The 138,166-nt window shown below is 41.7% G+C and overlaps 5 protein-coding genes across 26 annotated transcripts; 1 reads left to right on the forward strand and 4 right to left on the reverse strand.

Annotated features, from left to right (window-relative positions):
- Positions 1–2,924: 2,924 nt before the first annotated feature.
- LOC110532350 (BCAS2 pre-mRNA processing factor) lies at positions 2,925–8,936 on the reverse strand. The gene is made up of 7 exons (XM_021616173.2): positions 8,736–8,936; positions 4,819–4,911; positions 4,576–4,646; positions 4,260–4,421; positions 3,941–3,991; positions 3,659–3,739; positions 2,925–3,570 (listed from the first exon to the last, which is right to left on the reverse strand). The coding sequence occupies exons 1-7, from the start codon at positions 8,826–8,828 to the stop codon at positions 3,444–3,446; spliced, it is 678 nt and encodes a 225-aa protein (XP_021471848.1). The 5' UTR covers positions 8,829–8,936; the 3' UTR covers positions 2,925–3,443.
- A 289-nt stretch (positions 8,937–9,225) lies between these two features.
- Positions 9,226–43,473, reverse strand: dennd2c (DENN/MADD domain containing 2C). Its single transcript, XM_021616174.2, has 19 exons — positions 42,990–43,473; positions 34,005–35,292; positions 30,854–30,978; positions 30,420–30,541; positions 30,163–30,303; positions 27,244–27,328; positions 26,933–26,977; positions 26,461–26,648; positions 26,102–26,211; positions 24,206–24,275; positions 23,800–23,877; positions 23,293–23,433; positions 22,940–23,088; positions 22,482–22,659; positions 22,060–22,101; positions 12,982–13,084; positions 12,546–12,782; positions 12,323–12,409; positions 9,226–12,234 (listed from the first exon to the last, which is right to left on the reverse strand). The coding sequence occupies exons 2-19, from the start codon at positions 35,045–35,047 to the stop codon at positions 12,209–12,211; spliced, it is 2,970 nt and encodes a 989-aa protein (XP_021471849.2). The 5' UTR covers positions 35,048–35,292; positions 42,990–43,473; the 3' UTR covers positions 9,226–12,208.
- Positions 43,474–43,612: 139 nt separating this feature from the next.
- LOC110532352 (AMP deaminase 1) lies at positions 43,613–80,792 on the reverse strand. 2 transcript variants are annotated; one of them, XM_021616175.2, is made up of 16 exons: positions 80,657–80,792; positions 73,807–73,812; positions 69,956–70,121; positions 69,644–69,809; positions 62,571–62,736; positions 60,972–61,194; positions 59,302–59,431; positions 47,225–47,419; positions 46,859–46,990; positions 46,610–46,773; positions 46,210–46,336; positions 45,426–45,589; positions 45,115–45,235; positions 44,836–45,009; positions 44,499–44,609; positions 43,627–44,250 (listed from the first exon to the last, which is right to left on the reverse strand). In XM_021616175.2, exons 1-16 carry the CDS (start codon positions 80,676–80,678, stop codon positions 44,095–44,097), a joined length of 2,223 nt encoding a protein of 740 aa, XP_021471850.1. In that variant the 5' UTR covers positions 80,679–80,792; the 3' UTR covers positions 43,627–44,094. The 2 variants fall into 2 exon arrangements, with proteins under 2 accessions (XP_021471852.1, XP_021471850.1); XM_021616177.2 differs by lacking the exons at positions 73,807–73,812; positions 80,657–80,792 and adding an exon at positions 73,738–73,768 and having other exon boundaries at positions 43,613–44,250.
- Positions 80,793–89,871: 9,079 nt separating this feature from the next.
- LOC110532354 (cold shock domain-containing protein E1) lies at positions 89,872–110,420 on the reverse strand. 20 transcript variants are annotated; one of them, XM_021616189.2, is made up of 23 exons: positions 110,277–110,420; positions 106,289–106,892; positions 105,058–105,301; positions 102,087–102,245; positions 101,170–101,368; positions 100,674–100,783; positions 99,798–99,884; positions 99,610–99,707; positions 99,431–99,512; positions 99,207–99,335; positions 98,511–98,636; positions 98,174–98,413; positions 97,601–97,765; positions 97,123–97,293; positions 96,812–96,823; positions 93,245–93,352; positions 92,942–93,117; positions 92,705–92,817; positions 92,469–92,588; positions 92,164–92,342; positions 91,773–91,936; positions 91,386–91,518; positions 89,872–91,269 (listed from the first exon to the last, which is right to left on the reverse strand). In XM_021616189.2, the coding sequence occupies exons 3-23, from the start codon at positions 105,181–105,183 to the stop codon at positions 91,222–91,224; spliced, it is 2,745 nt and encodes a 914-aa protein (XP_021471864.1). In that variant the 5' UTR covers positions 105,184–105,301; positions 106,289–106,892; positions 110,277–110,420; the 3' UTR covers positions 89,872–91,221. The 20 variants fall into 20 exon arrangements, with proteins under 20 accessions (XP_021471864.1, XP_021471862.1, XP_021471856.1 ...); XM_021616187.2 differs by having other exon boundaries at positions 99,610–99,728; XM_021616181.2 differs by having other exon boundaries at positions 100,617–100,783.
- Positions 110,421–122,686: 12,266 nt separating this feature from the next.
- sike1 (suppressor of IKBKE 1) lies at positions 122,687–125,397 on the forward strand. Of its 2 annotated transcripts, none has more exons than XM_021616200.2 (6): positions 122,687–122,843; positions 123,082–123,255; positions 123,359–123,464; positions 123,641–123,783; positions 123,906–124,019; positions 124,131–125,397. In XM_021616200.2, exons 2-6 carry the CDS (start codon positions 123,097–123,099, stop codon positions 124,248–124,250), a joined length of 642 nt encoding a protein of 213 aa, XP_021471875.1. In that variant the 5' UTR covers positions 122,687–122,843; positions 123,082–123,096; the 3' UTR covers positions 124,251–125,397. The 2 variants fall into 2 exon arrangements, with proteins under 2 accessions (XP_021471875.1, XP_036844197.1); XM_036988302.1 differs by having other exon boundaries at positions 122,713–122,843; positions 123,086–123,255.
- Positions 125,398–138,166: the final 12,769 nt, after the last annotated feature.

Genomic DNA, 138,166 nt, shown 5'->3' on the forward strand with positions numbered 1-138,166 from the left:
CACACCAGGCAGGTCCGAGATACTGTTGTGAAGAAGTTTAAAGCCGGATTTGGATACAAAAAGATTTCCCAAGCTTTAAACATCCCAAGGAGCACTGTGCAAGCGATAATATTGAAATGGAAGGAGTATCAGACCACTGCAAATCTACCAAGACCTGGCCGTCCCTCTAAACTTTCAGCTCATACAAGGAGAAGACTGATCAGAGATGCAGCCAAGAGGCCCATGATCACTCTGGATGAACTGCAGAGATCTACAGCTGAGGTGGGAGACTCTGTCCATAGGACAACAATCAGTCGTATATTGCACAAATCTGGCCTTTATGGAAGAGTGGCAAGAAGAAAGCCATTTCTTAAAGATATCCATAAAAAGTGTCGTTTAAAGTTTGCCACAAGCCACCTGGGAGACACACCAAACATGTGGAAGAAGGTGCTCTGGTCAGATGAAACCAAAATTGAACTTTTTGGCAACAATGCAAAACGTTATGTTTGGCGTAAAAGCAACACAGCTGAACACACCATCCCCACTGTCAAACATGGTGGTGGCAGCATCATGGTTTGGGCCTGCTTTTCTTCAGCAGGGACAGGGAAGATGGTTAAAACTGATGGGAAGATGGATGGAGCCAAATACAGGACCATTCTGGAAGAAAACCTGATGGAGTCTGCAAAAGACCTGAGACTGGGACGGAGATTTGTCTTCCAACAAGACAATGATCCAAAACATAAAGCAAAATCTACAATGGAATGGTTCAAAAATAAACATATCCAGGTGTTAGAACGGCCAAGTCAAAGTCCAGACCTGAATCCAATCGAGAATCTGTGGAAAGAACTGAAAACTGCTGTTCACAAATGCTCTCCATCCAACCTCACTGAGCTCGAGCTGTTTTGCAAGGAGGAATGGGAAAAAATGTCAGTCTCTCGATGTGCAAAACTGATAGAGACATACCCCAAGCGACTTACAGCTGTAATCGCAGCAAAAGGTGGCGCTACAAAGTATTAACTTAAGGGGGCTGAATAATTTTGCACGCCCAATTTTTCAGTTTTTGATTTGTTAATAAAGTTTGAAATATCCAATAAATGTCGTTCCACTTCATGCTTGTGTCCCACTTGTTGATTATTCACAAAAAAATACAGTTTTATATCTTTATGTTTGAAGCCTGAAATGTGGCAAAAGGTCACAAAGTTCAAGGGGGCCGAATACTTTCGCAAGGCACTGTACGTTTGTTTATGTGTAACTGTGTTGTGGTTTTTGTCAGTGCTTTGCGTTATCTTGGCCAGGTCGCAGTGGTAAATGAGAACATGTTCTCAACTGGCCTAGCTGGTTAAATAAAGGCTAAATATATTTTTTAAAGTCAGTATGATCTTTGTCCATGTTTGTCAATAACTGAGTATAAACATTCCCAAATAATTAGGACCCAAAAATGATAGAAGTAATGCTTTACATTTCCAAATAATTTGAGATTAAAAATAAATCTCACCCTCAAGATATTTAGCATTTCCATAATTTAAAAAGTATTAGGCAAGACTCATTGACAGCAGCAATAGCCTGTTTTTTTAACTTTAACATTTCACATTCACGGACAGAGATCTATTTACATGCAAGAACAAGGCCATATCTGTTAGTTGAGGCAGTAGACGCATAACCATCTATAAACAATGTCGACACATTTTGGAATTTATTTTAAGTAAAAAAAATAAAGTAAAAAATGTTGCTACGCAAACTTTTGTATCACAAAGTAGTAAAAATTAAAACTTTGCTATGTGGAAGTTCATCAGTTCAGAAATGATTTGTCATTATAACATCCACTTAAACACATTTTTTATTTATTTTTGTGCACAGGTACAGTTGAAGTCGAACGTTTCCATACATTTAGGTTGGAGTCATTAACTCATTTTTCAACCACTCCACAAATTTCTTGTTAACAAACTATAGGTTTGGCAAGTCGGTTAGGACATCTACTTTGTGCATGACAAGTAATTTTCCAACAATTGTTTACAGAAATTATTTCACTATCACAATTCCAGTGGGTCAGAAGTTTACATGCAGTAAATTGACTGTGCCTTTAAACAGCTTGGAAAATTACAGAAAATGTCAAGGCTTTAGAAGCTTCTGTTAGGCTAATTGACATCATTCGAGTCAATTGGAGTTGTACCTGTGGATGTATTTCAAGGCCTACCTTCAAACGCAGTGCCTCTTTGCTTGACATCATGGTAAAATCAAAAGAAATCAGCCAAGACCCCAGAAAAACAAGTGTAGACCTCCACAAGTCTGGTTCATCCTTGGGAGCAATTTCCAAGGTACCACGTTCACCTGTACAAACAATAGTACGCAAGTATAAACACCATGGGACCACGCAGCCGTCATACCGCTCAGGAAGGAGACGCGTTCTGTCTCCATGAGATGAACGTACTTTGGTGCGAAAAGTGCAAATCAATCCCAGAACAGTAGCAAAGGACCTTGTGAAGATGCTGGAGGAAACCGGTACAAAAGTATTTATCCACAGTAAAACGAGTCCTATATCGACATAACCTGAAGCCACTGCTCCAAAACATCCATAAAAAAGCAAGACTACGGTTTGTAACTGCACATGGGGACAAAGATAATACTTTTGGGAGAAATGTCCTCTGGTCTGATGAAACAAAAATAGAACTGTTTGGCCATAATGACAAAGCCCTGACCTCAATCCCATAGAAAATGTGTGGGCAGAACTGAAAAAGTGTGTGAAAGCAAGGAGGCCTACTCAGTAACACCAACTCTGTCAGGAGAAATGGGCCAAAATTCACCCAAGTTATTGTGGAAGGCTACCCAAAACGTTTGACCCAAGTTTAACTATTTAAAGGCAATGCTACCAAACACTAATTAAGTGTATGTAAACTTCTGACCCACTGGGAATGTGATGAAAGAAATCATTATTCTCTAATATTATTCTGACATTTCACATATTTAAAATAAAGTGGTGATCCTAACTGACCTAAAACAGGGATTTTTTTACAGAGATTAAATGTCAGAAATTGTGAAAAACTGAGTTTAAATGTATTTGGCTAAGGTGTATGTAAACTTCCGACTTCAACTGTACTCATGTCGATATGTTAAGAAATCAAGTGACTTGTAGACTGCATCATTAGTTATTAACTACCTCATTTTAAGCATTTAAGCATTTAAGCATTGATAAAAGTAAAAAAAAACACAAAAAAACACAAAATCAGACTTCACCTCTGAAGTGATCGAGGTACACCAAATATGCTCTACACAGGACCAATAGTTTTTCAACGGTCACCATCTGAGACTAATGTAAAGACTGTCATAAGAAGCTGTGCAGCCAAGGCAACTAGGTTCTTAATGTTTGGAGGGACAGTCCTGTTCTTTTCACATTGGTTTTCGTTGTTCTCAGCTGCAAGCTCAACATTTCCTTTCTTGTAAAATGTCTCTTCTGCAAGGTTCTGTTTCTAGAAGTCCTGTCGAATGTTTTCCTTGTTCTCGTCACCATGCTGCTGTTTGAGCTGTCCAACTTCATTCTCCAACTGGACGATGGCACGTTCAATCTCATAGTTCTTACTTACGAGGGACACCCAACTGTTACAAAAGAGAGATGGCATGGATTTAGAAATCATACCACGGTTGAGAGAACAGTAATGAAAAATACAACATTCACAGAACTGACTTTGACTCCAGCTCTCTCAGCTTGGCCCCGCCTGCAAGCTGATCATTCTTCCGTTGCCAGTTCAAGTCCTGAATCTGCTTTCTGTATAAATGACACACACACACAGAAAAGGTTGTGAAAAAGATATACTGTATATGCAGAAGCTCGTTATTGATGTGAAGAAGCTTGTCGACACAGTTGGTGTCAGACTGAGTCCAAAACTATTACCAAACGAGCTAACCATGAGGAATGTATTGCACAACCTGGAAATTGTAAAGCAACATTTTCACACCATTTACCTACCTACATTTCTGTAGTTCTTTTTGAGCCAATTCAATCATAAAGGCCAGGTTACTGTGGAGTGGAAATAATGACAAAGATTAAGGCAAAGTCAAAAAATCCCTGTGAATCTATACTTTACCCTTCAGGACAAGCATGTGTAAAAAGGACTAAACTGACAAGTAAAAAGACTGATCTCCTCCACTCTCAAATTAAATGACTAATCAAACCCCATTTGTTAGCTTAATTCAAAATCAGTTTGGTTGTCCCGCCTGACTCTTTCTTGGAAACTAAAATAAATGAAGAGCTCTACTGGGGGCACAAGCAGCAGCCACCGACTCACTCATTGTAGACCTTCCATGCATTGGTACCATAGTGTGCCATAAGTTCCAGGTTCTCAATGCGCACTGCTTGATGCTCCAGCTGAGCCATGGAGTTGTTCACACTCTCCTGCCATGCAGTGATGTCATTCTTCTGCCCTGATGATGGAGCTGGAAGCTCATATCTGCACAGGTGAAACAGAAACAGTTGAGTGTACACTCAGAGGATGATGAGGGTTTAAATGTGTCAAGTTAGAACTGAATGTGGGATTGACAGTTCGCAAGCTTTTTTTAAACATGATTGTTCGTGCTCTGAGCAAAAGAGTAGACTGGGTTTACCTCTTCATGCTGAGAAGTTCCAGGGGCTGCCGGGCTGCTAGTCTCTCAAACTCGTTCCTCATGATTTCAGTCTGATGGGTGATATAAGCATTAGTATTTGCTTCACATAATGTCATTGTCGAGCAGTGTAGATTTCACAGTTGACAGTGACGAGTCAGTCAAAAGCCAGCCTCATGGCTTTAGTTTACATATTAATGTATGCCTTTTTGTTTTTATAGCATGAACTGTGTACGTGGTACTTACTTCAAATGTAGTGAAATCAGGTGTTGGCATATAACTGAGGTAGTTCTTGGTGGGTCTGTATCGGCGAGTCTCCTCCTCTACCAAGGCTGCAGCCTGTGTATGGAAATTAATACAGATTGACAGCATACTAGTACAGTAGACTAGTTAGACTTGTGACTGGGGGGTGACCTAAAAGCAGGGGTTGGAACCTACATTTTTCAATAGTTTTGTTCTTTACAGAACCATCATCTTTTTTGTTGTTCTACTTTTCCGAACTGCAAAATAAAGTTCTGAATGGTATGAACCCCAAAAAGTACCCGTTTATATTTTTCCTTTCTAAACTACTTCACCAATCAGTGTAGATAGAGTAGCTTGTTATGGTGCGGGCAAGCTATAGTTGTTTACATGCGTGATGGACAGAGAAGTATAGGGCCGAGATGTGACTAAAATTTTGCAGATGGGAAGAGCGCAAGAGAGGATGGAGGAGGAAGTTTGGCTTGAAGCACTGGGCATTTTATGACATGTTTTATCTGAATTAGGCCCACAGAATTATACCTATGGAGGAGCGGCTTCTTTGGAGGAACTTTGAAAATCTTTTAATTTCCGAGACCTGGCTTAACGTTGCCAGGGATAGCTAGCTAAGGAATTTAGGTGTGCAGAGGCACCAGGATTAAAAACACGTTTCACCGTGATAACTATAGTATCCCTAACTAGCATTGAAAAAGTTAATCCAAAATTAATCCATTCTTCTCTAAAAATCTATTTTCTGAATCACGTTTGTAACGTCAGTAGGCTACAGCAGCCTAAGCTTCAGAGCGGCAGGTTGCCTACACATGCACACTGGCAAAGATTTTCAGCTGGCAGGCTAGCTGAGCAACGCTCAACTCCGTTCTCTTATATCGAGGCGGATCCGAGTTTTGATAACTGTTCGTGGGATTTGCTATCAACATTGGGTCACTAATCAGTTGATTCTCGGAAAATGTGAATTCTTAAAACGCTTTCCTGCACAACTGCACCTACAATAACTTGTTTCGAATACAACCAACTTTTTCCTAAACTCAGCACGAATGAACCAATCGAAACGGCCAGTGCTATCCGGGATTCTTAGGACACCCCTACCCTGACCATTGTTGAAAGTAAATTACATTACACACCTACTTATTTTATAGCCTAGGTGTAATAATAGAATTACATTTAGAAACCCTATTCATTTCATATATGATCTTTGTGGGCCTAGTAGCCTAGGCATACAAGTAAAGTTAACCTCAGTTCACTGTAAAAAAAATAATAATAAAACAAATATTTTCCAATGTAACGGGCGTAATATGGGCACGTTATGCTTTGTAATATTAATGATAATTGGTTATTGATCTATTAGTGGCACGTAACAAAATGTTGACCATCCATATTTACTATGTTAAAATCAGGGGTTGGAAATTAAATCTTCCAATCGTTTCGTTTTAAAACAGAACCATATTTTTTTCCTTTCCGTTCCATAGTTCTGACCAGCAAAATAAAATTCTGAACCGATTCGAAATCAACCAAAAAGTTAACGGTTTATATTGTTCCTATCTAAATCTCTCTTTTTTTTTTTACATTCAGCTCGACATTAAATTGTTTCACCAATGGATAGAGCAGACTGCTATGGAGCAGGCAAGCTATGCATTGGGCAGACAAGTGTAGCGTAGGGTGCGACAAATTTAGCAGGTGAGGAGAGCGCTGGGCATCTTGTTGTTATTACATGCATTATCTGAATTATACCTACAGAGGCACGGCTTCTATGAAGGAACTTTGAAAGTCTTAACTTCAGAGTTGGATAAACGTTGGACCAGAGCTAGCCATTGATCCTGACTCAGTTCAATTACATTACAAACAGTGTCGCCTAGAGTTTGCGAGCTAGCGAACAATCTTGTGTGCAAAGCGTGACCAAAATTAAAACAAGAATGACCTTTTTGCAGTTAATAACTCCAGTGTGAAACATGGTAACTATAATATCCCTTAACTAGCAATGAACAATTTAATCCACCCTTCTCTAAAAATGTCAGAATCGTGCCTGTAACATCAGTAGCTACAGTAGACTATGCATGCTTCGGAGGTAGGTAGCCTACACACAGGTAAAGATTTCAAATCCAATACTTAAAAAAAAAATTGTCACATACATGTGTTTGCAGGTGTAGTGAAATGCTGGCAGGCAGACACTGGAATAGGTTTGAGTGACTGAGGTCTTTGCATATGTGCTTAGCTGCGTTTTTTGTGGTACTCGAAAGAAAAAAAATGCCTGAACGTAAAATAACATTATTAACCAGTTATTAACCAACAAAAAAAATTCCCCTGTTTCTATCCCTGAACCGGTTCTAATCCCTGGTTAAAATTGAACTAGGTTACCTAAAATGTCAAATGTAATATACAGCAAACAAGTATTTTTCCAATATTGTAGCTGGCAAAATACAGTCATGTTATGCTTTGCAATGTTAATGACAATGGATTATTGATCTACTAGTGGCACACCTCACAAAAAATATTTAAGCTGGTATAATATGGGCACCTTCAAAGTTCACCAATATACACTGAGTGTACAAAAAAAAAATTGGAACACCTCTTTCCATGACAGACTGACCAGGTGAAAGCTATGATCCCTTATTGATGTCACCTATTAAATCCACTTCAATCAGTATTGATGAAGGGGTGGAGACAGGTTAAAGAAGGATTTTTAAGCATTGAGACATGGATTGTGTATGTGTGCCATTCAGAGGGTAACATGCCCATATTTCCTTTACTTAGATTTGTGTGTATATGTTGTGAAATATTACTTGTTAGATATTACTGCACTGTCGAAGCTAGAAACAACCCTTTCGCTACACCCGCAATAACATCTGCTAAACACGTATGTGACCAATAAAATTTAATTTGAATGGGCAAGACAATTTTACTTGCCTTTGAAGAGGGTATGTATGGTATTAGGTGCCAGGCTCACCGGTTAGAGTATGTCAAGAATTGCAACGCTGCTGGGTTTTTGACAATCAACAGTTTCATGTGTGTCATTCAAACTTATTCCACTGTCTGCCAGCTGAAAATCTTTGCCTGTTTGTGTAGGCTACCTGCCACTACCTCCGAAGCATGCATATTTTAAGATGGCATAATATGGGGATCTTATGGTATGCAATGGTCATCAACCTACTAATGATCTACTAGTGGCACATAAAACGTATAGGGGTCAAAGTTAACAGTAAAAATTAAAGAATGTGGGGATAACTACATTTTCTTGGTCAAACACTTTAAAATGTATACTTTTTCTTTAATGAAATACGAAGAAAAACATCTAGCTCACTTATGTGTATGGTGTTTAGGTCATGACTGTAAGCACATCTTGCGTTAACAATTTAACATTTGCTAAACAGCACCCCATTAGGCTACTGAAAGTCATTTTTGATATGGCACGAAAATGAAAAACGATTTGGTATACATTTTGATTACGGAAGATTGAATAAGTGTGCTTCAAACCGTTAACTTGGAATCATTTGTTGCTATTGTCTGTGAATCCGACTCCGTTTCCCCACCAAAACACACGCGATACTGAAAATGATTTTTGGTTTTACAAAGTACAGCAAAAACTATACGAAGCCTTTCTTCTTAATCAACCGCAGTTATGAGCTAAATTTAATATTCATAGATGTACAGGAGTCAGAAAACTGTGAGAATGAATTTGAACAATATATACATAATTTCTTATAACAAAAAGCAATCAACTTGATATAATAGTCTTTATATACATTTGTCTAGTACCTTGACTGTTTGTATACTCCGTTGTTTACTCTTTTTCTATATTGTATATTTTGAATCGCTTTAAGAGAACGAAGCTGCACGTTTCTCAGCTAGCTCATGTCTGATGCTAGCTAGTTTGCAACAGGTAGCTAGCTATGTATGGAGCAGATACTTACCGCCTCTCTAACGCCCGCTGCATCATAACCCTGGTCAAAATACGGTAGGGCATCGACAAATACTTCACCAGCTACTGATGACGTTCCAGCCATATTCTGTTTAGTTGTTTGTTTGCTAGCACCGCTGGATGGATGGATGGCTAGCTAGTTGTCTCAGCAGCAAAACAACGCAGCTGGTTGCTCCTGCCGTCTTCCGGGAGGCTGAACGTATTTTTCGTTGGTGTCTTATGGCCATTGATTTTATAGCGCCCCTTACGCATTGGAGTGATTCTTAATCTAAAATTACTATTTAATTATTATGTAACATAGCTAATAATACATTTTTCAACACATGCCATTTGCATCCTGAATTTGGTGTTTATCAGGTAATATATTAGGTTCCTAGGACTAATTACCACAAAAATGGCACAACATTAGGAATGAAAATACATAACTCACCTGACCTGACACAGGGAGACCAACGTGTTGAAGTAGTGGAGTCATGAATTAATTCCAAACTAACATTTCACATTTATTTTGACATGTATGGTGGACATTTCACGTTTATAAAAATATAACAAAAAATGTACAATAGTTCAAAATTGTACCTGTTGAGATACACATTTTACAATGCCTTCAGAAAGTATTCATACCCCTTGACTTATGACACATTTTGTTGTTACATCCTGAATGGATTCAATAAAACAACTCAGCCATCTACACACAATACCTCAGAATGACAAAATGAAAACGTTTTTTTGAAATTTTTGCTAATTAAAGTAAGTATTCACACCTGAGTCAATACTTTGTAGAAGCACCTTTGGCAGTGATTACAGCTGTGAGTCTTTCTGGGTAAGTGTCTAAGAGCTTTCCACAGCTGGATTGTGCAACATTTGACCATTATTGTTTTCAAAATTCTTCAAGATCTGTTAAATTGGTTCTTGATCATAGCTAGACAACCATTTTCAGGTCTGCCATAGATTTTCAAGTAGATTTAAGTCAAAACTATAACTGAACTACTCAGGAACATTCACGATCTTAGTAAGCAACTCCAGTGTGGATTTGGCCTTCAGGTTATTGTGCTACTTCAATGTGAATTTGTCTCCCAGTGTCTGGTGGAAAGCAGACAACCAGGTTTTCCTCTAGGATTTAGCCTGTGCTTAGCTCTATTCCATTTCTTTATTATCCTGAAAAACGCCCTAGTCCTTAACATGCATAGTCCTTACATGCATACTCAACATGATGCAGCCACCACTATGCTTGAAAATATGGAGAGTGGTACTCAGTAATGTATTGTATTTGCCACAAACATAACACTTTGTATTCAGGACAAAAAGTGAATTGCTTTGCCACATTTTTTGCAGTAATACTTTAGTGCCTTGTTGCAAATAGGATGCATGTTTTGAAATGTTTTATTCTGAACAGGCATCTTTTTTTTCACTCTTTAAATTGGATAGTATTGTGAATTAATGAGGATGTTGATTCATCCTATCACAGCCATTAAACTCTGTTTTAAAGTCCCCATTGGCCTCATGTTGAAATCACTGAGCGGTTTCTTCCCTCTCTGGCAACTAAGTTAGATACAGGCGTTCTTCCTTTGTATAGACTGGGTGTATTGATACACCATACAAAGTGAAATTAATAACTTCACCATGCTCAAAGGGATATTCATTGTCTGCTTTTTTTTAACCTCATCTACCAATAGGTGTCCTTTGCGAGGCATTGGAAAACCGCCCTGGTCTTGTGGTTGAATCTGTTTGAAATTCACTGCTTGACTGAGGGACCTCAAAGATAATTTATTGTATGTGTGGGGTACAGAGATGAGGTAGTCATACAAAAATCATATTAAGCACTTATTGCACACAGAGTAAGTCCATGCAACTTATCGTGTGACTTGACAAGCAAACTTTTACTCCTGAACATATTACCTCGACTAACCTGTATCCCCGCACATTGACTCGGTACCCCTGTATATAGCCTCGTTCTTGTTATTTTGTTACTTTTTAGAATTTTATATATCATGCCATATTTAAAGTAACAAATATTTTGTTACTTAAAAATCTGCATTGTTGGTTAAGGGCTTGTAAGTAAGCATTTCACGGTAAGGTTTACACCGGTTGTATTCGGCACATGTGACAAATACACTTTTATTTGAACTTAATAACAAAGGGGTTGAATACTTGACATTTTCAGCTTTTCATCAAGTTGTAAAAAATTATACAAATATAATTCCACATTATGGGGTATTGTATGTAGACCAGTGACCAAATAAAACTAATAATAATAATAATTCGCAGTTTAATTCATTTAAAATTCAGGCTGTAACACAAAACGTGAAAAATGTCAAGGGGTGTGAATACTTTCTTTAGGCACTAAGTATGCAACTCCAGTCAATAGGAAGGTGTGACTAGTTAGTTTCTGGTCTCTAGTTGTGACTTTTTAAAACCCACATGAGAACATCAAAAACGTTTTTAGCAAACTTTGTGCATTGGAATGTTGGATACATGAGATTAAGACTCAGTTCTGATCCTTTAAAATCACATCCTTAGTCAAGGTGGTTTAGTTCAATATGTGCTTTCACCTGTCCTATCAAATGACTGAGGAAATGGTATCCAAACAGGCTCATACAATCTCAATATAAGTTCAAAATGCAAAAATATGCATGAAAAGTAGCTAAAATATTGTAAACAAAATATTCAGTTACAGAATAAGCTATACAAAATTCAAACTCGGTGAGAAATGTAAATTGTAATGTATTATCCTAATGATCCAAACATTACTTGGAAGATTTGTCAAGGCCATCAAAATGTCAGGGACAACATACCTCAATTGGAAAAAAAAAATATATGTCATATTTAAAAGTAACAATCATGCACATAATAAAAATCATTATTCTTACATTGTTCTGTAGCAGAGTGCAGAAGGGTATCGAGTAGCCTTACTTATTAATTTCCAACTAGACACGAGTTCAAAACTAAACTTAAAAATAACATTATATCCATAATATGTAGACCAAACACTTAAGACTTGACTAAAACAAACATAAAAAAATGACTAACAAAAACAAAAATGCGTGGGTTAGTTTATCATGGCACAACATCTGTTAAGTTAATACCGAGTCCTGTAGCTGAAATGTTTTGTGTAGATTTCACAAGTACATAGTGTTTGCTCCTGCCTTTCCTCTGACATCTCAAAAGTCTTCATCGAAGTTTGTTTGGCCATAAATGCACATTTCCAGTTTTCCTCCAATTACAATTGCACTTCACTCAGGCTTGGAATGCATTCAGGGCAATACGAAGAGACTGGTCATGTCTGAAGCAGAGAGCCCTCTACCTAGGACTGTGGACCTCTGTGCCCAACACCGTTATGTCCTGGTCGAGTCATGTACATATCTATATAGCTGTAACATCATAGCACATGTGTCTCAGCCAATCCGGCAGATGGCTCTCATCCTCTCTTACAGAAGCATTTTCAACCAGACTGCTGACAGTCTGTCACTTCTTCTGTAGGAATTTCATCCCTGAAAATAAAATTTTAATTTTTTTTAAAACTCTGACAGTAAATGCCATATTTGTTTAATTGGATGTTATGAATGGAGCAATACTAACCAATTCCCTTGAGTCCCTTGAGGAACCCGCTAGATTCAGACTCCGGGTTTGAAGCCAAATATTCTGCAGCTCTAACTTCAAAAAGCCCTGTGGGAGGGGGAGAAAAGCTTAGTACATGGTCCACAAGAAAATACATTTTGGTAAGAGGTGATTACTTAGAGGAAGGAAGAATGCATTCTCAAAGTATTCCAACAACAGGGCCACTGATAGGCGACTCCCTGACCTTTGCCCCCTCCCTTGCGCAACTCTTTGTCGTGGATGAAGCCGGAGAACATCTGCGTGTCCATGAAGAGCTGCAGGAACTGGCGGGCCCCACGGGAGGGGTGGGACTTACAGAAGCTCTCCCTCTGCAGCTCCCGGGCCCCGCTGGCACCCATGTGGAGGGAGTAGTGGCCCACTAGCTCCACGAAGAAATGCACAAAGGCCTCCGACACCAGGGAGCTCAGCTCACACTGCTGGCCTGCATGGACAGATGGTAGGGAGGGGGATAGTCACTTATAAAAGTAGATGGTGTCAAAATGGAGAGGCAAATAAACACTAAGAAATGTCTTTCTATACAATTACACTTTATCCAACCTGGACAGGGAAACAAGAAGACATTGTTTCATCAATGTTTTGGCTACAAGGCCGTTTTTAAGGTAATAGTTGGCTGTGCAAACCTGTGCAGTCTCCGTCTTGCCGTAGTATCTGCCCTCTCTCCTCCAGGATCTGCTGCAGTGCAGCCTGAAGCTTACTGGGCAAGATACAGTCCTCATCACCAAGCTGAGAAACAAGGAATAGTTAAGAGGTCAGGGCAACTCACATCATGCAAGAGAACCTCCCACTGGACACAAACTGGTTGAAGCAATGTTTCAACGTAATTTGTCAATGTGGCTGTGAAATCTACATTGGATTTGAAAAAAAGTAATCAACGTTGTTGGTTACTGCATTTTTGGTTAAGGGCTTGTAAGTAAGCATTTCACGGTAAGGTTTACACCTGTTGTATTTGGTGCATGTGACAAATACATTGGATTTTAAAAAAAGTAATCAATGTTGTTGGTTACTGCATTGTTGGTTAAGGGCTTGTGTACGTGACCAATACAATTTGATATGCTTGTAAGATATGCTTGTAAGTAAGCATTTCACTAAGGTTTACACCTGTTGTATTCGGCGCATGTCACAAATACAATTTTATTTTAACTTAATAGGCTTGCCGTAACAAAGGGGTTAAATACTTAGACACTTTCAGCTTTTCGTCAAGTTGTAAAAAAATCAAAAAACATAATTCCACATTATGGGGAATTGAATTTGAAACTTTTCTGAAATTTTAACCACAGGATTGTGTCATCATAGTAACCAACATTTCAATATAGGTTGAATTTGTTTCTTTAAAACAATGTCAGATCTTTAACATTATATCCACTACCTGAAAAAAATATAATATGCTGGACAGCACCTCCTACTGAACAATTGACCTATCTACAGCTACCCTTTAGTCCCCCATCCAGGGTTTTAATCTTTCCCAGCTTAAATCAAATGTTATTTGTCACATGCGCCGAATTCAAAACGGGTGTAGACCTTAGTGAAATGCTTACTTACAAGCCCTTAACCAACAATGCAGTTAACTTTTTATGGCTGCAGGGGCAGTATTGAGTAGCTTGGATGAAAAGGTGCCCATTGTAAATGGGCAGCTCCTCAGTCTCAGTTGCTAATATATGCATATTATTATTATTATTAGTATTGGATAGAAAACACTCTAAAGTTTCCAAAACTGTCAAATATTGTCTGTGAGTATAACAGAACTGATATTGCAGGCAAAACCCTGAGGAAAATCAAAACAGGAAGTGGCTTCTATTTTGACAACTCCATGTTCCATAGCCTCCCTTTGCTGGATTTAAAGGGATATGAACCAGATTCCTTTTCCTATCGCTTCCTCAAGGTGTCAGTCTTCAGACAGTTTCAGGCTTTTATTTTGAAAAATGAGCCAGAACGATAACATTGCGTCAAGTGGTCACATGAGTTTTGCTCGCGCAACAGACATTGGATACGTATTGCTTTTCCCTCTCCTACTGTGAAAGACATTTGCGGTTGATATATTATCGATTATATATTTTAAAAACAACCTGAGGATTGATTATAAAAAACGTTTGACATGTTTCTGTGGACATTATGGAAACTTTTCGCCTGCGTTGTCGTGACCGCTCTTTCCTGTGGATGTCTGAACATAACGCGGCAAAAAACGGAGGTATTTTGGATATAAAAATAATCTTTATGGAACGAAAGGAACATTTGTTGTGTAACTGGGAGTCTCGTGAGTGAAAACATCCGAAGATCAAAGGTAAACGATTAATTTGATTGCTTTTCTGATTTTCGTGACCAAGCTACCTGATGCTAAGTGTACTTAATGTTTTATCGTGCGATCGATAAATTTACACAAACGCTTGGATTGCTTTCACTGTAAAGCATAATTTCAAAATCTGACACGACAGGTGGATTAACAAAAGGCTAAACTGTGTTTTCCTATATTGCACTTGTGATTTCATGAATATAAATATTTATAGTAATATTTATTGAATGTAGCGCTATGCTATTCAGCGATTGTTGATGACACTTATCCCGTTAGTGGGATTGCAGCCATAACAAGTTAAGAAAATACCTAAAAAATAAAGAGATAAGAATAACAAATCATTAAAAAGCAGCAATAAATGACAATAGCGGGGCTATATACAGGGAGTATCAGTACAGAGTCAATGTCAATGTGTGGGGGCACCAGTGTCGAGGTAATTGAGGTAATATGTACATGTAGGTAGTTATTAAAGTGACTATGCATAGATAATAAGAGAGTAGCAGCAGTGTTCCGGAGGGGGGCATTTGATTAGCCGTTCATTAGTTTTATGGCTTGGGGTAGAAGCTATTTATAGGATCCTCTTGGACCTAGACTTGAAACCCTAGGCCATAGCTGTGTCACTGACAATTACCATTATATTATCGTTAAAATTATTGAGATCCCCCACTCAAAATATGTAAAAAGCAACAATTTCAAACATTTTACTGAGTTAATTTAAGGAAATCAGTCAATTTAAATAAATTCATTAGGCCATAATCTATGGATTTCACATGACTGGGAATACAGATATGCATCTGTTGGTCGCAGGTAGGGGCATGGATCAGAAAACCAGTCAGTATCTGGTGTGACCATTTGCCTCATGCAGCACGAGATCTCCTTCACAGAGTTGATAAGGCTGTTGATTGTGGCCTGTGGAATGTTGTCCCACTCTTCTTCAATGGCTGTGCGAAGTTGCTGGATATTGGCAGGTGTTCAATGGGTGTTCATGTCTGGTGAGTATGCAGGCCATGGAAGAACTGGGACATTTGAATAGTGTACAGATCCTTGCAACATGTGGCCGTGCATTATCATGCTGAAACATGAGGTGATGGCGGCAGATGAATGGCACGACAATGGGCCTCATGATCTCTTCACGATAAAATGCAATTGTGTTAATTGTCCGTAGCTTATGCCTGCCCATACCATAACCTCACCATTTGGCAACTCTGTTCAAAGTTGACATCAGCAAACCCGTTCACCCACACGACTCCATTCAGTGTCTGCAATCTGCCTGGTATAGTTGAAACCGGGATTCATCCATGATGAGCACACTTCTCCAGTGTGCCAATGGCCATCAAAGTTGAGCATTTGCCCACTGAAGTTGGTTACGATACCGAACTGCAGTCAGATCAAGACCCTGGTGAGGACGATGACCATGCAGATGAGCTTCCCTGAGACGGTTTGTGAAGCAATTCTTTGATTGTGCAAACCCAGTTTCATCAGCTGTCACAGGTGAAGAAGCATGATGGAGGTCCAGGGCTGGCATGGATACGCGTGGTGTGCAGTTGTGAGGCAAGTTGGATGTGCTGTCAAATTCTCTAAAAACAACGGAGACGGCTTATAGTAGAGAAATTAAGATTGAATTATCTGGCAACAGCTCTGATGGACATTCCTGCAGTCAGCATGCCAATTGGAACACCCCCACAAAACTTGAGACATATGTGGCATTGTGTTGTGTGACAACTGTACATTTTAGAGTGGCCTTTTATTGTCCCCAACACAAGGGGCACCTGCTTCACAAACTTGCTGTTTAATCAGCTTCTTGATATGCCACACCTGTCAGGTGGATGGATTATCTTGGCAATGGAGAAATGCTCACTAACAGGGATGTAAATACATTTGTGCACAAAATTTGAGCAAAATAAGCTGTGTGCATATGGAACATTTCTGGGATCTTTTATTTCAGCTCATGAAACCAATACTTTACATGTTGCGTTTATATTTTTGTTCAGTGTACTGTAGATTCACTGTTGCTATCGAAGTCATTCCAAAGGGTAGGTTTAAGAGAGCAAATGAAATGTGACCATACTTTCACTCATATCAATTACGCTATTTAAGCTTGTATAGCATTTGCAAAGTCAACAACAGCCATTGTTTCAATTCAACCCATAATTCAACTAAAAATAGATCATAGAATAGGCCTAGGGTTTCAAACTCTGGTTGATAATAAAATGTAATGATATTTAGTGATATTGAATTGTGTTTGGTTGTCAACGCAACCAAATATCAAACTTTCAAGGAGATATATCTTCTGTTTTGATCTGTGCCACTGACTTAGTTTGGCTTTAATTCCAGTTGGTCTACAAATTAATCATTTATGTTGATTCACATTTCCATCTCAACCAAAAATCTAAGTTAAAGAACAGGGCTAAATCAAATGAACATTTATTGAAGTGCATTTAAAGTTTGATTTGATTTAGTCTTATTCTTTAACTTTTACATGTATTAACTTTTAGACAAACTGGAGTTAAAACTAGTCAGTGTCACAGATGGAACTATCAAAGCAGAAGATACATCTCCAAAATGTTGACATTTGGTTGCATTGACAACCAAACAATTCAAAATCACATTTAAAATAAATAGCCTACAAACTTGTCAAGTCAAAAATAAATTGTTGGATTCAAATCTCCAACTCAACCAAAAATAAAAAGTAAAAGAATGAGATTAAATCCATAGCCACATTGAGGTTACTGTAACTATACAATTATTTTCATGTAATCACATGTTCAAGATAGCATGCATACACTACCGGTCATAAGTTTTAGAACACCTACTCATTCAAGGATTTTTCTTTATTTTTAGTATTTTCTATTTTCATTGTAGAATAATAGTGAAGACATAAACTATTACATAACACATATGGAATCATGTAGTAACCAAAAAAGTGTTAAACAAATGAAAATGTGAGAGTCTTCAAATAGCCACCCTTTGCCTTTGACAGCTTTGCACACTCTTGGCATTATTTCAACCGGCTTCACCTGGAATGCTTTTCCAACAGCCTTGAAGGAGTTCCCACATATGCTGAGCACTTCTTGGCTGATTTTCCTTCACTCTGCGGTCCGACTCATCCCAAACCATCTCAATTGGGTTGAGGTCGGGGGATTGTGGAGGCCAGGTCATCTGATGCAGCACTCCATCCCTCTCATTCTTAGTCAAATAGCCCTTACACAGCCTGGAGGTCATTGTCCTGTCGAAAAACAAATGATAGTGGGACTAAGCCCAAACCAGATGGGATGGCATATCGCTGCAGAATGCTGTGGTAGCCATGCATGTTTAGTGTGCCTTGAATTCTAAATAAATAACTGACAGTGTCACCAGCAAAGCACTCCCACACCATAACACCTCCTCCTCCATGCTTCACGGTGGGAAACACACATGCAGAGATTATCTGTTCACACACACTGTTTCACAAAGACACGGCAGTTGGAACCAAAAATAGCCAATTTGGACTCCAGACCAAAGGATAAATTTCCACTAGTCGTGTTTCTTGGCCCAAGCAAGTCTCTTATTATTATTGGTGTCCTTTAGTAGTGGTTTCTTTGCAGCAATTTGACCATGAAGGCCTGATTCATACAGTCTTCTCTTAACAGTTGATGTTGACGTGTGTTACTTGACCTCTGAAGCATTTATTTGGGCTGCAATTTCTGACGCTGGTAACTCTAATGAACTTATCCTCTGCAGAGGTAACTCTGGGTCTTCCATTCCTGTGGCGGTTCTCATGAGAGCCAGTTTCATCTTAGCACTCCTGGTGACTACCTCATGAAGCTGGTTGAGAGAATGCCAAGAGTGTGCGAAGCTGTCAACAAGGCAAAGGGTGGCTATTTGAAGAATCTCAAATATAAAATATATTTTGATTTGTTAAACATTTTTGGTTATTACATGATTCCATATGTTCTTTCATAGTTGTGATGTCTTCACTATTATTCTACAATGTAGAAACTAGTAAAATGAAGAAACAAAATCTTGAATGAATAGGTGTTGTAAAACTTTTGACCAGTAGTGTAGGTCATCTCAGGTCTGTAGAAATCTTCACAATTGCTGTAATACTCTCTGTAGAATCTAAAACTTCACTGATCACTTGCATCAATGTTTTCCCTATATTCATAAAACGTTGCCACCACTCCCAAAAATATATTTTGTAGAAAATAATTTTCGGGATGGTAAAATGTTTTCAATGTTGTAAACTTAAGACCAAAAAGAGATAAGGTATGTAGAGATAATGGAGCTATACATTTTTAAATAAGAATCTTTGACAACTAACAATCACCAAAATAACAACGAGACAGTGAGGGACAATCTAAATTTCCCAAAATGTCATGGCATGTGGCCCCCATTGATTTAGTTATGTTTGAGTTAGTTCCAGTTATGTTTGCAGTTCGTTCCAGTCATTGGCAGCAGAGAACTGGAAGGAAAGGCAGCCAAAGTAGGAATTGGCTTTGGGGGTGACCAGTGAGATATACCTGCTGGAGCGCGTTCTACGGGTGGGTGCTGCTATGGTGACCAGTGAGCTGAGTTAAGGCGGGGCTTTACCTAGCAAAGACTTGTAGATGACCTGGAGCCAGTGGGTTTGGCGACGAGTATGGAAGCGAGGGCCAGCCAACGAGAGGGTACATTTGCAGTGGTGGGTAGTATATGGGGCTTCGGTGACAAAACGGATGGCACTGTGATGGACTGCATCCAATTTGTTGAGTAGAGTGTTGGAGGCTATTTTGTAGATGACAACGCCGAAGTCAAGGATCGGTAGGATGGTCAGTTTTACGAGGGTATGTTTGGCAGCATGAGTAGAGGATGCTTTGCTATGAAATACGAAGTTGATTCTAGATTTAATTTTGGATTGGAGATGCTTAATGTGAGTCTGGAAGGAGAGTTTACAGTCTAGCCAGACACCCAGGTATTTGTAGTTGTCCACATATTCTAAATCAGAACCGTCCAGAGTAGTGATGCTGGACAGGCAGCGATCGGTTGAAGAGCATGCATTTATTTTTACTTGCATTTAAGAGCAGTTGGAGGCCACGGAAGGAGAGTTGTATGGCATTGAAGCTCATCTGGAGGTTAGTTAACACAGTGTCCAAAGAAGGGCCAGAAGTATACAGAATGGTGTCGTCATAGAAACTAGCATTCAATATCAGCGGCCCAATAGGATCTCATTGAGAAACGGAAGCGAAATGCCATAGCAACTATTACTTACAGTGCATTCATTAAGTACTTAGACCCCTTGACTTTTTCCACATTTTGTTTAGTTACAGCCTTATTCTAAAATGGATTAAATTGTTTTTTTTTACCCCTCATCCATCAACACACAATACCTCATAAATGACAAAGCAAAAACAGGTTTTTATTTTTTTATAAACTGAGATTCTATTTGTATAAGTATTCAGACCCTTTACTCAGTACTTTTGGCAGTGATTACAGGCTCAAGTCTTCTTGGGTATGAAGCTACAAGCTTGGCACACCTGTATTTGAGGAGTTTCTCCCATTCTTCTCTGCAGATCCTCTCAAGCGCTGTCAGGATGGATGGAGAGCGTTGCTGCACACCTATTTTCAGGTCTCTCCAGAGATGTTAGACCGGGTTCAAGTCCGGGCTCTGGCTGAGCAACTCAAGGAAGGACATTCAGAGACTTGTTCCGAAGCCACTCCTGCATTGTCTTGGTTGTGTGCTTAGGGTTGTTGTCCTGTTGGAAGGTGAACCGTCACCCCAGTCTGAGGTCCTGAGCGCTCTGGAGCAGGTTTTCATCAAGGATCTCTCTGTATTTTTTCCCTCGATCCTGACTAGTCTCCCAGTCCCTGCCACTGAAAAACATCCCCACCGCATGATGCTGCCACCACCATGCTTCATCCCAGGGATGGTGCCAGGTTTCCTCCAGATGTGACGCTTGGCATTCAGGCCAAATAGTTCAACCTTGGTTTCATCAGACCAGAGAATATTCTCTCACGGTCAGAGTCCTTTAGGTGCATTTTGGCAAACTCCAAGCGGGCTGTCATGTGCCTTTTACTGAGGAGTGGCTTCCATCTGGCCACTCTACCATAAAAGGCCTGATTGGTGGAGTGCTGTAGAGATGGTTGTCCATCTGGAAGGATCTCCCATTTCCACAGATGAACTAAATCAGAGTTCCATCGGGTTCTTGGCACCTCCCTTACCAAGGCTCTTCTCCCCCGATTACTCAGTTTGGCCGTGCTGCCAGCGCTAGGAAGAGTCGTGGTGGTTCCAAACTTCCATTTATGAATGATAGAGGCCACAGGGTTCTTGCAGACCTTCAATGCTTACGAAATGTTTTGGTACCCTTCCCCAGATCTGTGCCTCCACAAAATCCTGTCTCGGCGCTCAACGAACAATTCCTTTGACTTGGTTTGTGCTCTGACATGCACTGTCAACTGTGGGACCTTATATAGACAGGTGTGTGCCTTTCCAAATCATGTCCAATCAATTGAATTTACCACAGGTGGACTGCAATAAAGTTGTAGAAACATCACAAGGATGATCAATAGAAACAGGATGCACTTGAGCTCAATTTCAAGTCTCATAGCAAAGGGTCTGAATTATGGGGTATTGTGTGTAGATTGTAAATGTAATCCATTTTAGAATAAGGCTGTAACGTAAAAAACGTCAAGGGGTCTGAATACTTTCAGAAAGCACTGCATAACACATTCCTATACAATTTCCAGACTTCACAGATGGACCACTTAGAAGTTATATCAGGGGGACATTTTTTATTTTTTTCACTGATAGAACATAGGCGTTCATCAAATTGACAGGAGTTTCATGATTTTTATTTCTGGGGATGGATAATCCCTTTAATATTCTCACTATATGAACTTGGACTACATCCAAGAGAAATTCAAGCTCTGGCATAGTGTAGTATGAAATTAAACTCCCGAGTGGCGCAGCGGTCTAAGGCACTGCATCTCAGTGCTAGAGGCATCACTACAGACCCTGGTTCGATTCCAGGCTGTATCACAACCAGCCGTGATTTGGAGTCCTATAGGGCGGCGCATAATTGGCCCAGCGTAGTCCTGGTTAGGCCGTCATTGTAAATACTAATTTGTTCTTAACTAACTTACCTCGTTAAATAAAATACAAATTTAACAATGCCACTTTAAAAGACAATCCCAGGACAAGGACGGAGAGCAGACATGCACAGATAAAGTCTTCCTCATGTCCTAGTCACTTGTCATGTTTTGGAACCACACCCATCATTGAGTCGCAATTAAATACAATTCAGTTGGTAGAGCATGGCACTTGCTCAGAGTTGTGGGTTCGATTCCCGCAGGGGACCAGTACAGGAAAAAGTAAAAAAGAATGTATCCACTCAATAATGTAACTCGCTCTGGATTAGAGCATCTGCTAAATGACTAAAATGTAAAATGTACACACCTGTTTGACAAACTTGTCTGCGCATAAATCTACAATAAGTACCTAGAATGCAAACGGAGAGAACATAGAAAAGATCAGTGACAACAGGAAAGCAGGTCAAAGTATTTGGCTTCAAATTAGACATCAGGGACTGTCTACCATTAACTGTTAGTAACTATTTGAAGTTTGATACTCCAGTTATTTGTTAGTCTTACTGCAATGACGTTTATAAAATTACCACTAGGTGGCACAAATACTTTTAAGTCTGATAAACCCTTGTGTGCGACAGAACACTAAATAACCCTAACATTAACCCTTTATCAAGGAAATAATCACTCATGTACTTCCTCATCAATTCTGATGAAATCGAAAATGCTGTCCTTTGTAGCATGGCCATCTAGTGACTAGCCACTGGGAATCAGATGGTGAGCTTTGTCACTTACCTCCTCTATGGGCAGCTCCAGCAGCTCGGGCAAGCAGGGCACCAGCGCCCCCATGAGAAAGGGAGTGGGAGAGCAGCTGATGTCCAGCATGCTGGCGGGTAGCACAGGCACAAAGGTATGCTGCCATGTGAACGGGTAGAGCAGCGCCAGCGCAGCATGGCCACAACGAGACAGCACACTGAAGAGAGGAGGAGAAAGGGATGAAAAGATGTGAAATTCCAGAGAAGAGGCACGTCAAAGATATGGAGTCCATACAGTCTATTCAATACAATTAACTCGGACTACACTATGTACTTATGACAACTTACACACAGCACTTTCACACCGACCAACAGAAGAGCAAAGCACACAATACATTCCACCCTGAACCAGTACTCTGCAGTACCTGCCCTCCCACTGTCTCCCAAGCCAAGCTGGAGATGCCAGTGAAGCTGTGTGTACTAGAGGAAACGCATCACCTGAGTTTGTTAGCGATAAAGATGACCCTCCTCTCCAGTAGCAGAGAGGCAAACACCTGCAAGAGTCTCCCAACGCTCAGGCACTGCAGCAGGCTCTCAAAGTCCACGTGCTCCAGCCTCGAGTCCACCGGCCGGCACAGAGTCAGCACCTGACCACACACACACACACACACGGTTGGCTATTGCTCTTACAACAGTTGGTTGCTGGGCAGAGACATTGCACATGATTGCAGGTGTTGTTGACAAAGTGTCCGTAATAAAGAGCTAGGTAGGAACTGTTACTTCTCTTAACATCCTGTAGTAACTATTTTCGTATAGTCATAGGGTGACTTCCTCTTAGTTGTGATTGTTACCTCATTTCCTGAGCCTGGGAGGAAGCTCTTGACTGTGATGGTGCGTCCAGGGGCGGGGAAAGGAGCCTCCATGACGCTACGCATGAAGGGGGACACCAGGGCAGGACAGATCTCCCTGCGCCTCTCTACCTCCTCCAAGATCTGAAAACACACCCACCCACACACACAAAGACGCACCCAGTATAACTCCATAACTACACCCCTAAACACAAAGACAATCCTGATGACAAGTATCAACAAGGGAATACACCAGGACTACATTAAATACTAGCTGCTTTTTTCAACTTTTATTTACACTAGTCACACCTGTCCCCTCTCACCTGCACAGACTAAAACATTGGGTGGTACATAATAACACATCGTTAAATATATCAATTATCCTTCTCAAAACTCACCCTTCTGATTAGCTTGGGACATTTTTATAGGATTTAGTTTCAACCCTTTTCAATGTGCACAAGCAAGCTAAAATGCATTATATATGAAGAGTTTAATTAGACTGCCGGTTACCTTAGCAAACAGGTTGAAGCAGCCCAGTCTGCTTACAATACAGTGAACTTCAGGCAGTCTCTTCCCCTTTCCACAGGGCTAAATGGCACAAATCAACACAGAGAAGAGCGTGAAAACCAATCCTGGCATTCAGTGTCAAAGTTATTGAAAGGCTATAAAACGCTGACTTTCTGGGGGATAACAGAAACATCGAATTGTGCAATGTATTAAAAAAAACACAAATCTAACATTCAACATTTGGAAAAAAATTGAAATTATTTTTAGTTAGGTTCATTGATTCAGAGGTTTTATGGCCTACGACTCAGATGGAGTATATCCCTTAGATGTTGAGTAAGCACTTTACTGCCAAGTTGTCACACGCATAGTCAGACACACACAAAACGTAATGACACACACACACACTCACCAGGATCTTACGACAGTAACAAAACCAACGGCTGCCATCCTCTCCCGTCAAGACAAAAGAGAAAGTTTCACTAGAGACAGAAGCATAGACAATTTGACAGGGATACACATTGTAGTAGAGATAAGCAGTGTTCTAAGGCAGACTCCCTGGGAAGAAAACAAAGCATGGCATATGAACTGCAATCATGTTTTTCTTTGTCTGAATCACTAGATGTTCAACCTTTCATTTAACATAACTTTCACTTAATTCTCAGATCATATTTCTTTCTAGGACAGTGATTATTACAAAAAAAACTCGCTACTTTTTAAGTTTTGACCTGTTTCAATACTTATACAGTGCCTTGCGAAAGTATTCGGCCCCCTTGAACTTTGCGACCTTTTGCCACATTTCAGGCTTCAAACATAAAGATATAAAACAGTGAGGATCTCTGAGGATCTCAGTGAGGATCTCTGAATGATCCAATGTTGACCTAAATGACTAATGATGATAAATACAATCCACCTGTGTGTAATCAAGTCTCCGTATAAAGGCACCTGCACTGTGATAGTCTCAGAGGTCCGTTAAAAGCGCAGAGAGCATCATGAAGAACAAGGAACACACCAGGCAGGTCCGAGATACTGTTGTGAAGCCGGATTTGGATACAAAAAGATTTCCCAAGCTTTAAACATCCCAAGGAGCACAGTGCAAGCGATAATATTGAAATGGAAGGAGTATCAGACCACTGCAAATCTACCAAGACCTGGCCGTCCCTCTAAACTTTCAGCTCATACAAGGAGAAGACTGATCAGAGATGCAGCCAAGAGGCCCATGATCACTCTGGATGAACTGCAGAGATCTACAGCTGAGGTGGGAGACTCTGTCCATAGGACAACAATCAGTTGTATATTGCACAAATCTGGCCTTTATGGAAGAGTGGCAAGAAGAAAGCCATTTCTTAAAGATATCCATAAAAAGTGTTGTTTAAAGTTTGCCACAAGCCACCTGGGAGACACACCAAACATGTGGAAGAAGGTGCTCTGGTCAGATGAAACCAAAATTGAACTTTTTGGCAACAATGCAAAACGTTATGTTTGGCGTAAAAGCAACACAGCTGAACACACCATCCCCACTGTCAAACATGGTGGTGGCAGCATCATGGTTTGGGCCTGCTTTTCTTCAGCAGGGACAGGGAAGATGGTTAAAATTGATGGGAAGATGGATGGAGCCAAATACAGGACCATTCTGGAAGAAAACCTGATGGAGTCTGCAAAAGACCTGAGACTGGGACAGAGATTTGTCTTCCAACAAGACAATGATCCAAAACATAAAGCAAAATCTACAATGGAATGGTTCAAAAATAAACATATCCAGGTGTTAGAATGGCCAAGTCAAAGTCCAGACCTGAATCCAATCGAGAATCTGTGGAAAGAACTGAAAACTGCTGTTCACAAATGCTCTCCATCCAACCTCACTGAGCTCGAGCTGTTTTGCAAGGAGGAATGGGAAAAAATGTCAGTCTCTCGATGTGCAAAACTGATAGAGACATACCCCAAGCGACTTACAGCTGTAATCGCAGCAAAAGGTGGCGCTACAAAGTATTAACTTAAGGGGGCTGAATAATTTTACACGCCCAATTTTTCAGTTTTTAATTTGTTAAAAAAGTTTGAAATATCCAATAAATGTCGTTCCACTTCATGATTGTGTCCCACTTGTTGTTGATTCTTCACAAAAATATACAGTTTTATATCTTTATGTTTGAAGCCTGAAATGTGGCAAAAGGTCGCAAAGTTCAAGGGGGCCAAATACTTTCGCAAGGCACTGTATTAAAGTGGTTGTTTCAGCACCCTTATATGAATATCCTTATTGTACACCACTGCTACATACTGTGACCACAATGTGAATGTGACAGCAGCTTACCTGGGCAGGTCTCCAGATGGCCGCCAGTCCTGAGAGTCTGGGAAGCAAAACTTGGGGATTGCCTTCAGCCGATCTTCAGCTTCACGGGAGTGACGAGAAGACTTCGCAAACTACACCGTAAAGAAAGGAGAGACTCATTTTCTAGACTCATTTTATTCCCTGGCCCGCAAAACAGGAAATAGTCAAGAGAAATACAATGGTAACAAAAAACAAAGGCAACTCAAAACATTCTGGGGTTCCTTTGAGCCCATGCATGGTTTCCCCTATTAAAATGTATTGTATAAGTGTGTTCCGCCACCAAGCTCTGTTGCCCCCCATCTGAAAGATGTTGGCTTTAATTGATTTCAATTGACAATAACCTTGTTGGGAAACTGTTGCGTGATCTCAGGGGCATAGGTGTTTCCCGGGGAACTCTTTCTGAGTGACACCACCACAAAGAGCTGGAAGAGCTGCTGTTGCTGGAGCTGGATCAGGTCCCTCTCCAGGGTGCGGTAGCCTGGCCTCCGCTTCAGCGTGGACTGGACATAGACCGAGCGTCTCGACCCTCCTAGTGGAGATAGTAAAACATTTATTTAAAAAAAATCTGATAAGTTGAATCTAACGGAACAGGATATTAATATCTTGCTTTGATTAAATGCAAATAAAATGTGAATAGAAAAGATAAAGGCACCCCCCCCCAAAAAAAAAAAAACTAGACAGTGCTTTCCCCTTAATTTGGGATTGAGGCTGGAGCTATACAACTTTAGTAGAAGGCTGATTGACTGATCTCAACATTCTAAAAACGTCTGCCAAACATTGATTTTGGAATGAAGGTCAATCCTATAGTAGTACCATTAGTGTTGTCCTCTGGGTCACTCTCAGTTCCACTGGTCTCCTCTGTTCAGAGCAGAAGAGAGTGCGCAAGAGAAAATGAGAGAGCGACAGAGTGCAACAGACAGAGACACACAGACAGAGATAGAAACACAGAGCGAGAGACAGAGAGTAATAAAGGGATGAAAGAAAGACATTATAGGAGACAGAGTGTCTTTGTATTGTATTTGTACCAGTGACGGGATGTAACGTATCTCATGAATTGCTGGGTATTTACAGAGAACAGTTCATCTTCATCTTGTAGACAAGTTTGAGGGTAATAACAGTCATACCTCGAGCTGAACCGCCCTGTGCCTGGCTCTTCACTCTCTTTCTCCCTCGCTTGGCGTCAAAGATCACATGAATCTTATTGACATACTGCGTCAGAGAAACCACACACAAACAAACACGTACACAAAGATATACACTGAACAAAAATATAAAACGCAACATGTAAAGTGTTGGTGCCATGTTTGAGCTAATTTTAAAAATATATAAAAAAAATTTAAATGCCCCAAATTCTGCACATGCCCAAAAAGAACATTTCTCAAAAATGTTGTGCACAAATTTGTTTACATCCCTGTTAGTGAGAATTTCTCCTTTGCCAAGATAATCCATCCACCTGACAGGTGTGGAATATCAATAAGCTGATTATAAACAGCATGATCATGACACAGGTGCACCTTGTGCTGGGGACAATAAAAGACCACATCAAAATGTGCCGTTTTGAAACATCTGTCATTGTATTGTGTGACAAGTTTTGAGGGAGCGTGCAATTGGCATGCTGACTGCAGGAATGTCCACCAGAACTGTTGCCAGAGAGTTGAATGTTAATTTCTCTACCATAAGCTGCAGTACATCCAACCGGCCTCACAACAGCAGACCAAGTTTAACGAGCCCAGCCCAGGACCCCCTTCACTTGCAGGATCGTCTGGGGGGGGGGGGGGGTCAGAAATAAAGCCCAGTTGAGGTGAAAAACTGATCCTGATTAGCTGGGCCTGGCTCCGCAGTGAGTAGGCCTGGCTGCCAAATGGGTGGGCCTACACCCTCCAAGGCCCACCCATGGCTGCACCCCTGCCCAGTCATGTGGGAAATACATAGATCAGGGCCCAATGACTGATTTTCTTATATGAACTGTAACTCAGTAAAATCTTTGTAATTGTTGCATTAATATTTTTGTTCAGTATATTTATCTGATACAAATAAATCACATTCATGTGACATATCATCACATTGTTGTTGACATACTTGTGATCTGGCCTTAAACTTTTCTGAAAGTTAGCGAATCAATACATGTAATTCAAGCACAACTTCCTTGTTGCACTGAAAAACGTTTCCTACTGGGTACCTGTTTGGACTGAATAGGGCCATCAGTCAAGTTTCAACTTGAGCAGCGGAATGAGTGACCTGGATCCAGAGCCAAGCATACAGGAAGCTCAGATTTATCTCCAAATGGACAACAGATTGTAGGCCTAACACTAGCTTGGCTTCTATGTGTAATCTTGTAAACAGACCAATACCACTAACATTTTAGACTGCTATTCCCACTCAAAATTACAAAAATTAAATAACTAATAGTTTGCGGTAAATACACTGCTCAAAAAAATAAAGGGAACACTAAAATAACACATCCTAGATCTGAATGAATGAAATATTCTTATTAAATACTTTTTTCTTTACATAGTTGAATGTGCTGACAACAAAATCACACAAATTATCAATGGAAATCAAATTTATTAACCCATGGAGGTCTGGATTTGGAGTCACACTCAAAATTAAAGTGGAAAACCACACTACAGGCTGATCCAACTTTGATGTAATGTCCTTAAAACAAGTCAAAATGAGGCTCAGTAGTGTGTGTGGCCTCCACGTGCCTGTATGACCTCCCTACAACGCCTGGGCATGCTCCTGATGAGGTGGCGGATGGTCTCCTGAGGGATCTCCTCCCAGACCTGGACTAAAGCATCCGCCAGCTCCTGGACAGTCTGTGGTGCAACATGGCGTTGGTGGATGGAGCGAGACATGATGTCCCAGATGTGCTCAATTGGATTCAGGTCTGGGGAACGGGCGAGCCAGTCCATAGCATCAATGCCTTCCTCTTGCAGGAACTGCTAACACACTCCAGCCACATGAGGTCTAGCATGGTCTTGCATTAGGAGGAACCCAGGGCCAACCGCACCAGCATATGGTCTCACAAGGGGTCTGAGGATCTCATCTCGGTACCTAATGGCAGTCAGGCTACCTCTGGCGAGCACATGGAGGGCTGTGCGGCCCCCCAAAGAAATGCCACCCCACACCATGACTGACCCACCGCCAAACCGGTCATGCTGGAGGATGTTGCAGGCAGCAGAACGTTCTCCACGGCGTCTCCAGACTCTGTCACATGTGCTCAGTGTGAACCTGCTTTCATCTGTGAAGAGCACAGGGCGCCAGTGGCGAATTTGCCAATCTTGTTGTTCTCTGGCAAATGCCAAACGTCCTGCACGGTGTTGGGCTGGAAGCACAACCCCCACCTGTGGACGTCGGGCCCTCATACCACCCTCATGGAGTCTGTTTCTGATCGTTTGAGCAGACACATGCACATTTGTGGCCTGCTGGAGGTCATTTTGCAGGGCTCTGGCAGTGCTCCTCCTGCTCCTCCTTGCACAAAGGCGGAGGTAGCGGTCCTGCTGCTGGGTTGTTGCCCTCCTACGGCCTCCTCCACATCTCCTGATGTACTGGCCTGTCTCCTGGTAGCGCCTCCATGCTCTGGACACTACGCTGACAGACACAGCAAACCTTCTTGCCACTGCTCGCATTGATGTGCCATCCTGGATGAGCTGCACTACCTGAGCCACTTGTGTGGGTTTTAGACTCCGTCTCATGCTACCACTAGAGTGAAAGCACCGCCAGCATTCAAAAGTGACCAAAACATCAGCCAGGACGCATAGGAACTGAGAAGTGGTCTGTGGTCACCACCTGCAGAACCACTCCTTTATTGGGGGTGTCTTGCTAATTGCCTATAATTTCCACCTGTTGTCTATTCCATTTGCACAACAGCATGTGAAATGTATTGTCAATCAGTGTTGCTTCCTAAGTGGACAGTTTCATTTCACAGAATTGTGATTGACTTGGAGTTACATTGTGTTGTTTAACTGTTCCCTTAATTTTTTTGAGCAGTGTACAATTTCCACTGTGTATAAAATACTTATGAAATGCTTGTGTGTGTTTACCTGAGGCAGTCTGTATGTTTTGTGGGTGGTTGTGGGTCGCCTGGGAAAGGCAGTTCTGTGGGGGGCTTCAGTAGGGGAGGGTGGTGTCGCTGCCAGTGTTTCCTTCCTCTCCACCCACAACGTGAGAGGCTTGGGAGGGAGCTGAGACACAGAATACAAGAGGACTGGGTAATTAAAGATTAAAGCAGTTTTGTTTTTTCATATCATACTGGGCTCAATTGAAATCTAATATCCTGTGAATCAGTTTCCATGACTACCTTTGGTGTGCAAGGGCTCTTTCTCTGTGCCATGTTCCAGGGTCGGGGACGCCTGATGGGGAGACACATAGTAGGAGCCAGCTTGACATCCTCATATGGGTTGTCTCTGGTCAAGGATCCAGCTGGCCAGGGTCAAAGGTGAGGGAGACAGATGACATACACATCATAATACGCTAATAGTACTTGTTTAAGTCCGAATGGTCTTAAATGGCTGCCTTTATTTCTCTCCTTTTACGTCCACCACTGACCTAAAAAGGACTTGATGTGACAATATGGAAAAAAATCTATATTCCAGCCTTTTCTTTATCAGTGGTTACGACGATGGGAAGTAAGACTAGGAAAGAATTGGTTCCTAAATGTTCCTAAGATTGTAAGATGACTCAGGCTGCCTAAGTGGAGTGTCTTTTTTCACTTTGTGTCAGGGGTGAACTCACAGATAATGTCCTCATAAATGTTGTCGTCAGAGAAGGCGTGGAACAGGCCGGAGCGCCTGCCCCCACTTCCCACTGTACCCTGCTGCGCTGTCAACTGCACCACATCCTCAAACTCAAAGGACTTCCTGTAAAAATGGAGGGAGAGGGGGATGTGAGACAGGGGCCACTGTCGCCCTAAACACAGTCTGCATCGTGATGTTCAATGTGTTATCCTCTTACGTTCAGCCAAAGGGCCTCGGCATTGGAGGGGTTTTCACAAGTTGATAGTGAAGATGATCAAATCAAATTGTATTGGTCACATACACATATTTAGAAGATGTTACTGCAGAATGTAGTGAAATGCTTGTGTTCCTAGCTCCAACAGTGAAGTAGTATCTAACAATTCACACAAATCTAAAATGGAATTAAGAAATACAGTGCCTTGCGAAAGTATTCGGCCCCCTTGAACTTTGCGACCTTTTGCCACATTTCAGGCTTCAAACATAAAGATATAAAACTGTATTTTTTTGTGAAGAATCAACAACAAGTGGGACACAATCATGAAGTGGAACGACATTTATTGGATATTTCAAACTTTTTTAACAAATCAAAAACTGAGAAATTGGGCGTGCAAAATGATTCAGCCCCTTTACTTTCAGTGCAGCAAACTCTCTCCAGAAGTTCAGTGAGGATCTCTGAATGATCCAATGTTGACCTAAATGACTAATGATGATAAATACAATCCACCTGTGTGTAATCAAGTCTCCGTATAAATGCACCTGCACTGTGATAGTCTCAGAGGTCCGTTAAAAGCGCAGAGAGCATCATGAAGAACAAGGAACACACCAGGCAGGTCCGAGATACTGTTGTGAAGAAGTTTAAAGCCGGATTTGGATACAAAAAGATTTCCCAAGCTTTAAACATCCCAAGGAGCACTGTGCAAGCGATAATATTGAAATGGAAGGAGTATCAGACCACTGCAAATCTACCAAGACCTGGCCGTCCCTCTAAACTTTCAGCTCATACAAGGAGAAGACTGATCAGAGATGCAGCCAAGAGGCCCATGATCACTCTGGATGAACTGCAGAGATCTACAGCTGAGGTGGGAGACTCTGTTCATAGGACAACAATCAGTCGTATATTGCACAAATCTGGCCTTTATGGAAGAGTGGCAAGAAGAAAGCCATTTCTTAAAGATATCCATAAAAAGTGTAGTTTAAAGTTTGCCACAAGCCACCTGGGAGACACACCAAACATGTGGAAGAAGGTGCTCTGGTCAGATGAAACCAAAATTGAACTTTTTGGCAACAATGCAAAACGTTATGTTTGGCGTAAAAGCAACACAGCTCATCACCCTGAACACACCATCCCCACTGTCAAACATGGTGGTGGAAGCATCATGGTTTGGGCCTGCTTTTCTTCAGCAGGGACAGGGAAGATGGTTAAAACTGATGGGAAGATGGATGGAGCCAAATACAGGACAATTCTGGAAGAAAACCTGATGGAGTCTGCAAAAGACCTGAGACTGGGACAGAGATTTGTCTTCCAACAAGACAATGATCCAAAACATAAAGCAAAATCTACAATGGAATGGTTCAAAAATAAACATATCCAGGTGTTAGAATGGCCAAGTCAAAGTCCAGACCTGAATCCAATCGAGAATCTGTGGAAAGAACTGAAAACTGCCATTCACAAATGCTCTCCATCCAACCTCACTGAGCTCGAGCTGGTTTGCAAGGAGGAATGGGAAAAAATGTCAGTCTCTCGATGTGCAAAACTGAGAGACATACCCCAAGCGACTTACAGCTGTAATCGCAGCAAAAGGTGGCGCTACAAAGTATTAACTTAAGGGGGCTGAATAATTTTGCACGCCCAATTTTTCAGTTTTTGATTTGTTAAAAAAGTTTGAAATATCCAATAAATGTCGTTCCACTTCATGATTGTGTCCCACTTGTTGTTGATTCTTCACAAAAAAATACAGTTTTATATCTTTATGTTTGAAGCCTGAAATGTGGCAAAAGGTCGCAAAGTTCAAGGGGGCCAAATACTTTCGCAAGGCACTGTATATAAATATTAGGACACGCAATGTCAGACTGGAATTGAGTAAAATACAGTATATACATAAGAAATTAGTAAAACAGTATGTAAACATTATTAAAGTGACCAGTGATTCCATGTCTATATACATAGGGCAGCAGCCTCTAAGGTGCAGGGTTGAATAACCGGTTGGTAGCCGGCTAGTGATGGCAATAGACCGCAGGAGGGTGCGTCAGGGAGAGAAAAAAAGGGTGTAAAATAGAAGCACGGAGAGATTAAAGAAAAATAAATTCAACATGTGGCTACGGGTTAAGGTCAATACGGAGAGTGTGAGCAAGAGAGAGAGCCGGAAAGAGAGTTACAAGAGTAAGCCTAATAGAAAGCAATTTGGATGGTTATGCTAAAGACGCATATAGAATTCCATTCAAGATTGGCCCAAAGATATGTATGATGTTTTGGATCTTCCTGGAATTAAATCAATAGAAAAGGTCCTTAGGGGGTAGGTTTTTGGCATACCATTGAAGTCTGTATCCAAAATGATTATTGAGAAATAACGTGTGACATTTCCCCAGGCCTTCTTTAAGACACTACAACGATAAATCAGTAGATGCTACAAAGCCAGTATTGGTGTCCTTTGAAACCTTACTGTGTGGAATTATATGGAATTGCCCTCATAGAGAATACAAACTGATAGAAAAATTAGGAGACTACATTAGTGGAATTCAATGTGAGAGCTGGTGTGTTTCGAAACAAACGTGACCGCCAGACAGTTGGCTGCTCTGGAAGTAGGCCATATCCAGACAATAGTCTGCAATGCTGCCAAAGACTGTGTAATCACACATGGAGGCCGACCAAATGCTAGACTGACCCTTCTCTCACTCAAACTTTGCTTCTAAAACTCTCTCATTCTACTACTTAACATAAAACAATTTACAACTAAGGACACTGTATGAGAGCACAATAGCTCAGGACAGAGAAAGACTTTCACCAAATAATTGTTAACGTGTTTGTATTACAAACAACCAGATTTTACATTGACTAAAGCCATTGAAAAAGTAAGATGCCAAAAATGTTCTGTTTTAAAATGGTAAACCAAACCTTCTCTATACTAGAGGTGTCAGTATCATGAACTTACCTGTTCTTTCTGTGTCTGGAAAATCCATTGCCACGGCTAACAGGACACAGGGGTTCTGGGAAGCTAGGTGTTTGGGCTATGCCACTGCACTTGGTGTTGGATTGGTTGACAGATGGAATCCTGCCGTCCCATTGGACCCAGTTTGCTGGGGTGCTGTCCGCTCCCTGATACTGAAATGTCCGTTGTGGTTTTGGTGGAGGGCGAGTCGCTGGACCCACAACACTCTGAGGCTCTGCTGAGGTATTTGTTCCCTTCTCCCAGAACAACACATCTCCCTCCAGCCTCCGCCAGAAGCCCCTTGAGGTGTAGAAATTCCCTGGTGGCAGGCTCTCTCCATGGTCATCCACAGACAGACATAGGGGTTTGGTCCACTTAACTTCCAACACATTACCCATCTTCAGTTCACCATTGGTGGGGATGATCCTTTCTACTTGGAAGATGTTTGTAGTGTCTGTTGTAAGAGTTTGCGAAGGTGCTGTGAATGGCTTGGACACTGGTATTGTGGTTGAAGTCTTACTGAAACTGTTGTGATTCTGAGGAGCATCCGACTTTCTGCCAATGCCCTTGTGTCCGCACCGTGCTTGTAGGTTTTCCCTGAAATCCAAACCCAGGCTTCTGGCTTTAGAGAGGTTGGCTTTGCCATGAGGTACACCTCTCAAACTGTCGCTACATACTCCGTTACCCAGGACATCCCCTGAAAGAGATCGGGATACAACTGGTGCATGCTCTTTGACCCTTTCGGTATGCCCATCACCGTTTGGTTGACAGAGGCCTTCCCACTGGGAAATCTTCTGCCTGATGTTGAGGCCTGGCCTCCCTAGGTCCTGTGTTAGAGGCTTCCCTGAGCAGGGGGCCTGCCAGGCCAGAGTAGGCCTCGATGGGTCCTGGGTTAGAGGCTCCCCAGAGGAGGGGGCCTGCCAGGCCACAGTAGGCCTCCCTGGGTCCTGGGTTAGAGACTTCACTGAGGATGGGGCCTGCCAGGCCACAGTAGCCCGGCCCCGTCCCCCTCCACCTTTCCCCTGCTCTATGCCCAGAGCCAGCATGGTGAGAGGGGGCACACTGCCAGCTCACCCTCACTGCATAGTTGGTGGAAGCATGAGGACCCTCCCGGTGTATAGACACACTGTTAAAAACAGTGAGTCTGTCCTACAACTTTAACCACAGTAGGCTATGGAAAGCAAGGAGATTCACAGGGGTCTTCTATCGTTTCCTATTTACTTTTAAACCCCTCTTCCGTTAAACAGGGTCGGTGACTGCTCTTTTCCCTCTTCTCCACATAAAGAAGGACCTGCAAAGCAAAGGACACAAAAGTTACTCATCCATCAGCACTTCAAAACAAGTCAAGACAACACTCTGAAGAGAAAGCAGTATCTATTGAGGATGACGACACTACTACAGTGCCTTCAGAAAGTATTCATACCACTTAATTTATTCCACTTTGTGTTACAGCCCAAATTCAAAATGGATTTCAAAAAAATAATCTCACCCACCTACACACAATATCCCATAATGACAAAGTAAAAACATGTATTTAGAAATTTGTGCAGAAAAGCTCATTTCCATAAGTATTCACACCAGAGTCAAAACTCTGGAGAAGCACCTGTGGCGCTGATTTCAGATTTGGAATGTCTATTAGTTTTGCTGGATGTGGGGATTTTCTCCCATTTTTTCTTGCATATTTTCTCAAGCTCTGTTAAATTAAACGGGGAGTGGTGGCGAACAGCAAACATCAAGTCTTTCCACAGATTTAACGGGATACAAGTCTGCATCACTTCTAATCCCCCATATATTTTTTTGCAAATATATAGAGTACCGGTCAAAAATTTTAGAACACCTACTCATTCAAGGGTTCGTAAAATGATATAAATGACATCAAAACTATGAAATAACACATATGGAATCATGAAGAAACCAAAAAAAAGTCTTAAACAACATTAAATATATTGTATATTTGAGATTCTTCAAATAGCCACCATTTGCCTTGATGACAGCTTTGCACACTCTTGGCATTCTCTCAACCAGCTTCACGAGGTAGTCACCTAGAGTGCATTTCAATTAACAGTTGTGCCTTCTTAAAAAGTTACATTTGTGGAATTCCGTCCTTCTTAATATGTTGGAGCCAATCAGTTGTTATGTGACAAGGTAGTGGTGGTATACAGAAGATAGCCCTATTAGTAAAATACCAAGTCCATATTATGATAAGATCAGCTCAAATAAGCAAAGAAAACGACAGTCCGTTATTACTTTAAGACATGAAGGTCAGTCAATACAGAACATTTCAAGAACTTGTAATGTTTTTTCAAGTGCAGATGCAAAAACTGTCAAGCTCTATGATGAAACTGGCTCTCATGAGAACCGCCACAGGAATGGAAGACCCAGAGTTACCTCTGCAGAGGATAAGTTCATTAGCATTACCAGCGTCAGAACTTGCAGCCCAAATAAATGCTTCAGAGTTCAAGTAACAGACACATGTCAACATCAACTGTTAAGAGAAGACTGTGTGAATCAGGCCTTCATGGTTGAATTGCTTCAAATAAACCACTACTGAAGGACACCAATAATAAGAAGAGACTTGCTTGGGCCAAGAAACACTGGACATTAGACCAGTGGAAATTTGTAATTTGGTCTGGAGTCCAAATGTGAGATTTTTGGTTCCAACTGCTGTGTCTGTGAGACGCGGTGTGGGTGAACGGATGATCTCTGCATGTGTATTTGCCACCGTAAAGCATGGAGGTGGTGGTGTTATGGTGTGGGGGTGCTTTCCCTTTCCGATTGTTTGGGGCTTCCGGAAAAAAGCTTGTCCGGAGAAGACAAGGTGAGCGCTAACATCAGTCCTGTGTCATGCCAACAGTAAAGCATCCTGAGACCATTCATGTGTGGGGTTGCTTCTCAGCCAAGGGAGTGGGCTCACTCACAAGTTTGCCTAAGAACACAGCCATGAATAAAGAATGGTACCAACACATTCTCCGAGAGCAACTTCTCCCAACCATCCAGGAACAGTTTGGTGACAAACAATGCCTTTTCCAGAATTATGGAGCACCTTGGCATAAGGCAAAAGTGATAACTAAGTGGCTTGGGGAACAAAACATCAATATTTTGGGTCCATGGCCAGGATACTCTCCAGACCTTAATCCCATTGAGAACTTGTTGGCAATCCTCAAGAGGCGGGTGGACAAACAAAAACCCACAAATTCTGACAAACGCCAAGCATTGATTATGCAAGAATGGGCTGCAATCAGTCAGGATGTGGCCCAGAAGTTAATTCACAGCATGCCAGGGCGGATTGCAGACGTCTTGAAAAAGAAGGGTCAACACTGCAAATATTGACACTTTGCATCAAATTCATGTAATTGTCAATAAAAGCCTTTGACACTTATGAAATGCTTGTAATTATACTTCAGTATTCCATAGTAACATCTGACAAAAATATCTAAAGACACTGAAGCAGCAAACTTTGTGGAAATTACTATTTGTGTCATTCTCAAAACATTTGGCCATGATTGTATGTATGCATGTATGTAGAGCTGAAGTCAGAAGTTTACATACACTTAGGTTGGAGTCATTAACACTCGTTTTTCAACCACTCAACAAATTTCCTGTTAACAAACTAGTTTTGGCTAGTCGGTTAGGACATCAACTTTAAGCAAGACACAGGTAATTCTTCCAGCAATTGTTTACAGACAGATTTCACTATCACAATTCCAGTGGGTCAGAGATGTTCTTTAAAACAGTTTGAGAAAATTCTAGAAAATGTTGTCATGGCTTTAGAAGCTTCTGCTAGGCAAATTGACATAATTTGAGTCAATTGGAAGTGCACCTGTGGATGTACTTCAAGGCCTACCTTCAAACTCAGTGCCTTTTTGCTTGAAATACATCCACAGGTACACCACCAATTGACTCAAATTATGTCAATTAGCCTAACAGAAGCTTCTAAAGCCATGACAACATTTTCTGGAATTTTCTAAAGGCCGTTTAAAGGCACAGTCAAAAGAAATCAGCCAAGACCTCAGAAAAAATATTGTAGACCTCCACAAGTCTGGTTCATCCTTGGGAGCAATTTCCAAACGCCTGAAGGTACCACGTTCATCTGTACAAACAATAGTACGCAAGTATAAACACCATGGGACCACGCAGCCATCATACCGCTCAGGAAGGAGATGCGTTCTGTCTCCGAGAGATTAACATACTTTGGTGCGGAAAGTGCAAATCAATCCCGGAACAACAGCAAAGGACCTTGTGAAGATGCTGGAGGAAACGGGTACGAAAGTATCTAAATCAACAGTAAAAAAAATAGTCCTATATTTTGCAAGCCGAAGAACACTGGGGTGGCAGCATCATGTTGTGTGGGTGCTTTGCTGCAGGAGGGACTGATTTGATTTGATTTTGATTTGACTGGTGCACTACACAAAATAGATGGCATCATGAGGCAGGAAAATTGTGTGGATATATTGAAGCAACATCTCAAGACATCAGTCAGGAAGTTAAAGCTTGGTCGCAAATGGGTCTTCCAAATGGACAATGACCCCAAGCATACTTCCAAAGTTGTGGCAAAATGGCTTAAGGACAACAAAGTCAAGGTATTGGAGTGGCCATCACAAAGCCCTGACCTCAATCCTATAGAAAATTTGTGGGCATAACTGAAAAAGTGTGTACGAGCAAGGAGGCCTACAAACCTGACTCAGTTACACCAGCTCTGTCAGGAGGAATGAGCCAAAATTCACTCAACTTATTGTGGGAAGCTTGTGGAAGGCTGCCCGAAACATTTAACCCAAGTTCCAACAATTTAAAGGCAATGCTACCAAATACTAATTGAGTGTATGTAAAGTTCTGACCCACTGGGAATGTGATGAAATAAATAAAAGCTGAAATAAATAATTATCTACTATTATTCTGACATTTCAGATTCTTAAAATAAAGTGGTGATCCTAACTGAACTAAGAGAGGTAATTTTTTACGAGAATTAAATCTCAGGAATTGTGAAAAACTGAGTTTCAATGTATTTGGCTACGGTGTATGTAAACTTCCGATTTCAACTGTATGTATGTACAGTGGGGCAAAAAAAGTATTTAGTCAGCCACCAATTGTGCAAGTTCTCCCACTTAAAAAGATGAGGCCTGTAATTTTCATCATAGGTACACTTCAACTATGACAGACAAAATGAGAAAAGAAAATCCAGAAAATCACATTGTAGGATTTTTATTGAATTTATTTGCAAATTATGAATGAAAGCAATTTGGTCTTTAATGCAGTGCCGATAGACAAGCTGCTTACTTTTCCCCCCTTCTACTTGCATCTTCCATTTTTGTGGTAATGCTGCAATTAGTTGGTTGTAATTTTGGGTAGAGCAGACATTTCCATGTATCTGTGTTAGCTGCATGTGTGACAACTCCACCAATCCTATTGATGATATAATTTACAAAGATTATACCGTTAATTTTTTTTTTTTATTGAAAAATAAAAGTTGTCATTAATAAATTAGTATATTTGAGTTTAACCACAATATTTGTTGTATTATTTGTTCCATCTTTCTATGGCTTATTTAAAAAAGAAGATATTTTGGAGATTATTTCGTTTTCAAATAACCGAGAGGTTGTAATCTGAATAAAGGGAAAAAGGCCATTCTTGAACATGGGGTGAGAAATTCATACTAATTTACTAGGGAACCAGTTTGGATTTAAGTGTAACTTTTGTATGACTGATACCTTTAGTGAGAGGTCTAATACTTTAATAATTTCTGCCCTCCGAATTCATATTCATTATATAAATAGGCCCTTTTAATTTTGTCTGGCTTGCCATTCCAAATAAAATGGAATATTTTTTGCTCATAATTTAATAAACAGATCTCTTGGTGTAGGGAAAACCATAAGCAAATAGGTCAACTGTGATATGACTAAAGAGTTAATGAGGGTGATTTTTCCACAAATAGACAGGTATTTTCCTTTCTATCGTAGCAAAATGTATCTATTTTTGCTAACTTTCTATAAAAATGTATTGGAGTGAGATCATATCTTTCTTTCGGTATATGTATACCGAGTATGTCCACATCAGACCATTTTATTGGTAAACTACACGGTAATGTAAAGGTTGTATTTTTTTTGTGATCCAACATGTAATATTGTGTATAGTATAATCATAAGTATTATCATAATCTGGTTTTACTCCAGAGGTTAGAAAAAGTATCTAGATCATCTATGAGGCTGTGGAGTGATTCTAATTTTGTATTTAAAAGAAAACATGAATCATCAGCGTACAATGACACCTTTGTTTTTAAACCCTGGAGTTCTAATCCATATATTATTGTTGGATCTGATTTGAACAGCCAACATTTCGATGGCAATAGTAAATAGATATGCCAATAGAGGACAACCTTGTTTTACTCCTCTTGACAGTTTAAAAATGTCTGCGATGTACTTCTTGCCCGGTTGCTCAGTTTGGTCAGACAGCCAGCTCTTGGCAGTCTAGGTAGTTCCATATTTTCTCAATTTCCCAATGTTGAAGATCACTGTGCTCTTGGAAACTTTCATCACTCTAGAAATTGTTTTATACCCTTCCCCAGATATATTCCTCATCACAATTCTCACTGTGATCTACAGACCGTTCATTGGACTTCATGGTGGAGTTTCTGCTCCAACATGCACTTTCAACTGTATAGACAGGTGTTTTTCTAAACCATGTCCAAACAATTGAATTGGCCACAGGTGGAATCCATTCAAGTTGTAGCAACATCTCTAGGATGATCAAATAAAATTGGATGCACTTGAGCTCAATTTGGAGTGTGATAGCAAAGGTTTGAGAATACTTGTGTAAATGTGATCAATACATTTGCAACAATTTCTAAAAACATGTTTTCACTTTGTCATTATGGGGTAGTGTTTGTAGATGGGTGAGTGAAAAAATAAATATTTAATCCATTTTGAATTCAGGCTGTAACACAACAAAATGTGAAATAAGTCAAGGGGTATGAATACTTTCTGAAGGCACTGTATCTTTCAACAGCACACTCCTGAGGCAGTGGAAGGCGTATGGGATGTGTTCGGCCAGAGGAAGCTGGAGAGGATAGGCTCCTGTCAAGGTCAGTAGCCAAAAATAAAACCAGGAGGAGGAAATAAAACAACGGCAGGAACAAGGCACAGGAGCTTTGTGCAGCCAGAGTGAAGTCTGCCCCCTCCCCAGAGGAGTTGGCTATCCCCCTCTCCCATCCTTAACCACCGCTGTCCCATTACAGAACACCATGAAAGATTAAAACATTAAATCTAATTTACTCTCATCTCAAAAAGTCTCTTTCTGTAGATCAGGAAAGATGCCAGGACGGGTATTCCAAGTATTTTTATCTTGACTTCAGAATGCCTAGGCTTAAGCGCCATAAACATTAACTGAAGATTGGAGCACTGATGCATTCACATGCACAAACAATTAAGATAAATTATGAAGGATTCCAGTAAATCCACATCACAGCCACAGTGATTGATGTCTTATTACTGTAAAATATATTCTATATGGTGTAAACTCTTAGCTAAATTCATTAATTTAGGCCTAGTAGATTATTTGATGGGAATGGACTATTGAAACATTGACATTTTGAGTCCCTCACAGTGAATTACTCCATAATGCATTTATTTAGCTTGCGCTAAAACTACAACTGAACAGTTTGGCATGCAATACTGATATTGCTGATCTTGCACAGCCCTCATTGTATGCACCATCCAAACTGTACGGAGAGGCCCACGTCCTTATGTGAAATCTTGCCTAAATATATTAACTCCTGTTCCTGCTTCCTTTACTGTACTCTGTTTGCTGGAAGCAAAGCACTTAGACACGATGCACATCACGTTGAAAGCATTTAGAGAAGGGAGACGTGGTGAAATTCCAGTGATGCTCATGATAATAATGATTCTATGTGCTGCATTCCAGCTAGGAGGGTGCAGGGGAATACATTCGACCAGAGACAGGTCAGTCAGGCTCCACAAATGAAGCTTTTGTTTGGTTTGACCTAAATCCAATGTACGTAGTGGAATCTCATAGCCAGGACCCATCCTACACTTTAAACTGTCACTTATCACTCTGACCCACTTGCTTTATTTGTGTGTGTTATGCAGGAAGGCCTAGTCTGTGTTTCCTGAGACTAAGAAACAAAGGATCAGCAGACTGTCCATAATTACAGTTTGGGAGACTTGCACCCATTTAGAAGCTTTGGTTTCAGTATTGTTTAACAGGTATAATTAGATTTGCAGTTACACAGATATCAACCTCTTGGTTTCCCCCCCCCATTCAAAAGGAGTCTGTGGGGTTTGAACCATCATGAAGGATGGACATTTTGTCATTCCAGGGTACCTTTAAAACTTGCAGTGGAACCCAAACAACAATGTTACTCCAGTAGAATCCAAACAGGGATCATCAAGACCCAAATAACCCGTCATCACTTACCAACATAAATGATACCTAATTGCACCTTCAAAACAACCATAAACCGCCCTCGTCAAGAATTGCTGCATGACAAAACTTGCCCTAGGTGGGGTACAAAAGGGGTAAGGAGTGATGGGTTGTTTCAGTAAACAGTCAATGCAGTTTATATTAGGTCATGTGGAATGTATTTTAATTCGTACACTGGTGCTGATCTCACCCCTGCCACAATGTGTCTGTAAATATACGCAGAGATTAACTGTCCTGTTTACATCCAATTAAGATTAGCCTAATCAACAGATGTAATTAATTTACAAGTAGTAGGCTAGATTAAATCAACAAATAAATAATGCCATGCACGACGAGGTTAGAACATTCAATTAAACCAGCAGATTCATGTTAAATTCATTGATTGTGACAAATGTGTAATCGATGCAACACGTTATAACAAGTTACTGATAACTTGTAGCTAAATCAGTAAATTGGATGTGAGTTCAGACACCGTGGGACACCAACCAAAATGCCGAATCTCAGACAAATGATTTGTTTTTAATCCATTGAATCGTAGCGATATGTATTACCCACCTCCAATTGGTTTCTCTCGAGGTCGCTTGCAGCAATCCCAACTTCTTTAATAGCAAAAAGTATCGTAAACGGCAAATTAGACCTGTTCCCTGTTTGTAGTGGTTGGTTTTAGACATCAATATTAGCTATAATCTTCGTTCTAGTTGACTCACTACAAGTGTTTCTCGACGAATTCCAAATCGGGCGTTCCAGTGCACTAGTTAGTTGCCACACATTCCCCTTTAGCTGATTAGCCGCTAAAGCTAGCTGTAGCTAGCTATCACCAACATGTCTTATTTTAAGAGTAAAAACGTCTATTTACTTCCAACTACCGTTCACCAGTCTCGGACAATAAGGAATAACATTAAGCAGGCACCGAGATATTAGCTAGTAGTACAACTCGAATCAAGTGAGAAACTTTTCAGGGGACTCCATATTCATTCTGTGAGCTAAGAGGCGTCGTCAAGTCCTGCTGTCTCATCCAACGAATGGCTGTCTTGATTTGTAGGAGAAGGCCAATTGACACAATCACAGGAAGATGTCATTTGCATTCACTCACAGAAATAAGCAACAGACAGGGCAAAGGCCTACATTTCAGCAAATCAATTCTGTCGTGGTTTGGTTTGACAAAAAATATTAATACAGAAATCAAATGATATTTATTTGAACATTTATTTATTTCAAATCATTCTTGCAATTGTGTCCCCCACAATATGCCACATCTAGAAAGAGCAATTATTTTCATGCAATCATAAACAAGTACAAGGCCAGTGACACCAATCAAATTAAAATAGGGAATACAACAGACACAAACAGGATTATCATTATAGGTCCGTGCTATCTGGTATTCTTGTGATGTCTCTACCCCTTTGAAGTTAACATTTGTAAGGGTTATGGTTAAGGGTAGGGAACTCCCAAAGATCCCGGATAGCACTGACCAATCACTATGCAAACTGTGTTAAATTGATATTAGTTGCACACAGACACCAGATGACACTAATACCTATTCTAATAAATAGATTATGTGGTTTACCATGGAGGGAACGCCAGTACACAAGAAGGTTGTCTTAAATAATCGGTACATTTAGCAGGGGCCATCACCATAAAACATAACATCTCAGATTGTTCACTCAGTCTTCAGACCCTCCTTAATAAGGTTGAGCTCATAGCACAGTGTCTCGTAACGATAGGCCATACGGATCTGGGCGACATTGGTCTTGCGTATGTCATTGCCCTCAGGGCCCTCCTTCAGATAGTCGGAACCAAGGAAGTGAGTCTTCTCCTGTAGAAAGAAACCAAGGCAACACGTTTTGGTGCTGAAGATGTTATGATGGCAATTAGCCATGGCAGTCTATTACAGTGCTATCATCCAACTAGTCTATACTATGATTGAACTCGTACTTTAATGTAGATTGTAATGTAACAAAATATAATGTATTTGTGTAAAATAATAATGTTCAGGTCTTACAAAGTGTGGGTCTATGAGGTAGTATATTGTCTATCCTGTTTGTTGTCTCTTGTGTTTTTTACCTCATCCGACAAGCCGCTCTGCAGCACACTGTTCCTGGAGATCTCACACATGTCACAGGTGCTGAGCTTGAACACCTGGGCTGCAATGGCGTACTCCTCCATCAGGGGCTCCTGAGGACACAGTCAGAACAGAGTAAGCTTGGCGTCTCAATTACTCTCTATAACTGATTTAGGATCAGCTTAAAAATCAGCCGTTACCATTTTGAACTGAATGGAACCTTGGGCCAGTTGATTGGCGCATAATGCACCAACAATAACCAAGAGCGTACCAAAACAGGTAAATATCTTTCTACACAACACACACACACTACCAGACGGGCTCCCAGTCTGGCCTCACCCGGGTGTAGTGGAACTGCATGGGGTCATCCGTGGACAGGGAGACGATCAGGCCCTTCTTGAGGAACTCCAGAAGAGGACTCTTGGCATACTCCAGGAAGAGACTGTTGTTGCTGAGTGGAGACATGGCAATGGGAATCTGGGCCAGGAAGTAGAGGTACTGCAACACAGGGCTCTGTTGAGTGGGAGCAGGACCACAGGAGTTAGTTGTGTAATGTGTTTAGGTTTTGATATTGTCAAAGAAACAGAGGAGGCCATTTTGTTTGGAGAGGCTACGGACCTTCTTGAGATTGAGGCCGTGAGAGATGTTGTCAGCTGTCATGAAGGAGGCCAACAGATGGGTGACGGCTCCAGCCTCTCCACAGTGGGGCCTGAACTGGAAGGTGTTCATTCCCCTAGCCCTAGAATACAAACAAACACTCATTTCATTGTTTGTTTTGTGTTTATCATGTTTGAATTTTACTTTTCATGCAACAATTTCTTGAAGGACGTGTGGATTCCCACTGAGCACAGATGTCAATTCAACGTCTATTCCATGTTGGTTCAACCATTGTGTGCAGAGTGGGTTGTGATTTGACATGCGATACTCACTTGCGGAGCTGATTGATCATAGTGATGTTGGCATACATGTAGTAGATGTAGTAAGTGTAGGAGGGGTTCTTGACAATGTTCCACTCCTCTGGTTTGGGGCTCTTGGTGCAGAACATGTGACCACTGTGCTTGGACTCATCATCCACACTGTCGAAACCTGTCACCTACAGAGCAGAGGAAGATGGAGAACGAAGAGATTGCCTTGCTATTCAATTTATTTTCTTCATATATCATACCAAACTTATTTTTTATAAAGTGATTGAAAATGTAAAAAACACATTTTAAAACTCAAATTCCTACCTTCTGATAACATTTCCATCAAGGCCGGAGAACAATCATGAATTAGGACATTTAAGTGAACTACCCCTTGAAAGTATTAACTATGCAGAAATCTCTCCGCCATTTCCTGGTTGCTAAAATTCGAATAGTTTGCCTAATTTCAGTTTGTGTGACAAAAAAATCAAGTATAGTGTAGATAATCATTGTAACATCTAAAACGCTGTGAAATATATTTTCCATAACCAAAAATATTGTACTTTCAGGTTGAAGCTGATTTACAAAACCGAAAGTAAAAGACGCAAAAAACAAAACTTGAGAAAGGTAAGCGCAGAAATAGTGCACATAGAACATATCTACCACTTCTTAGACTTTCTTTAAATGAGAACGACAGATCTATAACACACATTTCTATGTTCATTTGGTCAGGTTGCACAAAAAGTTGCATATTGCAGCTTCAAAATGTAAACCTCCTTCATCCCTGGTTCCTCATGCCAGTCTCACTCACATGCTTGAGGAAGATGCTGAGCTCAGGGTTGGCGTGGGGTTCGATGGTGGCCTGGAATACAGGTAGGAAGATGTTCTCCAGCATCTTTCCAAAGTGGGGCACGAAGTTCCTGCCTCTGAAGATGTCACTGAGGTGGAAGTACAGAGAATGAGCAGTTAGTAATTTACAAACATGACATGGTAATAAACATGTTCTTCAGACCTTATTCTAAATGTACAAATTTCATTATTTAGAGAGCCATTTAAAAAAAGATGTTTGTTTAAAAAAATATATGTTTGTTTTTACTTGGAGGGCCAAGTACCCATAAAAGAGTAGAATTTTATACTGAGTTTACTAAACTTGCCAAAGGGTGCAAAAAGGGTAGAGCACATTCACTGAAGAACAGAGAGATACAACTTACTAGATCCTGGGCACTTGAATCATCCACTTGAGTTGAGGGGAGAAGACTCTGTGCTTGTTGAACCAGCCTGAGAGCTTGGTCCACTCATTAGGGTTGCAGCCATAGATGGACAGACGGGGCTCTGCGTATTGGTACCTGGCATCCTCCAGATCAGAGGCCACTTCCTGGGTGCGAAAAATATAGAATCAGCTGGTTTTAATAAAGCGATGTTTACAAAAGGGAACTAACTAAGCCATAGCTGAGTCTAACCTTAATGATCCTGGCGAAGTACTCTCCATCGATGTAGTTCTCTGTCTTCATGTACAGGTCACGCAGCTCACTAGCTCCCACAGGGTTGTACTTAGCATTGAACTTGTCAAAACGTTGAAAGGTTTGTCTGCCCTTAAGACATGAGCGAGAGAGAAGCACGTAAGACCAAGGAGTGTTCACATTGGAAAAAGTATCAAAGATATCAAAGATGCATAGTTTCACCGTATGCAGCTTACTATGTAAGCTTTCAACAGCTTCTGCCAAGAGGTCTGGACCTTTGACACAGGAGCTAGGAGCGCACTTGCCCTGTGGTCACAGGACTGCTTTCCCCCTTTGATCGCTAAACTAGCTAGCAGTATAACTCACAGCGTGCACATCCAGGGAATCGACAGTGAGGTCATAGGGGTGCAGATTGAGGTTGGCGAACAGCTCCTTCATGGTCACATCTTTGCCCTTGATGTTTTGCACGACACGGTCAGCGTCGATCTGGTAAGACTTCTTGATGAAGCGCAGGAGGTGCTTCTGGTTCATGCAGGCAGCAGCATGGATGTGGGTGTCGACCTACAACAGCACACAGGAGTTGTGAGAAAAAATTGTTATGAGTTACTACCCACTAAGGATTTACCGTCAGCGACGTCTTTTGGATGTCTTTTTTTGGTGCAGTCCGGACCGGCCTCGGTCCAAGGACAGTTATTTTTGGTCCAGACCAGACGAAGCATGAACCAATCATAGCCATCTATGTTTGGTTCAGATTTTGTCCAGTCTGGACTGGCCCTGATTTCAAAATCCACACAGGCTGCTATAACAGCCTCTCCTCTTCTGGGAAGGCTTTCCACTAGATGTTGGAACATTGCTGCGGGTACTTGCTTCCATTCAGCCACAAGCGCATTAGTGAGGTCAGGCACTGATGAGGGGTGATTGGGCCTGGCTCGCAGTCGGCATTCCAAATAGTCCCAAAGGTGTTAGATGGAGTAGAGGTCAGAGCTCTGTGCAGGCCAGTCAAGTTCTTCCACACCGATCTTGACAAACCATTTCTGCGTGGACCTCACTTTGTGCACGGGGGCATTGTCATGCTGAAACAGGAAAGGCCTTCCCCAAAGTTGCCACATTATTCCATATGTGTTAATTCATAGTTGTACAATGTAAAAAATAGTAAAAATAAAGAAAAACCCTTGAATGAGTAGATGTGTCCAAACTTTTGAATGGTACTGTGGTACCCCGCATGTTATTTCTGGCACAGTATCTTCTAAATCAAAGAGGAATACGCAAAGCAAGAATATGTCAGCTACATGAAGTCGTTAAGAGAAAACATTCAATGTAGCCAAAGATTATAGGGTCCAGTAGGAAACACTTGTCAACCCTTTGGTTCTTACCCTGTCACAATAACGCCTACCTGGCATTTTAATTTGTTGTCATGTCAAACTGTATTCGAAGTGCCCACTATTATATTCCAACCATAGAATTTGAATAATTCTTCTATTTCCAGTTCACCCAAGTGTTTTGCTCTAAATCACAAGTCAAATCGCAATTGCAACATTTGGTTAAAATTAATGAAATCTCTTAGAATGTATGTGCTGCCAACCTAAGATCATGCACTACTTATAAAGCAAATGTTTTTATTTTATTTGTCACACTCTGACCATTATTTGCGTTGTTTGTTTCTATGTTTTGTTTAGTCAGGGTGTGATATTATTCTGCATATTTTGTTTTATTTTATTTTTAATTTTTTTAACCTTTATTTAACTAGGCAAGTCAGTTAAGAACAAATTCTTATTTTCAATGATGGCCTAGGAACAGAGGGTTAACTGCCTGTTCAGGGGCAGAACGACAGTGGGCATTCTATGTTGCATGTCTAGTTAGTCTGTTTCTATGTGTTTTGGCCTGATATGGTTCTCAATCAGTGGCAGGTGTTTGTCGTTGTCTCTGATTGGGTTCCCCTGATTCGGAACCATATTTAGGTAGCCTGTTTTGTATTGTGGTTCGTGGGTTATTGTCTATGTTACGTTGCATGTTAGCACAGTGTTTTGATAGCAGTCACGTTCGTCTTAGTTAGTTAGTTAGTTAGTTAGTTAGTTAGTTAGTTAGTTAGTTAGTTAGTTAGTTTGTTTGTTTGTTAGTGTACTTCGTGTTTTTTCGTCCTTTATTAAAAATCATGCATTCACACCACGCTGCGCTTTGGTCTACTCAATATGACGATCGTGACAGAATAACCCACCTACAATGGACCAAGCAGCGTGGTAACGGCCAGCAGCAGCAGCGGCAAAGAACGCAGGACTCATGGAATTGGGAGGAGATTCTAGCCAGCGAAGGAGGGAATATCGCCGCCCCAAAGCAGAGCTGGAGGCAGCGAAAGCAGAGAGGCGCCGGTATGAGGAGGCAGCACGACAGCGCGGCTGGAAGCCCGAGAGGCAGCCCAAAAAATGTATTGGGGGGGAGGGGGCACAGGGAGAGTGTGGCAGAGTCAGGAGTCAGACCTGAGCCAACTCCCCCTGCTTACCTTAAGGAGCCAAGGATGGAACCAGAGCCGGTCAGGGCGGTATTGGAGGTGAGCGAAGCAGAGACAGTGAAGGAGTTAATGGGGAGATTGGAGGAGAGAGTTATGAGGGAGGTGCTGTGTTGGTGGCTGAGGCACGACATCCGCCCGACGGAGCGTGTCGGGAATTTGATGTCACCTGGGTCAGCTCTCCATACTCGTCCTGAGGTGCGTGCTAGCCGTCTGGTGAGGACTGAGCCAGCCCCACGCACCAGGCCTCCTGTGCGCCTCCCTAGCCCTGCACGCCCTGTGCAAGCTCGGCGTTACAGTTCTCCGAGCCGTGCTTACCGTGGCGGGCGTTGTACTGGTCAGGCACCGTGTTATGTGGTGGAGCGCACGGTGTCCCCAGTACGCGTGCTTAGCCCGGTGCGCTACATCCCAGCTCCCCGCATCTGCTGAGCTAGGGTGAGGATCCAGCCAGTGCGGATGGTGCCAGCCCTGCTCTCAAGATCTCCAGTACGCCTTCACGGTCCGGTCTATCCGGTGCCACCTCCAGGCACCAGCCCTCCGGTGGCAGCTCCCCGCACCAGGCTGTCTCTCCGTCTCATGTGCTGCGCCTGTCCAGCGCTGCCAGAGCCTTTCTCCTACCCAGCGCTACCAGAGTCTCCTGTCTGTCCTGAGCCGCCAGAGTCTCCCATCAGTCCTGAGCCGTCAGTTAGCCAGGACCTGCCAGAACCGTCAGTCAGCCAGGACCTGCCAGAGCCGCCAGTCAGCCAGGAGCCGCCAGTCAGCCAGGAGCCGCCAGAGCCGTCAGCCAGCCAGGAGCCGCCAGAGTCGTCAGCCAGCCAGGAGCCGCCAGAGCCGTCAATCAGTCCGGAGTTGCCCCTCAGTCCGGAGCTGCCCCTCAGTCCGGTGGGGCCTTTAATTATGGTCTTAGACCCAAGGGCAGAGGCGAGGGTCGCCACTCTAAAGAGGCCCTTGAAGAGAGAAATGACTATGGTGGAGTGGGGTCCACGTCCCGCGCCAGAGCCGCCACCGCGGCCAGATGCCCACCCAGACCCTCCCCTATAGGTTTAGATTTTGCGGCCGGAGTCCGCACCTTAGGGGGGGTACTGTCACACTCTGACCATTATTTGCGTTGTTTGTTTCTATGTTTTGTTTGGTCAGGGTGTGATATGAGTGGGCATTCTAGGTTGCATGTCTAGTTAGTCTGTTTCTATGTGTCTTGGCCTGATATGGTTCTCAATCAGTGGCAGGTGTTTGTCATTGTCTCTCATTGGGAACCATATTTAGGTAGCCTGTTTTGTATTGTGGTTTGTGGGTTATTGTCTATGTTATTTTGCATGTTAGCACAGTGTTTTGATAGCAGTCACGTTCATCTTGTTTGTTTGTTTGTTAGTGTACTTCGTGTTTTTTTGTCCTTTATTAAAAATCATGCATTCACACCATGCTACGCTTTTCAATACGACGATCGTGACATTATTATTCAAAAACATAAAATAATGTCATGCAGTCTTTTTCTTTAAACACCGTGAACCATGAAAAACAAAAACAGCCCCAGACAACAATTCCTCATCCACCAAACTTTACAGTTGGCACTATGCATTGGGGCAGGTAGCGTTCTCCTGGAATCCGCCAAACCCAGATTTGTCCATCAGACTTCCAGATGGTGAAGTGTGATTCATCACTCCAGAGAACGCGTTTCAACTACTCCAGAGTCCAATGGCAGGGAGCTTTACACCACATCAGCTGACGCTTGGCATTGCACAAGGTGATCTTAGGCTTGTGTGCGCCTGCTCGGCCATGGAAACCCATTTCTTGAAGCTCCCGACAAACAGTTATTGTGCTAACATTGCTCCCAAAGGCAGTTTGGAACTCGGTAGTGAGTGGTGCAACCGAGGACAGACTATTTTTACGTACTACACACTTCATTCTGTGAGCTTGTGTAGCCTATCACTTCGCGGCTGAGCCGTTGTTGCTCCTAGATGTTTTCACTTCCCAATAACAGCACTTACAGTTGACCGGGGCAGCTCTAGTAGGGCCGAAATTGACTTGTCTGAAAGGTGGCATCCGATGAATACAGAATGGCGCCGGAGGGGATGGCTACTGTTTTACGGGCTCCTAACCAATTATGATAAAAGTGTGTTTTTTCATGTTTGTAACTTATTTTGTACATAATATTTCTGCCACCACACTAAGACCGCACTCCACAAGCTGTATAAGGCCATAAGCAAACAAGAAAATGTTCATCCAGAGACGGCGCTACTAGTGGTAGGGGGCTTTAATGCAGGAAAACTTAAATCCATTTTACCTAATTTCTACCAGCATGTAACATGTGCAATCAGAGGGGGAAATAAATTCTAGACCACCTTTACTCCACACACAGAGACGCATACAAAGCTTTCCCTCACCCTCCATTTGGCAAATCTGACCATAATTCTGCTAAAACAATTCTGCAGAACTAAAGCAGGAAGTACCAGTGACTCACTCAATACGGAAGTGGTCAGATGACACAGATATTAAGCTACAGGACTATTTTGCTAGCACAGACAAGAATATGTTCCGAGATTCATCCAATGGCATTGAGGAGTATACCACATCAGTCATCGGCTTCATCAATGACATCATCCCCACAGTGACCACAGTACATACCCCAACCAGAAGCCATAGATTACAGGCAACATACGCACTGAGCTAAAGGGTTGAGCTGCCGCTTTCAAGGAGTGGGACTCTAACCTGAATGCTTATAAGAAATCCCGCTATGCCTTATGACGAACCATCAAACAGGCAAAGCGTAAGGACTAAGATTGAATCCTACTACCGCGACTCTGATGCTCGTCGAATGTGGCAGGGCTTGCTAACTATTACATGCTACAAAGGGAAGCCCAACCGCGAGCTGCCCAGTAAACCTAGCCTGCCAGATGAGCTAAATTACTCCTATGAGCTCGCTTCGAAGCAAGCAACACTGAAGTCATTACGCTCTCCGTAGCCGATGTGAGTAAGACGTTTAAACAGATCAACATTCACAAGGCTGCATGGCCAGACGGTTTACCAGGACGTGTACTGGCAAGTGTCTTCACTGACCTTTTCAACCTGCCCCTGACCGAGTCTATAATATCTACATGTTTCAAGCAGACCACCATAACCCCTGTGCACAAGAACGCCAAGGTAACCTGCCTAAATGACTACCGACCCGTAGCACTCACTGCTCACTGATAAGTTATAAAAACAAAACCAACTTTAGAACAGACAGACTGCTCCAACTTAGATTGCTGGAGAAAATATTTATGATAGCATTTATACTTCAACAATATTTAAATGAGCTCCCAATACATTTCAATGGCAATAACAGGGCCATAGACTTAGATGGGGGACATTTGGCCATGCTACTCCTCTTTCACCATTTTAAAATATCAACTCCAAACCAACATTGTCCAACCATACTTATATTGCATTTATACAACTTTTTGATACTATTCATACTTTTTGAACAATAACCATTTAAAATGTGTATAAGTTAACATGGGTTAGAATGAGAACCATAGGAATACAGATGTTGCTATTCAAAATGGTCCTGCTCCTTTGCCAATTTAGCTATAAGACCAACTTTAAAACACTAAGGCTATCCTAACTTAAAACCTTTATAAACTAGAATTAAATACATTTACGTGAAATAACTCACCAACAGTAACACTTGAACCGTTAAAGCTAGCCCGTGGGGGAGTGCCAATTGGCTGTCTCCGGCCATCCCTCCTGACATATACCTTCTGCTCCTTGTAGTCCGCAATACCACGCAATACCACGTCTTTGTCTCCTTCGCAAGTTTGTCAATGCTCTACCCACCACACAATGTATTGTCGACTTGGCTGAACTGGTACTAACCTCCAACTATTTTCTCTTCAGAGAATACTTTTTCCCTCCAGACCAAAGGGACAGCGATGGGGAGCACTATGGCTCCTAATTATGCTAACCTATATCTAGGAATGTTTAAAAAACAGGTGGTGCTGAATCCAGACCTTAACCCTTTTCTCTCAAACATTCTCCTAATTCTTGGATGACATTTTCGTGATCTATACTGTCACCCAGGAAGAACTTTTGGAATTCCATCCTTACCTAAACTCTATGAATGAACACCTTCACCTTCACTTTCACCATTAACTATGACCTATCACAAATCAGTTTTCTTGGTGTGATGGTTATTAAGGACAAACCCTCCCTCTCTACAGATCTCTATAGGAAACCTATGGACAGGAATACCCTCCTTAGAGGTGACAGCTTTCATCCACGTCCACTTATTAAAAATCCCCCTATAAGTCAATTCAGTCTTATCAGAAGAATATGCAGCTCTGATGCTTCACATCAGAAACAGACCACGGAAAGGGGGACACAAAAGACAATTGGGTAAAACATGCCAATTATCGTTTTGAAGGTCTAACACAGTTGGAAAGCCTTCAACCAAAAGTCAAAGAAAAAGCAGAACATGTCCCATCATGCTTTACCCAATATTCAATATTGGGGAAGGCATTTAAGGACATTATCAGGAAGTACTGGTACATTATTGATACTGACCCATAATTGAAACCCATTTTTAAATATCCCCACATAAGGTTTTTAAAAGACCTCCAAACGTGAGCGCTATTGTGGTTAAATCTGATTACCCACCAGAGAAAAGGGAAACTTTTTTGGACAAGGTTCCGGAGGGTAATTACAAATGTGGCCAATGTGCTCAATGCAACGTACAAATGCAACTCATTTACCCTCCCCCACACAGGACAAAGATTTAAGATCAAGGGCCTGATTACCTGCATGTCCACCAGTGTTATTTACATGTTGAAATGTCCTTGTGGTCTGTCTTACATAGGGAAAACCCGCAGAAGCCTTAAGACACGAATCAGTGAGCACCGCAGCAATACATGGACAGGTGAGACAACAATCTGGTTGCTGCTCATTTTGTACAAGCTAAACATCTTATTAGCTCTCTGAGATACATTGGAATAGAAATGGTCAAGATGTCACGCAGAGGAGGGGACATTGAGAGGAAACTTCTTCAAAGGGAATATTTCTGAATGCACAGGCTCAACACACTGTCTCCTCTTGGCCTTAATGAGGAGTTTGACTTGAAACCATTTTTATAGTTTCAATATGTCTAAATCATTTTTTTAAATCCTAATTGAATATTGTATGTATATTACTGTAAATATTGATCACATTCCCTGTGTATGATCATATATTGTGATACATTGAATGTTAATACTGTGAAACTATGTTATCAATTACAAAAATGTACCTCTTGTTTCAGAAAGTGATGTCACGGACCTTCCACCCCTACCAGGGATATGGATGCCTGATGAAGACCTAAGGTTCGAAACATTGTTAATAAATATCACCTGGGAGCATGAGCAGCAGTGTGCAGCGTTTTCCTTTCTGTTTTACGTGAATGATAATATGTACATATAAATAGAGGGATGAGCGATGGCCGACTGGCATAGGTGCAAGGTGCAAAAGATATCATATGTATATACTGTATTTTATGACATGAGTAATGTAAGATATGTAAACATTATTAAAGTTGCATTGTTTAAAGTAACTAGTGAACCATTTATTAAAGTGGCCAGTAATTGGGTCTCAATGTAGGCAGTAACCTCTCTGAGTTAGTGATTAATGTTCAGCCTTGAGATAGGTGTTTTTCAGTCTCTCAGTCCCAGCTTTGATGCACCTGTACTGACCTCGCCTTCTGGATGGTAGCGGTGTGAACAGGCAGTGTGGTTGTTGTCCTTGGGGATCTTTTTGGACTTCCTGTGACATCGGGTGCTGTAGGTGTCATGGAGGGCAGGTAGTTTGTCCCCGGTGATGCGTTGTGCAGACAGCACCACCCTCTGGGGAGCCTTGCAGTTGAGGGCAGCACAGTTGCCGTATCAAGCTATGATACAGCCCAACAGGATGCTCTCGATTGTGCATCTGTAAAAGTTTGTCAGGGTTTTGGGTTACAAGCCAAATTTCTTCAGCCTCCTGAGGTTGAAGAGGCGCTGTTGCGCCTTCTTCACCACACTGTCTGTGTGGGTGGACCCTTTCAGTTTGTCTGTGATGTGTACGCCGAGGAACTTAAAACTTTCCACCTTCTCCACTACTGTCCCGTCGATGTGGATAGGGGGGTGCTCCCTCTGCTGTTTCCTGAAGTCCACGATCATCTCCTTTGTTTTGTTGACATTGAGTCAGAGGTTGTTTTCCTGACACCACACTCCGAGGTCCCTCACCTCCTATCTGTTGTTGCTAATCAAGTCTACCACTGTAGGTCGTTTGCAAACTTGATGATTGAGTTGGAGGCGTGCCACACAGTCATGGATGAACAGGGAGTACAGGAGAGGGCTGAAAACGCACCCTTGAGGGGCCCCAGTGTTGAGGATCAGCGGGGTGGAGATGTTGTTACCTACTGTGGCGTACAGCAGATCAGCCACTAGGGGAAGACTCGTCGAGGCCTAGTAACAGATGGAGTATACATCACGAGGCGATGGCCCCATCTGCTGGATGTGCCAGGTCTCGACGGGCTCTCCAGCCAGGACTAATTGGGGCTGATTGGGAGCTGGTGAGTAATCAAGGGTCGATTACTCACCAGCTGTGCAAGGCCCATAAAGCTGCCAGAAGGGCAGCACACAAGAGAGGAATTGGGGAAGAAAGGACTCCTGTGTTATTGTCAAAGGTTGCAGAGGTAACAAGAGGGAGTTCAGTTTTGTGCCCGACAGGAAACATCCAGACCCAGAATCCCAGAAGACCGCATCCTGTAGAGGGTCTCATAGGGGAGACATATCCTTTTCTTCTTGATTTTTTATTTAAATAAACACCCTTGAAACTGAGCTAATCCTTCTCTGTCCGTGTCTGATATGGGTAAACATCTTGACCAAACCCTCTGGGAATAGCTACACTGTTTGTATTCGGTCATGTTTCCGGTCACCTTGCCCTGATTAAAAGCAGTGGTTTGCGCTTTCAGTTTTGCGCGAATGCTGTCATCAATCCACGGTTTCTGGTTGGGGAATGTTTTAATAGACGCTGTGGGTACAACATCACCGATGCACTTGCTAATAGACTCGCTCACCGAATCAGCGTATTCATCAATGTTGTTGTTCAACGCTATGCAGAACATATCCCAGTCCACGTGAGCGACGCAATCTTGAAGCATGGAATCCGATTGGTCGAACCAGCGTTGAATAGACCTGAGCACGGGTGCTTCCTGTTTTAGTTTCTGTCTATAGGCTGGGAGCAACAAAATGAAGTCGTGGTCAGCTTTTCCGAAAGGAGGGCGGGGGAGGGCCTTATATGCATCGCGGAAGTTAGAATAACAGTGATCCAGAGCTTTGCCAGCCCGGGTCGCGCAATCGATATGCTGATAAAATTTAGGGAGCCTTGTTTTCAGATTAGCCTTGTTAAAATCCCCAGCTACAATAAATGCAGCCTCGGGATATGTGGTTTCCAGTTTACATAGAATGCACCTGTGGTCAACTTCTGGACAATAAGTAAATTTGCTTACTGGGTAGTTATTATAAGTTCTCTTTGTGGTGTACTGACCATGCTGGAACAACGAGATGCATCACCCTTGCAAAATAATATTGCAGTTTTGAAACTGCAGTAAAAGTGCAGTAACTGCAGTCAACTGTGGTATTTTGGATGCAGTACTTGCAGAATAACAGTTATATGGTGGTGTACTGCAGTTACACTGCACTCTGACAGCAATTTTTTTTAAGGGCAGCTGACTTTGTGTGGTCTGCCAACATCAAAGTGCATGCCCATGAGTTTCAGATGGTATTTTTGTGTCTGAAATGGTATATGCACGAGCAACCTGTAGACTTTTGTTGATCTCCTGGGTCATTATCTTTGTTCCAGGGCGTCAGTATGCTATGCTCATGCCAGTCAGCACACTAGCTCTGGTCCAGGGAGTTATGCTAACCACTATTTATTGTGCAGCTAGCTAGTACACACTACCTAAGCTAACTAGTACTGACTAGCTAGGTAGAACACACTAGCTTACTAGTACTTTGTTTCTAATTATAAATGTAATACCAGCACCCATACTGTTGATGGCGGTAACACACTATCCAATTTGGCACCATTCAACATTCTGTATAATCTCATATGCCTCACAGCATCTGTGGCGTGAAAAGGTATCTGCTGGAGCCAGAGCCTAAAGTGAACAACGTAGCACACATTTGCTATTAGGGCGCAGAAGCAGAATTCCAACCCTGGTTGTAGGAAGTTAACTTCTCTAGGGTAGGGGGCAGCATTTGGAATTTTGGATGAAAAGCATGCCCAAATTAAACTGCCGTCTACTCAGGCCCAGAAGATAGGATATGCATATAATTAGTAGATTTGGATAGAAAACACTCCAAAACTGTTAAAATAATGTCTGTGAGTATAACAGAACTGATTTGGCAGGCGAAAACCTGAGAAAAATCCATTCAGGAAGTTTTTTGTTTGTTTGTAGTGTTCTATTCAATGCCATTACAGTATCCATTGACTTAGTACTCAAATTGTAGTTCCTATGCATTCCACTAGATGTCAACAGGCTTTAGAAATTGTTTCAGGCTTGTATTCTGAAAAATGAGGGAGTAAGAGCAGTCTGAATGAGTGGACCCTGCCGTGTCACAGAGCTTTTTCATGGGCGTGATCGAGAGAGCGCCTTTCTTGTTTACTTTTTTATATTGACCACGTTATTGTCCGGTTGAAATATTATTGATTATTTAGGCTAAAAACAACCTGAGGATTGGATATAAACATTGTTTGACATTTTTCTATGAACTTTACGGAAACAATTTGGATTTTGTCTGCCTGTTGTGACTGCGTTTGAGCCTGTGGATTACTGAAGAAAACACGCGAACAAAACAGAGGTTTTCGGATATAAAGAGAGACTTTATCGAACAAAAGGAACATTTATTGAATAAATGAATGTCTTCTGAGTGCAAACATATGAAGATCATCAAAGGTAAGTGATTAATTGTATCTCTATTTCTTACTTGTGTAACTCTTCTACTTGGCTGGTTACTGTTTGTAATGATTTGTCTGCTGGGCTCAAATAATTGTAAGGTATGCTTTCGCCGTTAAGCATTTTTGAAATCTGACACCGTGGTTGGATTCACAAGAAGTTCATCTTTAAACCTATGTAAAATAGTTGTATATTTTCTGAATTTTTATAATGAGTATTTCTGTATTTGAATTTGGCGCTCTGCAATCTCACTGGATGTTGGCCAGGTGGGACGCTAGCGTCCCACATACCCTAGAGAGGTTAAGCAAGTCTATTCTAGTAATAAAGTATTATTTTATCTAAAGCCATTCACAAATTTAAGGTATTTGTTGAAAGGAGATACTTTATTTTGTCATAGCCATCATTTTTATAAATGAAATGAAACTAGTGTAACAGGGTGAAGATTTCCCGTTACAAGCAGTTAGTTTGAGTGTTGCGATCATGTTAAATGTGCTCTATGATTGATTGTCTAGGGCCCTGTTTTTGTGCAGAAATGGAGGCACTGTGCTTTTACCGGTATTTCCAGCAGTATCCCCTAGTTGCTGTAGGTAGAAAATCCTAGGAAATATTCTGTAATTGACACAAGCTGTCTCCAATTAATCAATGTCTGGTTGTGTGTGTGTGTTTGGCAGGGGGATCGCCTGAGCCATGGGAGGCGTACCTCTACGAATCTTAATCGCACAAAACCTATTTGGAAGGGAATCCTATTTGTAGATCAGTGATTATACAACTCACTTTGCTCAAGCTGATCCTAAGTGTCAATTAGGGGCAGTTAAAGGGGAGAGTCAATGAAACCAACCATGGAAGTATACTGTAGAAAATTTGAGGGGTAACCCTGACCGGGACTCGACCAGGGTCCAGCGACTGTCAAGCCAACATCTTAAGAGGTCTTAAAAGGATAATAACAGGTTAATAAGATAGGCTAATGTTAATATGTTTTGTAAGGCGGTAGCTATCTACCTTCCTGCAGTTGTAGAAGTCCCTGTGGGGGTTCAGCTTCAGCTCCTTCATCTCCTCCATCTCGTTCAGCATCTCATGCACATTGAACTTGGACATGAGGAACTTCAGACGACGGTGAGTGTACGTCTTACTGTCACCCAGGAGAGACAAAAAGGACAAGCAAACATGTCATGTGGAACTTAGAAAGTTGTAAGACATTTTGTGGTGTAATATGTAGTCCATATGTTGGACTATTTGTTCCAGACAAGCACTAAGGCTGTGTTTACACAGGCAGCCCAATTCTGATCTTTTACCCAATTATTGGCAAAAGAGCTGACCTGATTAGTCAAAAGACCAATTAGTGGGAACAAAATTCTAAATTGGTCTGCCTGTGTAAACGCAGCCTAACTCACTTGATTCAAATAATCATAGTGCTAAATTTAGATCAGAATTAGTTGAATCGGGTGTGTTAGAGCAGGGTTGGATCAAAAGCCAGTACATACTGTAAATACCAGTGGCGAAAAAAGTACTCTATTCTCATACTTGAGTAAGAGTAAAGATAGCTTAATAGAAAATGACCCAAGTAAAAGTCACCCAGTAAAATACTACTTGAGTAAAAGTCTAAAAGTATTTGGTTTTAAATAAGTAAATGTAGTTACTAAAATATACTTAAGTATCAAAAGTAAAAGTAAAAAAAAAATATTTACGGATAGCCAGGCTCACACTCCAACACTCCGACATATTTTAAAAACAAAGCATTTGTGTTTAGTGAGTCCGCCATATCAGAGGCAGTAGGGATGACCAGGGATGTTCTCTTGATAAGTGTGCAAATTTGACAATTTTCTGTCCTGCTAAGCATTCAAAATGTAACAAGTACTTTTGGGTGTCAGGGAAAATGTATGGAGTAAAAAGTACATAATTTTCTTTAGGAATGTAGTGAAGTAAAAGTAAAAGTAGTCAAAAATATGATAGTAAAGAAAAGTACAGTATTTTTACTTAAGTACTTTACACCATTGGTAAATACATACTGCTGTGACTTGGCTGCGTTGGAGTTGATCTCCCGTCGTGAAGTAGCTACAGAATTGTAAACGGGATATGTGATGCTCCATACCCATTACAGCTTGGCTAATGGAAAGCCTTGCAAGGAATTTTTCAAATAACCTGTTCTTGGCAATACTTTCTTTTGTTCTTGATTCGGTAAAAAGTGTATCTTATAAATGTCAGTGTCCAGTTGGTTCTCTAAAATCAGAGAATTTTCCGAAAGATATTAAATCCACGGTTTGCACCGAGTGGAGATTTCCCTCGCAATTTTAGCTGCCAGAGATCTTGGATTTCCCAACATCTTTGCAGGAACTAGTTTTTTCTATGAGATGCGGCCACAGCCACGCGTAGAAGTAGATGAGAGCGCGTCACACAGTGTGACCAAAACAAAGATCTACACACATCCAAGAGGCAATTCTCACTCAATCCAAAACGTGGATTTAATATCTTTCTGAATATTCTGTTTTTTGGAGAACCACCTGCAACTGGACACAGACATTTATAAAATACACTTTTTACTGAATCAAGAACGAAGAAAGTATGGCCAATTAAAATTCATTTTGAGGCTTTCCATTAGCCAAGCTGTAACGGGTATAGGGTATCACATATTCCGTTAACAATTCTGTAGCTAGTCATGCAGTAAGACTCACGTTGGGCCCTGTGCAATCAGAGCGATGAGGAAGTTCATGTCGTCGATGAAGGTGATGTAGTCAGGGGCAGGCATGTTCTCTATGGGTTTGTGTTGGTCGGCCGCTGCCGCGTCTTTGTATGTATAAATGACACCGTCCTTCATACGGGCTACCCAGCTCAGGTTCTCAGGCAAGCACTTGGTGTTGAAGGGGTCTTCGCCCTTCTTGGGTGGCGATGTGAAGACTGGCAAACAAAATGTTACCTGTTAGACACTTTCTTGGCAGTAATCAGTGGCGGATTTAGGTATAGGCGACATGGGCAGCCGCCAAGGGAGGCATGTTACCGAGGGCAGCACGGGGTGCCAGCACAATTTTTTTGGAATGGTGACAGTTGCGCAATCGGTTTTATATCGCTCATTTGCACGTCACGTCAATGATATTATGTCACCGTCTGGGACTGTGGGTCAATTTTTATTTATTTTATTTATTTCACCTTTATTTAGCCAAGTAGGCAAGTTGAGAATAAGTTCTCATTTACAATTGCGACCTGGCCAAGATAAAGCAAAGCAGTTCGACACATACAACGACACAGAGTTACACATGGAGTAAAACAAACATACAGTCAATAATACAGTATAAACAAGTCTATATATGATGTGAGCAAATGAGGTGAGATAAGGGAGGTAAAGGCAAAAAAAGGCCATGGTGGCAAAGTAAATACAATATAGCAAGTAAAACACTGGAATGGTAGATTTTCAGTGGAAGAATGTGCAAAGTAGAAATAAAAATAATGGGGTGCAAAGGAGCAAAATAAATAAATTAATTAAATAAATACAGTAGGGAAAGAGGTAGTTGTTTGGGCTAAATTATAGGTGGGCTATATACAGGTGCAGTAATCTGTGAGCTGCTCTGACAGTTGGTGCTTAAAGCTAGTGAGGGAGATAAGTGTTTCCAGTTTTTCAATTAACCTTGGTCGGAGTAGGCGCCCTGATTCTAGTTTGTGAGCTAGGCAGGCTACTGCCTGGGAAGGTCTCCCACTCAGAAGTACGAGATGGGGAGGGGGTGGGGGTAGGTTGACCTCAGGTCTCCCCACTGGAAGCCCAAGGTAGGGGGAGTGAAGAAATCTATCAAAAAAATCTATCACCTCTAACTTTGTTCAGTACTAATGTAATTAGTAAAAATCAGTCACACTTCGAAATGCTACCAAATAAACCACAATTCATTCATAATATTGTGAATATATAGTTTCACAAACATATTGTTGCATTTCTGGTTTGTGTGAAATGGTTAAGAATAATATAAAACCAGTCTGCACACCATCAAGGTGAATTGGTTTAGTCTTGACTCTCGGTTGACAGTGTTGGGGGATGGGTAATGTATTGACGCTCGACTGACAAATCAACACAAATTTGTTTCTATTTGTCTTTGTTACTTCTTTTTTATATTAATGATTCTTATTTTTCTATATATTTTTATATTTATATTGGGGGGGTTCGGCCAGGGAGCCATACAAGCTAGAACGACCACTGGCAGTAATAGTCTGTCACGAGAAACTACTGCATGCGTATCCCAGACATGCCCTCTCTATTACGTTCAAACTTGTCAGCCTAGTCTGCATACCTGGTTTTACTGTGTGTTCAGGCTTAAAGGGCTCTCCCTCAATTTCCCTCAGGTACTGGGATGAGGTGAGGGGGAAGCGCTGGAAGGCCAGCCTCATGTACTTCTCTCTGATGGCTAGAGCACGGTACATGCCCTTACAGGACAGCTCAAAGTCGTCCATGGTCACCTAAGAGTAGAGAGGGGAATGATTTAATAAGGGCCCTGTTCCAATGCATCGCTCCATCCCTCCGTTCCTTGAAGTAATCACTGATCAAACAAAAATGGATAATTGTCAGCAAGTTATCGGTCGTTCACAATAGACCAATGATTATGTAATATTCATAAGTGGATTATGTAGTAGTGCTTAAATTGGGAAAGCGAGCAACAAGCAGTTTGATAAGCAAGCCCCACCTCCTCCTAATGATTACTCTCTGTAAATGTCAGAGCCACATTACTGAAATTTAAACCCAGACGACCTTTGCTGGGTTCTTATTTTCAGTCTAGAGGGATCTATTTATATGAGGAGATTTCCCTACAGGAGGTCAATGACCCAGACCCAGAGACACATACTAGCCATAAAGGTTAAGTTCACACCCAGGGCCACGGGCAGCCATGCTACTCCTCCAACATCCAGCTCAGTTTAACCCGTCAACAAGGACACTGCTCCACAACATGTAAACAGGGTCAACAAGACTTAATTCTGCTGCTATTTGAGGAGAGAGGGAGGTGGAGACATACAGTACCAGTCAAAAGTTTGGACACACCTACTCAATCCAGGGGTTTTCTTTATTTTTACTATTTTCTACATTGTAGAATAATAATGAAGACATCAAAGCTTAGGGATGGAACAGCTGTTGAGCATCTGAGCTTATGGTTGTTTGTGGGGGAAAGGGGTTGAGTGTGTGTGTTTGTGTGTGTGTCCCAGATCTGTTGCTAGGGGGTAATGATGTTAGGGACAATATAGGATGAATCACCATAATTGTTTGCAAAAATAATAATTGCTTGCTAAATATGTAATTTTTTACAATGGCAATCCTGGTTATAGATAACAATCTTTTGCATTAACTGCCTACATTATTACGAATATTATTTAGTTAACTGTGGAAATTTTTATATTTTAGATATATTTTTTTAATAGCTATATATAATGCAAATCGAAGTGAGGACGATGGAAAAGCTTTGGTGGTTGATCTGCTTCTGTTCTGTGGGTGGCACTGTTTGCTCTTTTCGAAGGATGGGTCCAGGTCTCTCGGGGCCCTGGGATACGGGGGGACGGGGGTGGTCTGCCGGTCACTGGGATGACAACCCAAATTGGGATGGGGAGGAGTTTTAGAGAGTGGAATAGTTGGGAACAATTGGAGGTTTACTTAGTAGAATGCAAATATCATGGAATAGCTAGCTACAAGACACTCAATCACTATGGTATTTTTAATGGTGAGTTTACAAACATACAGTAACAGTCAACATTTTGGACACACCTACTCATTCCAGGGTTTTTCTTTATTTTTACTATTTTCTACATTGTAGAATAATAGTGAAAAAATCAAAACTATGAAATAACACATATGGAATCATGTAGCAAGCAAAACAATTTTTAATCAATTCAAAATATATATTTATATTTGCGATTCTTCAAAGGAGCCACCCTTTGCCTTGATGACAGCTCTGTACACTCTTAGCATTCTCTCAACCAGCTTCATGAGTTAGTCACCTGGAATGCATTTCAGTTAACAGTTGTGCCTTCTTAAAAGTTCATTTGTGGAAGACTTTCCTTCTTAATGCGTTTGAGCCAATCAGTTGTGTTGTGACAAGGTAGGGATGGTAAATAGAAGATAGCCCTATTTGGTAAATGACCAAGTCCATATTATGACAAGAACAGCTCAAATGATCAAAGCGAAACAACAGTCCATCATTACTTTAAGACATGAAGGTCAGTCAATTCTGAACATTTCAAGAACTTTTAAAGTTTCTTCAAGTGCAGTCGCAAAAACCATTAACCGCTATGATAAAACTGGCTCTCATGAGGACCGCCTCAGGAAAGGAAGACCCAAAATTACATCTGCTGCAGAGGATAAGTTCATTAGAGTTAACTGCACCTCAGATTGCATCCCAAATAAATGCTTCACAGAGTTCAAGTAACAAACACATCTCAACATCAACTGTTCAGAGGAGACAGTGTAAATCAGGCCTTCATAGTCAAATTACTGCAAAGAAACCACAACTAAAGGACACCAATAAGAAGAAGAGACTTGCTTGGGCAAAGAAACACAAGCAATGGACATTATACCGGTGGAAATCTGTCCTTTAGTCTGATGAGTCCACATTTGAGAATTTTGGTTCCAACCGCCAGGTGAGATGCAGATGAGGTGAAAGGATGATCTCTGCGTGGTTCCCACTATGAAGTACGGAGGAGGAGTTGTGATGGTGTGTGGAGGTACTTTGCTTGTGACACTGTCAGTGATTTATTTCAAATTCAAGGCACACTTAACTAGCATGGCTACCACAGCATTCTGCAGCAATACACCATTCCATCTGGTTCACGCTTAGTGGGACTATCATTTGTTTTTCAACAGGACAATGACCCAACACACTTTCAGGCTTTGTAAGGACTATTTGACCAAGAAGGAGAGTGATGGAGTGCTGCATCAGATGACCTGGCCTCCACAATCACCCAACCTCAACCCAATTGAGATGGTTTGGGATGAGTTGGACCGCAGAGTGAAGGAAAAGCAGCCAACAAGTGATCAGCATATGTGGGAACTCCTTCAAGACTGTTGGAAAAGCGTTCCTCATGAAGCTGGATGAGAGAATGCCAAGAGTGTGCAAAGTTGTCATCAAGGCAAAGGGTGGCTACTTTGAAGAATCTAAAATATATTTAGATTTGTTTAACATTTTTTTGGTTACTACATGATGATATGTGTTATTTCATAGTTTTGATGTCTTTACTATTATTCTACAATGTAGAAAATAGTACAAATAAAGAAAAAATCCTTGAATGAGTAGGTGTGTCCAAAGGTGTGTCCTTTTGACCTGTATTGTACATAATGTGTTATTGTGTACATGTGAAAATAAAAGAGAGCCGCACACTCTAGGAGCTCAGATGCAATAATGTAATTACCAACGTTTCGACAGCCAAGCTGTCTTCATCAGGGTATAATCACAAACACTGCGGGATGACTCGTTTATGTAGTGTCAAAAGACACAGGTGTCTGTAATCATGGCCAAGAGTGGCCTAATATCATTGGTTAATTATCAAATATTAAAATGGCATACAAAGAACAGCATACAAACAACGTATTCTCGCGGGGCAGAAATCTCAGAGACCAATTGGTAAACTCTGATTTACCACCCCAAGATATTCCTGAACAACGTCTATTTGCGCCCCTATTGGATGGAAATTACAAATGTAATGGCTGTGCTCAATGCAATGGCATTAAATGTAGATCCTTCAAACATCCACAAACAGGGAAATCGATCCCAATCAAAGGTGTTATTACGTGCTCCACTAAGACAGTTATTTATCTTATAACTTGTCCTTGTCGTAAAAATGTGTGGGTAAAACAAAGCGCGAATTAAAAGTACGTATCTCAGAGCATCGTAGCACCATTAGGTGTAAAAACTTTACTTACCCAGTTGCGGCCCACTTCTTGGAGGCAGGCCACTCGATTTCGTCTCAGCGTTATATTGGCATCGAACATATCACTCTCCCTAGGAGAGGGGTGACCTTGATCATTTATTGTTAAAACGAGATGCTGCCTGGATCTTTAACTTAAAGACCCTTGTTCCCTTCGGTCTCAACGTAGACTTTGATCTGAAGCCATTCTTGTGATTATTGTGACTCTGCCATTGTAATTGTTTGTAAGCTTGTGTAGTCTAAAAGGAATGTATGATCGTATGCTATCCATTTGTTGTTTGTATGCTGTTCTTTGTATGCCATTTTAATATTTGATAATTAACCAATGATATTAGGCCACTCTTGGACATGATTACAGACACCTGTGTCTTTTGACACTACATAAACGAGTCATCCCGCAGTGTTTGTGATTATACCCTGATGAAGACAGCTTGGCTGTCGAAACGTTGGTAATTACATTTTTGCATCTGAGCTCCTAGAGTGTGCGGCTCTCTTTTATTTTCAAGTTTTCTACTCCGCCAGCCAGCACCTCGCCTAAATAGGTGAGCGTTTCTTTTTCTTCTAGATTATTGTGTACATAATATAGAGCTGAGGGATTTTCAATGCACCGGCAGAACAGAGAAGTTACGTCTGGTAAGACAAGGGGTGGTGGTGTGTGTCTTTTGTCAATAACAGCTGGTGCGCAATGTCTAATATGAAAGTAGTCTTGAGGTATTGCTCGCCTGAGGTAGAGTACCTTATGATAAGCTGTAGACCACACTATCTACCAAGAGAGTTCTCATCTATATTATTCGTAGCTGTCTATTTACCACCACAGACCAATGCTGGAACTAAGAGCACACTCAACCAACTCTATAAGGCCATTAGCAAACAAGAAAATGCTCATCCAGAAGCGCCGCTCCTCGTGCCAGGGGACTTTAATACAGGCAAACTTAAATCAGCTTTACCAAATATTTACCAGCGTGTCACATGTGCAAACAGAGGGAAGAAAACTAGACCACCTTTACTTCACACACAGAGATGCATACAAAACTCTCCCACGCCCTCCATTTGGCAAATCCGACCATAATGCTATCCTCCTGATTCCTGCTTACAAGCAAAAACTAAAGCAGGAAGTACCAGTGACTCGCTCAATACTGAAGTGGTCAGATGGCGAGGATGCTAAGCTACAGGACTGTTTTGCTAGCACAGACTGGAATATGTTCCAGGATTCATCCAATGGCATTGAGGAGTATACCACCTCAGTCATCGGCTTCATCAATAAGTGCATCGACGACATCGTCCCCACAGTGACCGTACGTTTATACCCCAACCAGAAGCCATGGATAACAGGCAACATCAGCATCAAGCTAAAGGCTAGAGCTACCGCTTTCAAGGAGCAGGACACTAATCCGGACGCCTATAAGAAATCCCGCTATGCCCTCAGACGAACCATCAAACAAGCAAAGCGTCAAAACAGGATTAAGATTGAATCCTACTACACCAGCTCTGACGCTTGTTGGATGTGGCAGGGCCTGAAAACTATTAAGGACTACAAAGGAAAACCCAGACGCGAGCTTCCCAGTGACGTGAGCCTACCAGATGAGCTAAATGTCTTTCATGCTTGCTTCGAGGCAAGCAATACTGAAGCATGCACGAGAGCACCAGCTGTTCTGGATGACTGTGTGATAACGCTCTTGGTAGCCGATGTGAGCAAGACCTTTAAACAGGCCAACATTCACAAAGCTACGGGGCCTGATGCATTAACAGGACGTGTACTCAAAGCATGCGCGGACCAACTGGCAAGTGTCTTCACTGACATTTTCAACCTCTCCCTGACTGAGTCTGTAATACCTACATGTTTCAAGCAGACCAACATAGTCCCTGTGCCCAACGAAGCGAAGGTAACCTGCCTAAATGATTACCTCGCCGTAGCACTCACGTCGGTAGCCATGAAGTACTTTGAAAGGCTGGTCATGGCTCACATCAACAGCATCCTCCCGGATAGCCTAGACCCACTCCAATTTGCATACAGCCCCAACAGATCCACAGATGACACAATCTCAATCGCACTCCACACTGCCCTTTCCCACCTGGACAAAAGGAACACCTATGTGAGAATGCACTTAATTGACTACAGATCAGCTCAACACCATAGTGCCCACAAAGATCATCACTAAGCTAAGGAACCTGGACTAAACACTTCCCTCTCTAACTGGATCTTGGATTTCCTGACAGGCCGCCCCCAGGTGGTAAGAGTAGGCAACAACACGTCTGCCACGCTGATCCTCAACACAGGGTCCCCTCAGGGGTGCGTACTTAGTCCCCTCCGGTACTCCCTGTTCACCCACGACTGCATGGCCAAACACGACTCCATCACCATCATTAAGTTTGCTGACGACACAATAGTGGTAGGCCTCACCGACAACGATGAGACAGCTTATAGGGAGGAGGTCAGAGCTCTGGCAGTGTGGTATCAGGACAACAACCTCTCCCTCAATGAGGGAGGCAAAGGAGCTGATCGTGGACTACAGGACAAGGCGGGCCGAACAGGCCTCCATTAACATCAACAGGGCTGTAGTGGAGCGGGTCAAGAGTTTAAAGTTCCTTGGTGTCCACATCACCAACGATCTGTCATGGTCCAAACACACCAAGACTGGGCATGACAATACCTTTTCCCCCTCAGGAGACTGAAAAGATTTGGCATGGGTCCTCAGATCCTCAAAAAGTTCTACAGCTGCACCATCGGTTGCATCACCGCCTGGTGTTGCATCTGACCGTAAGGCGCTACAGAGGGCAGTGCATACAGCCCAGTCCATCACTGGGGCCAAGCTTCGTGCAAACCAGGACCTATATAATAGGCAGTGTCAGAGGAAAGACCATAAAATTATCAAAGACTCCAGTCACCAATGTCATAGACTGTTTTCTCTGCTACCGCACGGCAAGCGGTACCGAACGCCAAGTCTCGGACCAAAAGGCTCCTTAACAGCTTCTACCCCCAAGCCATTAGACTGCTGAACAATTAATAAAATGGCCACCGGACTATTACATTGACCCCCCCCCCCCCCCATTTATTTTGTATATTTCTGCTACTCACTGTTTATCTATGCATAGTCACTTCACCCCTACCTACATGTACAAATTACCTCTAACCGTTACCCCCTGTATGTAGCCTCGTTATTGTTTATGTTATTGTGTTAATTTGTATTATTTTTTACTTTAGTTTATTTGGTAAATATTTTCTTAACTCTTCTTGAACTTCACTGTTGGTTAAGGGCTTGTAAGTAAGCATTTCACGGTAAGGTCTACACTTGTTGTAGTCGGCGCATGTGACAAAGTTTGATTTGATTTATGAGTGGGGTCCATCATGTTCGACCCCGCTGACATCTTGAACCAGGTCTCTCTTGCAAAGGAGATTTGTTCTCCATAAGACTAACCTGGATAAAAGGGAAATGTAGGCTACATAGTTAAGATATAATACCCCAGAGGCATAGTCTCCAATGATGGCCACTCTCTGGAAGTCAGGCACTTCTAGGTAGGTTGGTATGTCCAACAACACATCCACCACAGGGGCCAGCACCTTCCTGTCCTGGTCACTCATTGACGAAGGTAAAGTGATGGTGCGACACTTCTGCTGTCTCTTCTTACTACAGAGGGGGAGGAGGAGGAGGAGGAGGAGGGACAGACAAACAGTGGATTTAGTGGTAAGGCAAAGGGTGATACCATTGTTGGTATCCATTTCTGTTGGACAGTTCACATGAAGAAGAAAAAAGATTTAGGAACTACTACCCACCGTTTGTCAGTATCTTCATCGGTGTGCAGATGGTGGGCCATTTCCTGTTGGAGGATGGGACAGTCATCTTGAACTTCAAACATGGAGATCTCATCACGGACGCCCTCACCTTTGGTCTCCGATGCAAAGACTTTCTCCGCAAAGGCAAGCATATGCTCATCGGTCTCTGGCAGAAACACATAGGTGTTACCCACCCTGTTTTTTCAAAGGTAGTTACTAAGTTGAAAATGTGCACTTTTATTACGTAATTTTCTACATTACGTTTTGTTTCCCAAAAGCTATTCAAGTGCATTACACAGGAAATTAAGCAATGAAATGGACAACATGGAGTGTGACCCGAAACAAACACTGAACATGGAACAAGCTATCAGCAGCATAGATTCAACAGGCGTGATAAAGCAAGCTACAGTAGGATGGTCAAATTCACCATGATTGAAATTGTTGTTTGAAATTATTTTGTAAAAAACAAGGTACTATCATATCACAAAGGGAAACATTAGACATACCTTACTGCAACAGTTGAAAACAGACTCTCCAGCAGCGCATGCTTTGTGTGTATAAAACCAAGCAGAACTTGGTCCAACGTCAACTCACAGCTCTCAGCACTAGCCTGGGCTGTGAACACAAGGTTCCATGCACACAGAGCTACAGTAATCCAGCACAAAGATTAGGGCCAGACAACTCACAAACACTCAACAATTTGCTCTGCACTGACATCAAATATCTACAGTACAAACAAGACAACCTTCTCGGGCCAAACTAGACAAAGAGGCTGTGATACTGCAGCAACTCTTGGCCTATCTTGTTCCTGGAGTCATAGTGTCTGTGGACTCAACAAGGCCCAGGAAGCTCAAGTGCCATCGGACTGATCAATTCATTGATTCATTTTTTTTTGTCTAGCATCCACTACAAACTTTATTCTATGACAAATAAGTGAATGAATTAATGTTGACAGTCACAAATTTCTACCGTGGGACATATAATTCACACACTTGGATTATTATTGTTTTAAAGTAGTATTAAAATTAATTTTGTAAATTTTTTGTTGATCGACAAAAAATACTCTAATGTAAAAGTGGAAGAAAAATGTAACACAAATAATTAATTAAACACTAATATATATTGATTAGATAAGTATTCACCCCCATGAGTCAATACATGTTAGAAATACCCAGTATTTTGGGGTAAGTCTCACATTAGTCTCCCTTTCCACACCTGGATTGTACAATATTTGCCCATTACTATTTTCAAAATTCTTCAAGCACTGTCAAGTTGTTTGATTGCTAGACAGCCATTTCAGGTTTTGCCATAGATTTCCAAGCAAATTTAAGTCAAAACTGTTACTAGGCCACTTAGGAACATTTAATATAATCTTGATAAGCAACTGTAGTGTAGATTTGACCTTGTGTTGTAGGTTCTTATCCTGCTGAAAGGTGAATGAATTTGTCTCTCAGTGTCTGGTGGAAAGCAGACTGAAGCAGGTTTTCTTCTAGGATTTTACCTGTGGTTAGCTCCATTCTGTTTCTTTTTTATCCTAGTCCTTGCCGATGACAAGCATACTCATAACATGATGCAGCCACCACCATGCTTGATAATATGTAAAGTAGTACTCAGTGATGTGTTGTGTTGGATTTTCCCCAAACATAACACTTTGTATTCAGGACAAAAAGTTAATTCCTTTGGCACATTTTTTGCAGTATTACTTTAGTGCTATGTTGCAAATGTAACGGATGTGAAACGGCTAGCTTAGTTATTGGTGGTGCGCGCTAAATAGCGTTTCAATCGGTGACGTCACTTGCTCTGCAAGGGCCGCGGCTTTTGTGGAGCGATGGGTAACGATGCTTCGTGGGTGACTGTTGTTGATGTGTGCAGAGGGTCCCTGGTTCGCGCCCGGGTATGGGTGAGGGGACGGTCTAAAGTTATACTGTTACATTGATGCTGTTGACCAAGATCACTGGTTGCTGCGGAGGGAAAAAAATAAAGGAAAAAAAGGAGGAGGTCAAAAGGGGGGTGAGTGTAACGGATGTGAAACGGCTAGCTTAGTTAGTGGTGGTGCGCGCTAAATAGCGTTTCAATCGGTGACGTCACTTGCTCTGAGACCTTGAAGTAGTAGTTCCCCTTGCTCTGCAAGGGCCGCGGCTTTTGTGGAGCAATGGGTAACGATGCGTCGTGGGTGACTGTTGTTGATGTGTGCAGAGGGTCCCTGATTCACGCCCGGGTATGGGCGAGGGGACGGTCTAAAGTTATACTGTTACACAAACATGATCCAGGTTTTGGAATATTTTTTATTCTGTGTGTTGTTTAGGTTAGTATTGTGGAGTAACTGCAATGTTATTGATCCATCCTCAGTTTTCTCCCATCACAGCCATTAAACTCTGTTACTGTTTTAAAATCACCATTGGCCAAACGATGAAATCCCTGAGCGGTTTCCTTCTTCTGCTAGCAACTCAGTTAGGAAGGACCCCTGTATCTTTATAGTGACTGGTTGTATTGATACACCATTTATTTATTTTTGACCCCTTTATCTCCCCAATTTCGTGGTATCCAATTGGTAGTTACAGTCTTGTCTTATCGCAGCAATTCCCGTACGGACTCGGGAGAGGCGAAGGTCGAGAGCCGTGCGTCCTCCGAAACACAACCCAACCAAGCCGCACTGCTTCTTGACACAATGCCCACTTAACCTGGAAGCCAGCCACACCAATGTGTTGGGAGGAAACACCATACACCTGGTGACAGTGTCAGCGTGCACTGGGCCTGCCTGACACATCGGGCACTAAGGACATCCCTGCCGGCCAAACCCTCCCCTAACCCAGACGACACTGGGCCAATTGTGCGCCGCCCCATGGGTCTCCCGTTCGCGGCCGGCTGTAACAGAGCCTGGACTCAAACCCAGAATCTCTAGTGGCACAGCTAGCATTGCGATGCAGTGCCTTAGACCACTGTGCCACTCTGGAGGCCATCTAAAGCCTAATTAATAACTTTACCATGCTCAGATGTATATTCAGTGTCTGCTTTTTTTTACCCATCTACCAATTGGCGCCTTTCTTTGTGAGGCATTGGAACAGCCCCCTTGGTCATCGTGGTTGAATCTGTGCTTGAAATACACTACTCGAATGAGGGACCTTACAGATAGTATGTGTGGGGTACAGAGATGGGGTAGTCATTAAAAAATAATGTTAACCCTAACATTGTCACGTTCGTCATATTGATGAATACATACTTCCTTTAATAAAGAAAGACCACTAAACAAAACGACCGTGACGCTATAGACAATAACCCACAAAAACCCAAATGGCAAATAGCAACCTAAATAGGATCCCCAATCAGAGACAACGATAAACAGCTGCCTCTAATTGGGAACCAATTCAGGCGACCATAGACTTACATTTACCTAGACATACCAAAACCCCATAGATATCCAAAAACCCTAGACAAGACAAAAACACATATACCCATATACCCGCCCTCGTCACACCCTGACCTGACCAAAATAATACAGAAAACATAGATAACTAAGGTCAGAGCGTGACAAATATTGCATTAGAGTGAGTCCCTGCAACTTATTACATGATTTGTTAAGCAAATTTGGACTTATTTAGGCTTGCCATAACAAAAGGGGTGAATACTTAGAAAACCATTTGTTATTTTTGTATTATTAATTTGGAAAAATGTATTGAATTTTCTTATTAATTTGACATTGAGGTATTTTGTGAAGATCACAATTATATCCACTTTGTAAAACAAAACTAAATTTGAAAAAACCCAAGGGGGTAAATACTTACGATATGCACTGTACATGCAGGGTCAGGTTTCTCTACGTTTGATATCTTCTTCTCACCCTTTATACTTACTTTGACCTGATAGTGCATTCCACAGCAGGAGAGAAGACGATAACCCAAAATGGAACCAAAGAAACAAAGACAAGTCATGTTAGGAATTAAATGAATGAGTTAGATGATGTTACCAAAGTATTACACATTAAAATGAATGAGCCACCCCTCCCTGGTCTGTTTGATTTGATCAAATAATAGAAACCCCTTTTTCCATTTAGAGATGCAACCTTCCTGATTCAGCACGAGATGACTTAAACATAATGATAGTCAATTGAGTTAGTTATGAAGGACGTTGATAAAATACTAACAAATGAATTGCACCATGACTGAAAGACACAACAAACTCAACTAGAGCATCGATGGATGTGTATTGAGGTTAAACATTAATCTATGCAAGCAAGCATGAAATTAATTTTGTTCAATTGTCACTTCAACTGTCATGCACTCTAACGTAGCCCTACTCAATGAGACATGCCACCTTTGATTAATGTATTCCTTTAGCAGTGGCGGATTTAGGTATAGGCGACATGGGCAGCCACCCAGGGCGGCATCATGCCGGGGACAGCACGTGGCGCCCGCACAAAAACATTCAGATTGTTGACATTTGCACGATCGGCTATCGATCGCTCATTTGCATGTCACGTAAACGATATTATGTCAACCTTGTCGGAGTGGGAGCCCTGATTCTAGTTTGTGAGCTAGGCAGGCCACTGCCTGGGAAGGTCTCCCACTCAGAAGTACGAGATGGGGAGGGGTGCGTAGGTAGGTAGGTAGACCTCAGGTCTCCCCACTGGAAGCCCAAGGTAGGGGGAGCAGGTGAATCTATCAAATAGTGCACTGCTTTGTACAGTACTAACGCAATTAGTAAATTCAGTCACACAATGAAATGCTACCAATTAAAAAACAATTCATTCATAATATTGTGAATATATAGTATCACAGACATAGTTGCATTTTTTTCTGGTTTTACGAAATCGTTAAGAAAAATATAAACACCACCAAGGTGAATTGGTTTAGTCTTGACTCTTGGTTGACAGCGTTGGGGGATGGGTAATGTATTGATGCCTCGATTGCCAAATCAACACAAATTTGTTTCTATTTGTCTTTGTTAGTTCTTTTTGATATTTATGAGTCTCATTTGTGTATATATTTATATAGTTTAAGAGTTATGATTATTTGTTTGTGTTTTCCAAATGGAGCCATACAGGCTAGAATCGCCACTGCCTTAACGTGTTCACTCTCAATACCTTATCCATGGATGAAGAATAACATGTTTCTCTACTGTAGGTGCTTTTACTATAATTCAGACGGCCCAGAAAATAAACATTGTTCTACATTGTAAAGTGAACACTAAACAAATAAATAGATTGAACCTTCTAGCCTGCATGTCCATTGTATTCCACCACATTGTGGTGCATTCCTTCCAGGGAAATCGGTGCATTGGAACACAGTGATCGAGGGGACTATGCCAACCAATCCCTATGCGATCCATGAATTTAAAATACTCCCCATGTGTTCCTATACCCCTTCCCTGTCTCTCTCCATACTTGCCCTCTCCCCTCTGTGGAGTTATCAAAATGTCCCAGTCACATAGGGACAGTCCAGGTAGAGGGAAACAAACAAAAAGATGTGTGGGTTATCTCAGAAGGAGAGGTAATGACAACAAAGCAGGTTGGATGCTGCCTAAAGTAAAAATATATATAGTGGGGAGAACAAGTATTTGATACACTGCCGATTTTGCAGGTTTTCCTACTTACAAAGCATGTAGAGGAATGTCATTTTTATCATAGGTACACTTCAACTGTGAGAGACGGAATCTAAAACAAAAATCCAGAAAATCACATTGTATGATTTTTAAGTAATTAATTTGCATTTTATTGCATGACATAAGTATTTGATACATCAGAAAAGCAGAACTTAATATTTGGTACAGAAACCTTTGTTTGCAATTACAGAGATCATACGTTTCCTGTAGTTCTTGACCAGGTTTGCACACACTGCAGCAGGGATTTTGGCCCACTCCTCCATACAGACCTTCTCCAGATCCTTCAGGTTTTGGGGCTGTCGCTGGGCAATACGGTCTTTCAGCTACCTCCAAAGATTTTCTATTGGGTTCAGGTCTGGAGACTGGCTAGACCACTCCAGGACCTTGAGATGCTTCTTACGGAGCCACTCCTTAGTTGCCCTGGCTGTGTGTTTCGGGTCGTTGTCATGCTGGAAGACCCAGCCACGACCCATCTTCAATGCTCTTACTGAGGGAAGGTGGTTGTTGGCCAAGATCTCGCGATACATGGCCCCATCCATCCTCCCCTCAATAAGGTGCAGTCGTCCTGTCCCCTTTGCAGAAAAGCATCCCCAAAGAATGATGTTTCCACCTCTGTGCGTAATGGTTGGGATGTGTTCTTGGGTTTGTACTCATCCTTCTTCATCCTCCAAACACAGCGAGTGGAGTTTAGACCAAAAAGCTCTATTTTTGTCTCATCAGACCACAAATACTTTTGTCATGCAATAAAATGCAAATGAATTACTTAAAAATCATACAATGTTATTTTCTGGATTTTTGTTTTAGATTCCGTCTCTCACAGTTTAAGTGTAACTATGATAAACATTACAGACCTCTACATGCTTTGTAAGTAGGAAAACCTGCAAAATCGGCAGTGTATCAAATACTTGTTCTCCCCACTGTATATATATATATATATACAGTTGAAGTCGGAAGTTTACATTCACCTTAGCCAACTACATTTAAACTCAGTTTTTCACAATTCTCGATAATTAATCCCTGTAAAAAATTCCCTGTCTTAGGTCAGTTAGGATAACCACTTTATTTTAACAATCTGAAATGTCAGAATAATAGTAGAGAGAATGATTTCTTTCAGCTTTTATTTCTTTCATCACATTCCCAATGGGTCAGAAGTTTACATACACTCAATTAGTATTTGGTAGCATTGCCTTTAAATTGTTTAACTTGGGTCAAACATTTTGGGTAGCCTTCCACAAGCTTCCCACAATAAGTTTGGGGAATTTTGGCCCATTCCTCCTGACAGAGCTGGTGTAACTGAGTCAGGTTTGTAGGCCTCCTTGCTCGCACATGCTTTTTCAGTTCTGCCACACATTTTCTATATGATCAAGGTCAGGGCTTTGTGATGGCCACTGCAATACCTTGACTTCGTTGTCCTTAAGCCATTTTGCCTTAACTTTGGAAGTATGCTTGGGGTCAGTGTTCATTTGGAAGACCCATTTGCGAGACCCAAGCATTAACTTCCTGATGTCTTGAGATGTTGCTTCAATATATCCACATAATTTTACATCCCCTTGATGCCATCTATTTTGTGAAGTGCACCAGAACCACCTGCAGCAAAGCACCCCCACAACATGATGCTGCCACCCCCCGTGCTTCACGGTAGGGATGGTGTTCTTCGGCTTGCAAGCCTCCCCCTTTTTCCTCCAAACATAATGATGGTCATTAAGGCCAAACAGTTCTATTTTTGTTTCATCTGACCAGAGGGCATTTCTCCAAAAAGTACAATCTTTGTCCCCATGTGCAGTTGCAACCCATAGTCTTGCATTTTTATGGCGGTTTTTGAGCAGGGGCTTCTTCCTTGCTGAGCGGCCTTTCAGGTTATGTCGATATAGGACTTGTTTTACTGTGGATATAGATGCTTTTGTACCGGTTTCCTCCAGCATCTTCACAAGGTCCTTTGCTGTTGTTCTGGGATTGATTTGCACTTTTCACACCAAAGTACATTCATCTCTAGGAAACAGAAGGAGTCTACTTCCTGAGCGGTATTACGGCTACGTGGTCCCATGGTGTTTTTTCTTGCGTACTATTGTTTGTACAGATGAACATGGTAGCTTCAGGCGTTTGGAAATTGCTCCCAAGGATGAACCAGACTTGTGGAGGTCTACAATTGTTTTTCTGAGGTCTTGGCTGATTTCTTTTGATTTTCCCATGATGTCAAACAAAAAGGCACTGAGTTTGAAGGTAGGCCTTGATATACATCCACAGATACACCTCCAATTGACTCAAATGATGTCAATTAGCCTATCAGAAGCTTCTAAAGCCATGACATCATTTTCTGGAATTTTCCAAGCTGTTTAAAGACAGTCAACTTAGTGTATGTAAACTTCTGACCCACTGGAATTGTGATACAGTGAATTATAAGCGAAATAATCTGTCTATAAATTGTTGGAAAAATTACTTGTGTAATGCACATAGTAGATGTCCTAACTGACTTGCCAAAACTATAGTTTGTTAACAAGTGTGGAGTTGTGGAGTGTTTAAAAACGAGTTTTAACGACTTCAACCTAAGTCTGTTACCTTCCAACTTCAACTGTATTTTTACACAAAAAACGTTTTATTTGACATACCTACCTTTTTTCAATCCACAACAATTTAACATGTACATTTTGTAACCATGTTGACTATGCAGGGCCTTTGTACTTAATATGACTCAACTTAAATTCACGACTATGAGTTTACATCCATTGTAGGCAGTCTCGGGAATGTTCCTGTGTTTACGTTAGGCCCTGGGCATGCTCCAACCTCATATCTAACCGCTGCACCCACTGTCACCCTTATCCAGTCAGCCAGCCAATGCCTCCTGGAGAGCAGCTGTCTGAACAATAGCACTTCTATTTTCTACCCCTTCAAAAAAATCAGTTAGTGATATCCCTCCCCCCAGACAGCAGGGCCCTCTTATGATTGAATTACACTCAGGAACTCATTACAATAGTCATACAGGGAGCTGATAGAGATGATACAGTACTATTCAGTACCAGTATTACAAGAAAAACATGGGCCAGCTGTTTGCTAACAGCCTTAGTAGAAAAATATAACAAAACAGAAATAAACCACTTGATTCTGAATGGTGACGCAGGTCTAGTGATCATTTACACATCATCATTCAGAAACTGATATAGCACTTAACTATTGCACAAAAATGCATGGTGTTCACTGGTATCAATGTGCTATATTACAAGTTATAAACTGGGTGGTTCGAGCCCTGAATGCTGATTGGCTGACAGCCGTGGTATATCAGACCGTATACCACGGGTATGACAAAACGTTTATTTTTACTGAACATAATTAATTACACCACAAATGCATGGTGCCTAAGAACAGGCCTTAGCTGTGGTATATTGGCCATATACCACACCTCCCTCAGGCCTTATTGCTAAAATATCTAGCAGTGTTTACAAATCATTGCAACATTTATTCAGGAAAAGCTACTACAATTGACTCATTTGTGGTGTAATTAGGGCAGTAAAAATAAATGTTGCAAAATGTATTCAGCAAAAATCTACTACAGTACACTCATTTGTGATGTCATTGTTATCTGGGAAATAGTTATTACATTGTTAACCAGTTTATAATAGCAATAAGGCACCTCAGGGTTTATGGTATATAGCCAATATATCACAGCTAAGAGTTGTGCCTAATTGGTTATATACCACACTCGATCATGCCTTATTCCTTAAATGACCAACACAAAATGTGTGGCTGAAATACATGTCCTGGGTTCTTCCATAACAACACTTGACCTAGCAGAATTTGCTGACAAGTTACAGCCATCAATCTCTAACTTTCTCAATTTCACTGCTCTGACGCAACCATATGCCTCAGTCAATTTCTCCTCTATGTCTAAAAGGCAACGCATCATGTAACATTGTGTATTATAGTACATCCACATACGTTTAAGGTAACATAACAGGTATCCAACACTCCGTCAGAGAGTTTTGGGGCTCCCCGTGTGGCGCAGCGGTCTAAGGCACTGCATCTCAGTGCTGGAAGTGTCACGACAGACCCTGGTTCGATTCCAGGCTGTATCACATCCGGCCGTGATTGGGAGTCCCATAGGGTGGGCACAATTGGCCCAGTGTCGTCCAGGTTTGGCCGGGGTAGGCAGTCATTGTAAATAAGAATGTGAACTGACTTACCTAGTCATAAAGGTAAAATAAAAAATGAAGATAATGTGGACTGCTTGCTCATAGGTGGCTTAACTCATATTATGCCTTAACTTCATATTGGAACTGTATGCATCTTGCCAGCAAGGTGTTCGCAGGGCTGGATTACCAAATGGGCACAGCCCCCTGGGGCCCCAACCCCAAAATATGTAGAATTAGCTTAAAACTTTGACATTTTCTCTCAGCCTCATGGCAAAATGTGAAGAAAAGCATAAGATGAGCTTTAAAACAGAAAATCCTGCCCCATAAGCAACAACAAAAAAGTGTGTAGAATTTATTCTCTCTGCACCATGTCAAAATGTGTTGAAATTTAGGAAGTTATCCCCAGGTCCCCAAATGCGGTTGTCCGGCCCTGGGTGATTAGACACTAAAGCTGTAAAGCTAATCTTCTGCCCATGCCACAAAACCTGGTGTGACTGCATCAGTAAATTAAAATACCAAAACTCTCTGATATTAAGGAAAATTGAGATTAGGAACTCATTAGAAACTGTTATCCTGTGTAAATCCTTAAAATGAACATTTATGAACAATTTTCCTAGAATGTTTAAAAAAGAAAAAACATGAGTGGATAAATCAGCAGAAGTTCGTGACTCTTGCAAATGTGAGAGTCACCAACATATAATTTGAGTCTGACATTCGTAATTAAATGTGTGTTCCGTTAGAAAACAAGCTGTGAAATAAATATAAACCCTGAGAGATTAAGACTGGATAGACAAATCATTGTACAGAAGACTATTACCAAAGAGCTACATTTTCATATATAAAAAGCTGCAATCTGAAAATCTGTTTATTGGCTATGTTGCTGCATGACAGAGCCACCAACAATCTCAGGCCTGGGCATGCCTTGAGTGGGGCAGCAGTCTGTCAATACAATGTCAGCGGCACCCACCAGACGACTCACCTGGCATATTGACTTTAGGCATGGTGATGGCTGTTCGCTTCCACAAACGTGCTCCCTGAGGACTAGCAAAGCTGGTCAGCTACTGGACCGGTGTAGCAGGGAAGTGTAGAGTCATCTGCCTCTCCAGTGCAATATGAAGCTGTGCCTGCGCCATGTAACCAGAGCCTGCAGTGCCCACACAGGATACGCAAAAGAGGATCCTGCGTGCCCACTCTATTTTAAGTTTTAATATCTGTTCAGGTCTCCCTGACAAGTTAACACAGAGGGACAGAGGGAGAGGGTCTGGTGTTATACAAGTCTGATAGCTGGTCAAGTTCAAGAGTACACACTTATTTTTCTGTTTCCATAAGGGTGGTCGTGAACAGTGGGAATAGGACTGGAAAATCATTTTCTGGAAAATTGGTCTGCACTGAACAGTCTAGACAATCATGTATACACTTAAAATGTTTTTAATTATACATTATAAACTGGATGGCTCGAGCCCTGAATGCTGATTGGCTGACAACCGTGGTATATCAGACCGTATACCATAGGTATGACAAAACACTAATTATGCCACAAATGCATGGTGCCTAAGAACAGGCCTTAGCCATGGTATATTGGCCATATACCACACCCCCTCGGGCCTTATTGCTAAAATATCTAGCAGTGTTTACAAATCATTGCATAATATATTCAGCAAAAGCTACTACAATTGACTAATTTGGGGTGTAATTAGGGCAGTAAAAATAAATGTTGCAAAATTTATTCAGCAAAAGCTACACTCATGTGTCCTGGGAAATAGTTCCGCTGAACACAAACGGAGCATCAAATATCCAGCCGTTTCTGAAACAACAGTAGGGAACCTGCATTAAGTCAAAGTAGTCCACTTCTCCCCCCCAAAGGCCTTTGAGCATGTGGGCAGGGAAGGGCAGCTTTTTATTAGCCAAGAATAGCCGGGTTGCTGGTTGGAAATGTAAGAACGTATAAAAACTAAAGCACACCGGACAAACCAAGCCTGAAAAGCTGCATGGTCCAGAAAAAACGCTTTTGGCTGTGGAGTCTCCAACAACACTGACAAATTACCTACTAAGTCTAGTCACAACTATGAAAGAGTAACCACTTGAAATCACATAATCTTATGAGTGTATGTGGATCCATTTCCATCATGCAATGTTCCTGCTTTTCCTACACTGCAGAATTGAAGTCCTCCACTCCCTGACAGGCCTAAGGTTAAAACTTGTAAGAACATTTTCACTGAGAAATAGGTACTGTAATCTCAAAAACAAGATATTTTCCTTTCTCCCACTTTCATGCTCCAAAGGGTGCCAAAATCAATAATTTAGCTAATTTGACTTCTGCTTGCCCAGGAAAATAAACCAAAGTAAAGTAAACCAATCTGATAGATCCTTTAAGAATATATAAAGGATGTATTGATAAAACATTTTGAAATGTATTTTGATTAATCTTGAACAGACAAGATACAACTCCTCCCAGTTTGGCAAGGAGAGGAAGCTCATGGAAGTTTATGACCTTTTTTTGGTACACTTAAGAGTGTACTGGGAAGAAAAACTTGAAGCTAAGAACACGTGTGAAAACACCTAAGCCCATGCACCAACCTCATACCCGATTCTCCAATGTCCCCCAGTACTTTCTCAGAACAGCCCTGAAGACACAACCAATCTATTTAGGGAATGCAATCCCAAATGTCAAAGATCATTTCAGTGTGCAGCCAATAAAGGAAATCAAGTAAGAGAGATGGATTGAGAGCAGGGAGGTGGGCAGTGGGAGACATTGGGTAGACAGGCGGGCGGTGGCCAGTGAGGGGCATTGGCAGAGAAGTTTCCCTATACTCTGAAAATAAATACCAGATAATTTGAGGGACTAATTCCTGGTCCTCTGACCCCAACTGGTCACATTACAGAAGACTAACAATAACGATAGATGAGCTCTTTCCGCATTATTGCCAAAGTGATATAAAACTGCACTCTACATGTTATTGTATGTCATGATCATGAATGACATACACAATAAATTCATTTATACATGCAAAAATACTTTATACAAGCGAGCACAGCCTCATCGACTCCTTATGAAGAAAGGTTTCCTGGAAATATCTTGTCCAAAATGAGACAAACAAATTCTTACCATAGGAGAGGAGTTCCTTGAAGAAAAAAATCTCTTTCACTTAGCGTCTTCTCTAGTGGGTCACTTGGTGTCTAAGTTTCAAATCTCATATTTCCCCTTAACATTAACATATCTAAGGAGGATAGACTGTCAGACTGAAGCAAAGTTCAACAACAGGTGTTCCACTTCTTTTACTCCAGCCATTTCCATCATGTACAGTGCCCTCAGAGAGTATTCACACCCCTTGACATTTCAAAATGTTGTTGTGTTAGCCTGAATTTAAAATGGATTAAATTGAGGGTTTCGACACTGTACCCCATAATGTCAAAGTGGAAACTCAGGGATTTCACCATCCATGAGGCAAATGGTGACTGTAAAACAGTTCATGTATAATGTATAGTATACTGTATAATGGCTGTGATAGGAGAAAACTGAGGATGGACCAAAAACATAGTTACTCCACAATACTAACCTAATTGACAGAATGAAAAGGAAGCCTGCACAGAATAAAACATGTTCCAAAACATCCATCCTTTTTGCAAGAAGGCACTAAAGCAATACTGCAAAAAATGTGGCAAAGCAATTACATTTTTGTTCTGAATACCAAAAAATATGTTTTGCATTTGCCCCAAACACAACACATTACTGAGTACCACTCTCCATATTTTCAAGCATAGTGGTGGCTGCATCATGTTATGGGTATGCTTGTAATTGTTAAGGACTGGGGAGTTGTCCAGGATACATTTTTTTCACTGAATGGAGCTAAGCATAGGCAAAATCCTAGAGAAAAACCTGGTTCAGTCTGCTTTCCACCAGACACAGAGATTAATCCACCTTTGTACAGGAGAACCTATAACACAAGGCTATTCTACACAGGAATAGTTTATTATGAAGACAGTGAATGAACCTGAGTGGCCGAGTTACAGTTTTGACTTAAATCTGCTTGAAAATCTATGGCAAGGCCTGAAAATGGTTGTCTAGCAATGATCAACAATTTGACAGAGCTTGAAGAATTTTGAAAATAATAATGTTGCACATCCAGGTGTAGAACACTCTTAGAGACTTACCCAGAAAGATTCACAGCTGTACTTGCTGCCAAAGGGGATTCTAACATGTATTGACTCAGGAGGTTGAATATTTATCTAAATCAAAAGTGGTTTATTTTACAAATGTTAGAATTTTTCTTAGACTTTGGACAGAGTATTGTGTCAATCATTGACAAAAAAAATCAAATTAAATCCAATTGAATCCCACTTTGTAATGACAAAACGTGGAAAAAGTCTAGAGAAGTGAATACTTTCTGAAGGCACTATATCTAGTCTAGTGCACATTCTAGCCTAATTCACTCCTGTCCCAAAACAAAAACACATGTAGCCGACTTTATTTAAAGTGGCACAGAACATTGAAAAAAAAAAGATACTTAAATTCCACAACACTATTTTCAATATCTTCAGTTCAAGGGTGTCTGTCACAATAGACAACCTCAGTTCCAAAAGTTTTGGGACAGGAGTGAATTAGACTAATTTACACTAGACTAGACACATGCTATTATCCATTTTAATTTGGCGGAAAATCGACTCATTTGTTGACTGAGACTCAAGATTGTGAGTGGAAAATCACAAAACCTTTGCTCCCCTTGTCAGTTTAGGTTTGTTTCCGTCACCATATTTTGAGTTCACGCTTCATTTGTGCTGTATGAGCATCCTGTTCAGTTGGTGTTATTGGCAGTAACATTATTTTAGGGTATCCATTCCCTAAAACGGCTAATCCCAAACTGGGGTACGCACAATGTCGTCGAGGGTACGTCAAATAAAAATGTGATTCACATTTTCAAACAGTCCATTTAAAATGTTCAAACGTGGATATACCTCTGGTTAATGTTTGTTTCCTCACCTGAGTGGCCTCGTTTCACTGCCAAAAATATTAAACCATCTAGTGTTCCGCGAAATAACGTCAAATACAGGTAGCCTAGTCAGATAATTAACATCCAATCACATTAACAGTTACTCTCTCGCGGGAAATCTTCACTCTTGCACAGACATTTAGAAACTAAACATGACCATTTGAAAAATAAGACAGGAGTTTGAGCCAAAATGAAGACGACTTGAGTAGTAAAATATGTATAAAAGCAACAGATACCGTTAATAAGAAGGAGCTAGAAGTGTCTTATATGGTGAGCTACCGAGTGGCTAGGACAGGCAAGCCCCATACTATTGTGTGGGGCTTGCCTGTTTTAGGACTGAATTCTTCCTGCTGCCGCGGATATGGCTGGGACAATTAAGGAAGACATGCTCTTCTGGAAACCAGGACAGCATGAGAGGATATTTTTAAAGTACGGGACAGCTTTGTGACATCAAATCGACTTTGGTGGTCAAGATGTGTTGGTATTTGTACTGATGGCGCAAAAGCCATGACAGGGAGACATAGTGGAGTGGTAACACGGATGCAAGTGGTTGCTCCCGACACCACTTGGGAACACTGCAGCATCCGCCGATAGGCTCTTACTGCTTGAAAGACGTTTTGAACACTACAGTGAAAATGGTTAACTTTGTTAAAGCAAGGCCCCTGAACTCTCGTGTATTTTCTGCATTATGCAATGATATTGGTTAAGACCATGTAACACTTTTACAACATACAGAGAAGTGCGCTGGTTATCAAGGGGCAAAGTATTGACACTTGTTTTAATTGAGAGACGAGCTTATTGGTAAAACATTCATGCCCTTTGCAACCATGTACCTATGTGAAAGTGGATTCTCGGCCCTAACTCGCATGAAAACTAAATACAGGCACACAGGAAATGATTTAAGACACTCTCCAATACAACCCAACATTGCAGTCATGTGCATCCTTTCAAGCACACCCTTCTCATTAACCTGTGGTGAGTTATTCACAATTTGAGATGAACAAATAAGGTTTTATATGTAAGATGGCTAAATAAAGAGCAAAATTATTGATTATTATATATGCCCTGGCCCTATAAGAACTCTGTCACTTCCCATGAGCCGGGTTGTGACAAAAACGCACCAATTCTTACATTTATTAAACATATCGTATAGTGTGTGTGCCTCAGGCTTACAATGATGGCAAAAACATTTGAGAGTGCGCTGACCCTGGTGCTAGAGGGGATACGCAGCTGGAGGTTGAATGTTTGAAGGGTTACGGGACTATAAAAAGTTTGGGAACCAATGCCTTAGAACAGTTCTTTAACTTTTTCAGCCTGGGACCCAAATGAGAAATTGTGTGTTTTGCTGGGACCGAAATTTAGGTAAATGTACCAATATACAAAATGTAGGTACATTTACCAATATACGTAAATATTGGTACATTTCTTTGCCCTTATACCTAAAACAAATGCATTTTAGATAAACAAATAACAATGAAATAGCAATATAAATAGCTAGTCATGTTTATAAGAGAGTAACCGTGCCGTTATATGAATTTGTTCGTTTCGATTGACTCATTACTAAGTACTTCCCCACACAAAACACATTGAGGGATCTCCTCGTTAATTCTCAAAGTTTGTGTGAAAGAGAGAAAGTCATCGCTGTACTGGCTTTGCATGACGATTGAGCTCAGTCAGAACTTGTTGCGAGCATGAGTCCATTTGGCGAGTGGGAATTACAAAAAAAACAGTGGTTTACAGCGCATAATCTGCTGTTGAACGATAGCGCTGCAGCGTGTGACGCGGGGTGATCAAGAAAACTCCAGAAGAAATATCTGGTAAACCGCGAAGCACACCCGCATCTCCCTCTCCCGCAGCTGCCAAACTGAGCAGAGACCGCTGCTAAACAGAGAGCGCACTGAACAGAGACCGCAGTTGCACTTGGGCAAATCTATTCATTAAATAATTATACATGTACGGACACGTCGCGACCCACCACAGGTCCGCGACCGATACTTCAAGAACGGCTAGAATATCTAATCAGGGGACTATTTCAGACAAATTGTCAGGGGCGATGTGGTCATGTTCCATGACGAACAAGGGTCGGTAGCTAATGAGGGATTACTGTATTGTTTGACAAGGACTGAGACTAAAAAATCCAGGAAATAGTTGTGGAACGTTCCAGATCTTGGCGTATGCCTACTGAAGCTTTGGACAGTTTACCAGCATGTTTATATATTCCATTCTGATAAAGATCACCCTTCCTGTCAGAAAGATATATAAATACACACAGCCAAAAATCTCTGACAGTTTACTGACGCAAGTGAACGAACGTTTACAGTATTTGGTGTCATTGGATAGAATAAGTAGCTAAGCGTACATTATGTCCGCTCGAATTTGTATTTATACCCGAGTAAGATTCATATAAATGCATTAGTCTTGACGTAGCCTAGACTAGTCTTGACAGAACGGGAATTTGAATTTTAAAATCTAATGTTGACATCAAACACCAGCATAGGACATCAAACTTGATACAGCACACAATACAATGTATACAAACTAGTATTTGAATCCACTGTACTCAGAAGTATTGTAACAAATTGCCAATGTATACATTATAGCAAACATACTGAAACTGTCCTTAAATCTAATCTGTACATATTTCACAGATCACCCCTCAATCTTTTTATTTGCAATAGGGGTGGGTTCATAAACTTTGCCGAAGTACTAGAACCCCAAGGGACTTAAAATTGCCGTAATCACTCCTGTGCATCCCTTACAGAGAATTGTGCCTTCAGCACAGTGGATGGCTCCCAGCATCGGATCAACTTTAATGATTACAAGGTAAGTAGACAATTTAACAGTATATGCATGTGATTCTGACAAACTGATTACAATTATCTTGAGCAATTCCCAAACTTGGAACTACATACATTTTAGCTTAAAATCTACAGTGTATCAGTTTTCACATCTGATTGCGCCAGTAGCTGGATGCTTTGTGCATTTATGCCATTGTTTGATATCAAGTTTTACCCTCAATAGACAAGTTGTTTTTTTGTACCTCCTTGGAGTATCATTAGGCTCCATTTGAAAATACAGATTGCATTCAACTTACAAATATGTAATTGTGACTGCCCTCAAGCCTGGCCAAGATGGTGAGCACAAACTTAAGAGAATGGCCATGAGGGTAATGTCAGTCTCCACCACATCCAGTGTGTGAAAGTAATACCCAAAGACCTCAGAACCTACATTAATGCTGAATTTAGCTCTCATCCCATAAACTCTGAATACTGAATAAGAAACTGTGGTTAAGGTATCAGTGGAAGGAGTCCCACGTGTTGTCTGGAGTTACTGAGAAAACCACGTCAGGAAGTGGTCACAGCTTTGGCACAATCCCTTTGTGTACACGTCCAGCAGTATTTAAATTTTACTGTTTCATTTCACTTGAAAAGTCCAATTCAAATCAATCTTCTTAGGTGATAAATTCATCCCTATCATCTTCCTTTGCTTCGGTCGTCCTGGGTGCTACACACTTAGAGAAATTGAAAGAGTTTGGGCGGAATGCAGAACACAATGAACAGCTTCTGAAGTCACTTGGAGGTACGGCCAGCAGACCAGAGGTCAAGCTCACCCTGCTGCATAAAGGGCCGTCCTTCTGGGAAGGGTCTAGTAGAGGGAAAGGCAGCAGATACCAGGCTGGGCTTCAGCTGAGGAGAGCAGATGCTGGGGGGCAAAGTACAAAAGGGGTAATGGTGGTCTTAGTAAACACAGTCAAAGCCTACCTCCCTTATCACGCCTGTGGCAACAAGCCGAACAGTCACCGGAAGAACCAAAGAAGTCCAAAAGAAAGTCCCGACCCTGATGGAGGCTTGGAGATGGCTGGAGAGCCGAGGAAGAGTGAACCAATCAGGCCGCGAAAAAGGAAACAGCAAGGACACTGACAAAAGGGATGGTATAATTCCCTGAATGTTTGTCAGTTGCCATGGATCCCTCCACTCCTGGGGTTTTGCAGAGCAAAGTCAGGAGAGAAGAGTGCCAAGTCCATTGAGCACCAGCGAATCTCTTGCTGCATGCAAGACCAGGGCAGGGACAGAGAGAAGAGTAACATAAGCATTTCTGATGAGGATGAGGATAACCAACATGTTATGAAACACTCAGAGGCTGGCATGGCAAAGATAAAAGCAGAGGGCTGGCAGAATCCAACCAGTGCCCTTAAGATGGTTGACGAGAAGAAAGTTAAGAGGACTAGTTGCTCGCCAACACACTAGTCTGAAAGAGCTGCAGGTCCAAATAAACTCAACAGATCGCCAGATTCATGAGCTGGAGGAGAAACAAAACGTCAGGCAAACTGACCAAGAGGCCCAGCAGAAGATAGTGCAGCCAGAATTTTGGGATAATGAACTAAAGGTAGAAGAGGGATATGAGAAAGACCTGGAACAGTTCCTGGAGATGAAGGTGAAAGCTGTGGAATGTACCAAGTTGGAAGAGTACAAAATGAAAATGCAAGGACTTGATTCCTCAAGAGATTGAATAGTTCTAAGGGAGAAAGTTAGTGTTCCAAGCCACATCTACTGCTGCTGCAAGGTGGACAAGGCCAAATGAGGCCTTGAAATCAGTCAAGAGCTCTTAGTCAGCATGGTAAATAGAAAGTTTGCTCCCAGAGAGAACTCCCGATCTTCCTCATGCGCTAGTTCCTACAAACCAGATCAAGGACTTGCGGCCCTCGTGGCCAAGTCCGCTTAGAGACTGGTGGACACACTGGTCTGAAGCCCCAAGTCCAAATTCAGAAACAACCAAGGGTTGTGCATCGCGCCGAGATAACGATACATCTGGGCAGCACAATGGTTTGAATGAGGTAGAGCAAGAACTGAAACTTAACGGTTTAAAAACAAGCAAACCAGTAACTTAATGTGCGAGATAATTCAAACCGTGCAGGGATTTGTTCCCAGTTTTACATTTCTATATTAAAGGTTCTGTGTGGCAAAAAATTGCATTTCTTTAAGCAAGCATCTATTGTCCTCCCAAAAGTTGCTGAATAGCTTTTCCCATTTTGTTTGTCCACTGTTCAGGCACATTTGTTTGAAAGTAAGGACAGCATTTCTTTTTCACTGCACCGTTTCAAGACAGGTCTCTTGCTGCCATCTTGAATAAAATAGTTTCTTTAAACTGCATTGAATTTAAAGGAACAAATAACTGCCTGGATGTTCTTTCAAATAAAGTAACAATATGATTTTCATAAAACTTTAATTCAATTGCTTCATTCAAGACCATTAACAAAAGTACATAGGAGCGCCTGTGCAGTTCAGGATCAACCCAGTGATCTCCAGAGTTTAAATAGTCTCTAACTGCCGTAAGTGCGTACAGGCACAACAGATCACCCTCCAACACCGCCAGAGCACAATAGATATCCTGATCCTTAAGACAACTTAATTTTAATGCTTTGTTACCCTGCTCTTTTTTTACTGAAGTTAAAATGTATTTTTGTTATATTGTGATGTTTAATCTTTCACTAAGAAAAAAATGCACACATTACATACAGTATATTTCAACCAACAGGTATTTGGGATGCAGATCAGTATTATTTCTACTGGGAATAAAAAGCCATCCTTTCTTCATATTTTGGCAGTTGGGCTGGGGACAGAGGATATGTCAATTTTTTTTGTTTTTGTAGTTTAGGCACCGTATTCTTACATCAATGAAACAAAAAAGCAAAGGAGGTGCAAAAAAATAAAGTACATAGTATAAAACTGCTCGATATAAGATGCCATTAGGAATTCTGCACCTGGGGAAATTGCTTACAAAGCGTGTTAATAGCGAAAAGGTATTTAAAGGCTCCAGATTTGTGAAAGTAAATCCAAATCATAGCCACTTAAACATTCACAGACAACACAACACCATGCTTTCACTCCAGCTCTTGGATAAAGAGTTTAAAAAACTGCTCAAAAAAACCGAGCAGAGAAGTAGCCTCTGTTTTAGTCCACACATGAGAAACATCACCCTCCTTATGGAGGGAACTTTGCTTTATGCATTTTGTAGGAAAGCATAGTGAAAACCACTGGCAAATAATAATCATTTAGTTGCCTTAAATGAGGGAGAACAATGGAGGACAAGAAGCAGATGAGCTCTAATACATGCCCACACACAACTGGTTGCAGGTGCAGAATTCCAGACAATTAGGCAGATGGGACAAGACACTGCCACGCAACCGTCACCGATTCTAAACGCACAGAAACCCTCAAAACAAATTCCTCTAACTTCTATCATTTCTAAAAACACCTTATGCACAACGGTCACACGCACACACACTCGGAAGAGAGATCCCGCCTTGTATACTGCAGTACGAAACTGTATCAAGTACATCATACATGGGCAGCAGAGAACAAATGGAATGAGGGTTCCCTTGCAGGTGATGGAACATGGAGGGGTTACACATACTTATTTCTCTGTGTGTATCAAGAGTGTGTGTAGGAGCATGTGTCCACAAGACAGCAAAAATCCCTTTCCATTGTTGTCATCCATTCTCGTTGCATTTCTAAATCAGGGCCCACCTAGTCAGATGGGAAGGGTTATATACTGCTCAGTCAATGACACCCGGTTGACGGGTCTTCCTCTCCACATTGAAGCCCTGTGTACAAAATAAAGTAGACCAGTAATAATAAAATCAACACACTTTATAGATAAAAACAAATTGTACACACATCAGAACTTATTATACAGCATTACGTGTTCAAATGTGCGTACCTTTGAATTGTCAGGGCCGCGGGGCTGTCTCACAATAACTAGGCGGGGGGCACTAGCGTCATCCAGGGTGATGCTCTTGAGCCGGTTGACCAAGCGATCAGGACGGGGGGTTGCCACCGGTTTAGGCCCTTCACTGTGGGGGTAGAGAAACAATAGTGCTTTTTTAACCAACAATATACTGTCTATGTTTAGGATAACTGGGTCATAAATGAGACACAATTAGTAAATGTGGGGGCTAGAAATCCAATTTCACTTATTCAGTTCTATTGACTTTGGTTGCCATCAAGAAAACGGGCATCATTATTGGCTAAGTTGAGGTAATACTTCCGTTTCCGAACATTTTACCCTACTTCATGGTAATAGTACACCCCCCCCTGCAGTATTTACCTAACTCTGCGCACATTGCAGGCACTACATTTCCCTGTGCGTTGGTTGAGGATGACTGAAAACTCCACCTCATCCCCGGTCTGGAGCTCCAAGCCATCATGCACCTCTTTGACATGGAAAAACAGCTTCTTACTCTCGCCAACTTCATACGTGATAAAACCAAACTGGGGAGACAAGACATTACAGAATGAATAGGCATAGCGCTCATAGGTAGCCACACAAATACCTTGCATAATGAGAAAGTCCCAAAACAAATTAAACATTCTAATTACTTAATGTTTGGGTTACTTATCATACATACTTAAATAAACCACAGAATCTTTCAGTTCAATTTTGAAAGGCAATTTAATCATGTCCATCGCCAAAAATGTTGACAAACATGATCAGATACCTGGTCCTTGACGCACTCCACCAGGGCTTTACGTTGGGGGACAACGTTGCAGGCCATCTTCTGTCCTGTCTGAGCCACTGTGCACAGCTGGAACTTCACCATCTCGCCTTTCTGCAGACAGTCTGCCTTGTTCGCCATGCCCACGATGCCAAAAGAGTAATTCTGACACTTAGTGCCATCTGAATGGGTACAGGTGGGGAGAAGAGGAACAGTCAATTTAGCCATTTGGTTATTATAGAGTAAGTGCATTAGTAAAAACATTCAATTGACTTGGACATAAACCTCCACTGCCAGTGGTGACTTACCTTCCTCCAAGAGCTCAATGAGCCCCTGGTACTCTGTCTGGGACGGGTCCACACTGCGCAGAGGGCGCACCACCTTCCCCAACATCACTGTCTCACCAACATCCTGCCCCACACCATTCACTGCAATAACAGAACACCATTAGCATACTCACTTTGAAGGTTGATACATAAATGCTTCACTATAGAACTGATTGTGGTGCAAACTCAAACAATAACTAAAGCATTTCACTGCCTACCTGCTACCACCTTAGTAACCTTCTCAGCGCTGACTTTGTTTCCTTTGCCCTTGGACAGGGTATATTCCACAGTGTCGCCCAGCTCCAGGTTCTCCAAGTCTCCACACAGCTCACTGGAACAAACAGGCAGCAGGAAACAACCAGGCAGCATGAAAAACATGGGGCAGATCTTTTTTGGATCTAATGTCACACCAACCAACATTTTATACTTAGCTTGCATGTGTTGAATAGTTGTACCTGTAATGAAAGAAAATCTCTTGATCATGATTGGCTGTCTCTATGAAGCCAAAGTTGTCTTTCAGGGTGGCAATGTATCCCAGCAGCCTCTTGGTGTTGACAGTGCGGTTGAGGATCTTGATGGTGACAGCGCTCTGTTGGCCCGTCCTCTTTACCTCATTGATGGAGAACTCCACCTAGAGGATAAGGTTGAATTTACAGCACATGAAAACAGAGCCAACTCATTCTCTCTTTGGGGTTTGGTAAATTGCCATTTCAACAAAGCAAGTTTAAGCCAGTGTGAACTTGTTTGGTTTTCAGTACCTTGTCTCCTGCCTGTGGCTGGGTAGCTCCCTCCAGATCTTTGACGTGGTACGACACAGTCAGTTTCACTCCACAGTCCTCATAAGAAATCACTCCCTCTTCTGCTTCCTACATGAGGACAGACATAAAACGGATTAGACTGACAGTTCCAGTCAAAGGCTGGCTACTGCACTCCTCTCCAGAAATCAGGCATTCAACTGTTACAAGTGGATAACACCACTGCTGAGCATTAGGACACGTTCTAATACTTCAGAAAAATGCATTCAGCCTGGCAAAAATAAATAACTGATATGACGAGGCTGGATAGTTGAAAGTAAAAGAGTAGGATGTTTTAATTCATCCAAGCCGGTGCACATCAGTAATAACTTCAAAAGAAGGAAGGGCGGAATGATGCATTTGAAAAGTTTAGGAGTATATCAGATGAACAGCAGTAGCAACTTCTTGTTAAAGCTAAAGTGCAGATGACTGGCACCAAGATGTGCTTTGGAATGTGTGATGCACCTCGTTAGTAGTCAGTTAGCATTGACTAGTGTTTGAAATCAACACCTTTGTACAAACAGTGTTAAATGTAGGGCTGTACCCCACCCAAAAAGAAAACCTGAGTTGTTCTTTCAACCAATTAAATCAACTAAACGCACTGAGCTTGTCTGATGCTTTAAGCACACAGATGAAATAATTTAGACAAATGACGAGGGAGTACGAATGCAATTGATTTGATTGTGCAGGGCAGGGCTCAGACTTGCTGCGCTGTGTTAAAAAAAAAAAAAAAAAATGTTTAAAGCCAGTGACAAGCACCCATTCTCTCCTCCCTGCTGCGGTGACCACCACAGAACAAATCAGCTTGTATTAGGTGCATGTGACAAATACAAACAGTGAAATGCTTACTTACGAGCCCTTAACCAATATAATGCAGTTAAGGAGAAAGTGTTTATAGCGCTGTCCACATTGCTGTAACAATCACAGCCAATTCTGACTGAAGTCGTGTTACTGAAATCCCTAATTTCTTTAAGGAAAACATTCCCTAAACCCTTACATGACACCTGTGTCACATGTACGTGACCAATAGGGCCTGGCCTATAGAACATCAATCACATCAACAAATTGGTTATAAACTCAGAACATCGTAACGTCAAAACAGAAGCACTCAAATGGGGGAATGTTTACTGGTTGCTCAGGAAGTAAAGGGGAAGTTAGATGTGCGGAATAAATTTGAGATCAAGAAGTTAAGGCGCAAGCGCTGTGTACATATTATTTGTGCCAAACAGGTGCTGTTCGATTACAATATAATTTTCCCGACCGTTTGGAACAAAGTGAACACTGAATAAAATTATATTATATTTAAATCGAAGAAGCTTGAAAGAGCTTAATGATAATGACATTAGTTATTAGTCACAATAGAGATCACGCGGCTTATTATTATTATTTTTCAGACAATTTGGAACAGTTACACTAAATAAAACCAGAGAGGCTGAAAAGCAAAGCTTAAAAACAGCTACATTTCTGAACTTGTTTATCCGACGTGTTGTGGTTACGTGAGGCTTGGTGCTCACGGAATAAATAGGCTATTAAACAAACCGTAAGCAAGCAGGATCTTCAACTGATCGGCATTGCAATAGTATTAAAATTGTCATTGGTGGGTTTTGAGGTGTCACTGTAGAATTGGTGGTGTTACGGCCAAAAGTAGTAGTAGCACATTTGTGTAAGTAATAAAATAAATTTTTGATAATGATCCTAAGATATGAATCAAGTTTTTTTTAACTACTGCTCAACTAAAGAAATCTTGGTCGACCAAAAGCCTATAGACCAAACAGTCGACTTAAAACCTCTTGGTGTTAGGGGGCAGTATTTTCATTTTTGGGAAAAAAAACATTCCCGTTTTAAATGAGATATTTTGTCAGGAAAAGATGCTAGAATATGCATATAATTGACAGCTTTGGATAGAAAATACTAAAGTTTCCAAAACTGTAAAAATATTGTCTGTGAGTATAACAGAACTGATGTTGCAGGCGAAAGCCTGAGAAAAAATCCAATCTGGAAGTGCCCCAGGTTTTGAAAGCGCTGCGTTCCAATGACTCCCTATATGGCTGTGAATGTACCATCAACGAGCTTACGCTTTCCCCAAGGTGTCTACAGCATTGTGATGTAGTTTTATGCATTTCTGTTGAAGAATAGCCGTATGGGGGCACAATGCGTAAGTGGTCACATGGTGGCTCCGAGAGAGATTCTCGCGTAAAGTGCAGAGGTAGCCATTACTCCAATCGGTCCTAGAGAAAAAGGAATTGTGCCGACAGATATATTATCGAATAGATATTAGAAAAATACCTCGAGGATGGATTCTAAACAACGTTTGCCATGTTTGTCGATATTATGGAGCGTTGTGGTGACCGCAATTTCCGGGCGATTTCTCAGCCAAACGTGAAGAACGGAGCTATTTCGCCTACAAAAATTATATTTTGGGAAAAAATTAACTTTAGCTGTCTACCTGGGAGTCTCGTGAGTGAAAACATTTGAAGTTCAAAGGTAAACAATTTAATTTGATTGCTTTTCTGATTTCCGTGACAAGTTTGCCTGCTGTTAGGGAGGGCTTGGTCGGTAGGGATGTCATTGTCTCATCGCACACCAGCGACTCCTGTGGCGGGCCGGGCGCAGTGCGCGCTAACCAAGGTTGCCAGGTGCACAGTGTTTCCTCCAACACATTGGTACGGCTGGCTTCCGGGTTGGATGCGCACTGTGTTAAGAAGCAGTGCGGCTAGGTTGGGTTGTGTATCGGAGGACGCATGACTTTCAACCTTCGTCTCTCCCGAGCCCGTACGGGAGTTGTAGCGATGAGACAAGATAGTAGCTACTACAACAATTGGATACTACGAAATTGGGGAGAAAAAGGGGTCAAATTCAAAAAAAGGCTAAGCTGTGTTCCAATATATTTCACTTGTGATTTTCATGAATAGGAATATTTTCTAGGAGGATTTGTCCGTTGCGTTATGCTAATTAGTGTCAGATGATGATAATGGTCCCGTTCACGGGCAGGGCGTCACTACAGGTTAATGGAGTCAGCCTTAGTTAAATGCCATATCTCCTTAGGAACTAGTAAAGTAAATTACAAGACTGCAAAAGTGAGAATAACATGGTTTTACAGAGGAATTGATTAGGACTGAAACCACAGTCAAACATGGGGTGAGGAGCACATTCAGCGGCCATAGACAACACCACTGACCTTTACTACTTTACCCTTGAGAAATATGCACAATTAGTCTACCCATTTGAGCATACATGGAAACTACAATATGTATGCCTGCAGCAATGTGAAGAGCAAGGTTAGGAAATGAGACTGATCTAAGCAATTGGGCAAAAACCTATACATGATGAATTTTATTAAGGTAACTAGGGGAATTTGTCACAGTTGCCACGTAAAATGTCTGGCAAGTCAATGTCATATCTAGCTAACATGAGACAAAATTAGTGGTTAGTACTTTGCCTCAGTGTCAACCCAGTAGGAAAACATTCTGATAGATGTATCTATCTAGCGTTGTTCAACTTGATGGCATCATGCAAAGACAGAACTCCTACCTTGTCTTTTTTCTAATGGAGAGAAGGAGCATGAGGGGGAAAGGGTGAAAGGAGAAAGCAAAGCAGAGAATTAGAACTAAGGAGTCAAATTAAATGGGCTGAAAAATGCCTGATCGTAAGGGGAAATGTGTGCGTGCGGGTCTCGGAGCAGTTATACATTTCGATACTGATCAGACTAGGAGGGGATGAGGAAAGAAAAGGCAAAAAAAGATCAGGCAGGGAAGGACAAACATGTACCGTCAAAATATAAAAAGGCAAATGTTGACAATGTCGCTGTGGGTTCCCAAGTGCTGCCCTGGGTGCTTTCGTACCTTCTCTTTGGCCTTGCTGGGGCTGGCACTCTTGTTGTTGGTGATAGCTGCTGTGGCCTCTTTCTCCACCACACCCACAAAGCGCTGCTCAGACTGGGTGTGGAAGGAGACTGTGCCCTTGGGCAGCTTCTTGATGCGCACTGCGTGGTTCCTCTGGGCAGACAGCATGTCCTGCACAGGAGAGGGAGAAAAAAAACTGTTTCAATGTATGTTGGTGTTCAATAATGCTCTCATTGAGTTGGCGCACTCACAATACAAACCAGACAGAGACCAAAATACATTTGGAAAACAATGTGCCTAGGAAAAGTGAATGGGTTCAAAAGTGACATTTCCTAATATTTATAAGAATTTACTGGATGTTCATTTCAAAATCAAGAGTTTCCCACTAAACTAACAGCCTTGGAAGATTGACAGAGAAAAAGAGGGAAGGTGAGAAAAGGAATTTTAAAGACAGCAATTGTATATTGAAAAAACGGACCATGGGCGTTCTCTCTGGACTCACGGGCACAACTGTGAACTCGACTTCATCAGAGATGTGCAGCTGGCCCTCCTCCAGCACCTCGCTAAAGTGAAAGAACATCCTGGCGTCCCGGTCTACACACTTGATGAAGCCAAAGCCGTCACGCATTGCAGCGATCACACCCTATAGGACAGAGAGCCGTTAACACACAGCAGAGATGCCATCGACTCTGCATGTAGACTGAAGAATCTGCTGGGACTGAATGGGATGCGTGAGTTTACGAGCTGCATTAGTTTCCCGATCCTTGTGTTTTCATCACTAATTATATGGACGTATCAGGATTGGGCGAAAGCAGCCCTTAAACTGCTTCACTGAGTGCTTTGATTTTACTTTAACCGAGATTAAAGAAACCGTGCACTGCAGATAAAATGCCAATCCTTCCCTTTCATTCGGGAATGTAGGTTTACGCTCTTCCATTTAATAGATAACAGTTTGGAATATGAAATCAATTTTAGGAATGCAAATTTCAGGTTGCCATATTCATTGATTAAACTACACAAAAAGCTTTCTCAAATGAACTTGTGAGCGTACCATAGATCTCCTCATGGTCCTTACCATCTCACGGGACTCCTTAGTGAAGTGGAAGGTGTCAGGCAGGATGTCGATGTTGGTGGCCCGCTCCAGCTTGTCCCTGCGGTCTGTTGAGATGTTGAACTGCACATGGTCGCCCTCCAGCAGGGTCACTTTGGACTTGGTATCCTTCTCGCCGAAAAGCAGCTCCTTGTCCGTGAAGCTGATCCTAGCACAGATGCGGCCTGGAAGCGGATCATTCTAAAAGATTGGGAGGAACAATACAAATAATCCAGGATTCAGTAAAAACCAAGCTCAGGTTAATTCTGAGTATGCAGGCATCTCGTAAGTTGCGGACCTGGTTCTTGGTTGGAACTTTAGGGATGACTTTGACGACAGTGCCTTCAAACTGCTCAATGCTGATGTCCTCAAATATGACTGTTCCCTGGGCGAGCAGCCTCACGTCGGTGGCCACCTCTTTCCCCTAGAGAAAAAAACAAAATGCTTTATAGCGGATTTATGCTTGATTCGGCAATGTGGTCTAAAGGCTCTGTACGGAGGGTCTAACGCAATTGCGGAGGCCAAATCGAGCTCCATACGCGATGCCATGCACCTCCCAAATTTTGTAACAATGCAGAGGGCTCCATATAGCTCCGCATTGAGATGATTGGTTGACGCTAAGTGGAAGAGCATGTGTAAACACAGCTTAGCTCCACGAAACGCAAGTAGTATGAATGCCCTGACATCTGCAGACACCGTAACGCCATAAATGCTTTAGTTACTTCAATGTTGCTCTTTTCCTTTCCATTACGACATTCTATTCCATATTTACAGGCTCATGGCATCAATATGTATTCAGAATGTATACATGAGCAGGAGTAATTTCTGTTGAACAGACTGTCATTAAACAGCCATTGCTTGATTTGACAAGTTGAGTCCCTAACATAAGAATAACTTGATTCCAATACTGGCCTCATATTCTATACTTTTGCAAGCCATTAGAACGAGTCCCTAGAGTTGGCTAGCCAGAACGGTTCCATGTGATGCCACCTACGTTTCTCTCTTTGATGGTGAACTCCACGTCGTCGCCAGCCTGTAGGGCCTCCAGGTCACCCTTGAACTCGCTGTAGTGGAAGAAGATCTCCTTAACCACGTCAGCCCTCTCAATGAACCCAAAGGCCTCCTACCAGACAAAAGGGTTATAGATTAGATTATAATCAGGCACATACAGTAGCCAATGTCCAGCCAGGGATCCACAAGGCTCTACTGTGGCTTTACCTTGGTGGCACAGACAACCCCCTGGCACCTCATCTGTTTCTTCTTTACCAGGACGATGTTGTGAGCACTGACTGCACCAGTGCTGAAACACAGAATATACCATGAGGAAAAGGCTACGGTAGTATGCAATCAAAACATTTTAAATTGTGAAACAATAAGACACTTGAAAAACAACTCACTGCTTGTTGGTTTCCATGTAGAAGCTGACTTTGTCTCCCGTGTCCAGGTGCATGTTTCCCTCTATGTCATCCGGGGTGTAGGTCAGGTAAAACACCTCCTGCGTGGGAAGGAATCCATACTTTACATTACATTGACTACCAGCCTTGTCATGAAAAGTATCTTTCTACAGGCCATTTGACAGTCTTACCCCGTTTCTCTCGTAACACACACTGCCAGTGGGCACCTGCCCCGGTGCAGATTTGCCATCTAGGTGAGTGGGAATCGCTGAGACAACCTAAAAGACAGCAACAACCACAGGGGGAGATGGTTAAGAATGGCATTTGGGTGATTCAACACGATTGCCTTACTATAAATCAGTGCACGTAAATAAGGAAATTACAATCAATCATTCTGTGGAAACAAACTGGTTGATTTTCAAAAGTATATCAATGTAGACACTACTGCATGAGAAGTGAAATGCTTGAAATGTCAAATTTCTTAATTTGAATGAGTGAAGGCCATTTGAAGAAAAAGGCTATTTGAAGAAAAGGCTAATAAAACAATGGCTATCAAAATATTACAGCCAATCAAACCTATTCAATTTACTGAATTAATTTGTCATTCCTTTGAAAATAAGCCTTCAACTTAATTTAGGCAGAACTTTAGATAAAGATTTAGGCTGTTTTGTTTAAACATCAAATCCCACCTCCACCCGTGAACACCATCACCACACAACATGTATGTCGAGGACAGTCAAGCCCATTGTAAATCTCCATGGAAACAGACAATATTCCTAGCATTTCAGATAAACAGACCACGGCCAACATAAATAACAATACAATTGTGGATTTAAAATCAGAGGGGTGGGGTTTGTATTAGGAATTACACATCTATGAAACTATTAATAAACAAAAATTATTTTAAAGATTCACAATGAGCTTGAACATACACCCAACTGACGAACAAACACCGACATTGAGGTGACAGGGACAAAAACAGAACCAAAAGTAAAATGGTGTTCCTTAACTGGATGAATATAACCATGCAGCACAGTAAAGGGAGAGGCGTGCGAGTCTGGCCCCACCTGGCCCGAGATGCGCTCCTCTGGAAGCACCTCTGGTTTGATCTTAAGCAGCTTCACTGCTATGGGCTTGCCAGTGCGCCTGTCTGAGGACACTTCAAACTCCACATCATCTGGAGAGGCAGAGGGGAAGAGAGAAGGAAGAAAACGGGTTGTGAGAAAATGCGTTTGACACCAAATGCTGACCGGACATTCATGGAGGTCAATCGACTTAAAAGCTGCCCACAGTAGCTTGTGAAGAGACCAGGACAGAAATCTGTTGTTACCACTTAGCCAAAATGATTTTTTTTGAAGGAATTCTCATTTTTGGCCAGATAAACATTATGTGGAGTTTCCCCAGACAGATTAATCCTAGTCTCAAGGAGAATCTCATTTGAAAATGTTTAGTCCAGGATTAATCTGTGTCTGGGGAAACCACCCCTAAAAGCTTGTGTTGTTCAGTACAAGGCGGGTGGATGAGACTAGACTACTAAATGACTAGAAGCAGCACTGGACTCACCTCCTATCTTGAGCTCCTGCAGGTTGCCGTTGTACTGGGAGCAGTGAAAGAAGAGGCGCGCCTGCCGCTCCGAGCACTGGATGAACCCGTAGGAGGTGAGCAGCTTCTCCACCACTCCAGTCTCCCTGATGCCCGCCGCCGTGCCGTTGGCAAACGCTGTGTGCCCGTTGTTGTGGAGCATGCCAGGGTCAAAACTCATCTGAGCAGAACAAGAACAGACATTATTTTAGAAAAAGAAAATAAAAAAAGGCTGACAAAATACAGCTCTGAACATTGAACGTGAGCAGATGTGAGTTTATGAGTGGGATTGTGTAAATGTATATGATAGAACAATTATCTTTCACAAATGAAACTCCCACATACGTCAATAAGATCTAATTTACACACAATCCATTAAATTGTGTTTCCTGACTAATGGTTGAACCAAAGTTTGGAGAGACTAACCAAAAGAGCTTTCTGGTGTTCTGACCATTTCTCTTCTGAATGCAGGTAAGCACAGTTGGCCAACCCCAGATGGTTTTTATGTTGATTGAGACCATTCACTACCAATAAAGGCCACACTGTATAGTTATTTCTAGTTGGCTCAAGAGAATCCTCCACTTCTATTCACTCAGTAACTATTGCAACTAAAATAAACAAGCACCCCTGGATTGACAAAGTTGGGAACATCATACATTGTTATAGGACTTATCCAAACCTACTACAAAACCATTGCATCTCCCATTGACTAGCAAAACGCAACATGAACTGGGTGCTACAATATGACTTCACACAGAGCCAAATGTTCATTAATTTATCTCCTTCAAAGTAATCAAGAGCCACTGCAAAACAAACCATGCGGTTAGCTAACATCCCCCTGGCAGTCATTACCACTGTGGGTGCAACTGATGCGATTCCCACACAACATGCCCACTTACTGATCTCTGATACAGGGGGGTCCGCTTGTGTTTTTTGTGGGAGACAGAGAAGGAGCGGGGGATAGCCACCGCAGAGGTGGAAGGAGCAGTATTACGTGCCAAAGGGGGTTCGGAGTGCACCCTCTCCATATCCAACAGTGGGGTCGGGACTGGGAAACACTGTTGGGAGGGTCAAAGGGTGATTTGGAGATTCAGATACTTGGCGCTGTGGTTCTGCTCATGAGTTCTCATTCCATTTCACTGTAGCTTTCTAGGTCTTTGAAGTTATTTTCTTACACCAATTGTAAAAGTGAGGGGCAAGTAATAATAAAAATAAAAACAGATCGATACTGACCGTGGGAATCCTAATTCCATAAGAGAAACTCAAATGAAGTTATTAGCAGAGACCTAGCATCTAGTATTATGGATGGAAATGTGCTGTTTGGCTCTACAACACTAAAATGGGGGGGGGGGGGGTTAATGTCCAGGCGAGGTAGTCTTTGAAACACCTACAATAATCAGCCTGATCAGTAAAACTAAACATTTGCCATCAACATCTGACGGAATGGAACAAAGCGTTGAGAAAGGTGGTCATGTAACATTTTAAGTTATCGTTATTGCCTGAATTACTGTTAAAATAAGAGTTGACAGAATCAGAAAGTGCTGATGTGAAAGACCGTTTAGACAGAAGCATGTCTACACAGTAAGATGATAGTGGGTACATGAAGGGTCCCAGAGCAGCCTCATCTGTTAGGTCCCTTACTAGCATAGCATCAATGTTGAAAGTTGAAATTCCCAGTAGTTAGTGGATTGAGTGGTCTGTCCTTAAAAAGGGATGAATAATCCCATTTGCTGGTTCGATAATTAAGATTCCAGACTAAGCGACATTGAACGGCACCAGCCATCGGGGAAACAGTTTAAAATCAACTCGTCTTACGAACTAGCCTACCGTAGCTTATTTCAGTCTAGTTATTAATTGGGAAATAATGTCAAACTAACATTGTATAAATCGTTTTATTTATTATTTCTTTTGAGCATTAACGTCACCTGAGGGGTGCACTACAAAGCAGGATCAATGAGTTAACCAGCTAACTTGACAAAGCAGTGAAATTTGAAATGGGCATGGTATAATTGACTCAACCAAAAACACGTTTTGCTTTAGTATTTTCTTCACCTCTGCATCAGAATCTGCTTTGTAGGTCACGAAAAAATATATTTTAAAGTCACCCTTTATTCTCACTTCATGTTACATTACACTCTAGAGGTCGACAGATTAATTAGGGCCGATTTCAAGTAGATTTTTTTGTTATTCACACCTTTATTTAACTAGGCAAGTCAGGTAAGAACACATTCGTATTTTCAATGACGGCCTAGGAGGCAGAAAGACAGATTTTTTACCTTGTCGGCTCAGGGAATCCAATCTAGCAAACTTACAGTAAACTAGTCCAACACTCTAACCACCTGATTACATTGCACTCCACGAGGAGCCTGCCTGTTACGCGAATGCAGTAGAAGCCAAGTTAAGTTGCTAGCTAGTATTAAACATATCTTATAAAAAACAATCGATAGACTGTCGTTGCTCCAATGTGTACTTAACCATAAACATCAATACACAAGTATATATTTTTTAAACCTGCATATTTAGCTAAAATAAATCCAGGTTAGCAGGGAATATTAACCAGGTGAAATTGTGTCACCTCTTGCGTTTATTGCACGCAGAGTCAGGGTAAGTCTATGATTTGATAGAGCAGTCAGACTTTAGGGGTGGTCGGCAGCAGCAGGCTCGTAATAGTCAAAGGTATATGGTTTAGAGAGAAATAGTCGACGTGTTATAATTCCTGTAATAACTTGCAGCTGAACTTGAAAGGGGTTCTTTCACTATTTTACCGTTCATGTCTTCAATAGAGAAGGTCTTGATCTACTTCAAATAAGGTCTGTGTTTCGTGCACGCTTAAACCGCCTCAGCGTTTTGATACCCGTGTAAATCTCACTCGGATAAGGTAACATTTGTCAACATATTTTCATAAATCCACTATACAAAAAATATGATCTTTGCTTATATTTAGCCAATATTGAGCAGAGTTACCTTGTCCTTGGTGTAAGCCTACATGAAACACAGACCTTATTTTAAGTGAATCTAAAAATATCCTATGGAATAAATGAATGAAGGAACCGCTTTTCAGATTTTGCTAGAAGGTGTCATGGGAATTATGACTCGCACTTTGGTAGTCAATTCTTACCATGCCCATTATAAAAATTGGATTTCCTGCATATAGAAATTTGTTTTTGTTTTCAACATTCATCACAGGTAACTTAAACTATTTGTATTCAAACAGTTGAGAGTATTTGTCTCCTAAGCAGACTCTTTAGTATCATTGTCACTTCAGAGCTGTGTGTGTTCTAAAACTTCTTAACTGGGAACATTGAAGACCCATGAAAGCTGGTGGTTCATTTTAACATGTTCTCATGTTATTTGAGACTAAACTGATTTTATTTATGTTTAAGTTAAAATAAGTGTTCATTTAGTATTGTTGCAATTGTCATTATTACAAAAATGTGTGTGTTTTTTTTGTCCTCCAATAATTGGTATCGGCCAACCTCTGTTACACGCCCATTGTTTTCCTTTGCCTGTCCTAGATCACCAAGACAAAAACAAACTTCAGTTTGTTTATATTGCCTACATTAGACAGAAATCGCAGCACTAATCATATCCCACACCACTAATTTCAGGTGACATGGGGCATGGCACACAGCATTTACAGCCTTAAATTGTGGTGGGTAAAAGCAAATTTGAAACATAACCAAATCCCAAGTAACCTTTAGACCAACCTGTAACTGCTTGACTGCACCTGAGCAGAGGCTAGTCTCGGAGCCCCGAGGAATGGAAAGGTAAGGCCAGTCAGAGCAGAGAGAGGTAGGGCAAGGTGGGTGAATGGGTGTTCGATGGGGGGGAGGGGAGACGGAGGGAGGTGGTGGGGAAGATGGAACTTACGGATCGGCCGTATGGTGACAGGCTGAGTCCGATGGGGGAGGTGCTGCTCAGGTCAGCGCTAATAAACGCGGCAGGTGGCGACGTGGGCAAGGTAAACTCAACAAAGCCTTTCCAGGGGCTGCCCATATTTTTCCATAAACTCAAGCCAAACTCCACCCCTTTGTTGTACTTGATAACTGGTTTGCTTGACTGCCTCGATTTGTTATTTTTTTGCTCAACCACCCAATGATACACCTCTGGATGTCTGCAAGGGTGAAAATGGGAAAGGGACAAAAATAAATAAAGGGGGAGGCAAAAAGGTCAGCCAGTGAACAGTGTCACAATTAAGGGAAAGGTCTGTGGGTGTGAGGAGACAAGGGAAAAGGCTAGATATGACCAGGTAGAAGGGCAGGATAGAGAGGCAGAGGAAAGATTGCTAAACTTCAATAACGAAGTAGGCCCATGGCAGGGAAGACTGGCTCACTAAAAGCCTTTAACTGTGCTAAAGCTCTCTACTAGAGTTAGTGCAATTCATTTCTCTTGTTACCAATTTATCTAAAACAAGTTGAAGAATGATTCAGCCCTCTCAAGTAGACGCAAAGGTCAGTCATAATTTGAGGTACAGGATGGTTAGTCCAACTGCATCTGAAATTCAAGTCACTCAAGTAAATTAGGGGAGCCGTTGTGCATGTTGTCACCAAAAAAAGCAAGTTTATTTATGATATCAAAAAAACGACCATCTGGGTAAGGGGCAATATTCCCCGCCTTAGTTAAAATGGTAGCGGATGTGCACAAGTACAATGGCAGAATTGTTGGGACATTTAGTGGGTTTTTTTTGTTCATTATCATAACAAATATATCTCCACATTCCTGGCCTATGACAGCACACCAGGGGAGCAGACTGGAACTTGGGAAGGTGTTTCTTTCTTAATTGGTTCAACGTCAAATTTAACACGAGCATCAATTTGTAGATAAAATGCCATGTGATAAACCATTACAGTAGTTTGCAAATGCATTTATTAATGGCGTCCTATCAAATCAGTCCTTGATGTGTAGATAAGTGAAAGCAAAGTATATGCAAAGTAAATACATTTGACATGCAACTATATTTGGACATGGCGGGGCTTATATAAAGGATGCCTTTCTAGACACAAACAAGAAACGTAAGAAACAAAGTTATTTAAGAAACAAAGTTATTCAAAACCACAACAAATTTATGAAATAAGTAAAACAAAGAAAAAAATGGACCTACCTTGATTTGGAGTCTTGAAACTTCTGGTCGTCTTGAACGCCTTTGCAGATCTCACACTTATTTGTTACAGGTTTCTGGCACAAGTTCTAGATACGAGTAGCATGAAGCAAAAGGGAGAAAAAATATTTTAAAAGGCAAAAGCAGGTGCAATAGTGCTTGAAAAAAAATAAACAGAGCAAGAAAAGATAGACGCAGGAGATCGGATGGTTAAAGGAACTGGGTGGGGAAAAATAGAAGCCCTCTAGGCACCCCAGGGTAGAGTCGGTGGTGAGGATGAGGGCGGCTGGGAGTAGCGTTGGGACGTGTGCTTTGTCAAAGCTGTTGAGTAGGCACAAACTTCTGGTCTCAGATCAGTTATCTTCACGGTTTTGCAAGGATTGCTTCTCTTGAGTGTGTTTCGATTGGGCAGGTGTGTATCTTGTGTCTTTGGTGTTTTCTTAGTTTAGTTGCTTCTAGATTTTCCTTTGAAGTGATCCTTTCCTTGAGTTGTTGCGACTGTACGTTTCGGGATGTTTCTCTTGAATTTGTTTCTTCGTTGTGATCTGAACTTGAAGAAGCAGTTGCGTATGGTACAAAAAAAAATTCAGTTCCGTTTCACTTCATACTGTTGAGAAAAAGAGATCCACTATTAGTTTAACCTGTTGAGTGTAGGGGCAGTATTTTGATTTTTGGATGAAAAACATACCCAAATTTAACTGCCCATTTCTCAGGCCCAGAATCTAGAATATGCATATAATTGTCAGATTAGGATGAAAAACACTAAAGTTTCCAAAACTGTCAAAATATTGTCTGAGTATAACAGAACTGATATTGCAGGCAAAAACCTGAGGAAAATTCAAACAGGAAGTGGCCTCTATTTCGAAAGCTCCATGTTCCATTGAATGCCGCCCCCCCCCCTCCCATTTAAAAGGATATCAACCAGATTCCTTTTCCTACAGCTTCCCCATGTTGTGAACAGTCTTTAGAGCTTTTATTTTGAAAAAATTAGCGAGAAAGATCACATCGTGTCAGTGTATAGCTAGGTGTCCCCAGAATTTTGCTTGCGCAACAGTTTGGAGCAGCCATTGCGTCTCTCTCCTATTGACGAAGCTAAAGTCCCGGTTGATATATCATCGATTATATATTGAAAAAACAACCTGGGATTTGATTATAAAAAACGTTTGACATGTTTTTGTGGACATTACGGATACTATTTGGAATTTATCTACGATGTCGTGACCGCTCGCGCCCGGGCATTTCTGAACATAACGCACCAAACAAATGGAGGTATATTGGATATAAAAATAATCTTTATGGAACAAAAGGAACATTTATTTTGTAGCTGGGAGTCTCGTGAGAGCAAACAGCCGAAGATCAAAGGTAAGCGATTTAATTTATTGCTTTTCTGACTTTCGTGACCAATCTACTTGGCGGCTAGCTGTTTGTAATATTTTGTCTACTGAAAGAGATGTTCTTACATAAATGCTAGGATAGCTTTCGCCGACAAGCTTTATTGAAATCTGACACGCCAGGTGGATTAACAACAAGCTAAGCTGTGTTTTGCTATATTGCACTTGTGATTTCATGAAAAGTAAATATTTTTAGTACTTTAATTTGGCGCGGTGCAATTCAGCTGGATGTTGACGTGAATGATCCCGCTAACGGGATGGATGCATCAAGAAGTTAAAATTAATCAGATGTAGTCATTATCAATGTACATGACCTACTAATTTGAATAAACTAGCAAATTGCACGACTCATGTGTTGGAAACACTGCAACAAAGTACTACGGGGCTAGCATTAGAGCATTCTAAATAGTCTTTCTAGATTCAAGACCACTATGAAAAACCATTATAGCCACCTGTAGACTAGTGCCCTGGGTCACTTTTCATGTGAATTGAACTCCACTCTTCGCCCCCAGACTCCCAGGCCTAAATATAGACCTTCCTCAGCTGCCCCTGCACACAGTGCCAGCTGACTAGATACTAGAAGTCCTGCGGATAAACAAGTCCCTATGCATACCATTGGCCGTACTGATATGCATGTCAGTTTCTAACCAGTAAGGTCTGTGTAATTCTATGAGCAATGTGTATCATGACAAAAGGCTCAGACACTGATCCTAACATTTAACTGTATAGGACATTGCACAGTAACAAGAAGCAGGGACACATCCACAAAGTTTAACTAATGCGTCATGGCTGTGTCACAATGAGTGCTAAATGTTGTGAAAGGGGTCAAATATAATTCCAATGAGTGGATGGGTCTTTAAAGCTCATACTTGGTATCCAGGTTACAGTTGTTTATGGACAGCAGTGCTAAATTGAACCTCTTGGAAATCAGTGTCAGAGAAATTCAAAAGAATTTGACTTACAGTCCATCATAATGGATCTCTTTATACCACTTATCTACATAAATAACCATTATAACACCCTGCCATTCTATGATTTCAATTCACATCTTGACAACACTGCCATTAGTGACAGTTTGGTTACATGTCATTGTGTGTTTAGGCTGTCAATGGATTGGCACAACTACCACCTAGCAAGGTTTGTTGAGACAACACATGTACTGTCAAACTGAAGAATGGTATGCAATTTAATCACCCTTGGTAATAGGGTGACGTTGGTTGAAAGAGTGGGGAAAACATTCACTCAGAAAACAACTCTTGCTTAATAGAGCAATGAAGAATATCAACATGGTTAAAACAAAACAGCAACTTGGGAGCAAGTGCTTTTCAGTTGCTCATGACGCAGCCATAAATCAACATTTGCCTACCAGTGCCCACCCACTAAAATCACTGGCCACGACTGGCCTTTGAGCACATATTTCTGAAATAGGTGGTCGTACATTGTCGAGTTCAGAAGCCCATAACTTTTGTTTGTCGTCTTACTTGCTAACGTTATCTATTGTTTTGATGCTTCACCAAATTCTGAATTCATGTCAGTAAAGCATACTAAAGTTGCCAACAACAAGAATACGTACACGGCCTCGTCTCAGCTAGTTAACGTTAGCTGGCTAGAACTGTAGCGTTCATGGATCATGACAACCTAGCTAGGTTGTTCATTATTACTAGTCGTAACGTCACTTAACTGTCCCTGTTGGTTGAACAATGTTTGAAACCAAGCAATTCATTAATTACCAACCAGCGTACTATTAGCTATAACTATGCACAGCCATGTGATTTGCCATCAAGCAACCACGCTTTGTAATGCAGTAACGTGGCCTACTAGCCAACGCATCATTAGTTTGCATTGCTAGCTAGCCGATTAAGTTTAACGGACACTAATTAGCTAGCAAGCTAACTACAAAACAAATGGAGGTGTTAACAAATGGTTAAATCGAATGGCTAGTTAACGTTAGATATTTGTTAAACACTAACTAGCTGACATTAGCTAGCCAACAACGCGTTAGCTTTACTTCCCTAACTAACAGTTACTTACTACGAGCACTTGGCTAGGTAATCATACATTAAAATGGTTTGTACCTAATTCATGTAATTGTGAAAACGAACAATGTCTATTGTGCCAATTTCAACAACCCATTTACTTCGCAAGGGTTAACATTTTAAGATGGGCAGGCGCATTAGTTGGTAGTGTGGCACCGGACAACAAAGGAACTGCGACAGATAAATTCGCTAGCTTGTGGCTACCTAGCCAACGCTTGCTAAACTCGTGCAAGTCCAGATAACAAATGGAGTTCAGCTCGTTTGTCACTTCAGCAAATTTGTTTAACGCCAAACATAACGCGAGGATACCGGTAGGCATTAAACAATTGATCATGTTTATGCAGGTTATTAATTACGTCGAAACGTTTACCAAAATAGCTCCCCAGATAACGTGTCGGTATGATTTAGGACGAGTAAAAACACCGGATAACACTACCCCGCCTATACGCTTTGAAAGATAAAAACTTTGTTCAAAATGATTTTATATCGCTATAACTTGAATATAATCTCATATTATTGTGGTTTTAATCGTAACTTTCAATTAGTAAAATAAACAAAACTCACCCCAACAGCTTTCAGCACTGTCACCAGCGCCGCCAGAAGCAGCACGGCACATTACGTAGTGATCTGAGTGCGATCCTATCGCGAGATTTCATATGATACGGTACTGAGAGGTTATACCAGAGATCATGGATATAATGACGAGATACTTGTCACAAATCAAAGTTTATAGATCGGGTACACAGGTCAAATCAAATTTTATTGGTCACATACACATGGTTAGCAGAAGTTAATGCGAGTGTAGCGAAATGCTTGTGCTTCTAGTTCTGACAGTGCAGTAATATCTAACAAGAAATCTAACAAATTCACAACAACTACCTTATACACACAAATGTAAGGGATGAATAAGAATATGCACATAATATATAGATGAGCAATGGCCGTGCAGTATATGCAAGATGCAGTAGATGGTATAGAGCAGTATATGCATATGAGATGAGTGATGTAGAATATATAAACATTATTAAAGTGGTGTTATTTAAAGTGACTAATGGTAGGCATAGGCAAGATGCAGTAGATGGTATAGAGCAGTATATGCATATGAGATGAGTGATGTAGAATATATAAACATGATTAAAGTGGTGTTATTTAAAGTGACTAATGGTAGGCATAGGCAAGATGCAGTAGATGGTATAGAACAATATATACAGTGCCTTGCGAAAGTATTCGGCCCCCTTGAACTTTGCGACCTTTTGCCACATTTCAGGCTTCAAACATAAAGATATAAAACTGTATTTTTTTTGTGAAGAATCAACAACAAGTGGGACACAATCTTGAAGTGGAACGACATTTATTGGATATTTCAAACTTTTTTAACAAATCAAAAACTGAAAAATTGGGCGTGCAAAATTATTCATCCCCCTTTGTAGCGCCACCTTTTGCTGCGATTACAGCTGTAAGTCGCTTGGGGTATGTCTCTATCAGTTTTGCACATCGAGAGACTGACATTTTTTCCCATTCCTCCTTGCAAAACAGCTCGAGCTCAGTGAGGTTGGATGGAGAGCATTTGTGAACAGCAGTTTTCAGTTCTTTCCACAGATTCTCGATTGGATTCAGGTCTGGACTTTGACTTGGCCATTCTAACACCTGGATATGTTTATTTTTGAACCATTCCATTGTAGATTTTGCTTTATGTTTTGGATCATTGTCTTGTTGGAAGACAAATCTCCGTCCCAGTCTCAGGTCTTTTGCAGACTCCATCAGGTTTTCTTCCAGAATGGTCCTGTATTTGGCTCCATCCATCTTCCCATCAATTTTAACCATCTTCCCTGTCCCTGCTGAAGAAAAGCAGGCCCAAACCATGATGCTGCCACCACCATGTTTGACAGTGGGGATGGTGTGTTCAGCTGTGTTGCTTTTACGCCAAACATAACGTTTTGCATTGTTGCCAAAAAGTTCAATTTTGGTTTAATCTGACCAGAGCACCTTCTTCCACATGTTTGGTGTGTCTCCCAGGTGGCTTGTGGCAAACTTTAAACAACACTTTTTATGGATATCTTTAAGAAATGGCTTTCTTCTTGCCACTCTTCCATAAAGGCCAGATTTGTGCAATATACGACTGATTGTTGTCCTATGGACAGAGTCTCCCACCTCAGCTGTAGATCTCTGCAGTTCATCCAGAGTGATCATGGGCCTCTTGGCTGCATCTCTGATCAGTCTTCTCCTTGTATGAGCTGAAAGTTTAGAGGGACGGCCAGGTCTTGGTAGATTTGCAGTGGTCTGATACTCCTTCCATTTCAATATTATCGCTTGCACAGTGCTCCTTGGGATGTTTAAAGCTTGGGAAATCTTTTTGTATCCAAATCCGGCTATAAACTTCTTCACAACAGTATCTCGGACCTGCCTGGTGTGTTCTTGTTCTTCATGATGCTCTCTGCGCTTTTAACGGACCTCTGAGACTATCACAGTGCAGGTGCATTTATACGGAGACTTGATTACACACAGGTGGATTGTATTTATCATCATTAGTCATTTAGGTCAACATTGGATCATTCATAGAGCCTCACTGAACTTCTGGAGAGAGTTTGCTGCACTGAAAGTAAAGGGGCTGAATAATTTTGCACGCCCAATTTTTCAGTTTTTGATTTGTTAAAGAAGTTTGAAATATCCAATAAATGTCGTTCTACTTCATGATTGTGTCCCACTTGTTGTTGATTCTTCACAAAAAAATACAGTTTTATATCTTTATGTTTGAAGCCTGAAATGTGGCAAAAGGTCGCAAATTTCAAGGGGGCCGAATACTTTCGCAATGCACTGTACATTAGTAATGGAAAGGAAACAGACTCTTTGTTTAAGTATTAAAATACTGCTTTTAGTAATACAATTGTAGGCAGAAGTTGGTACAGAGTACAGTATAATAGAATATGATAGTTCTCCCAAGTTCTGCAAATTGTCTAAGACATCCTGCAACTCATATAGACTCTCTCAGTCCTCCTTGCGTGAGTTAACCTGGCAACAACATTTTAATAAATCTAACGTTTCCTCTAACAGCAGTAACCATCTTATCAGCAATTAAAAGCTCAGAAGTGGGTTTGACCGAAACTTGACTTTTCATCACAAATATAGTCATAACAATGTGAACGAGTGTAAGCATCTTCTGACAGGTGGCTGGTTTCATCAGGTCTGTGGCAGCCTTGTGTTCACAGAAAACCAGATGACCACGGTGGGATCCAGACAGGAGGAGTCTGAACATAGACGCCTTCTGATAGTGTCTGAAGGTCACAACTCTCAAAATCAGGTTTTAACACACACACACACACAGAGGTCTCCTGAAGAGGAGACGGCCCCCCCAAAGAAATGCCACCCCACACCATGACTGCCCCACCGCCAAACCGGTCATGCTGGAGGATGTTGCAGGCAGCAGAACGTTCTCCACGGCGTCTCCAGACTCTGTCACGCCTGTCACGTGCTCAGTGTGAACCTGCTTTCATCTGTGAAGAGCACAGGGCACCAGTGGCGAATTTGCCAATCTTGGTGTTCTCTGGCAAATGCCAAACGTCCTGCACGGTGTTGGGCTGTAAGCACAACCCCCACCAGTGGACGTCAGGCCCTCATACCACCCTCATGGAGTCTGTTTCTGACCGTTTGAGCAGACACATGAACATTTGTGGCCTGCTGGAGGTCATTTTGCAGGGCTCTGGCAGTGCTCCTCCTTGCACAAAGGTGGAGGCAGCAGTCCTGCTGCTGGGTTGTTGCCCTCCTACGGCCTCCTCCACGTCTCCTGATGTACTGGCCTGTCTCCTGTTAGCGCCTCCATGCTCCGGACACTACGCTGACAGACACAGCAAACCTTCTTGCCACAGCTCGCATTGATGTTCCATCCTGGATGAGCTGCACTACCTAAGCCACTTGTGTGGGTTGTAGACTCCGTCTCATGCTAACACTAGAGTGAAAGCACCGCCAGCATTCAAAAGTGACCAAAACATCAGCTAGGAAGCATAGGAACTGAGAAGTGGTCTGTGGTCCCCACCTGCAGATACACTCCTTTATTGAGGGTGTCTTGCTAATTACCTATAATTTCCACCTGTTGTCTATTCCATTTGCACAACAGCATGTGAAACTTATTGTCAATCAGTGTTGCTTCCTAAGTGGACAATTTGATTTCACAGAAGTGTGATTGACTTGGAGTTACATTGTGTTGTTTAAGTGTTCCCTTTATTTTTTTGAGCAGTGTATATAGAAAATCAAGAAGGGCTACACCATACCATTATTCTAGATTAATTTTTTTATTGTATTTTTTATTTTACCTTTATTTAACCAGGTAGGCAAGTTGAGAACAAGTTCTCATTTACAATTGCGACCTGGCCAAGATAAAGCAAAGCAGTTCGACAGATACAACGACACAGAGTTACACATGGAGTAAAACAAACATACAGTCAATAATACAGTATAAACAAGTCTATATACAATGTGAGCAAATGAGGTGAGATAAGGGAGGTAAAGGCAAAAAAGGCCATGGTGGCAAAGTAAATACAATATAGCAAGTAAAACACTGGAATGGTAGTTTTGCAATGGAAGAATGTGCAAAGTAGAAATAAAAATAATGGGGTGCAAAGGAGCAAAATAAATAAATTAATTAAATACAGTTGGGAAAGAGGTAGTTGTTTGGGCTAAATTATAGGTGGGCTATGTACAGGTGCAGTAATCTGTGAGCTGCTCTGACAGTTGGTGCTTAAAGCTAGTGAGGGAGATAAGTGTTTCCAGTTTCAGAGATTTTTGTAGTTCGTTCCAGTCATTGGCAGCAGAGAACTGGAAGGAGAGGCGGCCAAAGAAATAATTGGTTTTGGGGGTGACTAGAGAGATATACCTGCTGGAGCGTGTGCTACAGGTGGGAGATGCTATGGTGACCAGCGAGCTGAGATAAGGGGGGACTTTACCTAGCAGGGTCTTGTAGATGAGATAGGGAATTATGGAAAATATTTAGTATTAGACTTTCCATTCATACCATTTTATAAAGTGATAAGACAACAGAAGAAAAAATCATTCACAAAATATTAATCTTCAAATATAAGGAACTGAAACACAAAAGTATTCAATCAACATGGTAGAGAAAAAACACAGCACAGTATGTAGGTATGTGTGGATGTGTTATGATGGAAGGTGGGGTTTGGAAAGTGTGGAGTTAAGTGAGGGAAAAATAAAAATGGTTGCAAATCCCAGAGTCCATGTGTGTTTGTGTACAGGGGTTGTGAATGAGAGCTTTCAATTTTGTCCAGATATGGGATATACATTTTAAAATAAATGAATACAAGTTTATTTATTTATTGTCCTATCATGATGGAACGGTCCCCAACCCTATACCCCAGACACCCACTTGACTGACCCATACACTAAGGAGATACAACGACACCAGATGAGACCCAGATGCAGACACAGGAGGCGGATGGTTTGGTTCTCAGAATATGTATTATAACAAAGGGGAAGGCAAAAGGGCAGGTTGAGGGAAGGCAGAGGTTCGTAATTCAAGGCAGAGTCAAAAAGGGACAGAACCTAAATCCTTTCATAAACAACTGGACTCAATTATCAATCCTTTCACCTGGGATTATAAAACACACAGGATAGGTTAAAAAACATCTCTGTAAATCCAAGATGGAAGGAGGATTGTCTCTCCTAAATTTGATATTTTATTACTGGACCGCTAACCTCTGCGTTGTTACGTTTCTGCTGGATGACGCACTTCCGTCATCCAGCTGGCTTAGTATGGAGCGTGAGGAGAGTCACCCCTTCTCTATTGGGGCTGTGATTTTGTCACCTGTCAATCTGGAGATGTCACTTTATTGTAACAATCCTATTATACATAGTACAGTCCGAATCTGGAAGCAAATTAAAGTCCACTTTGAGCTTAGACCAATGTCATTCATGCTCCCTGTCGCCAGGAATCCCTCCTTTGCCCCCTCTGACCTTGATAACACCTTTGAGCGATGGGAAGAGTTGGGGATAAGTACCATAGGGGATTTATACATAGAAGGGACCTTTGCTTCCTTTGAGTTGCTGAGGGAAATTTATAATCTTCCCAGAAGTAATTTTTTCAGATACCTACAAATTAGAAACTACGTTAGAAAACACCTCCCAACATTTGGGAATGCTAAACCTTCCAAGTTTGACAGACGCATAAAAATATGCCCCACCTCAGACAAACTGATATTGCGTCTATATGATGCTTTTCAATCTGTTAGCACACCTTCTACAGATGCCATTAAGGCAAAATGGGAGGAAGAACTAGGGACTGACATTTCGGTGACAGACTGGGAAGAGAGCTTGGAGTATATCCACACATGCTCCATTAATTCCAGACATCGTCTCATACAATTCAAGGTATTACACAGATTACACTATTCCAAAACTAAACTGCATAGGATATTTCCTGATACACATTACACTATTCCACTGCCTTGCCCTATGTTCTAGCTTGCATGGTTATTGGTGTGGAATTTTTGGGATCCTCTCTGAAGTTTTGGAGACTTCAGTAGACCGGGACCCGCTTCTGATAATCCTGGGAGTGTCTGAGTCCCTAAACGGATTAACCAACCCCCAAAAACAACTCATCTCTTGCAGTCTCATTTCGGCAAAAAAACTAATCTTGTTGTTTTGGAAAAGGAGGGAAGCGCCCTCTACCAAATTATGGCTCAGTGAATTGGCCAAAACTGTACACTTAGAAAGAATTAGATATATTCTGAACAATAAATTATCAACATTTGATCAAATCTGGCAGCCTTTCCCTCTCCTACTTGCACAAGTCGGCACTGTGAATTTGTAGTTATTAACGTGCTCTCAATTGTAATATCTTTATCTACCTTTGGGCAGCATGTGCTGGCCCTGCCACCCGAGCAGTTGGGGGGGTGGGGGGGGGGGGGGGGGGGGGGGATTAAGTGGGGGGGTGACATCTACCCTCTTTCTTTCTACATGTCCTTGTTCTGTATGTCGTGTTTTGTATTATTTGTTTTGCACCTAGAACTCTGGGTCTTGTTGTTCCTGTCAGCTCTTTTATGTTTAGATAAGAATTGTATATCTGTCTTGTATACCTATACACCATTCTTGTGTGTGTTCAATAAAAAATATTTGAAACATAAAAAGGGACAGAACGGCAGGCAGAAAAAGGGCTGTGAGACAGAGGTTTAATCTTAGACACATGGAAATTGGAATGTGCACGGATAGTGCAGGGCAACAGAATAAGAACAACAGTGGGGCTAAAGATTTTAGAGATGAGGAAAGGGCCAATAAAGCAGGGGGAAAGTTTACGGGACTCTGAGGGGCAGATCTCGAGTGGAGAGCCATACCCTCTGCCTGAGACGATAGCAGGGAGCTGGGGTCCGGTGGCGGTCCGCCTGTCACCAATACCTAGAGGTGGTCTTAAGAAGAGCAGACCGGACTCTCTTCCAGGTACGCATACAGCGGCGGACGAACATCTGGGCTGAGGTTATGCTGACTTCTTTCTCTTGCTGAGCGAAGAGCAGAAGCTGGTAACCGAAGGAACACTCGAAGGACGAGAGACCAGTGGCTGAGCAGGGAAGGGTGTTGCGGGCGTAATCCACCCACACGAGTTGCTGGCTCCAGGTGGTGGGGTTGGCAGTGACAAGGCAACGAAGAGTCGTCTCTAGGTCCTGATCGGCTCGCTCCGATTGGCCTTTAGATTTGGAATGAAACCCGGAGGACAGGCTGGCCAATGACCCAATCAGGGTGCAGAATCCCTTCCAGAACCTGGACAAGAACTGAGGACCATGATCGGTGACCAAGTCGACCAGAAGTCCATGGATCCGGAAGATGTGCTGCACCTTAAGCTGGGCCGTCTCCTTCGCTGAGGGCAAATTGGGAAGGGGAATGAAATGTACGGCTTTGGTAAACCTATTCACAACCGTAAGGATGGTGGTGTTGCCAACTGATGGGGGAAGACCAGTGACAAAGTCCAGGGATATATGGGACCAGGGGCGGTGAGGAATAGGGAGTGGTTGAAGGAGGCCAGCCGGAGCTTGCCGCTTCTTGTTCTGTGCGCACATAGTGCAGGCGGCGACGAATGCGGAGACGTCAGGAACCATGGTGGTCCACCAAAAATGATGTTGAATGAAAGCCAGGGAAACTGTATGGACTCACTGTGATTGCCCGACACTCGCAGGTTAATGGGAACCATACTGTGAGTGACCCTGCCAACGGAGCGTCCGTCCAATACACTGGCGTCCATGGGAATAGAGATACCCAGTTCAGATACCAGGTAGCGTCCATGAAGCTCTCGTCAGCCCCAGTCCATGAGCACCTGGAGAGATTTAGACCCGTGACCCCAGAGCAGGATAGCATGGAGATGAGTATAAGCCAGTGTATCCCAAACTAGGTCCTGGGGACCCCAAGGGATGGCTGTTCAGTTTTTTGCCCTAGTACTACACAGTTGATTCAAATAATCAAAGCTTGATGAAGAGTTCATTATTTGAATCAGTTGTGTAGTGCTAAAAAACAAACGTGCACCCACAGGACCGAGTTTGGGTAACGCTGACCTAAGCATTATGAAACTTATATTCAATCAAATAAACCTCAAGTAGCAAATAAGCCATACAGTTTTTGTAGACCAAATTTGACACAACATATTTTTTTCTTGCCAGCGCTACAGACGGCTCTATTGGTCTGCTAATACAGGACTAGTAAAGGCCCAGTGCACAACTTCTGCTAAAAACACGTGTTTTCCAAAACTAAATATAGATGATTAAAAAGTAAATAATCAGATTCTTCAGGGGGTGCTACAGCACCATCCGCAATCCCACTTCCCGCGGTTATGCCTGCTGGAGGGAGTTTATTTATTTAACTAGGCATGTCAATTAAGAACTATTTTTTATTTACAATGGCGGCCTACCAAAAGGCGAAAGGCCTCATGCAGGGATGGGGGATTAAAAATAAATTAAATACTAATATAGGACAACGAGACAACACAGCACAAAACGAGACTATCAAGACCCAAATGCAGACACAGGAGACAGATGGTTGGCGTCTTACATTGTTTTTTTAATCCAAAGGGGTATGCAAGAGAATGGTAGAGGACAGGCAAAAAGGTCCAAACCAGATCAGAGTCCAAGTACAGAGTGGCAGACAGGCTCATGGTCAAGGCAGGCAGAATGGTCAGGCAGGCAGGTACAAAGTCCAGAAACAGGCAAGGGTCACAAGCGAGAGGACTTTAAAAAAATAGGGGGATAAAAGCCAATGAACAGGGAAAAACCGCTGGTTAACTTGGAAACATACAAGACAAACTGGCACAGAGAGACACCTGGAGTGGGTGGAGACAATCACAAGGACAGGTGAAACAGATTAGGGCGTGACAGAGACCTAAGACAACAACACAGCATGGCAGCAACACATGACAACACAGCATGGCAGCAGCACAACATTGTAGCAGCACAAAACAGGGTACAAATGTAATTGGGCACAGACAACAGCACAAAGGCCAAGAAGGTAGAGACAACAATACATCACACAAAGCAGCCACAGGAGGAAGATTTTCTGCAGAGTTGGCTCCTCTCTCTTTACCTCTTCCTCTCTGCTTGAATGCATCCACCTGTTTTGAGGCCCATATTTTTAGCTAGATAAATATATACACTACCGGTCAAACGTTTTAGAACACCTACTCATTCAAGGGTTTTTATTTTAACAATTTGTAGAATAATAGTGGACATTAAAAATATGAAATAACACAAATGGAATCATGTAGTAACCAAAAAAGTGTTAAACAAATCAAAATATATTTTATATTTGAGATTCTTCAAATAGCCTTTTGCCTTGATGTCAGCTTTGCACACTCTTGGCATTCTCTCAAAGAGCTTCATGATGTAGTCAATTGGAATGCATTTCAGTTAACAGGTGTGCCTCCTTAAAAGTTAATTTGTGGAATTGATTTCCTTCTTAATGGGTTTGAGACAGTCAGTTGTGTTGTATCAAGGTTTGGGGGGTATACAGAAGATTTGGTATAAGTCCAAGTACATACTATGGCAGAACAGCTCAAATAAGCAAAGAGAAATTACAGTTCATCATTACTTTAAGACATGAAGGTCAGTCAGTACGGAACATTTTAAGAACTTTGGAATTTTTTTCAAGCGCAGTCACAAAAACCATCAAGCGTTATGATGAAACTGGCTCTCATGAGGACCGCCACCAGAATGGAAGACCGAGAGTTACCTCCGCTGCAGAGGATAAGTTCATTAGAGTTACCAGCCTCAGAAATTGCAGCCCAAATAACTGCTTCACAGAGTTCAAGTAACAGACACATCTCAACATCAACTGTTCAGATGAGACTGTGTGAATCAGGCCTTCATGGTCGAATTTCTGCAAAGAAACCACTACTAAAGGACACCAATAAGAAGAAGAGACTTGCTTGGGCCAAGAAACACGAGCAATGGACACTAGGCCAATGGACATTTGTCCTTTGGTCTGGAGTCCAAATTGGAGATTTTGGGTTCCAACCGCCGTGTCTTTGTGAGATACGGTGTGGGTGAACGGATGATCTCTGCATGTGTATTTCCCACCGTAAAGCATGGAGGTGGTGGTGTTATGGCGTGGGGGTGCTTCACTGGTGACACTGTCTGTGATTTATTTAGAATTCAATGCACACTTAACCAACATGGCTACCACAGAATTTTGCAGCAATATGCCATCCCATCTGGTTTTGGCTTAGTAGACTATCATTTGTTTTTCAACAGGACAATAACCCAACACATCTCCAGGCTGTGTAAGGGATATTTTACCAAGAAGGAGAGTGATGGAGTGCTGCATCAGATGACCTGGCCTCCACAATTTCCTGAAGTCAACCAAATTGAGATGGTTTGGGATGAGTCAGACCGCAGAGTGAAGTAAAAGCAGCCAACAATTGCTCAGCATACGTTGGAAATCCTTCAAGACTGTTGGAAAAGCATTCCTGGTGAAGCTGGTTGAGAGAATGCCAAGAGTGTGCAAAGCTGTCATCAAGGCAAAGAGAGGCTATTTGAAGAATCTCAAATGTAAAATATATTTTGACTTGTTTAACACTTTTTGGGTTACTATAAATCGATAAATCTCCTGGTAGACGCTGCACTTCCCAGGAGTCACGTGTATCCCCTCTCACAGGCGGAGACGAAGGCTATGGAAACATATGTCTCCGAATCCCTGTGTCAGGGGTACATTAGGTCCTCCACTTCACCCGCCTCCTCGAGTTTCTTTTTTGTGAAGAAGAAGGAGGGAGGTCTACGCCCGTGTATTGACTATTTGTATTGACTATTGGGGTCTGAACCAGATCACTGTTTAGTTCAGATTTCGAGAATATGAACAACTAAGGAATCCTTTTTCACTACTCTCAGGTGACCACGTTTACATGCGCACAATATTGCGGATAGTAGTTCATATCCCACTTAAGGTCTTATTCGGGATAAGCTGTTTACATGCACATTTTATATCCCGCTCATGTGTCACACCCTGACCTGAGTATTCTTTGTTTTTTAAATATATTTTGGTTAGGTCAGGTTGTGACGAGGGTGGTATGTGTGTTTGTCTCATCTAGGGTTTTTGTACTGTCTAGGGGTTTTATAGATGGGATTGTTTTATGGGATTGTTTCCATCTAGGTGTTTATGTAGGTCTATGGTTGCCTAGATTGCTTCTCAATTAGAGGCAGGTGTTTATCGTTTTCTCTGATTGGGAACCATATTTAGGCAGCCATCTTCTTTGGGTATTTCGTGGGTTATTGTCTATGTCTAGTTGCATGTTAGCACTATGGTTCATTAGCAGTCACGGTCGTTTGTTGTTTTGTTAGTTTGGTCAGTTTACGTCGTGTTTTTCGTCATCCATTAAAATGATGCATTCACACCACGCTTTGGTCCGCTTCTTACGACGATCGTGACATCATGAGTATCCCTGTATCCATGATTAAACAGAATATTGAAATATAGACACTGACTGTAGATAGGCCTATAACCTTTCACATGTAGTAATATGCCATTAACTCTTGCAGAATTATCCATTTCTTGCAGTAAAATTATACAAATGTTAATTTTGTCTTGAACAGGAATGGAGAAATATTATTTCAGCATCTCTTGAGAAAATGTGAATACGCATGTAATGTGTTATCTTTGACACCTAATACAAGCAGACAGTATTTCAACCACAAAAATATGCACCCAAGAGGAACTGAGTGAAGTCAGAAACGTGTTTTTATTGTTTTCTCCGGTTTTTTCCCATTAAAACCGGTCAAACTGATGACATTTTGCACAGGACCAATCTTTCCACTGTTTTGGAGTTATTGCGTTTAATCCCCGGTCCCTAAACGAAACAGACACCTTTACCTATTTGAACTAGATTACAATCTCATTCATTCTATTGATGTAAGACATTATTCAGGTGAGAACTACTTCATAGTTTTCTGGGGCAACAAGTTATGACAGAAGAGAAGCTGCATTTATCTAACTTTCGTTGACAAACAAATGGCCTACCAAATGTTGGAAATTATAAGCAGAAACATGTCTAAATTAGATGTGAAAGTGGCCAGTAGGCTCCGCTATAATGTCCTGTGCAGAGTATCAACACAAATTATTATGGAATCATGGTGGATCAAACTGCGCAGGTAGCCGACTTTTTTAAAGTGATTTGTTTGACAATCACACACCTATGATATGCGAAACTGAGCCTGCGCAGACCGTGAAAAACAATGGTAAAGGCAAATATTCTTATACCTAAACCTCATTGTTATTTGTGGTAAAGGGGATAAGATGGTTACATGCCACAGTATCCCGTCTAAAATCAGCATATCCCAGGCATCTTATCCGGGTTTCTCATAACTGGGATAACTTTTTCGGGTTATTGTAAACGGGATGTGATGTTTATATGACAACTCAAAAATCGAATACTTCAGTACCCGAATAATAACGGGACATTGGTCTGCATGTAAAGGTGTTCAGTGACTTCTCTAACCCCAAACCGCAGGCTGGTCTGGTTGGTCTATTTCAAAAGCGTTCCTGGATGTTGCGCGTATGGGTTTAGAAACTGTGTTACCATCTTGAACGCAACCCTGCTTACGACCGGAAGTGATGTAAAACTAATGAGTCACATTTTGTTCCGAAAACAGCGGTCTCCAGGTCAGAGAGTTTGTTTTTGAAGTATTTCTTGATATTTTGGTCAATTTTCACAAAATACTTGACGATACTCATGTTTATCTATGACGCATATCAGTAAAGCAAGGATTTAATCTGTCCGCTAATCTACAAAAGATCTGCCACTATAACTAGCTAAGGTTAGCTATTTCGATGATTGGTTAGCTAATTTAGCTAGCAAATGTAATGTAAAAAGGACCTGCGTCTTCCGTTTGTAATCAAGCTAGTGCTGAAGGCTATGGCGTGCACTTTGGAAAAGGTTCTTGGCGATGCTCGCACGCTGCTTGAGAGGCTCAAAGAGCACGACACGGCGGCAGAAGGACTGATCGAGCAGTCTGGAGCGCTCAGCCAGAAGGTTCAGGGCATGAGAGAGGTGGGGAATGCCCTTCCAGACAAGGTACATTTGCTATCTTTCGAGCTTGCTGAATACGTATCTAGTATTTTTACTTTAATGGCATATAGATGAGAGCCTTGGATTTATCTGTTCACTGTTCCCCTAGTACATGGAGGAAAGTTCTGAGATACAGGAGTTGTCAAAGTACAAGCCTCACGTCCTGTTAACGCAAGAGAATACCCAAATAAAGGAACTACAGCAAGAAAACCGAGGCAAGACACAATTCATGTTTTATTCACTGTAATATTTTATTCTACCCCACTTTGTCTGAGTCAAATGTCAATGTTTGCAGCACGAGAAAAACAATATAATCTGTTAATATATTACACCAATGTATGTGTCATATATTTGAGGCACATATGTCTGGTAATGTGTTAAATCTCCACAGAACTGTGGCTGTCTTTGGAGGAGCACCAGTATGCGCTAGAATTGATCATGGGTAGATACCGCAAGCAAATGCTACAGCTTATGATGGAAAAGAAGGAGCTGGACACAAAGCCTGTTCTTAGCCTTCATGAGGACCATGCCAAGGTACACACCCTTTCTGTCTACTCAGAATGAATGTAATAACATTTGACATGGGCTCACATTTATGATAAAAACAATTAGCTATGTGTCATGTTTTATTTGTTTGAATTTGTATTATCATGAAGGAAGTGCAAAGCCAACTGGAGCGGATATGCGAGATGGGTCAGGTGATGAGAAGAGCTGTTCAGGTGGATGACCAGCACTACTGCTCTGTGCGAGAGAGGCTTGCCCAACTAGAGGTAAAAAATTGTTAAATCAAGCAAATTACTATTTTTATTATCTATGACTCTGGGTCAGGGTAAATAAAAATACTATTTATCAACCCATGGCCAATATTCTCATGCATTTAGATTGAAAACAAGGAGCTGCGAGATCTACTGACCATTAGTAAGAGTTCTGTGAGGCCACAGAAGGAAGACTCCAGCCAATCAGCGACAGAGGAAGAAGCCGAACCGGGGACCAATCAGTAATGGACTCGATAGAGAAGATCTCAGTTGCATACTCCTCGCTTCCTCTCCTCGTCTCCTTCTCAAAACCTTTTGAATGAGAAAGCCAGAGGTTCTGCCCCTCTGACATTCTCCTCCAGTGGGTTTTGAGGAGTGAGGACAGTAGGAGTATGCAATCGAGAACTTCCCATAGAGAGGAGTTTGGATTGTTCATGGAGAAGAACAGTTCCCCGGGGCCACAAGACAGGGTTGATTACATTTTCACCACCAGTCACCCCTTCCCTTTAAGACAAAGTCCATGTTTTGTGTTGTTAGTTACCATTTAATATATATTTCCAAAGGTGCTCCTGCTGCCCAATGAAGCACTGTAAAGGCACAGAGAAGAGAGAATACTGTTTTTGTCAGGAAAGATTAGCTCTTGTACAACAGTTTTAGTATAGAGGGTGAACTTTTGCATTGGCCAAAGATAATCACATTTGCTTTTTATGGCATGGTCTCTAGCTTTTCATTTTGAGTCATTTGTTCAAATGTACTTGGAACATTGTAGAAATAATCATGTGGTCAATTCACGGGAAACCAAATGCCAACTCTCCCCACATGGTTTAGCAAATGTTATGCTGTCAAACTGCAAGTCTTGATGTTTATTCCCCTGGGCCTGATATGACATCTTGTTGTCTCAAAATGTTTCAAATCAAATTGCGTTTTTCACATGGGCTTACTTATGGCCCCTTAACCAACAATGCAGAGTTTTTAAAACAGTAAGAAATTCAGTCAATCAATTTTCAGTCTGACTTGCTTGTAGCAGATTAACAGTTTGTATCTGTATGTAATTATCTGCTACATTAGAACCATTAGAAATATTTTGTTAATGTCTGTAATTCATGTGTAAAAATATATATATTTTTCATGTCTGGTATAATACTTACATAATGAGTGAGTGTAACATGTTCTTGACATTAGCGTTTGACCATAACTTAGATTTGAGGCTCTTTTTTAAATTTTATTTTTAACAATCCAACAGCTTGACGGACTGTTGTCAAATTGTATATGACATTGTCATCTCAGGAAACTTTCTTGTCATTATTGCAAAAGTGAGCTGTAATTTCTTCAAAGCTTTGATGAGTGAATTTATTAATTTGATGTGTCAAATAAATATTAATCAAATGCCTAATTTTACTGATTTGATTTTTTACAGCAAAAGGAAATGCGGACATTGCAAGATATAAAGCACTTGCTTGATGGATAGATTTGGTGAAAATGTCCTTTTACTCAGGATGACAAATGTTATTTGAATTTCCCAGTTCACTCAAAAGTAATGGCGATCTGAAATTCGGGGCTTTCGCTAGATGGAGACATTGCTTTAAGGTCTTCAATTAAAACGAGCTATCGTGATATTTAGGTTATGGCTCCAGAATCCAGGGCCTGCGTTTGACATTTTTAGCAAGAAAAAAAGTTAAGCTTTTTTCCTGGCATGATTAACTGATGCCTCGCAGAGAGTGCCATCAAACTGGGTAAATAACCCAATTTGTTCCAGAACGTTAGCTATGTTCTGCTTTGCCAGATAATAAAAGCATGCACATGTCTTGATTTGCTGGCTGGCTAGCTAGCTAGGTCTGCTAAAGACTAGTATTGTAGTAGCCAGCCATCCTATTCTCATTATATAGCTATTATAGTAACACAGTAATTTACACTCACTATCAGTCCAGCTAGTCAATTAGCTAGTATGCAGGATGTGCATAACCATATATTTTGCTAGTAGCAGACATCTAATGACATGTCTCACTATATTGCTGCTGTCAGTGTCGTCCAAAAGGGTGTTGAGCTGCATAAGAGTAAGCTAATATTTCCAGGGCTGCCAACTTTTGAAGAAAGCTTGGGAGTCAGATTTGCTATGATAATTTTATTGCCCCCTGGCACAACCCCAAGATGGGGGGTCTGAAAATGTTACTGTTTTAAAGCTCATTTCCTGCAATTCTATGTATTTTTATATGGTTTACACCTATGATCTGAATACAGGTCAATTGTATTCAGAATGCTTTGAACATTAAATGAACACTCAAAATTGTATCACTTTCTTACTTTGTGATTTTTGGGGGATTCAATTTAAAGTATGCACATATTTATTTTACATAATTTTTAGGTTGTTTGAAGTTCGATGGAGACACACTAATGGGAAAAACAGTGGAAGGTTTTAAGCCGTGATTGATTTCTGTTCTCATGTGGAAAGTTGTATGCAACATGTGTTGGAGAGTGTTACCACTACACAAAGGCTCTGCACAGGAAATACTAATATTAATGGTTGATGGCAGTGGGTAACCAAATATAGATTGCAGTCTCCTTGTCCATAGACTGCTTTCAAGGTAAGGACACAAACATTTTGTAATTTGGGTGAATTCTTTAAAATACGTCCGGAAGAAAATCCTGCTTATGCTACAGGAGTGTTGGCCACGCCTGATCAATGTTTCCCAAGTGCTGGGTGTTTAAAAATGCATCTCTGGCATTAGCACCTAATTATAACGTTGTTATAACAATTCTAATGTTATAATGTTGTTATAACAATTAATTTCTCAAAATCACTCAACCTTCAATTTTTTTTAATGAGTATCAATATTCAGGTAGTTATACAAATAAATACATTTTAATTAAGCGATAATGCCAGAGATGCCGGTGTTTGAGGGATATATTGGCATGGGTGTTGTTCTCTTGGGCCGGCAAACCATGCCAATATATCCTCCAAACACCGGCATCGAGGGTATTGTAACTTTTATACAATGGGTTACCAATATTAAAATAATGATTTACATATTTTCATAAAAAATAAATGTTGATGAATATATTCATACTATTTCATCCCACAAGATATAGTCCAGACATAAATCTAGGGTTGCTACCCAAACTGGCTGGAAGTTCGTTCTATTGGTTCGGTTGCCAGAGACGCGACCCAGTCTTTAAGTCTTTTTGTTTTGTATCTATGGACACGACCCAATCATGCCATACTGGCTGTCAACATTCTTATCCCTTGCTTGCTAGCTAGCCAAATACGGCTAACTTACGTCAAACAGTGCAGCTAGAATAACAACAAAGTAGCTGCATTTGTTTAAGCTGTTTTCTAGTGACATTTATTTGGAATATTTTTATTTTATTTAACCTTTATTTAACTAGGCAAGTCAGTTATGAACAAATTCTTACTTACAATGACAGCCTACCAAAAGGGCCCCTGTGGGGATGGGGGCTGGGATCAAAAATAAAAATAGAGGACAAAACACACATCATGACAAGAAAGACACCACAACACTACATAAAGAGAGACCTAAGACAACAACATAGCATGGCAGCAACACATGACAACACAGCGTAGTAGAAACACAACATGGTACAAACATTATTGGGCAAAGACAACAGCACAAAGGGCAAGAAGGTAGAGACAACAATACATCAGGTGAAGCAGCCACAACTGTCAGTAAGAGTGTCCATGATTGAGGCTTGAATGAAGAGATGGAGATAAAACTGTCCAGTTCGAGTGTTTTTTGCAACTTGTTCCAGTCGCTAGCTGCATCGAACTGAAAAGAGGAGCGACCCAGGGATTTGTGTTCTTTGGGGACCTTTAACAGAATGTGACTGGCGGAACGAGTGTTGTACGTGGATGATGCAGTAGGTATCTCAGATAGGGGGGAGTGAGGCCTAAGAGGGTTTTATAAATAAGAATCAACCAGAGGGTCTTGCGACGGGTATATAGAGATTACCAGTTTACAGAGGAGTATAGAGTGCAGTGGTGTCCTATATGGAGCATTGGTGGCAAATCTGATGGCCAAATGGTAAAGAACATCTAGCCTCTCGAGAGCACCCATACCTGCCGATCTATAAATTACATCTCTGTAATCTAGCATGGGTAGGATGGTCATCTGAATCAGGGTTAGTTTGGCAGCTCGGGTGAAAGAGGAGTGATTACGATAGAGGAAACCAAGTCTAGATTTATGTCCTGAGAGAAGGACAGTGTACCATCTAGCCATACTCCCAAGTAATTGTATGAGGTGGGGAGAGGGGCATTCTTCTTACCAAACCACATTACCTTTGTTTTAGAGGTGTTCAGAACAAGCTTCTTGGACACTAAGAAAGCTTTGTTGTAGAGCGTTCACACAAAATCCAGGGAGGTGCCAGGGGAGTATAAGACTTTATCACTGCAATCTTTGAGAAAGGTAGTTAGCAAACCAGGCCAAAGACCCCTCAGCGACACCAATATAGCCGGCCCACAAGAATGGAATAGTCTACCGTATCTAAAGCTTTGGCCAAGTCAATAAAAATAGCAGCACAACATTGCTTAGAATCAAGGGCAATGGTGACATCATTTAAGACCTTTAAGGTTGCAGTGACACATCCATAACCTGAGTGGAAACCAGATTGCACACCAGAGAGAATACTATAGACATCAAGAAAGCCAGTCAGTTTATTATTGACAAGTTTTTCCAACACATTTGATAAACAAGGCAAAATAGAAATTGGCCTATAACAGTTAGGATCAGCTTAATCTCCCCTTTAATTAAATAAAGGAGGCTGCCTACCAAGCAATAGGAACCTCCCCAGAGAGGAGAGACATGTTAAAAAGGTTAGTGATAGGCTTTCATTATTTTATTTTTTTTTACCTTTAACTAGGCAAGTCAGTTAAGAACAAATTCTTATTTTCAATTACGGCCTAGGAACAGTGTGTTAACTGCCTGTTCCGGGGCAGACCAACAGAATGACTTGTTCACCTTGGGATTTGAACTTGCAACCTTCCGGTTACAAGTCCACCGCTCTAACCACTAGGCTGCCCTGCCGCCCCAGAGGCTTGGCGATGATAGGGGCAGCAACCTTAAAGAAGAAAGTTTCTAAACCATCTGACCCAGATGTTTTTTGGGGTTCTAGTTTAAGGAGCTGTAACACACTAGGCGTAGTGGGTGCGGAGTCAGGTGCAGGAGGCAGAAAGTTCAGAATAGCGCTTTATTACACACAGGGGAAAATAGTACTCTCCACGAAACTGGGCGTAATAAACAAATGCCCAAAACAGGTAATTAAACAACACGCACTACCACACATCAACACAGTGGGGAAAATAATCAAGCCCGCACAAAGAGCAGGCGGGCCTTCCGGCTTAAATAGCCCAACTCAAAATCTAAACAAGAAACAGGTGAAACAAATCAGACAAAACCAACAGAAAAGGGAAAAGGGATCGGTGGCAGCTAGTAGGCCGGTGACGACGACCGCCGAGCGCCACCCGAACAGGAAGAGGAGCCACCTCCTTTAGCACCTTGGAGTCAGTGACCGCCTGCAGGGAGAAACTTTGTAGCAGGGCAGGGGAAAAAGAGAAGGTGTAGGAGATGAAGAAATGTTAGACGGCAAGTAGGTATGGCTGAGTCAAATAGAAATCCTGACTTAATAAAGTGGTGATTAAAGATCTCCATGTGGTCCTTGTCAGTAACAACCACATCATCAACATTAAGGGACATGGGCAGCTGTGAGGAGGAGGGTTTATTCTCCAGGTCTTTAACTGTTTTCCAGAACTTCTTGGGGTTAGACCCACAGAGAGAGAACTGCTCCTTAAAGTAACTAACTTTGGCCTACCGGATAGCCTGAGTGCACTTATTTCTCATTTGCCTGAACGAGAGCCAGTCAGCCTGAGTATGTGTGTGCCTTTCGCCAAATGGAATTCTTGAGGTGGAGTAACTCTGCCAGATCACGGTTGAACCAGGGGCTGAACCTGTTTTTAATGATCATTTTCTTTATGGGGGCATGGTTGTTAACAATACCACTGAAAATAAAAAATAAAAAAGAAGGTCCAAGCGTCTTCGACAGAGCTGATTCTTTACCAATTTACAGAGGCCAGGTCATGACGGAAGGCATGCTCATTCACGTTTTTTCAGCAACTGTCTATGACAAATCAGGACAGGTCGTTTCACTGAGCAGCCATTACGAACACAGGCTGTAAAACGGTGATCACTAAGGTAATTACAGAAAACACCAGACTGATACCTATCAGGATTATTTGTGAGAATAACATCGAGGAGAGTAGCCTTTTCTGGGTATTTGGAGTCATACCTTGTGGGATTGGTAATAATCTGAGAAAGATTTACAGTATATAGTCCCATTGCTTTAGGACTTGGTCAGGTGGTTTAAGCACATCCCAGTTTAAGTCACCTAGCAGGACAAATTCAGACTTAGTGTGAGGGGCCAGGAGAGAGCTTAGGGCATTTAGGATACAGGCCAGTGCTGATGGTGCACGATAACACCCAGCAACAGTGAACAAAGAGCTTTTTAAAAGTTTAATGCTTAAAACCAGCTAATCAAATTGTTTGGGGACAGACTTGGTGGAGACAACCGAGCACTGAAGGTGTTCCTTGGTAAAGATTGCCACTCCACCCCCTTTGGAAGATCTGCATGGCTGAAAAAGGTTATAACCAGAGAGGTTTACATCACTGTTCAAAACACTCTTTCTTAACCACGTCTCAGTAATGACCAACGCATCTGCATTGGAGCTGTGAACCCACACTTTCAATTGATCAATTTTAGGTAATACGCTTCTAGTGTTAACGTTCAGAAAATCCAGGCGTATAAAAAGTGCTCCCTCGTCAATAAGGCTGTAACTTAACAAAATGTGGAAAAAGTCAAGGGGTCTGAATACTTTCCAAATGCACTGTATATATCCATAAATAATGATGCTGATTCATGATTTCGACTGGCTGAAAAAGCTGCCTGCCTGTCTGTCTCATCCCGACACGTTCATTACTATGGACAAGCTGGAGATCGAATTTGAATATTGAAACAATGTTGCAAATGTTGGAGAGACAGACAGCAAGAATTATACAAATCTTCGCTGTTGAAAACTAAATGTTAGTCCAAAATAAATGTGAGATTTAGCGGGTGGTAATTTGTGTAATAGACACCAGCTGGAATGCAGTTTTAACCAATCAGCATTCAGGATTAGACACACCCATTGTATAATTAATTGTATGAAGAGTGCCTTGGTCCTCCTTTCTTTTTGGTTTATGCCTACAAGTTGAAGGTCCTTGCCATCATCTTACTCTATATAGAGAAAATATGATGTGTTTATGAGTTGTGAGTCCCCCTACCATCTATGCCTAGCATGTGTACAATATTAAAATGGCAAATTATATTTGAGGCCTGGAGTAGTCAATATCCAATGCTTTTTTGTATGACTTATACAAAACTGTCCATGAATGGCTGCAAAAATACATAGCCTCATAATTCATTTTCAAAGACTCAAGTAGGCATATCAGATTTCAAATATGTGATTACACTGGCAAAATTGTGTAGAAATTGAATAATAAAATACGTGTGGAGAATAAGAGCAGTGTTCTTGCTGACAAGCACACTAAATACCCTATATTTTAGCACATTGTTCCACTGATCGGACTAAATAAAGTAAATAGATAATAAAATCTCCTGAAGACAAGATGACATAAATCTGCCCTGTCTACTCCCTCTCCTCCGCTCCACCGTTCGATGTCGCCGGTTTACTAACCACTGGTCCTGGGAACCATCATTACGCGCACCTGGCATTCATCATTACGTGCACCTGCACTTCATCATTAGGCACACCTGGACTCCATTACCTCACTCTTACCTCACTCATTACCTCCCCTTTATCTGGCACTCCCTTAGGCTCTTTCTCCAGACAGTATTGTTTCTGTTTTTCATGTCTAGACGCTACACCTACGTTGTATCGTTCCATGTTATATTAAACTTACCACCTGCTTCTCGACTCCCAGGGTCTACATAACAGAATACTGCCTCACAAAATGGAAGAAGCAGCAGCAAATCATAACATCTCCCAGATGGTCAACGAGCAGGGATCGTTACTTCGTCAACACCACGACCAGCTGGGGATGGTTATGGAAGAGGTTATTCGCAGTGTTCAACGTCTCAAACATACCCGAGAGGGGTTGCCTTCAACTAGCGGAGGATACTCTACCACCAGTCGACCCAGCACACCAGCAACCTGCCTAGGTCAGCAATGCCCGTTTGTCCATCCCGGATAAATATGACGGCACCCCATCTACAGTGCCTTGCGAAAGTATTCGGCCCCCTTGAACTTTGCGACCTTTTGCCACATTTCAGGCTTCAAACATAAAGATATAAAACTGTATTTTTTTGTGAAGAATCATCAACAAGTGGGACACAATCATGAAGTGGAACGACATTTATTGGATATTTCAAACTTTTTTAACAAATCAAAAACTGAAAAATTGGGCGTGCAAAATTATTCAGCCCCTTTACTTTCAGTGCAGCAAACTCTCTCCAGAAGTTCAGTGAGGATCTCTGAATGATCCAATGTTGACCTCAATGACTAATGATGATAAATACAATCCACCTGTGTGTAATCAAGTCTCCGTATAAATGCACCTGCACTGTGATAGTCTCAGAGGTCCGTTAAAACCGCAGAGAGCATCATGAAGAACAAGAACACACCAGGCAGGTCCGAGATACTGTTGTGAAGAAGTTTATAGCCGGATTTGGATACAAAAAGATTTCCCAAGCTTTAAACATCCCAAGGAGCACTGTGCAAGCGATAATATTGAAATGGAAGGAGTATCAGACCACTGCAAATCTACCAAGACCTGGCCGTCCCTCTAAACTTTCAGCTCATACAAGGAGAAGACTGATCAGAGATGCAGCCAAGAGGCCCATGATCACTCTGGATGAACTGCAGAGATCTACAGCTGAGGTGGGAGACTCTGTCCATAGGACAACAATCAGTCGTATATTGCACAAATCTGGCCTTTATGGAAGAGTGGCAAGAAGAAAGCCATTTCTTAAAGATATCCATAAAAAGTGTTGTTTAAAGTTTGCCACAAGCCACCTGGGAGACACACCAAACATGTGGAAGAAGGTGCTCTGGTCAGATGAAACCAAAATTGAACTTTTTGGCAACAATGCAAAACGTTATGTTTGGCGTAAAAGCAACACAGCTGAACACACCATCCCCACTGTCAAACATGGTGGTGGCAGCATCATGGTTTGGGCCTGCTTTTCTTCAGCAGGGACAGGGAAGATGGTTAAAATTGATGGGAAGATGGATGGAGCCAAATACAGGACCATTCTGGAAGAAAACCTGATGGAGTCTGCAAAAGACCTGAGACTGGGACGGAGATTTGTCTTCCAACAAGACAATGATCCAAAACATAAAGCAAAATCTACAATGGAATGGTTCAAAAATAAACATATCCAGGTGTTAGAATGGCCAAGTCAAAGTCCAGACCTGAATCCAATCGAGAATCTGTGGAAAGAACTGAAAACTGCTGTTCACAAATGCTCTCCATCCAACCTCACTGAGCTCGAGCTGTTTTGCAAGGAGGAATGGGAAAAAATGTCAGTCTCTCGATGTGCAAAACTGATAGAGACATACCCCAAGCGACTTACAGCTGTAATCGCAGCAAAAGGTGGCGCTACAAAGTATTAACTTAAGGGGGCTGAATAATTTTGCACGCCCAATTTTTCAGTTTTTGATTTGTTAAAAAAGTTTGAAATATCCAATAAATGTCGTTCCACTTCATGATTGTGTCCCACTTGTTGATTCTTCACAAAAAAATACAGTTTTATATCTTTATGTTTGATGCCTGAAATGTGGCAAAAGGTTGCAAAGTTCAAGGGGGCCGAATACTTTCGCAAGGCACTGTACATGCTGTGGGTTCCTCCTCCAGTGCTCTCTCTACTTTGCACACCAGATGGGAGCTCCTACCACCAAGAGGTGTAAAAGAAGGTAGCATACTCTGGCACTATGCAATGCTTTCAGTATGTAACCTATTTGATGTGCATTGGTGGTGACATTAAAAGGTAACTCTCAACTCCAATTTTCGCCTTTGCCCAACCACTTCAAATAAAAAAAATCCATTCAGGTGAGAAGTGGGGGGGAATTTATCATAAATATTAATTGAGGGGGTGGGTAAACATAGTTGTACCTGATCCCAACACTTCTTACTAAAGCATACTTACAAAAAGTCCACTGGCACACTTAAAAAAAAAAGATGTGCATCGGGAGCAAATACGGCTCAAATCACAGCCATTGAACTATGAGCAAACTGTCTTACCGGACTGCACCACCAATCTATCGAACGCCGATTGGGTCTTCGCTTGTCCCAAAAAAGGTACGTCTGATAACTCTGAGGACATTGGAAAAAAAGCACTTGGGTACTGAGTAGACTGATACCCCATTTCACTGATCCACAATCCTTAGGTAAGGCTGTACAGTGCAATATGAATGTCAATACACTTCTCCATATTCCTGAATGGATCGAACGGCGTCTTCTGGTAAGAGTAGGGGGGGTTATGTTTCATAAACAATTCCTGGTGTACCGAAGTTGAAGGCATTGCGAGCTCCTGTTCACCCAACCTGGAGTTTCTGATGCTAAAATGCCGACCCCACTATATGTAGAGGGAATTGACGTGTTATTATCACAGCTGTGTACATAATACCACAAGCAAACAACAAGGCGGCACTCACAAGCTGTACAAGATCCTTTGCATGCAAGAATCCTCTCACTCAGAAACAGTCTTTTCCGTTGCGGGTGACTTTAACCAAGCCCGTCTAAAACAAATGTTCCTAAAATATCACCAACATGTATCTTTCCCCACAAAAGGATCCGCCGTGCTTGACCATTCATACGCAAACATCTGCAACGCGTACAAAGCCATCCCCCGCCCCCACTTTGGCCAATCAGATCATGTCTCTCTGTTCCTACTCCCTGCCTACAAGCACCAATACAGAGAATAGTGAGGCGCTGGACAGAGGAGGTAGACTCAATGCTGCAGGATAGTTTTGAGAATACTGCCTGGAATATGTTCCAAGATTCATCTATCAACATTGAGGAATATACATCGTCAGTCACAGGCTTCATTAGGAAATGTGTTGATGAAGTTGTACCCACAAAAACAACCTGGACTAACCCAACCAAAAACCCTGAATGAACGGAGATATCTGTACAATGCTGAGAGCCCATACTGCAGCATTCAATGTCAGCAGAACAAACCCTGATGACTCGGTGGCGAGCGACGCATACGAGGCAAGCAGGTATGAGCATTGGAAAATCATTAGGGATGCATAAAGACGACTAAAACTTAAATTGTTGTTTGACAACTCAGACTCGCGTCGCATGTGGCAAGGATTATAGACTATCCCAGACTACAAAGGAAAATCCAACTGTGCGGTACCCACTGAAACCTCCCTGCCAGATAAGCTTTACACTTTCTATGCTCGCTTCAAGACAGACAATACAGAGCCATCCAGGAAGACTATCGCCTCTCCGGACGACCAGGTGCTTTCGCTCTCCGAGGCTGGCATGAGGAAAACTCTCAAAAGAGTGAATACTCACAAAGCCACCGGCCCAGATGGCATCCCTGGACGGGTCCTCCGTGTGTTCTGACCAGCTGGCGGGTGTCTTCCAAATTGTAGTCCCTACCTTCTTTAAGGAGACCACCATCGTCACAGTGCCCAAGAAAGACAAGGTGACATGCCCAAATCAGTATCGCCCTGTTGCGCTCACCTCGGTCATCATGAAGTGCTGGTCATGGCCCACATCAAGTCCAGTTTGCCAGGCACACTGGACCCACTCCAATTTGCCTACCACTCCAACAGATCCACAGAAGATGCCATTTCCATCGCTATTCACACAGCCGTAGCACATGTGGAGAAGAGGAACATCTATGTGAGAGTGCTGTTCATTGACTACAGTTCAGCATTCAACACTGTTTTTCCCTCCAAGATCGACACCAAGCTTAGAGCCCTGGGTCTGGATACCACCCTCTGCAACTGGACCCTGGACTTCCTGATAGGTAAACCACTAGTTTTGAAGATTGGAAACAACACCCCCTCTTAGCACAGGGGCCCCCCAGGAGTGAGTCTTCAGTCCTCTGCTGTACTCCCTGTTCACCCACGACTGAGTGTATTTGCATGACACCAACTCCATCATCAAGTTTGCTGACAACATCACGGTTGTAGGCCTGATAACCAGCAACAACAAGTCAGCATATATGGAGGTGGAAAGTGAACTGGCATTGTGGTGTCATGACAACAACCTCTCCCTCAATGTCAGCAAACAAATGAGTTGATTGTTGACTTCAGGATGCAGAGGAGGGAACATGCCCCGATCCACATCAATGGGACTGTAGTAGAGAGAGTCACAGGTTTTAGGTCCACATCACGGGTCTCAGAGTCACGGGTCTCAGCGTCCACATCTCTGAGTACTTGTCATGGACCAACAACACCCCCACTCTTGTCAAGAGGGCGCAACAGTGTCCTTACTTCCTAAGGCAGCTGAAGAAATTTGCCATTCCGCCCCGGGTCATCTCCAAATACTACTAGTGCACCATCGAGAGCGTCCTGACCAGTTGCATCACGGCCTGGTACGGGAATTGCTTTGTCCATGACAGCAAGGACCTCCAGCGGGTGATAAAGATGGCCCAGTACATCACTGGGACTGTGCTTCCACCCATCCAGGACATCAACTCGAAACGGTGCTTGAAGGCACACAGCATCATCAAGGACCCCACACACCTCAGCCACGAGCTGTTCGCTCCCTTACCTTCCGGCAGACTATCGGAGCATTAGATCTGATACCAACAGGCTCAGACCATTTCTATCTACAAGCCATCGGACTGCTGAACATTTGAACTGATTCTTATTGTTGTTGCATAGCCGATAAGGAATCTGCAAGTAAGGATTTCGTTGGATGATGTATACAATGCGTATCCCGTACAACTAATTAAACATGAAACTATTTGTGTCACGCCTTCTCCCGCTCTCCCTCTCTGGTGCTCGAGGATGCCAGGCTGTCCTTCATTACGCACATCTGTCACCATCATTACGAGCAGCAACGCTCATTGGACTCACCTGGTAAAAACATAAGCATTTCGCTACACCCACAATAACATCTGCTTAAAATGTGTATGTGACCAATAAAATTTGATTTGATTTTTACCTAGACACTCTTTCAAATGCTAACGTTTTAGCATGTGTGGCTCAAATCCAGTGCAAGTCAATGGTACCTATATTAACATTTTCACAATTCATATCCAAATTATCTATAAGTGATATGATTGAGTTACACAATACATTTTTATATACTTTAGGATAATTTTGACATGAACTGTGAAAATGCTAATATAGGTACCATTGACTTGCTTTGGATTTGTGCCACAAATGCAAAAAAGTTTGCATTTGAAACAGTGGACAACAAAACCAAATCATGGATTGCTGTAATATCATTTCCATAGACAACTGACAGCAGTGGTATTCAATGTCGGGGTCGTGACCCACTGGGGGAAACTGCAGTGCGGTCACCGTAAAAATATATTTTTTGATTTTAAGGTTGTGTCTTTAGATTTGGGGTGGGGTGGGGCATTTTCCCTGTTTTTTTCCCAGAGGTCTCCGAGTTGTCCTAGTTTTTTCAGGTTTTCACTATTAAAATCACACTTTGTTTTATAGAAAAACAACCAAATTAAGTCCACAACAATGCTTAAAGGTCCTGAATAGTCAAAATCATGTTTTTTATTAAATTTGAATTATGTTTGGATGAAACCAAAGAACAAAGTATGAAAAATGACTGTTGCTTTTATATTGATAAAGATTGATCATAAAGTTACTGGTCCCCTTCCCCATCTCAAACAATTGGATTCAGAAGGGGGGATGGAAGTGGGATTATTAAGGACTTTTTGTGACATCACAAAAAAATAATTTTAATACACCAATGGTAACTAATTATTCTCTTACCTAATTTAAATAAGCACGGCCTTGTAGCCAACATCACAGAAGGCTGTTTGCAGAAGGGCGTGGTCTACTGGTGCCAACATTTGACTGTAGCATGCTAGCAAATATAATTAGTAGTCATTTTCAAAGAACCGCCAGTCAAGTTGAGCTCCCCGTCCACTCAGTTGGTCTTTACAGACCAGAC

Source organism: Oncorhynchus mykiss, chromosome 9 (assembly GCF_013265735.2).
Source record: "Oncorhynchus mykiss isolate Arlee chromosome 9, USDA_OmykA_1.1, whole genome shotgun sequence".
NCBI classification, from domain to species: Eukaryota; Metazoa; Chordata; class Actinopteri; order Salmoniformes; family Salmonidae; genus Oncorhynchus; species Oncorhynchus mykiss.

Bases quoted from the DNA above. Each gene is read 5' to 3' on its own strand.
- LOC110532350 (XM_021616173.2), bottom strand. From the start codon at position 8,828: ATGGCTGGAACGTCATCAGTAGCTGGTGAAGTATTTGTCGATGCCCTA. The intron at 4,647-4,818 runs GTAAGTACCACG...ATCACCCATCAG, and splicing joins CTGATTTCACTACATTTGAA to ACTGAAATCATGAGGAACGA. The intron at 3,571-3,658 runs GTCAGTTCTGTG...CTTTTGTAACAG, and splicing joins CTGAGAGAGCTGGAGTCAAA to TTGGGTGTCCCTCGTAAGTA.
- dennd2c (XM_021616174.2), bottom strand. From the start codon at position 35,047: ATGCTGGCTCTGGGCATAGAGCAGGGGAAAGGTGGAGGGGGACGGGGC. The intron at 30,304-30,419 runs GTAGTCATGGAA...TCTGTGTCTCAG, and splicing joins AGAGCCCTTGCACACCAAAG to CTCCCTCCCAAGCCTCTCAC. The intron at 23,089-23,292 runs GTAACAATCACA...GTGTGTGGTCAG, and splicing joins TCCCAGGCTCAGGAAATGAG to GTGCTGACTCTGTGCCGGCC.
- LOC110532352 (XM_021616175.2), bottom strand. From the start codon at position 80,678: ATGCCTAAAGTCAATATGCCAG. The intron at 62,737-69,643 runs GTATTATATCTT...CTCTACTCTTAG, and splicing joins TTGGAGACTATGCCTCTGGG to GTGACCATGGACGACTTTGA. The intron at 45,236-45,425 runs GTGAGTATCGCA...TTTGTATTCTAG, and splicing joins ATGATCAATCAGCTCCGCAA to GGCTAGGGGAATGAACACCT.
- LOC110532354 (XM_021616178.2), bottom strand. From the start codon at position 105,183: ATGGGCAGCCCCTGGAAAGGCTTTGTTGAGTTTACCTTGCCCACGTCG. The intron at 92,343-92,468 runs GTAAGTCACCAC...GTACCCATTCAG, and splicing joins CATTGAGCTCTTGGAGGAAG to ATGGCACTAAGTGTCAGAAT. The intron at 91,937-92,163 runs GTATCTGATCAT...TTGTCTCCCCAG, and splicing joins TGGAGTGCGTCAAGGACCAG to TTTGGTTTTATCACGTATGA.
- sike1 (XM_036988302.1), top strand. From the start codon at position 122,807: ATGAGTCACATTTTGTTCCGAAAACAGCGGTCTCCAG. The intron at 123,784-123,905 runs GTACACACCCTT...ATTATCATGAAG, and splicing joins TTCATGAGGACCATGCCAAG to GAAGTGCAAAGCCAACTGGA. The intron at 124,020-124,130 runs GTAAAAAATTGT...TCATGCATTTAG, and splicing joins AGAGGCTTGCCCAACTAGAG to ATTGAAAACAAGGAGCTGCG.